Raw genomic sequence first — 144,179 nt, forward strand, 5'->3', positions numbered from 1 at the left:
ACATTTTGTTTACAGAAACATTGCAAAGATAATCAAGAGAGTTCTTACATAACCCTCGCCAATTTCTGCTGTTGTTAACATCTAACACTACCATGGTACTTTGGTTAAAACTAAGAAACCAGCATAGACACTTGTCTTAAACTTGTGATTTTATTTAGATTTCCCCAGTTTTCCCATTAATATCCTCTTTCTGTTCTGGAATCCAATCCAGGGGACCACATTGCATTTAGTTGTCACATTTTCTTAGTCTTTGCCAACCGGTGACACTTCCTTTTATCTTGTCTTTAGTGATCTTGACACTTCTGATAGAAACTGGTTAACTGTTCTGTAAAACACCCCTCAGTTTGGGTTTGTCTGAGGTTTCCTTATGATTACATTGAGGTTACACATTTTTTGGCAAGAATTCCACAGAAGTGATGCTGTGCCTTTCTGAGCGCATCCTATCAGGGATGTATGATATCCACATGATAGTTTGGTTAAGTAGTGACTGCCAGGTGTCTCCACTGTAAGTTTACTATCCCTCCCTTTCCATCTTCTATTCTTTGGAAGCAAGTCACTGTCTAGCCCACCTGCAAGAGGGACAAGAATAAGCTCCACCTCCTGGAGGGGGGCTTATCTCCATATATTATTTGGAATTCTTCTACAAGGAAGATTTGTCTACACAGGACTTCTAAAATCTAACATTACTAAATTATCCAATTGATGTTGAAATAACACTATTCATTTATTGCACACGTTTTGGGTAGATACCAATAAAGTACAAGGCATGCTAGGCCCCTAACCTAATATATCCTAGTAGGAGAGAGAGATTAAAAACAAGTAAACAGCAAATGAAAAAATTACACATCGGGATAAGTGTTACAAATGATACTCAGTATGTCGCGAGACAATGTGGTAATTCTGAGGTAGGTCCCCTGAGAGAGTGCGGTTTGGAAAAGTCAGAGGTGTTGACATTTGAATTGAGAACTGGAGAAAGAGAACAAGCCCATTCTACAAACCTTTCAAATGATAGAATGGTCTGGAGGCAGGAAATTGTCCTATGACGTTTCATTTCACGGGTCAACTTGACTGGGCCACAGGGTGCCTGGGTATTCTGAGTGTGCCTTTGAGGATGTGTCTGCATGAGATTTACGTTCCAATGGGTAGACTGAGCAAAGCAGATGTGGATGAGCCTTATCCAATCTGTTGAAGGCCTGAACAGAAGCAAAAGGCTGAATGAGGGAGAATTTGCTCTCTCTGCCTGACTGTGTTAGAGCTGGGATATCGGTCTTCTCTTGTTTTCAGAAGAGGACTTGAACTGGAATTTACACCATTGGCTCTCCCAGTTCTTGGGCCTTGGGGCTTAGACTGGAGCCATATCATCAGTTCTCCTGGGTCTCCAGCTTGCTGACTTCAGACTAACATATGTCCCCAGAACAGAAAAGGGGCTGGGGTGGCCCAAGTACAAGAGAAAAACATAAACTGCTATGAGAAGAAGCAGGGACAGGGAGGAAGAATGATAAACTTCTATGAAGCCTGCCCCAGTGCCGTCTTGAGGGCCATGTGAGAAAGGGGTTTGAATTTTGCTCTAAAGGTTGTGGGAAGCCTTTCAAAGATTCTCAGCAGGAAACTTAAATTATATATTACATTATTTAAAGATCATTCTAGGGCCCACAAATGGTAAAGGGCAGACGCTCTGAGGCCAGCGCTGTAGGCTGAGCTGGAGATGCCTGTGTGTGGCCTGCGCTGTGTCAGCCTGGATGCAGAGAATTGAAGGGGTTCCAGAGAATGTTTGGAGGCAGAAATGACAGGTCCCCTGTATCATGGTGCTCTCTCAAGCGGTTTATATTAATTTAAAAAAGATAAAGATAACATTCTTACAGAATTTTAGGAGGTTAGATTTGTCCTAGGGAAGGGTGGGATCAAATTCCTGAGGAAGAGCACAGAGATATACGTACAAGGATGTTCACTGCAGCAAAAAATCAGAAAGAAGTGTCCATGAATGTGGAATTGGTAAAACAGAACATCCGTTAAAAAAGAACACAGTAGATTTTTGTGCATGGAAAAGAAATGATGTTCGAGAGATACTAAGTGAAAAAGCATGGTAGAGAAGAGTCTGCATAATACGATCCCACTGATGCGAATTAGAAGTGATTATCACTATGTCTACTCTATATTAAATATTATAAGAAAAAGTCTGATGAAGTGTATCAATATATGTTAACAGCGGTTAACTCTGTTGACAGTGGTCATGTGGTGCAGTGGAGATTATGAGGGATTTTTACATTATACCTTTCTGTCTTACTAGAATATCTTAAAAAATGGATGAGAAAAAAAAATTTTTTTTATTTAGACGTGGAATTTTCCTTCCTTTCCATATCACTTATCTAATTAAAATATTCATCGTGGTAGTTACCACAAAAAAGTAACATAGAAAATTGTATTTACATTTTGGGACCAAAATACAAATGGAGAGCAAAGTAATACCTTGCTCCTTTCCCTCCCACTTCCCGGAAAGAAAGAAAAAGCCCCAAAGAAACTGCTCATTACACCAAGGATCACAAAGGGTTAATTTGTAATTTGGTGATTTGTATGTAGTGTAGCACGGAAAAAAAAAATTGCACAAGATTTCACAAATGAGACCGAAGGTTCAACATCATCCTGTGTCTGCTCTGCAGCCAATAACCCAGGAGAGGTGGTTGTTTAGAAACTCAGTTTTTCTTCTTCCCTCTTCTCACCAAGTCACATCCCTGATGCAGACACTCTTGGAGGGGAAAGGGGAAAATAATTTTTTTAAACCAGAGACACAAGCAGTACTTTTAGGATTAATAGGTACTTTAATGAAGTCTTTGAATCAGCTTTAAGAAATAAGTCCTATAAATATAATTTTCCTTTATAAAGATTATGGATTATACTCAAACCAGGAAAATGGAGAATATTATTAATTAAGTTGAAATTATTAATATTTCCAAAATGATGTTGAAAACATATTTATTCATTTCCTTCAAGTAACATCAAAAACAAATAAGTGTACAAAGATTTTCCTATGTCATTTATTTAGGCAATGGTTTTTGTGGTTTAGTAAAGAAAGAGAAACAGAAGTTTATTTGTGAAATAAAACTAAAGCTTTCTTTTTAAGTTGTGCTTTATGAAAAGACTATTAATGCTTGGTTATCTCTGAGCACCAGATTATGGATTATTATGGATGACTACCATTTTCTTTTTACCTCCTTTCTATATTTTCCAAATTCTCCATAATAATCACAAATCACTTTTGCAATTAAAAAAATGTTTCATTAAAGTTAGGTGTCTATAAATGTAACAGTGTATCTGATCAATGTCAATCTGCTTGCACTTTCTATATGGCATCAAGTAGTTCTCTTTTTCTCAAAGACGGAAGTTTGCAGACCTTATTTACAAACTGGGACCAAATGACTTTTATCGTGATCATGTTGGTCCCTACCTCTCTCTCTATCCAAAATGACAAGGCAATATCTATTGAGCACACCCTGACAAGCAACTTTTTAAAGGTCATTACTAAAATGACTATGCAGGCCTTTCATCGAATTCTACAGAACCACAAAGAAAGGTCAAAGCAAAGAGAAGCTGACTGTTAGAAAAACTCCAGCCTCTTACACCTTCTCTTAGCCACAGTCACATGGTATGCAGCAAATATTTTTAGGTTACACTGAGAAAGCTTGAAACTGCAGCTTTGGTGTGCAATGTGCAAAAAAAAAAAGAGAGAGAAAGAAGAGGGTTTTTTCATGACAATTGAAAATTTTATGCAAAGGGTGTGAGATCCTTGGATGAGCGTTATTTAGTAAATACTGCACGACATGCACATTGTACAACTGCGTAAAATAATTCTACTTTGCTTTCAACCACCTGAAGCCTTTCTGTGCTTTCTGGTTTCAGCTTCTAAGCTGTGTAAATTATTTCTGACTCATTAGCCTTTCACCCTGGGGGCAACTCACAAGCTTCATAAAAGTGTGAATATTTTTCTGAAATCTCTTTTCCAGCCAATGAATTCATTTGCATTTTAACCTCAGAATGTAAATCCCCATGGTGAAAAGCAACTAAATAATACTTGTCTCCCTCTCTTATATCTTCCCTTCTCTAAAACTGTCCTATGCATAATTAAAAGCACATAACCAAAGACCAATTCTACATTATTAGTTTATAGCTGGGGACCATAAGCTGAGGAGGGAGTTGGCAGCAGGATGATACAAACACTACTAGGCCAGAGTTCCCCAAGCTTGGCCCAACTGACACTTTAGACTGATAATTCTTTATTGTAAAGGGCTGTCCTGTGTATTGTAGCATGTTCAACAATATCCCTGGCCTCTACCCAATAGATGCCAGTAATCAGAGCTGCAACTCCCCAGATGTGAACACCAAGAGTGTCTCCAAAATATTGCCAAATACCTTCTAGGGGACAAAATCGTTGTCCGCAATTGAGAACCACTGTACTAGATCAAAGACTACAGAAAGACTACAACAGGCCCTCTGTTCTCACCAATACAAATTGTTCCTTTGACCCCCACGGCCAACCTCTATTTACCTAGCCACCACCAACATAAAATACAGATACTCATAAACGCCCTCACACTCTTCATCTCAAAGCCCTTGAAGAACACCATCTAGAGATCTCCTGCTGAATAATATGTGGCCAATTTGTCTAGGAGGAGATAAGCAGACGCTGGTAACTTTCCCAGCCTTCCCTGACATGACCGGTCATGCTTGTCACTTTTTTTTTTTTTTTTTGGCTGTGTTGGGTCTTCGTTGCTGAGGGCGGGCTTTCTCTAGTTGTGGTGAGCAGGGACTACTCTGAGTTGCGGTGCGCGGGCTTCTCATCACGGTGGCTTCTCTTGTTGGGGAGCACAGGCTCTAGGCACGCGGGCTTTGGTAGTTGTGGCACACAGCCTCAGTAGTTGTGGCTTGTGGGCTCTAGAAAGCAGGCTCAGTAGTTGTGGCACACGGGCTTAGTTGCTCCATGGCATGTGGGATCTTCCCAGACCAGGGCTCGAACCCATGTCCCCTGCATTGGCAGGTGGATTCTTAACCACTGCACCACCAGGGAAGTCCTGTTTGTCACTTTTCAGGTATGTAAGTTCATAATGTCTTGACTTCTGAAGCTCATGAATGCCCCCAGTTTCTTTATCCATTACCTACACTGCAAACCCATGCTCGCCCATGAATATTGTTTCAACCTAATTTCCTTTAATTAAATGTTTATTCTGCCTTGCAATTGTTCTTCTCATTTGGCACTTAAGTACACAGTTATGATCCAGGCTCAAAATATTTATTTCCTGAAATTATCCTAGATTTAGAGCCAATTAATTAAAACTGAGGGATGGGATTTACAGATTAAAAAAAAAAACACTTTCCCTAATTCATCCCACTACAAAGCAACACATATTAGCTCAAATAAATTTTATTTTTATGCCTCCGAATATATCCAAGTTGTCGTGATTTTTTTTTAATGAGGCAGATGATTCAAAATTCTTTTACTGATAATGAATTGATATGAAACTGAATTTGAATTTACTTAGTTGCAACTTCACTTCTCACTTTAAACAACTCTTTCTCAGTGATTGTCAGTACATAAAAAGCCCCTTTGCTTATAAACAACGCAGCTCTAATACATAACAGGGCCTTGCTTATTCTTACTTGATGCCACGCTTTTGCACATACATGAATAACACTAAAAATATATTTACGCACTTAGTGGAAACAGCCATACAAGAGTAACTGTAGGATTCCCTTTATATGAAATTCTAGAAAATGCAAACTACAACGTCTACCTGAAGATGGCAAGTTGGGTAGGGTTGGAAGAGAGAGAATACAAACGGGGCAAGGAAGCACCAAGGAAAATGGGCAGAGGGAGTGGTTTCCTCTGTGGAAGAACCATTCTTTTTTTTTTTTAAACATCTTTATTGGAGTATAATTGCTTTTAATTGCTGTATAACAAAGTGAATCAGCTATATGTGTACTTATATCCCCACATCCCCTCCCTCTTGCGTCTCCCTCCCGCCCTCCCTATCCCACCCCTCTAGGTGGTCACAAAGCACCAAGCTGATCTACCTGTGCTATGTGGCTGCTTCCTACTAGCTATCTATTTCACATTTGGTAGTGTATATATGTCAATGCCACTCTCTCACTTCCTCCCAGCTTACCCTTCCCCCTCCCCGTGTCCTTAAGTCCATTCTCTATGTCTCTGTCTTTATTCCTGTCTCGCCCCTAGGGTCTTCAGAACCTTTTTTTTTTTTTAGATTCCATATATATATGTGTTAGCATACGGTATTTGTTTTTCTTTCTGACTTACTTCACTCTGTATGATAGATTCTAGGTGCATCCACCTCACTACAAATAATTTAATTTTGTTTCTTTTTATGGCTGAGTAATATTCCATTATATATATGTGCCACATCTTCTTTATCCATTCATCTGTTGATGGACACTTAGGTTGTTTCCATGTCCTGGCTATTGTAAATAGTGCTGCAATGAACATTGTGGTGCATGACTCTTTTTGAGTTACGGTTTTCTCAGGGTATATGCCCAGTAGTTGGATTGCTGGGTCGTATGGTAGTTCTATTTTTAGTTTTTTAAGGAACCTCCATATTGTTCTCCATAGTGGCTGTATCAATTTACATTCCCACCAACAGTGTAGGAGGGTTCCCTTTTCTTGTGGAAGAAACATTCTTAATGAATTCTTCTCTATGGAAAACTCTGGAAAGTAGATTTACCATTACTAGATTCATAATCTTGAGTAAGCGTCTTAGTCTCTGCTGGCCTGTTTCATCTTTGGTAAAATAAGAATGATGATACCTACCCTCTAAGGCATATTGAATGACATAATCTGTTTTAAGCTCTTAGGGCTGTGCCTGACATACAGGTGTTTTGTAAGTGTTCTTTTCTATGCCACTTCCCTCCTCTGTTCCCAGCACTGGCTAATAATTTGTGAAGTCCAGTGCAACATGGAAATGAGGGCTCCCTTGTTCAAAAATTATTAAGAATTTCAAGACAGCAACAGGAGAACATTAAATCAAGTGAGGGGCCCTTCTAAGTGCAGAGCTACAAAGCCAGCCTGGCTCGCTCCCCTATGGTTGCAAGGTTCCATTTGTCTATTCTTCTACTAAATTTAAAGCCACTCTTCAGTTTGACAATTGACAGGGAAATAAATTCAATTAAAGAGGGCTTATGTGTGTTGTTTTTCAATGCTGGTTCACTTTTAGTCAAGCTGTTGAGTGTTAGTGACCCTAGGGCTCTTATAAAGGAACTGTTTTAATCTGCCATGGTATTTCCCTGGTTTGTATCATTCTCAACATGGAGGAATTGAAACAAAATACCTTAGTTGTCTACAAGTAATTGGACCCTTGATGATAGCCAAAGAGGCACTTAATTCAAAAGTACTTTATCTAGACTTAGCAAATAGCAATCGCAAAGAAAGCAGGATAGCTTTAAATTGGTGTCTTAGATCCCATACTGGAGAGTTTGAAGGAACTGGTCCAGATGTCTAAGAGTAAAATACCCAGAGAGGAAGACCTGGTCTCCAAACCACCAAGCCCCAGCTCTGCCTGTTATTCCTTCTTTATGGATGCATCAGCATGTCCTTTAATGGGTTTCTCAAAGTTTTCACAACCTATTTATGAAAGAATCCTGTAAAAAAAATCAAAATAATTGTGTGAATATATATATATATATTCATTCACACACACGCGCACAGAAATTTCCAATTTTTCTGTTGGAAGAAACACACACAGGCACAAAAGGCATCTTAACAGAAAGCAAAGAGAATGAACATTTATTGAGCACCTTCTAACCTTCCACGTCCCAGGTGTTTTATATTCATTGGAATATTAAAGCGTATGTTAGTTTTCATTCGTTCATTTAATCCCAATACACTCAAGACCTTTTTTTTTTTTTTTTTTTAAAAACAGTGGAGAAACAGGTTCAGAGCAGTTATTTAACCTGCCCAAAGTCACAGTTAGCAAGTTGGAGGGTCTGGATTGAGAATTTTACCCGACTCCAAAGCTCATGTATCAAAATCCTATTCAGTTTAAATGATTAAAAATTCAGAGGTCCAATCTGTCACAGTATCTTTGAATCAAACACCAAACAAACAAAATGCAAACTTTAACATACTTGCTAATCATATTAGTTTACATGGTCGCCTTGCTGTCACCATAATTTCCATCCTTTCCCCCAACTCCATCAGCATAAATCATTCAGCGTCTAAGGGTTAGCAATTCTGCTAACAGTTATCAGGAGAACAGGCTGGCTTCTAAGTAAAGATAAACAGTTAAAATCTGTGGTGTGGGACTCACTCCGAAGACCTTAAGAAAAAAATGAGCTGTTTGGTAAGGCAATCTCTCATTCACTGCTGGGCGGGAGGGAACCCCCGCACGCTGGTCTGGAGGATTCCCAGCCGGCGAGTCCTTCGGAGCAGCCCGCGGGTCGGCGCAGACCGCGCAGGCGCCAGCCCGGAGCGGCTTCCCTGGAGACCGGGCGGAAGCGGTCGGAAGCTGCCCTGCGGTTGGCCGCTGGGGCGGGACGCAGAAGCAGGGGGTGGAGCCTGAAGAAGAAGGCGACTACGACTAGGAAGAGGACGCGGCTCTGGGCATGGAGCGGGTCGAGGCGTGCACAGCCGGCAGCTCGCCGGGTGCGCTGGAGCCTGAGGAGCCCGGCGGCCTCCCTTGGTGTAAATGAGCAGCGCGGGGCGGGAGGACTCCCGGGGCAGTGGCGGCGGCTGTTGGGCTGCGACCGTCCCGCCCGGCTCGGGTCCTTTCGTCTTCCGGGCTCCGCTGAGAGAGCTGCCCTTCGCTGCCCGGTGTTTTGAGGCCAAGATCCCGAGAGGGATTTTTTTGACCAGTAGGAGTAGGGTGGGCGCGTCAGTTGGTTAATCGAGGTTGCATTTGTAAACAGCCCAGTGAAAGCGGAAGAGTCCCCGGCCGCCTAAAGGTTGCAGTAGCGGGGGAACTTGTCGACCGTTTGGCAAAGGTTGGGGCCCCGGCTCAGCGCAGACGGGAAGGGACGGCGCAGCTCGGAACCGGGGACGAGGCACGTCTGCAGTGGCCGCCTCTCCGGTGACCCATTTCCAGCCTCTGGACCCTACTTTGCAGCGCGCCAATCCCCGGGCCTGGGGCCAAGGCTCTCCTTCCCTGCTTCCTAGACCCCCGCCCCCTTTTTAAAAAGCTTAAATTTTGTAATAATTTTAGATTTACAGAGAGATGCACAGATAGCTTTTCCTAACTTTAATACCTTACATCACCGTGATACATTTGTCAAAACTAAGAAAGTAACATTGGCATACTATTAATGAAAGGACAAGCTTTATTCAGATTTTACCAGTTTTTTTCCACTTAATTTTTTTCTGTTCCGGGCTCCAAACCAGAAAACCACATTGCATTTAGCCTGCCTTGTTTTTAACTGGTGTTAAGAGCTGGAATCTCCTCTGTCTTATCCCTCTGCCCCTTCCCTCAAGACATGAACCACTTTTAAAATCCAGGAAATATTTACTCTGTCTTGCAATTTAGCAAGTATTCATTGGTAGTCTATTATATGCCAGGCTCTGTTTTAGGTATTGGGTATTCAGCATTGAACCAGCTAATCTTGATCTCATATGGGAGCTAGATGTAGTCCATCGGGACCCATAGGTTCTGTCTTGTGCTGCTTTGTATTTCAGATTATTTTTTTAATTTAAGGACATGCCACTTAGAATACTTTTTAAGTTGGTTGAAAGATCAGTGTTTAAACTCTTCTGCCCCTTGCAACTTTCTCTAAATTTTCCCATAAACTTCCAAGTCCTAGGATTACCTCTTGCAATCTTCCATTATTGATAAATTTTTTTCCTTAAATGTATTACTGTCCTGAGAAAAACATAGTATGCAAAGAAATAGTAAGTAAACAGGACTGAAGACTCTACTGTGGGTGGAGTTTCTCTCATGTCTTTGTAATTTTTAGATGCTTTGACACATGTGATAAATCCAGGAAAAAAACTTTAAAAATCACTCTGCATTCTTCTTTCTCAGTTGCCGTGTTTTAAGGGGCTGGCAGTTGCTCAGAGGCGATAAGCTGCCTGAACGTATTTTTATGTTTCTTTGCATATTGTGCCACAGTCCATGATCAAGTGGTGCCAGCAGGAAGTTCTTCATCTAGAGTCATAGTACACGTGGATCTGGATTGCTTTTACGCACAAGTAGAAATGATCTCACATCCAGAACTAAAGGGCAAACCTTTAGGTAATTCTGGAGTTTGATACTATTTTCTTTGTATAATAGGATTCGTTATTTATTATGTTTCTTATATTATGATTTATTAACCATATTAATAAATGTTGGAAGCAGTTCTGTGATGCTTTATAGACAGTAATCTTTGCTTCACTACAGGTGTAAACTTTATAATCGTTTAATAAATGGTGAATGTGATACAAGTAGTATAGTTAACCAAACGGATGAACAGAGAGACCATGATAAACTTTTAGTCTTTTTCTCAATGTTTGAAATTTTACAACCGTCTTATCTCAAGAACAATCTCTTTTATTAATTTTAATGGAAGTTGTCATCTATTCTCTCACTTTTGAAATTAACTCTTGAGTTGTGTAACATTCGACAAAATAGTTGGATTTTGAACAGAACCCAAAATGTTAAGGCATACAGTACAAATTTTCCATAAAATCATAAGTATCTTTAAAAGGCAAAGAGAAATTTTACATTGGGGATCTAATTACTATTACGTTGGCTTTTTAAAAAAAACTTTCTTTTTTTTATTATATCTTAAATTGGGAAAGTAATTTAAATTTCTAAAAATTTATTTTATGCATGTAGTAAGGATTTATCTTTTAGTAAAAGCATAAAGAGCAATTTTGGTTCACATGCCGCTTCCCTCTGGTGTCTATTTTGGTTTTGATAAGTCCCCAGTTCAACTCAGCCTAGTTGATTTACTAAGGAACAGAGGGATGACTGATGTCTAGTTTTTGGTATGCCAAGGTCAGTCTAGGATCTTTAAAATTAAGGGTGTCAAGGAGTTAGGATTAGGGGACCTCAATTTTCTTCTGAAGGCATTTCTAACTAGTAGCATGGTAACAAGATGTTCTGTAAGTAATGATTAGTAAAAAGGTATTGTGTAATTAAGATGCAGGAATGAATGATTACCAGGAAGTGAGGGATGTAATGCTGAAAGTTTCTAGGAGAAAGCAGCATAGTCTTCCATTTGTACTCAGCAAATATATGAGTACTTAACTTGGGCTGGTGACATAATGGTGAGTCCATTAATCCTGCATTAAAAGACTACTTTTTTAGTTAAGGAAGTTACTAATCTGATTTTTTACATAGATCACTGGTGAATCATAAATTATTACTTTTGACCCAGTGCTTCTATTTTTGGGCATAATCTGGTATATCAAAAATATACGAAATAATGTTTCTTTGCCTTGTTTATAGTATCAACACTTTAGAAACAAAATGTCTTACATTAGGGGAATGGACATAACCTTTTTTTCCCCATCTACATATTTGTGTTTTACATATTTTAGATGAACATTACTTTAATAGTGGTAAACAAGTAGTCAACTTGTGTAAAGAGAAAAGCAAATAATTTTAGCAATTTTAAGCTACCGGAAAACTAGAATTTTTAAACAGTCTGTAGATGATCATAACTTAATCATTTTGATAAGGAGGGGGCTCATAATGCCACCTCACTATAATCTTTTCTGAAGATTACTATGAAGAACAGTTCAATAATTAGAACACTGATTGGGGGAGATCCCTAGTAATTGCTGTAGATTGGCACTTGTAACAGAACATTGCTTTATATTCATTGGAAAGTTACTCAGAAGACAAGTTAGGTTTTCTAGCAGCAACATGTAGTTAATTGTACTCAGTTATTTTCATCTGCTTTATTTTTTGGTAAAGCATGGCCTGGAGTTATATATAAAGTTATATAGAGTTAATTCTTTGGTTTTGTATTGTTTGAAAAAAATCCTCAAAGGATTTTATTTGTATCTTTTTGCAGAATTCATAGAATTGCTCGTTCGTGCTAATTTTTGTTAAATTGTACTTCATAGAGCTTTGATGAATGGAGGCTGTATTTTTTAACTGAGAGCTTTTTATTCTTATCAAAACAGATGGTATTACAACTATAATATGGAATAAGTAAATTATATTTTAATTTTTAATCCTCATAAAATATTTATTTTTCTCATAAAATATTTATTTCTTATAGGGGTTCAGCAGAAATATTTGGTGGTTACCTGCAACTATGAAGCTAGGGAACTTGGAGTTAAGAAACTTATGAATGTCAGAGATGCAAAAGAAAAGTGTCCACAGCTAGTATTAGTTAATGGAGAAGATTTGACTCGTTACAGAGAGATATCATATAAGGTTACAGGTACGTTACAGGTACAGATTATGGGCAATATAATTTCAGTATTAATTTTTATATAGGATGCCTGTTAACTACATGAATCTTTTGATAAATGTAAAATGCATAAGTCAGTTTCCTTTTATTTTGGGACTTTCCCATTAAAAAAAATTTTATATGAGAATGACTTAATATATTATGAGTAATGGTGACAAAAATGTATAGTTGGAAGGAATTTGAACTCTGTCACGCTGATGTTTACATAAATATGAGAAAATGTAAAAAAATTTTTAAATGAGAAAATGGGAGAAGATAAACCAAAAAGAACCAGGTATTTTTAATTATAAGTTTAAATGCCAAGTTTAAATAAACTATGAAGAAATATGCTGTACTCTAATGCACTAATGGGAGTTGAGAGAGGCTTCTGTAATGTTTGATTAACATAATTAAAAACCAATTTGTTAGGAAGTATTAGTAAAGATAAGGAGTATAGTTTTTTCTTAGATTTTATGTATATATTAAATATTTCAGTGTAGATAAACTCCCCCTTACTAAGGTTTGGGTTTGAATCTTAGTGTTTTAGTAAATTACAGGAAAAATGAAACCATGTGTTGTACTGGCATATGGCAAATATATACAGTTTTAAAATGTATAAGGATCAGCTTTTTATTTATCTTGTTTGCTATTGTTTTAGTAAATTTTTTTTTTTTTTTTTTTTGTGGTACGCGGGCCTCTCACTGTTGTGGCCTCTCCCGTTGCGGAGCACAGGTTCCAGACGCGCAGGCTGAGCGGCCATGGCTCACGGGCCCAGCCGCTCTGCGGCATGTGGGATCTTCCCGGACCGGGGCACGAACCCGTGTCCCCTGCATCGGCAGGCGGACTCTCAAGCACTGTGCCACCAGGGAAGCCCTGCTATTGTTTTTGTTTACTTGTTCTTTGGTTATTTGTAGCAGTTTTCAGATGAAAGCATTAAATATAATATCCAAGGGCTCTTAGGAATTAACAAGAAAAAGAAACTTAAGAAAAATGGACAAAGGATATGAATAGGCAATTAACAAAAAGAGCAAATTCAACAATGTGGAAAAAGAATGCTCAAATTCATTCGTACTAAAAATAAGAATGTGAGAAAAAGTAGAAACAAAGTATTACAGCCTTTTCAAGAAAGCAATCTAGAAACATGTTTTGAAATTAAAGATACCTATTATGTTCTTTAACCCAATAATACCACTGCTGGGGATTTATCTAATTGAACTAAAATAATGTATATGTACAAAAACGTTTCTTGTAGCATGGTTCATAATTGCTAAAAATATGGAATGAAAACAATTGCTCACCAGGGTGAGAATGGCTAAATAAACTAAGACTTCTCTATGATAGAATATTATATGGCTATTAAAAAGAATGAATTGGTGCTGTACTGTTTGACTCATAGAGATATGCCTTGTTGAGTGAGTAGAAGGCAAGATGCAAAAACCAGTATCAGGTTTTTCCATATGTGTAAAACAATGACCCAAACCCCTTCCGCCACATATGTGTGTATGTCTGTGTGTGAATAGACAATGTGCACAATTATGTGTGTGTATCTGAATACTCAGAAGTTAATTTTTACTGTACATAGAAGAGGTGATATAATACAGACAGTGTGCATCTTGCCTTTGTTCTTGGTGATCTTTCATCTCATTCATATAGCTCTTCCTCATTCTTTTTAGTGCCTGCACAGTATCCTGTTGTATTTTGTCCCAAACTTATTTAACCATTCCTTTACTGATATGAAGACAGTATGTCCCACTTTATGCCCATTGTCCCTACGTAATTATTAATAGCACCTCCTTTTATTCAAAAGAAATCTTGTAAATTATGTGGCTTCCCTGATAGTGAGGGATTATTTCTGTTACCAACTTTTTGCTCTTACAAATATATGCTTCAGTAGACATTTTCATACAGAAATTTTCACATACTTTCATGAAGATATCCTTAAAGTAAGTTCCTAAAGTTTAATTGCTAGATCAAAGATAATTTGCATTAGAAATACTGCTATATGTTGCACTTGAGGTTGTCCCAACATATTGCTAGTATGTATGACAGTATTAGATATTCATAAAGATTTTGCCTATAGGCAGAAAAAATAGTAAATCATTGTTTTGATTTGCATTTCTCTATAAGTAAGTGTGAGCATTTTTTCATGTATTTTTGGTCATTTATATATGTTTTCTGTGAATGGCCTTTTCACTTGGGCCCGTTTTTATTTAGATTGCTCCTCTCTTTTCTGATTGGTTTGTGTCATTGTTTGGGGAAGTTAAGGAAATTAGCCCTTTGATGGCCATGTGTTATAAATATATTTCCAATTTGTGTTTCATCTTTTTTACTTTTCCAGTTTGTGTTTTGTCTGACATTATGTTGTCAGACTTATCAGACTTTCTCTTATGATTTCTGTGCCACTGCAACTCTTCACAGTGAAAACATCTACTGGAAATTCAATGAGTAAATCTCAGTTTTTATGCTGATTCTTAACTTATAAAGTAGTATCTTGAAAGAATTAAAAATGCACTAATATAATAACAATAAATATTCTGAGTATGATTTATGCATCGATAAAATGTTATTTTGTTAATTTTTTCCATGGTATTTTCTGAGTTGAAATAGGAACATAGCCTAACAGTCCTATACTGAATTTATTTCAGACCTATTTATAATGTATAACCTTATTGTTTATTTCATATTTTTATTCTACAGTATTACATTTTTGTCTGGACAGTTTTTTCTCTATTTATAACTCCTCTCTTTGGCCTTGTGTAATCATATGTTTAATAAATGCCTCTTGTTTATGGAGTTGACAAGTTGACAGCAAAGAAGAGGTTAACTTCAGGAATGGATAAGTGATTTATTCCTATGACCTAGTAATAGAACCAATATAATCAATCAATATTCAGCAATCCACCAGCTTTGTGCATGATTCGGTACTTAATTTGCTTTTCTCCTTAGCACTTCACTTGTTCTTTGTTTTTTATATAGTATTGTTTTGATAAACTTTTATTTTCTACCTGTTACTGCTGGACATCAGGTATATACTTTTGGGGAAGAAAAGCAGAAATTGATGAGGGAAATTCAAAAGAATCCTTTTATATGGTCAGACACATTGTCAGTTTTTCCTCAGAGTAGATATATGGTTTTCTCTAGGTAGGTTGAAAGTGATTTTTGGTGGTCACCAGATCACACTGTTGTCTTTATTAATTGTTTTCTCCTGCTGTTGTCAGTGTTGGCATCAATAAAACAGAGCTTTCATATTATAGGACTTTAAGAACCTATGCATTTTTATATAAGAGGCTAATAACTTGTTTTCTGCCATCCAGCTGGTATCATAGGTGATTCAGAGAGAAGTGAAAATTCTTCGTAATGATTTCAAATTATTAGTTTTAATCCTAAAAATGAGAATTGATAAGTCTTTTTGAACTTATTTCAAATCCTGGTTCAGCTCAATTTAGTAAACATTTGAGTTATGGACTAGGCATTCTGTTAGAGGCTGGGCATTCAAATACATGTAAGTCATGGTCCATCTCTGCCCTTAAGGAATGTGCTGGAGGGTGACTAATCAAAAAGTATTGCATTGTAGTATATTTTGAAAATTAAGTAACTTTTCTCTTTGGATTAGTATTAACTGGAAATTTTAAATTTTATTTTGTTTTGCCTTTTTAAAATTCTTACGAAAAACATAGCTAGAATATATTATTATTTGTTTTTACTTTTCTAAGCAGACTATAATTTATTCTTTGACCTACTGCTTCAAGATCATAATTAACTATAAGCATTGATGTTTAATGTACTACAGATAGAGAAATTATACGTATAGGAGATTGAGAAATTTATTGCTATGAGCATCTGCCCAGGAAATGTTATTTTTGGACTTATTTTGTTGGAAAATATTGCCTTTACTCAGAATGTGGTACAGAAAAAAAAATCCCAGTTAACTGAGGACTTTATTAAAGATATTATGGGACTGTGAATATATGTAAAACCTTTAACAACATATTTTGTTATTTTTTTAAGCATAAAAGAGTTAAATCTATTCTAGTTACAACTTCAGTTACATCTGTGCTCCAATGTTATTTTAATTTAGAGTTGTTGGAAGAATTTAGTCCAGTTGTTGAGAGACTCGGATTTGATGAAAATTTTGTGGATCTAACAGAAATGGTTGAGAAGAGACTAGAGCAGCTTCAAAGTGATGAACCCTCAGCACTGACTGTGTCGGGTCATGTATACGGTAATCAGCGTAAGTGGGTTCTTATTCATTCAATTTAGTAACTAAAAGTATCTACATTTCTTAATGTTCAGTCAGTTCAGAGAGTCGATTATGTCTTTCTGAAAGTATTCTGGCTTCTGTTGGATATATTAGCCATATTTCAGCAGTCTAAGATGATTAAAATCAGGTATTGCTATTCCATATTAAATAGGCAGAAAATCGTATTTTGATGACATGTAGCTCAGTGCTTTGTGCACTTTTCATTTCTCTGACACAGTCCTGTATTACGGTTTTTATTTTATTTTATTTTTTAATTTTTTGGCTGCATTGCATCTTCGTTGCTGTGCGCAGGCTTTCTCTATTTGTGGTGAGTGGGGCTACTCTTTGTTGTGGTGCGCAGGCTTCTCATTGCGGTGGCTTCTCTTGTTGCGGAGCACGGGCTCTAGGTGCCTAGGCTTCAGTAGTTGTGGCACGCGGGCTCAGTAGTTGTGGCTTGCGGGCTCTAGAGTGCAGGCTCAGTAGTTGTGGTGCACGGGCTTAGTTGCTCTGTGGTCTGTGGGATCTTCCTGGAGCGGGGATTGAACCCGTGTTCCCTGCATTGGCAGGCGGATTCTTAACCACTGCGCCACTGGGGAAGTCCCTGTGTTATCGTTTTTAAAGAGGATGACTCTTTAGGTCATCCTTAAGTTACAGGAGTTGGCTTTTTAGAGTAGTTTTTGATTTTCTTAAAACCATTTTTAAGCAAAATTTTAGGTAGACTAAATTTGCCTTTGCTGCCTCTTTGCTTGTTCACTTCTATTCTCCCAAGGCATCAAGACCCTCCCAAGTTAGCTGTTGTGGAAGCTTGTCCAGGCCTACCTGCCATATTTTGCAAGCTCATATTTAATCAGTTCAAATAATCTTTGCCAACTCTTAGCAAGAAAACAGAATGGTTCCTCTCCTTCGCGTATTAAAGTATGAATGACTGATGGTATTTCCAGGGGTATTTGCATTTGAAAATAAGCTGCAATCAACTCTGCTGAATATCTAATTAGGCTTTCAAACATCTTGTGACTGCTGGTGACTTCCAAATCATACCACGTAGAAGGCAAGCTGCTTTTCTCTAAGACCTGTCCTGACATACTTGCTCATAGGTCTCAGCCAGCACGTGCTTTCTCTTATTCCCCTTTTTTGAGTGCTGGTGGATCAATCTCCAGCCATTATCCACCTCCCTGATATTAAAGGAGGAAAGAAGTAGAGCTACCATTCGTTTTAGAAGAAGATATGAAGCTTTCATGTGTCTTTTGTACCTGTGCTCTTTTGTCACTTACGAGGTCTGGGTAGCAAGAAGGTTCCAAATGTGTTTCTGTATAATTTTTAAAGCAAACTTAGATTCTATTTGTTAGAACATATTACAGAGAGCTAGGTCTTATATCCTAAAATATCTAATTCTTCATGAATTCTTCTTTCTCCTCCACGTAAGATTGTGTTAAAAAATTTTTTAAACCTACAGAAAAGTTGACAGAATGGTACAGTGAGAACAGTCATTATGCCCTTCCTTGTAGATACTCCCATTGTTATCATTTTGCCACATTTGCTTTATCTTGCTGTTTATTGATTGGTTGATAGATTGTTGAGCCATTATTACAGACATCATAACACTTGAAATGTAAATACTCCTAAGGATAAGGACTGTCTCATATAACTCTAATGTCATTTTCACACCTAAGAAAATTTGTTTCTATATAATTTCCCTATACTTTTAATAAAAGTTCTCTTAAACTGTATACAGATCCAAAATTGTTTTTAATAGCACATACCACTAGTGTGTAAAGTTTAGATTCAGATCTTTAAAGCTGTAATGTTAGCTTTATCATTAATGTAACACTTTTACTTTTATGCTTACTTCCAGATAAACGTGAGTAAAAGTTCTAGTAATGTCTGTCGGAATTTTTTATGAGATCAATTTTCGTAATCTGTTAATCATTCAGCACTCCCATTATGCATTTGCTGTCACAGGCCTTGGAATTCACTTGTGATAGTTACTTTACAGAATTCCTGTGAAGGACAAGAGAGATTAGTTAAGTGTGTAGCAGTATGGTGGTGTAGCAGTATGGTGGCAGGGAAGGGGGGTTGGATATAGATTAAGCCCTTTATCTTTTTAAAACTCATTTGTTAAAAAGAAAATGAAAATTTGTGATGGTGACTTTTAACAACATTGGCTGTTTTTATAGCTATAAACCTGCATGACATCTTGCACATCAGACTACTTATTGGATCTCAGATTGCAGCTGAGATGAGGGAAGCCATGTATAATCAGTTGGGTCTCACAGGCTGTGCTGGAGTGGCTTCTAATAAATTATTGGCAAAATTAGTGTCTGGCATCTTTAAACCAAATCAGCAAACACTCTTACTACCTGAAAGTTCTCAAGATCTCATTCATAGTTTGAACCACATAAAGGAAATGCCTGGTAAGACAAATATATTTGAAAAATATATATTGGTTTTATTGTATTTCTTTAAGTTTAAAAATTACAGCTACGTGTAATTAATTCTTAAAGCCTGTGTACTTGGCTCTTGGTGAAAACCAAAAAACCTGACGTTTTCTGGAGGGAATCTATATTAGGAATCTATATATATGAAAGTATTTTCCTAGTTTTACCTACTTTTGTATAGTTTGAACATGATCATGAAAGTTATAACCTGGAAACGTATGGTCCTTTATCACAGCATTAAATTTTTTCCTGTGATAAAGTATGACTGAGTTTTAGTGCAAGAACTTTGTCATAGGAGTTTCGCTAATGAGAAGATTCGTTTGTTTGCTTTCTGGCTCGAAAGCAAAGTATTTGGGATGGTTCCTACCTCCAGATATAAATGTGTGGTATTGTGTATAGAAATCAGTCAAGTTAGCTAATAATTAGCAAATGGTAATGCATTTTAATTGCTCTAGTGACAGTCTTTCTTTACATGGATAATAACTATGATTCTTCAATACTTCCACATTGTTATGTAACAGGTGGTAAAAATTTCATTTTATCAATATCAAGACAGCATTTATTGGTTGTCTCCTTATTCATTATATTATACTATGGTTGTTAGGTTTTCAAGGTGGTTCATAACTCAGAGGTCTTGAGCAGAACAACAACCTAATTTTTAATAAAGTTTGATCTTAGCAAAATACCAATTATGGTATCAAAAGACATGGTTGATATCTTTATAATATTTTAATTAGCTAATTTTAAAGAGAAAAACTATTGGAACACCGTATGCATCTCTTTTTGCTTAGGTATTGGCTATAAAACTACCAAACGTCTGGAAGCACTGGGTATCAGTAGTGTGCGTGATCTTCAAACCTTTTCATCCAAAATATTAGAAAAGGAATTAGGAATTTCAGTTGCTCAGCGTATCCAGAAGCTCAGTTTTGGAGAGGATAACTCTCCTGTGACCCCCTCAGGACCTCCTCAGGTACGTGGCGATGATGTTCATTTTAACTGAATACTGGTTGTCACATTATTTGAGGTAAAGATTTCTAGTTTTACTACTGTGTTCTTACTATTCTAATTTGCTTTTTAGGTTAGTACATGATCCCTTTCCTATGAGAAGGCTATTTATTATAGTAGATTAATAAATAGCCTTAAATTGAATCTAAGAATTAGTATTTAAGTCTCAAGTTAGCCACTGTGATTGAATACTACTTAATTTTAATAGCCTATATTGTATACAGTAGGCAAAATATTTTAATTTTTAAAAATCTTGTTTTCAGAGTAGTCTAATGGTTTAGGAAATGGAGAAAGGTATAATCACCCAGATAACATTGATGAATTTTTTTCCTGACGGATAATAATATATACATTATCCCAGTTAATCTTCACAGTGAATCTTCCAGGTAGTTAGTACTATTGTTCATACCTTTTCCCCCTCCCTTACTCCCTCTTCCTCCCATTATTTTTTTAAGGTGAAGATACTGTACTTTAGAAAGGTTAAATAACTTGCCCAAGGTTAAACTCAGATTCAAGTCCTAGGAGATTAAGAGCCTCACTGTACTCATACAATAAAGCGTGGCATTGGTACTAGAGCTTTGTAATTTTCTTGACTTCCAGTACACTTTCTAGTGGAGTACAATAACTTGCAGATAAAAAGATTTAATATAAAAGTGAACTAAATGGCTCAAACTAAGTACATGAGGTAAGTTAGTAAAGAATGTGTTGAATACTTATTTAACATATACACTGATAATTGGATATGTTTATTTGGGTTTTTATTAATCCTTATTTGTGCTTCTTTGGTAGTCCTTTAGTGAGGAAGATTCATTTAAAAAATGTTCATCAGAAGTTGAAGCTAAAAATAAGATTGAAGAACTACTTGCTAGTCTTTTGAACAGGTGATTTTTCCATTTTGCCATATCATCTTATAGATTCTGTGTATAGTACATGGAAAGAACACTTGATGTTCTATCTTGGAACTTACCGATTAACTGGAGACTAAACATGCAAAGATAGATCATTGTAAAGTAACAGATGTTTTTAACTAAATTTAATTCATCTACTTGCATTGGTCTTAATTTTAGTAACATTGTGGTTTACTGTGGATCTTAAGCTGCTGATCATTAACCTAAGGGAGTTTTATAGGTATCTCTAGAATCACGGCACCTATAAACTTTGTGATGATTGAGGATAGGAAATTGATGGAGAAAGCAGAAGAACCCTTTTATCTCCTGTGCCTCGGACCATGTGAAAGAAAATGGAGTCAGATGAAGGAATAGCCTAATGGGATTATGTGTGAGCAGTGAGAGTGATTGTGGGTATGTGCAGGGTTACTGACCTATAAATACATGAAGAGTGTCAATTGGGGTTATGAGTATACAAATAGTATTGCATAAGCTGAACAAGACATTTAGTTTTCTGATGCTCCTTTGCCATCATATATCTATTTCTCAGTACTCCATTTCTTTTCCTCCCATTTCTTTGATTTCTGAAAGTGGGGTGTCAGGGATCTAACAGTTTTGGGTAGGTGTGCTTCTGTAATGATGCTAGGATGGCTAATGTGACGAGAGAAAATGGTTTTTGGATGACTGTAACTCTCAGAAAACTGATAAAGTGATATTTCCTTCAACTTTGCAGTCATGCAACATGCATTGCAATCCCATGTCTTGAGCAGGGCCGCGCAGCTCATCATTTGCTGCGTGCAACTGGCTGGCTATATGACCCAGCTTCAGTGATATGACTCAGGCTGAGCCTGTGACTCTGCTAGTGAAACTGGGTTATCTGCTTTGTTTCAGCTAAATATAAGACTACTGTGAAATGCCTGGTCACTGGAAAAAGTTGTGCACATAGAGAAACCACAAGAAGTATACATTTTATAGGTTCTCTTATTTGAAGCATCAACCCAGAAATGAGTCTAGGTGCTCTAAACCTGTGAAATAACTATTAACCATTTCTCCTTATTTCTGCTTGGCATTCCCTTTTCTACATAGTGGCCCCTTATATCAGTGACTGAGTTGTATAATGCCATCTAAGTAACTGGCAAAAAAAAGAGTTGTGCGTGTGTGTGAATGTTCTCAAGCATATGATGATTGATACTCTAGATATGCAAGAGGTATAAAATCATACACCTAGGCACTGGCCCATTACTCCATTCTCTGGGCATTGGTCTTAAGATTGCTTAGAGTGTAACCTTTTTCTAGTATGTCTTAATTAGTTATAGGAACCAAATTACACTCTTTGAGTTGCATATTAACTTAATAGAACTGGAAGATGTTTAAACTAGTAACATGTTTACAGGCACCATTTAAGATATTATCTTAATAAAGCAGCAGTCAAGAAGTTTTGTGATAAAGCAATAAGAAAAAAATTGTTTACTACAAAAATCCGAATTTTCTAATTCAAAATCAATTTGAGTATGTTTAATAATACTTGTATTTTATGTTTGCGACACATATAGAAAGGAAAATGTTATTCTTTGATGACATTTATTTTCTCTAGTAATTAGATTTTCTACTTTATAAGCAGATTTTCCATGTCATTAAAAGTTTTGTTTTCAACACTAAAACCAAGATTATTTGGATGGAACACTTTTTAAGATGCATGGACAAGTACTTACCTTCCTAAATATAGTATATAATTAACCTTTCAGATTATTTCTCTAAAGCCATATAATGGTGATATTACTGACTCCCTTGGATCTATTTGAGGAGTGCTTTTTAACAGAAATAATCTCATTAAAATGTTTTTTCTTTTTGTAATCTTATTTTTTTTACATGTGTAAAAAATTGTCATTTTTTATATATTTGCTTCTGTCAGTAAATGATTCTCTGTTTCTTAAATTTCCTGCTGATTTTAATATGTTGCTTTTAGTTATGTTTTGGATTTGGATTGTAAAATGGCTTGTTATTATTATATCTTATCTCTTTTCTTTTTCTGATAGCACTCAGTTCTGCATGAGGCCTGAGAGCCTTATTTAAGTTTCAGAGCTTTATTATGTAGACTTTGTGAAGTTTGCTTGGACTATTCAGGGACCTTTATTGCCTACTGCCTAATTATCAACTGTATTTATAATTGTTAACAGTTACTAAATCTGGCACCTTTAGGTAAATGAGGTATATTGGACCATTAAAAAAACTTTAGATAATACTTTTTCTAATTCCTTGTTTCCTCTTTCTCTTTATTTTTAGAGTCTGCCAAGATGGAAGGAAGCCACATACAATAAGATTAATAATCCGTCGGTATTCGTCTGAGAAGCACTATAGCCGTGAGAGTCGTCAGTGCGCAATTCCATCCCACATAATTCAGAAGTTAGGGATAGGTAACGGACTAATTTTCTGATAATTTAATTGGCAGGTCGAACTCTTAAAAAAACAAACTTTGAGTTAGAAATATGATCCAAAGATGGGTAGTCTTCACAGGGAGTTAGTGAACTATTCAATACTTTTATTCTATATGAAATTTTCACTAGAAAACTTTGTTGTTTTTTAATAGATATTAAAAGTAAAGACTCAGTTAGGAATGATTCCCAACTCCAGAGAAAACAAAACTCTGGTAATTAATTATATAGCACGAGATAACTTCTTTATGGGCATTTAGATTGTTTCCAGTTTTTGACCGTTACGAGAAATGGTGCTGTGAACATTTGTGTGCAAGTCATTGGGCAAGTATATGCTTTTTTTCATCTTGGGTAGATTACAAGGAGTGGAATTCCTGGGTTGTATGGTAAAGTTGAACTCTAAACTGACACATTTTTTTTCAAAGTGAGTATAACAATGTAGATTCTCACCAACAAAGTATAGAGGGTTCCAGTGTTTTCATATTCTCACTGACATTTAGTACTGTCATTTTCTTTTATTATACTCATTCTCATGACTGTGTAATGGTATTTCATTGTTTTGTTTTTTCTTCTTATATGGATAGTGCTTTTGATATCATCTAAAAATTCTTGGCCTAACCCAAAGGTCATAGATATTTCCTCTTATGTTTTCTTTCAGAAATTTTATAGTTTTAAGATTTCTACTTAGATCCACTTTGAATTAATTTTTATGTGTTGTGTAAAGTAAGAGCCTTAGTTCCTTCTTTTCCATGTGGGTATCCAGTTGTTCACAGAATTTGTTGAAAAGAATGTTCTTTCCTCTTTGAATTGCCATAGCACCATTGTCAAAAACTAATTGACCATAAATGTAAGGGTTTATTTTTGACCTCCTTATTCCATTGATCTATATGTTTATCCTTATACCAGTTCTACCCTGCCTTGATACTTTGTTGTAAGTTTTGAAATTAGGTAGTGTAAGTTCTCTAGCTTTGTTCTTTTATGAATAAGAATTTGATTTCTCTATTTGTTATAAGTTTATTCCGATTTTCTATTCATTTTGAGTCAGTTTTGGTCATTTGTATCTTCTAGGAATGTATGCATTTCATCCAAGCTGTCTAATTTGTTGTCATGAAGTTGTTAATATTCCCTTATAATCCTAATTTTTGTAGGGTCTATAGTGATGTCCTCTCTTTCATTCTTGATTTTGGTAATTTGTGTATTCTTTTTTTTTTTTTTTCCCTTGGTCATTCTAGCAAAGGTTTCTCAGTTTTGTTAATCTTTTCCAAGATTCAACTTTTGGTGTCATTGATTTCTCAGTTGTCTTTCTACTTTCTATTTCATTTATTTCTGCTCTGATCTTTGTTATTTCCTTCTTTCTGCTTGCTTTAGGTTTAATTTGCCTTTCCACTCCTGGTTTCTTAAGATGGAAGCTTACATTATTTATTTTATACTTACCTTCTTTTCTAATAATTCAAGTTTAAAGTTATACATTTCCTTCTAAGCAGTGCTTTAGCTGCATTCCATAAATTTTGTTGTGTTTCTTTTTCATTAACGCTAAAGTAGTTTCTAATACCCATTGTGATTTCCTCCTTGACCCTTAAACTTATTTAGAAATTTGCTGTTTAATTTCCAAATATTTGATTATCTTTCAAATTTCTTTTTGTTGATTTCCATTTTGATTTTAGTTGATCAGAGAACATGCTTAAAGTAACTTCAACCTTTTTACATATATTGTGCCTTATTTTGTTGCCTAGCACATGGTCTACCCTGGAGAATGTTCCATTTGCATTTGAAAAGAAGAGTTGAGCAACACTATCAAACCATTCTGCTTAACTAAAATTTATGGACTACTTCTCCAAAATAGCATTTTTGAATGACAGTTTGTCTGGATATATAATCCTTTACTGGTTTCTTTCTATACTTTGAATATAGTATTCCATTGCTTTCTGGTTTTCATTATTTTTGATGAGGAGGCAGCTGTTAATAGCTTAATCAGGAGAGATTCCTGTTAATAGTTCCAATCAAGAGAGAATAACCACACAGAAATTCGAACAGGGAAAGTTTCAAAGAATTACTAAATTATGATAGGGGAGTGACTATAAAGACATAAAGATACTCTAAGAGGTACCCGAGGGCTAAGGAAAAGTATCTAAGGAAGGGCAAACTTGGAAAAGAGAGTCCTCTTACCCCTCAAGGAGAAGGTGTGGTTGCAGAACACTGAATGGTAGAGAAATCCTTTGAGTTACCTGGCCCAGAGCTGTTCCATAGTTATTGGGCAAAGAGAATACCACGCTCTGATCTACAGATGAGCTGAGGCTGATTGGTGGGTGCACAGGAGGTGTTGGGATGTTGGGAGTTTGCTCACGGGCAGGGCAGCGCATGAGCTGGGGTATGCAGGTGTCCATGTTGAGAGGGCTTCTGTTAACAATCCTCCAGGATGTGGGCAAGCTGAGACTGGTAGGTGTTTATGCTGAAGGAATCTTCATTCTTCTGCTAGTGCAAAGGTGGAGGGTATGGTGCCTGCATAGGAAGAGCTGGAGGAAACAACCTTCTGTGGCATGTGCAAGTCAAGCCTATTAGGTGGGTATGCAGGAAGAGTCAGGGTGCTGTTTATGGCACAGGCCTGGTATGTGCAGTGTTTGAGTTGCTAGTGCCATGGTAACATGGTCACTAGGCTTAGACTGGGGCTGGAGGTTGCTGAGGGACTGAGCGTTCCACACACACGTGGTATGGCACAGCACTATTGGATAGTTCCACACATATGTACTGCACACAGACCATGTTACGGGAGCAAGAAAAGGTAAATGACAGTACATCGGAACCAGGAAGAGAAACAGCCTTTCTCCTTTAATGGTCCTCCAGTTCTCTCTACTGACAAAACTTAACAGTTGAGTTCAATGTAAAACAAATTTTAGAGTCCAACGCATTATCACACAGCAGTTACTGAAGGGTGATTTGTAGCTGAGAGGCAATAAATTGTTACCAGGCACAATTGTATTGTTGTTCTCCTTTATGTGATGAGTTAGTTACCTCTCTGTCTTTTTCAGCAGTTTGACCATGGTATATCTAAGTGGTTTTGTGTGTGTGTGTGTGTGTGTGTGTGTGTGTGTGTGTGTGTGTGTGTGTTTATCCTACTTGGGATTTATTGAGATTCTTAATTCTGTAGACTAAATTTTTAAATGAAATATGGGGAGTTTGGGGCTCTTATTTCTTCAAATATTCTCTCTTCTTTTTCTTTCCTTCTGGGACTCTCATTGCACATATGATGGTATGCTTGATAATAATGTCCTATAGGTGTGTGCAATTCTATTCATTTTTCTTCAGACTTTTTTTCTTCTTTATCAGATTAGATAATTTCTTTTGAGCTGTATTCAAGTTCTCTGATTCATCTGTCACCTCAAAACTGTTGTTACACATCTAGTGATTCTGTTGTTGTTTTGGTTACTATACTTTATAACTCTAGAATTTCCATTTGTTTTGTTTTGTTTCTATGTTGGATTCTGTTTCTTTATTGAGACTCCCTCTGTTTTGGTAGTGGTTATTATATCTTACTTTAATTCCTTAAAATGATCTTCTTTAATTCTTTGAAAATATCTATAATCGCAACTTTAAAGTCTTTGCTAAATTGAACTTAAAGTCAGTTTCTATTGACTGCTTTTTCTGCCTGAGTAAGAATCACATTCCTGGTTTTTTTTTTTTTTTGTATGTATTGTAATGTTTTGTTGAAAATTGGACTAGATAATGTATTCTAGAAACTCTGGATTTGGATTTTTTTTTCCCTGTAGGCTTTTTTCTCCTTTTCTTTCTTTGTAACCTGTCTGGACTTAAGCTGCAGGATCTACCTGCCCTGTGATGTGTTGCCCCTGATCTCTCTGCTTAACTTTTTTTCTTCTTTTTAATTTAAATTTAAATTTTTAATTTTGTCTTCTTAGGAGATTACCCTGTGTCTGCATAGTTTGGTGGTTAGACAATAATTGGTCAAAGGTTTGCTCAAATACTACAGCCTGGAAGGCTTTCATTTTCTGTCAGCAGACAAGTGCTTGGGTTGGAGAGCACTTTCAAAATTTAGGCCTTTTTCAAATCTGCCTTGGCCTTTATTTTCGGCTCGTCCCTCTTGCACCTTCCCTGGTATACTTGCTGCCATTCTGGTGAGAGACATATGGAAAGCTTGGCTCCTCTCTGTGTGTGCAGCTCTCAGTCAGTTGGGGTTGTGAGGAGAGCTTATCTAGTCCCTCTGTGGTTCTCTCATTTCCAGATCTCCTGGTTAAACTTATGGCTGGTCCACTGATCTTGCACTCATCCCAACCACAGTTGCCACCCCAGGCTCAAGAGCTATGTGATTTCCTTTGTTTCCTACCAAGTTTGTTCATTTTTCTGGCAACACTGCTGGGTGTGGGCTTTTGCCCTCTACCTCAAATCAGGTCAGTCCTTTCTGGCAGCAAAGTTCTGGCTTTCACAGCCAGCCTCATCCTGGTAAAGCTACTATACAAACTGCACTGTGTAAATGGGGATACAAGCAACTCCAACCAATAAGGCTGCTGTCCCCACTTCATTACCTAAGTTCCAGCAGCTTTTCATAAATCAGTGCTTCTCACTTTATTTGCCTTTGGTTCATTCCAGAATCTCAGAATGATTATTTTTGACCATTTTGTTCAGTTTTATTTTAACTTTATGGGGAGATTTTCTGACCTCATCATTCTCCCATAACTAAAAGTTCCATATTTCAAATCTTCTGAAAACTTTAACTCATTTGGCAGTTGGTGTTAGTGTTGAGATGTCCCAGTTCAGTAAATAATGTCAAGATGTCCCAATGATATCTATTTAGGATTTTAACTTCTTAATCTAAGCAATATAAATTAGATTAAGCTCTTAATATCAATTATGATATAATGTGTTTAGATATTGTCTTCTTAAAACGTTTTATTTAGGAAATTATGATGTGATGACCCCAATGGTTGATGTACTTATGAAACTTTTTCGAAATATGGTGAATGTGAAGATGCCATTTCATCTTACCCTTTTAAGTGTGTGCTTCTGCAACCTTAAAGCCCTAAATACTGCTAAGAAAGGGACTATTGATTATTATTTAACACCATCATTATCAACAACTTCACGCTCTGGCAAGCACAGTTTTGTAAGTACACTGTTACTGGATTTGTATGGTTAAATTTAGAGGTATAAATTTGTGTTTAACTGATATAATTTAGAGATTCTTTTGGGTGATACGATTTGAATGACTTACTTGTAATAGTACCTTTCATATTATGGTTTCTAGCCTTAAGTATACTGTACTGTGACCTAAGAATAAAACATAAACATCGCTGGATAAAAGAGAAAACCTTGATAGAGGTTCTCTGTTTTAGAACTGTTAAAACATTTTATAACAGTATATAGGAATATGATGATTAGCTCACATGAAAATATTTTCAAATACTGGAAATCTAATCTTGTTGTCAATTTATACATAAGCTACCAGCGACGCCCCCCCAAATGTCTTTGTTCAAATATTTAAATTTTCTTGGTTTTGAAATTACATAAAATTCTGGTAGCAATATTGATAGAATATGACTCCTCATTTTACAACTGTAGAAATTAAGAGTGTGGCAATAGAGAGGCAGAGGCTAGTCATATTTTCACATGACTAAAAGAAAATGCAAACTTTTGTTTACCAAAAGCTTTAAAAAATAATCATCTTTTACTAAATTGTTTATGCCTACAATTAACTCTTAATTTTATTTTATTTATTTATCTATAAATTTTATTTATTATTTATTTTTGGCTGCATTGGGTCTTCGTTGCTCCACATGGGCTTTCTCTAGTTGTAGCGAGCGGGGGTTGCTCTTTGTTGCGGTGCGTGGGCTTCTCATTGCAGTGGCTCCTCTTGTTGCAGAGCACGGGCTCTAGGTGCGTGGGCTTCAGTAGTTGTGGCACATGGGCTCAGTAGTTGTGGCTCACGGGCTCTAGAGTGCAGGCTCAGTAGTTGTGGCACACGGGCTTAGTTGCTGCGCTGCAGTGGGATCTTCCCGGACCAGGGCTCGAACCCGTGTCCCCCGCATTGGCAGGCAGATTCTTAACCACTGCGCCACCAGGGAAGTCCAACTCTTAATTTTAAATGTTTTTATTATTTTCTTTATTTTTATTGTTTAATCAGTCATTATAATTTTAGTAATATTTTCATTTACATTTAAGCTTATAATGAGAACAGAATAGTGTTATGGAAATACTGAATTAGTGCCCTCTTCTAATTACTTTTTTTCAGTGACCCTTTTTATTCTGTATATTAACTGACATTTAAAAAGATGTTTACTTTTTAATTAGTCTGTAGAATGAGAATTAAAGGTCTTTCATCCACAGTAGTATTAGAGAGTAAACATAAGTGAAAGTACCTTGTACATGTCTGGCACACAGTTCATGCTCAATAAAAACAGTGACCCAAATCTCTTCTCCTTTTACTTTTTGGAAGTTACTAATGTGTTGATGTTTCCTGAATTATATATGACTATCTGTACATTTTTATGGTGCTTGAAACTAGAGGGAAAATTAGGCAAATTAAAATGGAAGGTGTTTTAAAATTTTTATTTCATGTAAATATAGAATAGTGTGACATCTTAATAGTGATACTGGGTTTTTACCATAGAAGTATTTTTTTTTCTTTCTGTTAAATGTTACACTTCAAAATAGGGAATTTTAGAAAACCAGCCCTTGGTGCTATCTGTGCATATACATATATTTTAGATACCCTTGGTGAATCATTTTATTTTTATAGGCCACCAGTCTTTTTATTCACAGAATTGAAAGTTTGAATACATGATTGTTAAGGTCCTTTCCAGGTTTCCAGTACATACCTACCTTCTGGCTCAGTGCTTTCTAGGAAGGAAGCCGTCTTCCTGGAATAGTGAGTAAAGATCCACACAGTTGTGTGACCAATTGTGGTGGATTGATCATTTCTAGTTGTTTGGAACTGGCCAAAAGGATTGAAGTTATGGAGTAGGATAGAAACATGTTGGTCGGATAATAGCTACAATCACACTTCAGCAGCATGAATGTTTAAAAGATATCAGTTATCTAAATTTTTCTGTTACCCTTGTATTCTAGAAAATGAAAGACATTCATATGGAGGATTTTTCTAAAGACAAGGAAACAAATTGGGATTTTCTACCAACTGGAAGAATTGAAAGTACAAGAACTGGGGAGTCTCCACCAGATACTACAAGTTTTTCTAAAGAAAAAGACAGTAACGAATTTCCACTCTCCTCACTTCCTGCGGGTATTGACCAAGAGGTCTTTAAGCAGCTTCCAGTAGATATTCAAGAAGAAATCCTTTCTGGAAAATCTAGAGAAAAAGTTCAAGGGAAAGGAAGTTTGAGTTGTCCATTACATGCTTCTAGAGGAGTATTATCTTTCTTTTCTACAAAACAAATGCAAGATGGTTCCTTAAATCCTAGGGATCATTTATCCAATACCAAACAGATATCCTCTGTATCTCCCTGTGCACCAGGAACATCAGGTTTAAATAGCAGTAGTTCCTCTTATGTGTCTAGCCAAAAGGATTATTCACATTATATAGACAGTAACTTAAAAGATGAACTAATGAGTCAAGGACCTAAAGAGTCTCAAGGATTCCACTTTTCAAAAACAGACCGTGCTGTATCTGTTTTCCATTCATCTCCAAATGTGCAGAGTGAGCAACTTTTCTCCAAAAACTGCACTACAGACAGCCATAAACAACCGATGGCAACAGTCTTTATTCATGAAGGACTTACAGAAAATAGAGAGCAAGATTCTACCGAAGAGAAAATTACTTTTCCTTCTGACATTGATCCTGAAGTTTTCTATGAACTACCAGAAGAGGTACAAAAAGAACTGTTGGCTGATTGGAAGAGAACAGGATCAGATTTCCACACTGTACATAAATAACCATGCTCAGAAAAAAGGGAAAGACGTTCTCAGATTAACAGTTTATTAAGCTCTTCTAACTTAAACACTAATACTTTCAATAATGTAGAAACACAATATAAAATGTTCCAGATAAAGCAAACATAGTTATGGGAAGTAAATTCTGGCACAAAGCATAAAAACATTCGTAACAGAAATAATGTAAAATATTACCTTCCTCTTATTTCTAAAGCTATTTTATATTGCTTTTCAATAAAAAGAATATCATGGTCAGCATTAGTACATTTTCCATTCATTGTGGAAGCATTGGGAGGAAGATATATATGACTGTATATAAAAAATAGAGTGGCCAAATCATTGGTATGCTGTACCAAAGAGCAGGTTTTTTCTATGAACTATGGAGTTGCTCAAGAAATTCACCTCATTAGGAAATAGCTATAAGAAATTCTGTTGCCAGCTAACCTGCTAAAAATGTATGTCTTTGACTGAAGTACTATGTACCATTCGATAAGTTGATTTAAAAAAAATACCAAAGCAATGTATATTCAATTAATGATTCTTAGTATACCTAGAACCTACCACAATGCCTGGCACACAGAGGGTGCTCAGTAAGTATTGAACGAATGAGTTGTGTGGCAGAGGCCCAGCAGGGAATTGGTCTGGGGAGTGTATTTGTTGTAAAGAACTAGAAGGAACTCTCCATACAAGTTGATTAAGGGAAGGATGACACTAGAAAAATTCAAAGTGATAGGTCTTTAAGAATGTCAGATAATGGAAGAAGTCCATTTCCTCTGGCTAGTCTGTAGGGTCTAAAAACAATGGATTAGGTGTGTTTTAATCTCTACAATTTTGTAGATGAAGATTTGGAGATGAGATTAAGGATATCATACCCACAACAAATATACACAGTGACTAAATTGATGGGTATCCTATTTCTCCCATTGTTGTTGCGCTCCCCTTTTGCCTTCAAGATTAAGAATCAGATATAAGCTTGTGGACATTTTCTAATTTGCAGGACATAGAGGATGTTTCTAGAAGGCACCAAAGTGTGGGTCAGCATTGGATTGGAGTAGGTCTGTTCTCAAGTTTATATCCTTTCCAGATATAAGAAAGAAAGGATGATAAAAATAAAGTGTACAAACATGAATAAAAGTTGTTTAAAAATATTTTCTTCCTGGTGAGGACTTTTAATTAGTTTTAGATTTCTTGACATCTGAAAATCCCCTAACAAGGATTTTTAACAGGGAGTTGGGGTTATCAAAAACAATAACTTGGAGCAAGAATGTCAGAAATTATTTACCATGCAAATATTTAGTGCTTAGGATCAAAGGCTATAGAATTTTCTACATGCAGTATTCTGGTAAGGTAGTTAAAATTCATATGAAGGGATATATTACTTTTTTGGATAATACATTTTTACAAAGTTTCTAATAATCCTTGTAATTGTTTCAGCCAGAAATCATTGGACAACTGAAAAGTTAGAAAAAAAGAAAAGGTTAAGAAAAGTAAAGTAAACAGTTTGGGACAGTTTAAAAAGAGAAAATAAAGTAGTGAAAAGTACACTTTCTTAAGTGAGAATGCAAGGGGTATATCACCGCTCTGCTATTTATTTATTCTGTGGCCTTAAGTTGGTCTTTCAACATCTTTGTGCCTCAGCGTCTGACTTTTTAGATTATCTTTTTATCTCTATCTACTTTTAATAAAATAATCTCTTTTTTCTTTGGTGTTCTACAGGTTTACTGTAATGTTTGCAGATGTGAATTTCTTTTCTTGGTGTATGCTGGCTTTCTGTATCTTTCAATTCATTTTAGTTCTATTAAATTTTTAGCCACTCTTCAAATACTGCTGCTCTGTTCTTCTAGGACTCTGATTGCACAAATGATGGACTTCCTTACTCTATCATGTCCTTTAATCTTTCATATTTTTCATCATCTTGTTTGTGCTGCATTTTGGTTAATTTCATCAGCTCTGTGTCTTATTTAGTAATTCATTTTTCAGCAATGTCTGATCGATTTAAAAACACTAATGATGGTTTTAATGTCAGTAGTTATATTCTTCATTTTATTCTTTTTCTGATCTTCCTGTTTATTCATTATAGTCTCTTGTAAGTCCATTTCTAATTTTAAAATTTTCATAAATATTTCATATTCTATTTCTGATCATTTCAGTATTTTAAGTCTTATAAGTCTAAATTTTTGTGTGTACCATTGTGTACTAAATACTGTTGTGTACTATTTTGGCTTGTTTTCTTTAGTGTGTGGCTAAGCTAAATCTGTGGGAAAACAAAGGACCTAAATTGTGTATACTTTCCTTCAGATGTGATTTTGCATTTGCTTCCAGTGAGGCAGTACCAAACCCATTGGCACCACTGTAGCCCCGGCAAGGTTCCTGACTGAATGCAGTTTGTCTTTGTCTTATTTTCAGCACTCAGACAAGTTTGCTTCTTGCCTGATGCTTCCTGCTCCTTTCTTGCTTTTGTTTCAGCTCAATTTTTTTTTCCCCTGTGTGAGTGTAGAGGGATGGGACCTGGAAATTTCTCTTACATAGCACAACCCAGCAATGAATTAAATCGTTTTTTTTTCTTCAGAATCTAGTGTTTTGTATTGGGAGAACACTTAAGAGTATCTATCCCACTATAGTGCAGAAGTGCAAGTCTGTTTGGATTTACTTTTTCCATCTTATTTTGTGCTATTTTTTTCTTTTTCTATGCTATGCTTCTTTCCCATCCTTATCCCTTTCCTGTCTTCCTTTTGGCTTGGTTGAATTTTCTATTTTCCTTCTACTGATTTGAAATTTAAACATTCTAAGTTTTTGATTATCCTTAAAAATTTAACATACTTAACATCTAAAAATTGTATATATCTGTACCCTCTTTCCAAACAACACAAAGATGTTAAAATATATTAATTTTAATCATATTCCTCTAGTTCTTTATATAACCTCCAAATTGGATATTGTTAGTATTTTATGTAGTTAATGTTTGGGTTTGCTCACATGTTTATCTTGGTTGGTGGGGGGGAGGCTCACCTTTTTTTCTTGTATTGCAGATGTTTCTTCAAAATAGGATTATTTTTACTTTCTGAAATTATGTCTTCAGAACTGTGGATTTAGAATTGACTTCTCGGGTTGTTTTAAAATATATTTACTTTTATCTTTGGAGGTCTGCAGTTTTTACTATATGTCAAAATATATATTTATTTTTATCATGTTTGGGATTTGGGTGCTTTCTGAATCTGCAGATTTATGTCTTCCATTGAATCTGGATTAATATCAATATTTTAAAATTTCTATTGTCAAATATGTGTACAGAAAAGTACATAAATGAATGGACATGTTAATGGGTAATCATAAGCGAAAACTATGTAACATCCAGGTCAAGAAATAAAATATATCAAGGGATCAGGAAGTTTGGAGTTTTTTTTTAATTGAGATATAATTGATATATAACATGTTTCATGTGTAAAACATATTGATTCAGTATTTGTATATATTGCAAAATGACCACCATAATAAGTCTAGTTAACATCTGTAACCACACATAGTTAATTTTTTTTTTTCCTTGTGATGAGAACTTTTAAGATCTAAGGAAGTCAAGAGTTATTCTTGGAGTTTCATTACATAGGGAGGATTTAGTAAATTACTGGCCATGTGATTGAACTCCATCTCCAGCTTCCCTGTCCTACCCTCCCTGGATGTCAGGCTGGCTCAAAGCCTCAACATTCTAATCAAGTGGTTGGTCTTTCTGATGTGGGCTATCTCCATCCTAAGTCATCTTGTTGATATAAGCTATCTAGGGACCCACAACGAATCACCTCATTAGCATACATTGTCAGTGTCCATGATGAATAAAAAAGACACTCCCATTTGGGAAATTCTAAATGTTTTAGGAGCTCCATGCCAGGGACTCTGGACGAAGAGCAGAAAAATTCTTCATTCTACTGCAGAACATTTTGAAATAAGTTTTGAGATGTTTTATGGCCCCAAATGTGCTGTAACTAAGTAAATATTCTGTGTGTGCTTGAATATGTATTTTGCTGTTGGTGGAGTGTTGTTTAAATGCCAATTAACTTAGTGTTCAAATCTTTTTTTTTTACATTTTTAAAATTCATTCATTCATTTATTTATTTTAACATCTTTATTGGAGTATATTTGTTTTAAAATGGTGTGTTAGTTTCTGATTTATAACAAAGTGAATCAGCTAAACGTATATATATATATCCCCATATCCCCTCCCTCTTGCATCTCCCTCCCACCCTCCCTATCCTACCCATCTAGGTGGACACAAACAACCCAGCAGATCTCCCTGTGCTATGCGGCTGCTTCCCACTAGCGATCTTTTTTTTTTTTTTCCTTATTAGTTATCCATTTTATACACATCAGTGTATACATGCAAATCCCAATCGCCCAGTTCATCACACCCCCACCTCCACCCCCCGCCGCCTTCCATACGTTTGTTCTCTACATCTGTGTCTCTATTTCTGCCCTGCAAACCGGGTCATCTGTACCATTTTTCTAGGTTCCACATATATGCGTTAATATATGATATTTGTTTTTCTCTTTCTGACTTACTTCACTCTGTATGACAGTCTCTAGATGCATCCACGTCTCTACAAATGACCCAATTTCGTTCCTTTTTATGGCCGAGTCATATTCCATTGTATATATGTACCACATCTTCTGTATCCATTCATCTGTCAATGGGCATTTAGGTTTCTTCTGTGTCCTGGCTATTGTAAATAGTGCTGCAATGAACATTGGGGTGCATGTGTCTTTTTGAATTATGGTTTTCTCAGGGTATATGCCCAATAGTGGGATTGCTGGATCGTATGGGAATTCTATTTTGAGATCTTTAAGAAACCTCCGTACTGTTCTCCATAGTGGCTGTATCAATTTACATTCCCACCAAGAGTGCAAGAGGGTTCCCTTTTCTCCACACCCTTTCCAGCATTTGTTGTAGATTTTCTCATGATGCCCATTCTAATTGCTGTGAGGTGATACCTCATTGTAGTTTTGCTTTGCATTTCTCTAATAATTAGTGATGTTGAGCAGCTTTTCATGTGCTTCTTGGCCATCTGTAAGGCTTCTTTGGAGAAATGTCTATTTAGGTCTTCTGCCCATTTTAGGATTGGGTTGTTTGTTTTTTTACTATTGAGCTGCACGAGCTGTTTATATATTTTTGAGATTAATCCTTTGTCCGATGATTGATTTGCAAATATTTTCTCCCATTCTGAGGGTTGTCTTTTCGTCTTGTTTATGGTTTCCTTTGCCGTGCAAAAGCTTTGAAGTTTCATTAGGTCCCATTTGTTTATTTTTGTTTTAATTTCCATTACTCTAGGAGGTGGGTCAAAAAAGATCTTGCTGTGACTTATGTCAAAGAGTGTTCTTCCTATGTTTTCCTCTAAGAGTTTTATAATGTCAGGTCTTACATTTAGGTCTCTAATCCATTTTGAGTTTATTTTTGTGTATGGTGTTAGGGAGTGTTCTAATTTCATTCTTTTACATGTAGCTGTCCGGTTTTCCCAGCACCACTTATTGAAGAGGCTGTCTTTTCTCCATTGTATATCCTTTCCTCTTTTGTCATAGATTAGTTGACCATATGTGCATGGGTTTATCTCTCGGCTTTCTATCCTGTTGTATTGATCTATATTTCTGTTTTTGTGCCAGTACCATATTGTCTTGATTACTGTAGCTTTGTAGTATAGTCTGAAGTCAGGGGGTCTGATTCCTCCAGCTCCGTTTTTTTCCCTCAAGACTGCTTTGGCTATTTAGGGTCTTCTGTGTCTCCATACAAATTTTAAGACTTTTTGTTCTAGTTCTATAAAAAATGCCATTGGTAATTTGATAGGGATTGCATTGAATCTGTAGATTGCTTTGGGTACTATAGTCATTTTCACAATATTGATTCTTCCAATCCAAGAACGTGGTGTATCTCTCCATCTGTTTGTATCATCTTTAATTTCTTTCATCAGTGTCTTATAGTTTTCTGCATACAGGGCTTTTGTCTCCCGAGGTAGGTTTATTCCTAGGTATTTTATTCTTTTTGTTGCAGTGGTAAACGGAAGTGTTTCCTTAATTTCTCTTTCAGATTTTTCATCATTAGTGTATAGGAATGCAAGAGATTTCTGTGCATTAATTTTGTATCCTGCAACCTTAGCAAATTTTTCTGGTGGCATCTTTAGGATTCTCTATGTATAGTATCATGTCATCTGCAAACAGTGACAGTTTTACTTCTTCTTTTCCAATTTGTATTCCTTTTATTTCTTTTTCTTCTCTGATTGCTGTGGCTAGGACTTCCAAAACTATGTTGAATAATAGTGGTGAGAGTGGACATCCTTGTCTTGTTCCTGATCTTAGAGGAAATGCTTTCACTTTTTCACCATTGAGAATGATGTTTGCTGTTGGTTTGTCGTATATGGCCTTTACCATGTTGAGGTAGGTTCCCTCTATGCCGACTTTCTGGAGTGTTTTTATCATAAATGGGTGTTGAATTTTGTCAAAAGATTTTTCTGCATCATTGAGATGATCATATGGTTTTTCTTCTTCAATTTGTTAATATTGTGTATCACACTGATTGATTTGCGTATATTGAAGAATCCTTGCATCTCTGGGTTAAATCCCACTTGATCATGGTGTATGATCCTTTTAATGTGTTGTTGGATTCTGTTGGCTAGTATTTTGTTGAGGACTTTTGCATCTATGTTCATCAGTGATATTGTAATTTTCTTTTTTTATAGTATCTTTGGTTTTGGTATCAGCGTCATGGTGGCCTCATAGAATGAGTTTGGGAGTTTTCCTTCCTTGCGATTTTTTGGAAGAGTTTGAGAAGGATGGGTGTTAGCTCTTCTCTAAATATTTGATAGAATTTACCTGTGAAGCCATCTGTTCCTGGACTTTTGTTTGTTGGAAGATTTTTAATCACTGTTTCAATTTCATTACTTGTGATTGGTCTGTTCATATTTTCTATTTCTTCCTGGTTCAGTCTTGGAAGGTTATACCTTTTTAAGAATTTGTCCATTTCTTCCAGGTAGTCCATTTTATTGGCATAGAGTTGCTTGTAGTAGTGTCTTAGGATGCTTTGTATTTCTGTGGTGTCTGTTGTAACTTCTCCTTTTTCATTTCTAATTTTATTGATTTGAGTCCTCTCCCTCTTTTTCTTGATGAGTCTGGATAATGGATTATCAATTTTGTTTATCTTCTCAAAGAATCAGCTTTTAGTTTTATTGATCTTTGCTATTGTTTTCTTTGTTTCTATTTCATTTATTTCTGCTCTGATCTTTATGATTTCTTTCCTTCAGCTAACTTTGGGTTTTGTTTATTCCTCTTTCTCTAGTTCCTTTAGGTGTAAGGTTAGATTGTTTATTTGAGATTTTTCTTGTTTCTTGAGGTAGGCTTGTATAGCTATAAACTTCCCTCTTAGAACTGCTTTTGCTGCATCCCATAGGTTTTGGATCGTTGTGTTTTCATTGTCATTTGTCTCTAGGTATTTTTTGATTTCCTCTTTGATTTCTTCACTGATCTCTTGGTTATTTAGTAATGTATTGTTTAGCTTCCATGTGTTTGTGTTTTTTATGTTTTTTTCCCTGTAATTGATTTCTATTCTCATAGCGTTGTGGTCAGAAAAGATGCTTGATATGATTTCAATTTTCTTAAATTTACTGAGGCTTGATTTGTGACCCAAGATGTGATCTATCCTGGAGAATGTTCCATGTGCACTTGAGAAGAAAGTGTAATCTGCCTTTTTTGGATGGAATGTCCTATAAATATCAACTAAATTATCTGGTCTATTGTGTCTTTTAAAGCTTGCGTTTCCTTATTAATTTTCTGTTTGGATTATCTGTCCATTGGTGTAAGTGAGGTCTTAAAATCCCCCAGTATTAATGTGTTACTGTCACTTTCCTCTCTTAGAGCTGTTAGCAGTTGCCTTATGTATTGAGGTGCTCCTATGTTGGGTGCATATATGTTTATAATTGTTATATCTTTTTCTTGGATTTATCCCTTGATCATTATGTAGTGTCCTTCCTTGTCTCTTGTAACAATCTTTATTTTAAAGTCAATTTTATCTGATATGAGTATTGCTACTCCAGCTTTCTTTTGATTTCCATTTGCATGGAATATCTTTTTCCATCCCCTCACTTTCAGCCTGTATGTGTCTCTAGGTCTGAAGTGGGTCTCTTGTAGATGGCATATATATAGGTGTTGTTTTTGTATCCATTCAGCCAGCTTTTGTCTTTTGGTTGGAGCATTTAATCCATTCATGTTTAAGGTAATTATCGATATGTATGTTCCTGTGACGATTTTCTTAATTGTTTTGGGTTTGTTTATTGTAGGTCCTTTCCTTCTCTAGTGTTTCCCACTTAGAGAAGTTGCTTTAGCATTTGTCGTAGAGCTGGTTTGGTGGTGCTGAATTCTCTTAGCTTTTGCTTGTCTGTAAAGCTTTTGATTTCTCCATCGAATCTGAATGAGATCCTTGCTGGGTAGAGTACTCTTGGTTGTGGGTTCTTCCCTTTCATCACTTTAAATATGTCATGCCACTCCCTTCTGGCTTGTAGAGTCTGCTGAGAAATCAGCTGTTAACCTTATGGGAGTTCCCTCATATGTTATTTGTCATTTTTCTCTTGCTGCTTTCAGTAATTTTTCTTTGTCTTTAATTTTTGCCAATCTGATTACTATGTGTCTCGGCCTGTTTCTCCTTGGGTTTATCTTGTATGGGACTGTCCGCGCTTCCTGGACTTCGGTGGCTATTTCCTTTCCCATGTTAGGGAAGGTTTCGACTATAATCTCTTCAAATATTTTCTCGGGTCCTTTCTCTCTCTCTTCTCCTTCTGGGACCCCTATAATGTGAATGTTGTTGCATTTAATGTTGTCCCAGTGATCTCTTAGGCTGTCATTTCTTTTCATTCTTTTTAATGTATTCTGTTCTGCAGCAGTGAATTCCACCATTCTGTCTTCCAGGTCACTTTTCCATTCTTCTGCCTCAGTTATTCTGCTATTGATTCCTTCTAGTGTATTTTTCATCTCAGTTATTGTATTGTTTATCTCTGTTTGTTTGTTCTTTAATTCTTCTAGATCTTTGTTAAACATTTCTTACATCTTCTCGATCTTTGCCTCCATTTTTTTTCTGAGGTCCTGGATCATCTTCACTATCATTATTCTGAATTCTTTTTCTGGAACGTTGCCTCTCTCCATTTCATTAAGTTGCTTTTCTGGGGTTTTATCTTGTTCCTTCATCTGGTACATAGCCCTCCGCCTTTTCGTCTTGTCTATCTTTCTATGAATGTGGTTTTTGTTCCACAGGCTGCTGGATTGTAGTTCTTCTTGCTTCTGCTGTCTGCCCTCTGGTGGATGAGGCTATCTAAGAGGCTTGTGCAAGTTTCCTGATGGGAGGGACTGGGGGTGGGTAGAGCTGGCTGTTGCTCTGGTGGGCAGAGCTCAGTAAAACTTTAATCCACTTGTCTGCTGATGGGTGGGGCTGGGTTCCCTCCCTGTTGGTTGTTTGGCCTGAGTCAACCCAACACTGGATACTACCTGGGCTCTTTGTTGGGGCTAATGGTGGACTCTGGGAGGGCTCACGCCAAGGAGTGCTTATTATTGCAGTAATCAATAATTATGAAAGCTATTAATTTTATATTAAAAACAATGAACAATTTTCAGTTATTGAGTAGGGAAAGAGATTGACAGTTAATATGAATGTTGAAAGAGTACAAATACTTGATAACTTTATGATGAACACATATCCTTGAGTCAACAAAAAATGTGTGGTTGTTTTGTGGCATTATTTTGTTAATAGATTACTACAAAAGTTAATACATACAAGTGGGGAGCTGTTCAACAAAACCCTGAAAATATGGTATTGGCTTCAGTAGGGAGTTGAGAAAACTGTTAGCAGAGGTTGAAATAATGACAAGGAAACTGCTTTATTAAAAAGCTTTTATGAAACATTTGATAAACAGCTGCCTATGGTACCTTGGAAAACAGAAAATACACCTAATTAACTTTGGGGTTTGGGCAAGTTTATCTCCACGCAAAATGTAGAAACCGCCACCTGGTGGCTTTTAGCTACATGGAGTATACTACGTACAAGAACAAGTTGAACTTTAAAAAAAAAAAAAAGATGGTTAGGTTGCAAGCAGAAGTTAAAGGTAACATAGAGAGCCAGAACTGCTAAATTGGAAAACTTGTCACCTTATCTCCAGCCACCCCAGTTAGCAAAGTCTCAAAGTGAGATGTGAACATGTGTCAAACATCAAATGAACACTGTGACTATCAGATATTTTGATAAGACTTCTGAGAGAGTTAAGGTGGTGCTGAGATTTTCTGAAGTGGACAAAAGCCTAAGGGTGTGGTTGCACAGAAGTCAGATCCAAAATTAGCCATAGGAAAATCTAGAGAAGTATATGTTGATACCAGTTATGGGGGTGTGGCTTTTGAATATGTAATGGACCATAACCAGACAGTTACAGAAAGCTCAAAAGTTTTAAAGAGAGTACTACTAGCAAAAACACCAACTGCCTGGACGAAAAGAGGGGTCAAGCTATACAAAGGTCTCTGGGCTCTTGACTTTCTGGGTAGGAAGCATCCTGAGAAAGTTATTCAGCTGCTAACAAGGATCATTTCTTCACAAAGAATAAAGGAGGGTGATGAGAAAAGGAGGGCATCTCAGATAGTGTGACAAAAAGCTGGAGAACAATGAGTCAGGGAGCAGCTCCCAGAGAGCAGGGTTGGGTCTAATCAGGGAGCATTTCCCTGTCATCAGAATGGACGTCAGCCGGACATGCAGGCTCAGCGGCCATGGCTCACGGGCCCAGCCACTCCGCGGCATGTGGGATCTTCCCAGACCGGGGCACGAACCCGTGTCCCCTGCATCGGCAGGCGGACTCTCAAGCACTGCGCCACCAGAGAAGCCCCCAAAGTTCATTTTGAAACTCACAGAACTGAAGAAACTTTCCCCAGATTTTATGTCCAAAGGAGTTAGTAATATCATTATGTGTGCCACTTGAGCCTGTGTATTGAAGGGGTACAATATAGTGACTGTAGGCATAGTCTAGAAGCTGACAATACTGAGAAATCATTTTTCCCTGCACATTATTGTCAAACTTGAAAATGTAGACTTCTAAAAATTTTAAACAAAATTATAATACATATTTTTTGATAAAACTTCAGATTTATCCTTATGTCCCAGTTCATTCTATGATGGTGATAATAGGAGCTGGCCTTGATTTGGACAAATACTGATTTTAATACTCACCTACTGTTTGACCAAAATGTATATTTAATTCAATGTACTTCTATTTTTACATAGTTTAAAATTATAAATTTATTCTATTGTTGTTAGATATCTTAAGACATGAAAGACATTTAGGATGAAGCTCATTTTCGTTGACAGTGGATGCAATTTTATATTTCAAATAGTCTTGATAATTTTTCTAACTTCTTATGAGATCTAATTACATATATTGTTATTGTTTATAATGTTGCAAAGATCTCACATTAATGAAATGTCAGCTCTGCTATATTCTCGTTTTTGCTTTCATTATTTGCATTTTCAATCCTTAGTTTCTTTATAGAAATCTTTTAAATTCACTTCTCCATTTTCCAAGGGTTTTTTTTTCATTAAAACTATATCAATTTAACTGTAACCCTAGAAAACCCAATTTGTCAAAATATACTGAAAGCCAACAATCACTTTCAAAACTTCCACATTGTGGAACTTATTCTTACTCCTCAGAATGTCTTCTATAATATGTCTCAGGACCCTTTCATAACTGGTGAAGTGTGACACTGTAGGCAAGGCACACAGCATATATTAGTGATTTTTTGAAAAAAATGAACATAAGTAGAAGTTGTAATATTTTATTTCTGCACCCCAGTAGAACTTCCCTTTTTCTTTTTCTACTACAGATGCTAGAATACCTTCAGATGCCAGGCCTGGCCATGTGTTCCACTCTTGGCTAATGAGATGCGAACATCTTGGATTGAACGTGGAGGTTTCCAAAAAGGCTACATACCAGGATGAAATCAGCTAAAATGTCTTTTAGGTTTTACCCTTCTTTGTCCTGCTTGGAACGCTGGGACAGTGCCACTGGGACAGAAAGACAGAAGCTACAATCGAAGCAGAATCGAGTGACGTAAAGAGCCTCCCCGGTCCCAATTATTATTAGCTCTGTACTGCACACTCCCAGACTTCCTGTGTGAGAGCAATAAACCTCTCAACATTTATGTTCTCTGAAAGTCCTCTTTTTTTGCAGCCAAATATTTTCTTAACTGATATAATCATGTTGCACGGTTCTGGTTCATTAATGTTATATGTCCAACATCACAGTTAGATAATATCCAAGATTTGAAGGTGCATAGGGAATAAGCATTTCATTTGATTAAACATAAACATTTTGTTTTGGTAATTCCAGTAATGTCTGAATATCTGAAATTATTAGGAGAGCTGTATGATTAGAAAGATTATTTAAAATATTTAAAGAAAAATCTAAGTTTAGAATTAAATTATTTTTATTTTTCATATTACTTGGATGACAGTATTACCTTCAAACTTTTGCGTTATATAGGATTTTCGTTATTACAGATGACACCTTCCATAATACTTCTTCATAGGGTCTTTCCTAGAGCATACATTTTAAATTTTGATGAAGATTAATTTGCTATTTTTCCTTATATGGATCATACTTTTGGTATCCAGTGTAAGAATTCTGCCTAGCTGTAGGTTCTGAAGATTTTCTTCCTAGAAGTTTTGTAGTTTAATGTTTTACATTTAAGCCCATGTTCCATGTTGAGTTAGTTTTTGTACGAAGTGCAGGATTAGGCCTTTGGATGTCAGTTACTCCAACACCATTTGCTGAAAGGCTGTCCTTCCTCCAATGAATTGCTTTTGTACCGCTGTCGACCATCAAATGTGATTTAATATACTCCTGAGAATAGCATATGACATTTGACATTTTCACCTCTTTTTACCCATTCTGATGTTCTTCTTTCCTTTCCAAAGGACTCTGGATCCTATTGAACCTTCCATCTCAGCAGGCAGTCTGCTAGTTGAGGTGTAATGCGAGGACTGGTGGGTATGTACATTCAGCTCCCCACTAGGCCCTGCTCTCACCACCCTGGTGAAAGTAGAGCACTGACCGACCCTCATTGCAGATGTGAGGGGGCAGCTCAGCTCCCCTTGCTGGCAAAAATGGGCACTGATTTGCATAGATTTGTTGCCTCCAAGTGCAAAAATAAGCTCAGCTCCCCACTGGGTCCCGATGACACCAGGGAGGGGAAGGGGAAGTGGAGTGCTGACTGACCCCATGTCCCACACCTTGCTTCACCTTGTTGATGCAAGCTAGGAGCAGAGGCCCAGATTCCCACTGAGCCCTGCTGACACCAGTGAGGGTATATTAGTTTCCTATAGCTATCGTAACAAATTACCAAAATTTTGGTGGCTTAAAGGAACAGAACTTTATTCTCACAGTTCTGGAGGCCAGAAGTCCAAAATTAAAGTGTCAGCAGGGCCACACTGCCTCTGAAGGCTCTAGGGGAGAATCTTTCTTTGCCTCTTTCAGCTCCTGGCAGCTCTAGGTGTTGCTTGGCTTATGGCCGCACAACCCCAACCTCTGCCTCTGTCTTCACATGGCCTCCTCCTCTCCACATGTCTCTTCTTTGTGCATCTCTTATGAGGACACTTGTGACTGGACTTAGAGCCTGATAATCCAGGATGATCTCATTCTGAGGTCCTTAACTTAATTACATCTGCCGAGATCCTTTTTCCAAATAAGGTCACATTCAAGGTTCCAGGGATTTGACAAGGATGTACCTTTTGGGGGTCACCATTCAACACACTACAGAGGGCAAAACACTGATGCTGGGTGGGGATGGAGGCTCACATCGTGCTGGGCCTTGGTGGCACCAAGGATCAGGGAAGCTGACTGGCGACTAGCTCTTCCTTGACCTAGCTGGTTAAATCTTGCTGCTGCCAGGTGCGGGTGGAAGCTCACTCTGCCACTGAATCCCACTAACACTACCCCAGCAGGGATATCAAAGCACCATACCTGCCTCTGCCGGATGGAAGGTGGAAGATGAGCTCCCTGCTCAACCCTGCCGACACCACAGGCTGGGGGTGTCCAGGCACCACCGCCTGCTTCTGCGGCGCAGAGATGAGGTGGGGTGGAAGATTCGCTCTGCTTTGCCCACACGGTGGGGTAGGTGCAGCTTTTAGGTTGATGTTTGGCTGGTGTTCTGCAGGGCCACCCTTTTGTTTGCGGGCACTCCTATGGCGAGGAGGAGAAGGCTTTTTCCTAAAGCCTCCCCCCTCTCTTTTTTCTTCTTTCCTGTCAGCAGTTCCAGGTTGGAGGCTTCGGCAGCGCCCTGTCTGGAATATATGGATGGCAATAAGGAAACCCAGAGAACTCGCTGCTAAAACATTCCTCAAGTCTCCAGGTCCTTGGCCAGTTCGCCTTCTTCTTGCCACCTATGCTGGAGTCTTCCTATGCTTGTCTGTTGTGGTAAGTGCAGGTCTTCTAGTTTTATGAGGAAGGACTTGGGAGGAACGGGCTACTACATTCTGGCCAGACCAAAAATTGATTCATGATTCAGCTGCAGATTCCAGATATCAGTTGTCAAACATTCTAGTGGAATTCTTTTCAATTTTTATGTTCATGCTTCCTACAGTTATCAATTTAAGCAGTAAGTGAAAGAAAAACAATTTAAAATATATTTTAATCTTTAATTAATGCTGACCTCTGCCTGTATATGCTTTCTTATTGATGTTTTCTTGCAGGGCATTTTCCAGGGGAAAAAAGCAAAAGATAAAAGTGCATTAAGAACACTTGTTGTTTAACATTGTTCTTATATGAGATTAAAAACTATATTTAATGCTTCTCTTGTACAACTATGAGCTCTTATTTTCACAAAGTACCTTTAGTAGTTTGTTCAAGAATACAGTTTAGAATAGTGTAACAGTATTTATGCATATTGACTTAGAAGTAAAAGGCAGTTAACTGCCACGCATGATTTTAAATGGCCTCATTTCTTCTTTAGGAATGACGAATGCCCATTATGATGACATCCACGTCCTGATGGAATTTTGTGTCTTTACTCCATCCTTTACATTGAGGAGGAAGCTTACTAAATTGGAAGGCACGGTTGCTTCAATTATTGATGGGGCCAATTTTCCTCTCATTTCTGTCTGGACAAACATCACTAGTTTGGAATATGCTGGGTTCCTGTAAACAAAGGAAGAGTTAAAAAATATAAAGAATTTTTAAGTTTATCTATGGAGTGTACAAGTTGACAAGGAGCAGGAAGCTTGTCTTATTCGCCAGTGATTGCCCACATAGCGCTTGTGACAGTGTAAACAGCTACTGAAGGAAGGAAGGACAAAATGTAGAGTGATTTGCACACTCATAAATATTTTACATAAAAATATTAAGTAGTCAGACTATATCTTAAAGTCTTCAGTTTTAGTTATCATTTCCTTTTTGTCATTTTATTGACTTTTTAAAATTATAAAAGTAATATGCTTATGAAAATTTAAACTGTAGAGCATTTTCACAATTCCCCCTCTGTTCACCAGAGATAATCACTATTTATAACTTTGTATCTTTTCAGGTTATTGTCTATGGATATACAAAGATAGCATGTATGTACATATATGTATATGTACCCCACATATACGCACATGTACATTCTTGGTTTTACAAAAATGAGACATATTTATTTTTCTGGAACTAGTTTCATTTTCCTCTTAGTATGATATCATGCACCTCTTTCTGTGTCAATCTATATAGATCAGCTTAATTGTTTTTCATGATTGCACATGGTATTTCATATTCTATTAACCAGTCCTCTATTGACCGTCATGGGGTTGTTTCTCACTTTTTGCCACTGTAAATAAAGCTGCAATAGGGCTTCCCTGCCGATGCAGGGGACACGGGTTCGTGCCCCAGTCCGGGAGGATCCCGCATCCCGCGGAGCGGCTGGGCACATGAGCCATGGCCTCTGAGCCTGCGCGTCCGGTGCCTGTGCTCCGCAACGGGAGAGGCCGCAACAGTGAGAGGCCCGCGTACCGCAAAATAAATAATATAAATAAATAAATAAATAAATAAATAAAGCTGCAATAAAGCATCTTGTAATGTATCCATTTGCACTTCTATAAATACTTACATTCAGTTTCTAGGTCAAAGTTTTTGTGCATTTAACATTTTGAAATGTTATCTCCAAATTGCCTTCCAAGAAGACTGTAGTATTTTACATTTTAACCCAGTGATCTTCAAACTAGAGTATATGAAGACTTGCCAAGGGGTATGAGGGACTGAATAACATTTAAGGGAATAAATTTTCAAATCTCTAACTTCCATGTAACTTTTCCTTAAACTGATCTGAGAATACTTCTCTGATGGAGATGCTGGCTTTTCTCTTGCCACCAGCCTGTTCACACCACCCTTCTATTGCTTTACAGAACCAAGGGATGCCTGTCATTCCCCCCTGAATAATACTGAATGGTACCAAGGTGCTTTACTCTGGCATATAAAAGTCTTTGAGATGCTAAAGGGAAAATTCAATCTATTGGAAGTGAATTGAGAAAGTGAATGACAGATGGCTGGGTAATAAAACCTTACCAAGTCATGTCAATTCTTTGCTTTCAATAAAATGTAAGGATCTAATTGAGCTGTCACCTGATAGGACGTTAAAAACAATTTTTGATTATAGGTCACTATGTAATTCACAGCACATAACTCAGAAGAATTTCAAGGGATTGAATGACAGTGCTAGGGTTGCACTCTCTCCATTTTAATTCACTCATTTATGTGAACAAAGTTTCCTATGCTTATTTTATAAAAATGCAAAGTAGAAGTAGACTTGATAGTCTCATTCTATTAGATGGGACATCTAGATCAGCATTTTTGTCCCATGTTTTTTACAGTTAAATTAGTGTAATTGATAGAAGCATGGACTCTGAAGCCAGTCTGCATAGTTTGAAGCTGAGCTTTGCTATTACCTATGTGTAACCCTGAGAAAGTTACTTAATCTCTCTGGGCTTCCATTTTCTTTTCTGCAAAATGGGGACAGTAATACAACCAACTTCATGAGGTAATTGTGAGGATCAAATAATTGACTTACTTGGTATATGTAAATTGTTTGTAACAGTGTCTGGCACATAGTAAGTGCTAAGTTTTGCTAATAATATGTGTTTCCAATAACAATTTGCTTTTTTTTTTTTGCGGTACGTGGGCCTCTCACTGTTGTGGCCTCTCCCGTTGTGGAGCACAGGCTCCAGATGCACAGGCTCAGCGGCCATGGCTCACGGGCCCAGCCGCTCTGCGGCATGTGGGATCTTCCCGGACCAGGGCACGAACCCGTGTCCCCTGCATCGGCAGGCAGACTCTCAACCACTGCACCACCAGGGAAGCCCAACAATTTGCTTTTATATTGAACAATTATGTAATATATTTTTATTTTTATCAATGTGTAGTAATAACAATTTAAACCAGTACACATATATATATTTTAACATTTAGATACTGGGGTCATAGAAAATAAAACAAATTTTAAAAATTAGGTACTTATTTTTGCTGAGGTATGATTGAAAATAGATAGATAGTGATTAATAAAAGAACCCAAAGCATAAGATATATTCTATTAGGATAAAATTATGCAAGGGAAAAAGAGTAAAAATATGGGATCAAGGAGAAAAGAAAAGAAATGACACAAACTTTCTGACTGTTAAAGGTTATATGTATTTTGAAATTGATAATGTAATGGTGGGTTTCAAGTTGTTATGGTATTTAGATTCCACTGGATGCACTTAGAAGGGTGATATAACCATTTTTTTAAAATGTCAGGATTTAGAGTATGCTGGACATTGCACCCTCTTAATATAATGCTATGAAAAATTTTAATATCAACTTAAAAATGTGCAAGGCAGTATACAGTTTTACAAAATTCTCTTGGGGGGTGTCAAATGGCTGGACGCACTAGCAGTTTGTATAGTCTTAGATCTCTATTTGAGCTTACTAGGGCTTTACACACCTAACAAAGCCTTTCCAACATTTACTGTAGAGTACCTTTACTACAGATAATATGTTTTATAAGTTTACTATAGGACTTGGGCTGCATGGAAAGAGAAGGTACAAAATTACTTTTTTGTCAGTACCCTTCTCCAGCAGATGCTAGGCAGAGTTTCCGCCCTAGGTGGGATATCTTAATCAGAGCTTTTGTCCTATGCTTTTTGCAGTGGAAAGGGAACGGTGACAAGGTGCAAGAAGGGGACTTTGCCTGTGAAGCACACTTTAGGTTGTGTAGCTTCCCAACTAGAGTCCCCACCAGCAGCTGATGTACCTAGCTGATCTGGAGTAATAACCCTTCCCTGTTTTGTTCTCTCCTGCTGTGGAGAATAAAGTCCTGGCCATAGACACAAAACTGATGGATGGGCAGGAAGGCCATGTCGTCATCGACATTATCAGCTGCATCAATGATCCTGTCCATTAATGTAAGTATTTGTGAATATCTTTTAGTTCTCTAATTCAGTAGAGAAAATATTAAGGCGTACGGGTCTAAATGTCATTGTAGTTTGACTTCCTTCACAAAAATATTTTTCTCATATTGAGTTGTTTATATCTGACCACTATAAAGTTTTACACCTGGTTTTATGTGTCGATATCATTTAATATAAAATCATTTACCAAAAATTAAAATGTAACGAATTTGTAGAATGATATACATTGAATTAATATATAGGCATTTAAAGACTATGTGTATTGGATGTTACCATCTTATCCCTAGGCTGGCCACCTGTGGGCAGCGACTCATCTCTAACTTCTCCAGCTCTTCCTTTTCTGAATTTACCTACTGGATGGCTCATTCTGCAAGGTATCTGTTCTCAGTAGGTAGTCCATTGGAAAGAATTTATTCAAGGTAAAGCATTCATTGCTGATAAACGTAACTGCATTATAATTCTAGTGAATTTATTTTTAATTTGCAAAAATTCCCTAATAATTCACAGAAGTGACTCTAATGGAGAAACATAAAACATCAGGTTAAGGTTAATAGGAGGGGGTGAGGATGTTTGTATATATGTGACTAGTGCCAGAAACCTCAAATCATACTTTATAGGGAATTATCCATTCTGATTATACTTAAGACAAAAATACTTAAAAAATTATTTTAAAAATTGTATTTGGGGCAATTTTTTTCCCAACAGAATATACCAGAACATATTTCTGGTGAGTTAGTTAACAAATTACAAATTGAACTAAAAAACTGTAAAAAAATAAACATATGGAAATAACACGTACTCTTGCAGAGGTGAACACACAGAGCCACAAGCATGGTTACAACCACGGATATAATTTGAAGATGGAGGATATGCTGGAAAATCCACACTAGTAGCTAAGTGATTAAAAAAAAATTAAAATGAAACTTATTCCACAAAGATGAAAAATTCTGTCTCCAGTAGCATATTTTAAAAAATGTATGATATAGCACTTGATTTAACTTAGTTATTATCAGCAGTGACATTAGTTTTATACATATGTATGTATGTTTGCACATTTGAATGTGTACACAGGCCAAAAATGAAAGAATATCAGTATGATCACTATTGTCCTCTCACACTTTTTCATGTAGAACTTTGAAAGATGCTGTTATCTTTCACATACAGGAAAAACTGTTAAAAGTATTGTTCAATTACTTTCTGAGATTTGAAGCAGAAATCACAAAGAAAGAGACTATTCTATTAGGATAGTGGGTTTATAGATGTTTTGGTTTATAAATTTTTAAAATAAAATATTTGATGTAGTTATTTGGTCTGTCAATAGAAGTAGTTTAAATGCCCCTTTCTGCCAATTCCCTGTAGCGAACTTCAATATATAATTAAAAATCAGTAGATTTTGTTTTAGGAATTATGCAGCATAAGGGAGGTGATCTGATCATGTTTATGATAATTATATATACTCTTCCAAATATATTTGTTTACTCTGTGCAACTGTTTATTCTGTGCAACAGAATATATTTGTTTTTTCTGTGCAACTGAATCCTGCTTTTGTCAGAGAATTTTCCTATATGATTTTAACATAAGCAGTCACTTCTGTAGAAATATAATGTTAAGCACTAGCTTAGGACTAGCTTAGGAGACAAATGTGGTGGAATCAATTTCCCATTTTCATGACCTGTTTCATCATCTTAACAGAGCCAATTATGTTGGCAAAATGGTACTGCCAGAAGTGATATTAACATATTTTTTCACTGTTTAAAATATGGAGATTATATTTGTCTTTATTTTTAAAAATTTTGTTGTACTCCACAAACAAGTATGGGTCTTTTGTGAGGCACGTAGTATGGTAATTAGTACAGATTTTGGAAAATCAGAAAGACTTGAGCTGGTTATTAGCTATGTAACTTGATTTCTGTGAACTTCGGTTTCCTCATCGGTGAGAAAATGCATGCAAAATATTTAGCTCAAAGCAAGATACACAGTAAGCTAGACAACAACAGAAACATTAAGAAGAAAACTATCAGTAATCATCAAAAACTCATTCAAAGAAAATCACTTAAAGCAAATTCAGTAGTGATCACTGAATGACTGATTATAACTATTTATTGATTTTATCTTCCATACTTATTTTTTACCTTCCCTCTGACCACTAAAAATGAGATACAAATTGAATGCTTTCAAAATATAGATAATAACAGATCTATGATTCAAATGGACAGTATTTTGTGTTATAGGCAGTGAATAAATTTTTATGTGCCCTCATTTAAAAATGAGACGACTAAATGACAACTATATGAAACTATACGAGACGAATATGTGAAAGTGATGAACAGCAGTCCCCAGTGGTATGGGCAAGAGAGCTAACTGTGCACATGAGTGCTATCAGCAGAGCAATGACTCAGTCCTGGACTCAGAAACTTAAGAGTCCTACAGATATATCAAAGTAACTGCAACCTTGTTGGAAAATAATAATTAACAACACTTAACTGTCCCTCCCCAAGTAGTTTACAGTAGGGGAAACTATTCTCATAGGAATAGTGAGATTAAATTGAATTACAGGGAAAAAAAGGGCTCTAGGCCATTGTCCTACCAAAGTCCCTTCACCATGAATTATCTTGAGTTCTTGGAGTCCGAAGATCTTTGGGGTGTGAACTGGTATGTTTTAAGTGAATAATGCAAATTAGGAAGTGGTTATGTATTTGTATTTTACAGAGTGACACATTTTTTTTTGGCGGGGGGTGGATAAGGGTATATCAAAACCTCCAATTTTTAAAAGAAATATAAGCACATTTATGAAAACACCTATCTATTGAAATTTTCTTCATGAGTTTTTTCAGTTTCTAGATATACCCATTCTATGTAATTTAAATACAAAAGTATATATCCAAAGATCAATTTTGTTTCTTAGTAGTTTTATAATGTATGCTGTGACGTTTTAGCCTGCAAGTATCTATCTATACTGAGTGCTGCAGGGTATATGCTGCAAAAAGGCCAGGAGATGCCATAATCATTGACTGTGATATAAATGGCACCTCTAGAATTAGGTAAAACTTCAGGCTTATCTATATTAACATGCATTTATTGGCCTCACTAAGTAAATACAAAAATAATTAATTGAAAATATTCTTTCAAACTGTGAGTTAAAAGTAAAAAAATTTATTAATGACTCACAGTAATTCCAAAGTGTGGGCAAAATGTTTCAACTTACAACTGATAATATCCATATTCCCTTCGCAGTGCTTCAAATACACTAAGTCGATAAAGTCTCGGGGGGATATTGAGCCCATGGCAAAACTTTGTGTAATGGTATGACATATGAATGTGTCCTGAAACAAACTGCATAAGGTTGGACTGTATTTGGAAAAAGCAGGGCTTTGAGGTTTTAAGAATTTATCACCAAGTCAACTTGCATTTTCAGTGTTAAAGAAACATTAGATGTATAATTATAAGTGCAAGGCAACAAAAGCAAAAATAAACGAGTGGGACTACATCAGACTAAAATGCTTCTGCACAGAAAAGGAAACTATCAACAAAATGAAAAGATGACCTACAAAATGGGAGAAAATATTTGCAAATCATATATCTAACACGAGTTAATATAATCATAAGTGTGACAGAATCAGAAAGGAATCTTGATATTATCTAACCTTTGAATTTTTTGATGAAGAAATTGAAGCCTAACATTAAATTACATGTAGAACTAGAGATATGTATAGAACTAGAACCTGGATTTCCAGTACAATATTGTGTCTACTACCCCACACTGACTAGGTAATATATTCTGAAAAATATATTGACTTAGCAGCCTGTGGTGTAAGGCCTAAAATTAAAGGCCAATATATGCACTGCTTTGACATCTGGTAAAACTGGGAGGGTTGTGAATGGCCTAACTGCAAGTTCCTCTCCCCACTCTGTTCCCACAGATAAGAACCCTTAGTCCAACAACCCTCCTGATCAGCAGGATCAGACACAACGCCTACTTATACCTGAGTAGTGCGTCTCAGCTCCCTGCTACCCTGCAGAATTATTCCAACAACCAATCAGATCCTCCTGCAGGAATCAGGGGTCACCTCAACCTCTTGATACTACAAAGCCTGCCTTGCACGTCCCGTAGTTATTCACTCTGTTCCTGAGTGCAACTCCCATGTCACACTGCATGACATGGTGCATCCTTGAGAGTATAGCTAAGCTACTCCATGGTACTGCTGCCTCAGTATCCGTTTTGTTTGTCCGAGCAGCCTGCAGGGGCCTTAAACTAACACTAGTCCTCTCATGTAAGGACACCCCCAGATAACAGCCCTCAGAGTCACAAGCAAATGTAAGTTCCTGATATGACTTCCCCAACAGCGCTTCTGATCAACTGTCTCTCCCACTTCCCAGGGCCTTCCCCTTGTGAGCACCTTAGGTAAGATGCCCCCCTGTGGAGCTTACCAAAACCCTGCTCTTTTTGGTTCCAATTGATCAATCTGGCCTTAGCCCAGGAACCCCAAAGCACTCCACCCACAGACACTAATAAAGGCATGTGCCTCAGGTCCTGCCTCTGTCTGCAGCCTGCCTTGACCTCCCCACATGGGGCCCTTGAGGCGTGCTGTACACTTCCTCCTCGACCTGTGAGTAATAAACTTCTCTATTTCAATTTCTCTTGTGGTCATTTGTTGAACCTGGCTCACTATTGGCACCCCGTGCTCCACTAACAAATGTTAATTTAACAAAGTCTTAACAGTCCTTCCTGGGCTGTGATTAAGGATTAACAAAGTGCTGTGGATCTCATTTGTCTAGTGCTGGTGTCATGTGTTTAACCACCACCATAACCCTAGAGCAGGAATCCCTTCCTCACCAATGGGGTGAATGAGTCAATTAAAATGCACCCCTGGAAGTGAATGCTACAAACATTCACTGCAAGGCAGACTAATTCTTCTCACAGTATAATGTGATTCAGAGATACTGTGGTATACTGGAAAAGGCATCAAATTTGGAATGAGGAGATCAGGTATAAGTCCTGGTTATACCATACATTGGCTGTGGTGACCTTGGGCAAATCACAAAATTCCTCTATGTTTTCAAGTTTTTTGATGCCAAATCTAGTATACTTTCCATTATTACAGCTGACTTGCAGCAACAGCAGAAATATCTGAAATGCTACTGAAACTGTATAATTAGTATCACACAATCATGAATGAAACAGTCCAATGTTTGGATTTTCATTTGTGATGGGCCATGTTCAAATCCCAAGAAGGTCACGGACAGGCGTTCTTTGTGGATAAGAACTTCAAGGCCTCTCTACAAGATGAAAATGCTTTACCTTTCTGGGCTTTTCTACAATCTCACCCCCATCCCAGATTTCAAAATCAGTTTAATAAAAGGCAGTAAAGTTAACCTACAGAGTTCTAAATAAATGATAAGGTGATGGCAGATATATGGGCCATTTGTTTTGATGAGTAAAATGCAGCTTGGAGACCCTAAGAACCAAAGACTCAGTGATGTGGAATTTTACAAATGCAACTGTTTAAGTATGCATTACTCCAACATTCACATTTACCAGCTCCTTCTAATAAAGTTATTATTAGCCAAACAGTAGGACTCAATTTTTAAAAGCTGCTTATGAGGTATAATTTACATACTAGCAGTCTTAATAAGTGTCAGACCTATACTGTGCTGTACCAGAGTTCAGAATCCCTCACCCCACTCCTGTCTTCTTCCTGTTCCTCCTTCTTTCTACCAGCTAACAGTCTTTCTCATTTCATTCATGTTTTTCTCCTCCTGAGCTTTCACTCTACCCTCACCTCACCCTGATCTTCTCTCCCCTTTTAAGCCCTATTTGCCTCTTGCATTCTGTCTTTCTTTCTCTCACCTCTATGACTTTAGATTTCTAGTCCATTACCTATATTTTTCTTTTCTGTTTTTATTCTCCCTCTTCATTTCTGAGATAATGTATTTGAAAGTGTTTCTAAAACCACAATATAATGTTATTTCACATTTACTCTTTAAAAAAGTCACATGCTGTTTGTTCTTAAGTCCTTACAGTAAGTGTCTACGATGTTCCTGTTATCTAGTGTATTATGACTAAGATAAATCTACTGACTTCCCATCAACAAGGCATGCTTAATCTTTTTATTCCACCTAATGGAGGAGGTGAATCCATGAGTTCAGTCCCCTCAGTAACCGAAGGCACACATCTGCAGGAGAGCTGACCAAGTTCAGAATGTGGTATTCATTTAAAACAGAATAAAGGTAATTGGAATTGAACTCTTGACTAATAAAGAAGGAAGTTTTAAGCTTTTTATAAAAATTTCAACTTGATTTGAACCTATAAAATACAAAGTGTCCACATAATACAGATTTAATAAACTCAAATCGCTAAGATAGAAAACTAAAAGTGTACTCATACAGTGAAAGTCCAATATTAAACAGTAAATTACCCAATCAATTTTTTGTACCATGCTGTACATTTTCAATGATTTGTCCCATGTGACCCTGTTTTCAGGTTTGTAGAGGAAATCAGATAGTTTAGATGTTGATTCTGGAATTATTCCTTCAACACGATATCTATAGTTAACAAAATAAAGAAAATTCAAAATTTAATAAGCGTAGTCTAAGTTGAAAATATAATGCTATCACAGTATAAAGCACACTAATTTAGCAAATAATGTAAAGAAAACTTGAAGGTAATATCAGCAATTTAAAATACTAATATTTGGGCTTCCCTGGTGGCGCAGTGGTTGAGAGTCCGCCTGCCGATGCAGGGGACACGGGTTCGTGCCCCGGTCTGGGAAGATCCCACATGCCGTGGAGCGGCTGGGCCCGTGAGCCATGGCCGCTGAGCCTGCGCGTCCGGAGCCTGTGCTCTGCAACGGGAGAGGCCACAACAGTGAGAGGCCCGCGTACCACAAAAAAAAAAAAAAAAAATACTAATATTCAATTGGAAGTAGCCAGTTTATAAAAATATGCACTGTAATAATTAATATAAATTATTTAAAAATTCATTTTTCTACAAATTTTGTTTATAATGTTTCTATAGTTGTCTTTTTAAAGGGGCTACTTTCATTTAGAATTTTTCTAAACTCTTTCTCATAAACATTTACCTACTGTATTTATCATAAGCCAACAGTAACTGATGAGAAGTTTGTGTGGTTGTGCAATATCTTGTGGCCTTAATTCTTAATTGAAGGATGTAATATGGTCTAAAGCAGTAGTCAGCAAACTTTTCAGTAAAGGGCCAGATGGTAAATAATTTAGGCTTTGCAAGCTTCATGTTCTATGTTGCAACTATTCAACTTTGCTAGTGTATCAGTGAAGCAGCCACAGACAATATATAATGGGCACTCTTGTGTTACAATTAAACTCCATTTATAGACATTGACTTCTGAATTTCATTTATTTTTCACATGTCAAGATTTGGAGAAGTAACTAACCTTTATGTTAATCCATCAATAGAATTGGGTTGGGCTATCACAACCAATGAAGTTAGGACAATGTGAGAAAACAGGATTAAAACCCACTATTTAGCAGTAGGTTGTTAAATGAAAATGAAATCTGAATAATATTGGCCATACTTTCTCTCTCTGTTAATCATTCTTTCTAAACTAAGGAGATAGGTTTAGGTAAAATCAAAATTTTAAACCTCTAAAAAGTTAAAATTTTTGGAGGAAGTGAGGTAAAAACTAAATGCTATTATTACAGAAAATAGTTGTTATATTTATGAAGAGTTCTTCCTCTGAACCTTGTTTTTATGATTTGGTAAACAAGTAAGTCATTAGACTATTTTTTTGTATGTTAGTCTCTCTTTAAAAGCTCAACTGGTCCCTAGTTTTCTCTGTGAGATATCCTAAAATTTTCTTAGTATGTAAGGTTTCCTTCCTTCAGATCTACAAAGTTTTTAAGAGCTTATTATTAAACTCTATAGAAGACAGTGACAAAACAACCTGAATAATTATCAGGTCCTTTGAAAAAGAAGGCAGATATAAAACAGTTAAAATTTAAGCACAAGACTATTGTTAAGGGGTTTGTATATACCTCCCTAGATTGCTTTTTTTAATTAATCTGTTCTCTAATTATATTGTAAATTTTGAGGATAAAGAGCTTTTGACCTTTTTGTATTTCTAACTAACATCGAGTTAGGTATCTTTTATTAAGCACTTACTATATATTTACTGATAATGACTACCCTTAATCTTTTAATAGCATTCTTTTATTGACTGAGTGATCAAACATTTACTATTTATTATGTTGACGCTTGAACAACATGAAAGTTATCAGTACTGAGCCTCATGCAGTCAAAAATCCGTGTATAACTTTAGAGTCGGATCTATGTATCTGTGGTTCCTCCATATCCACAGTTCCACATCCAGAGATTCAATCAACTGCAGACCCTGCGGTACTGTAATATGTATTTATCAAGAAAAAATCCACGAAGTTAAAACCCGTGTTTTTTAAGGGTTAACTATATATATACTTCAGCCTAGCAGAGACTCAGACATATAATCAAAAAATTATTATATGGTTTGATAAGTGTTGAAGAGACAGAAAGCAAAAAAAAAAAAAAATCAAGGTAAGAAGGGGAATAATGTGCTGAAGCTCTTTTTGGAAGGTTTGCCCAAACCCTTTCATCGTTATTCATGATAAAATTAGGGATGGACAATATTGAAATGCAGGACATTTAGGCATCAGCTGCTTTGTTTCTTCTATTTTGGAGAGGAAGTTTCGATTTGTAACTTTAAGTAACAGTACACACATTACATATAATTTACAAAAGCATTTTGCTTTTTTCTTTCAAAACTTTGTTTTAAAATTTTATGCATATGGATAGCTATCCTTCTTGAATAATATTTTAAATGCTTAGTATAGAAGTTCTCTATATTTTTAATTAAAATCCTTTATTAATTATGTATATTGCAAATATTATATCTCTGGCTACAGCCTACCTTTTCACTTATTTCTTTTGGTACAGAAGTGTTTCACTTTACCATAGTCAAATTGACCAATATTTTCCATTATGGTTTGTGCTTTTTTATGTCTTCTACAAGATATCCTTCCCTACTTCAAGATCATTAAGCTACTTTCATACATTTTCTTCTACAATTTTATAGTTTGTATTCATATTTAGGACTTTAATCTACCTGGAATGGATATTTGTGTATAGTGTAAGGTCAGCATCTAATTTTACTTTTTACATATAAATAATCACTTATGTTAGCACAATTGATTATAAATAGTTCATCCTTTTCCATTTTTTTGTAATGCCTTATCTGTTACATATTAAGTTTCCACACATGTGTAGGGCCTGATCATACCCATATATTATTGCAGAGCCTCCCTGACATTTGAAAGAAGCTCCCTAAAAGAGACAGGAACTTATTAAAAACTCTCTTGATTGAGGTTGGCTTGTAATAATTCTAATAATACTTTACACCTGTATCTGCATAGTTCTTTACACTGAGATACTTAATATTTGATTTTGCTGATGTTTCATAGTTGCCAGTACACACAGGCAATAAAATTAAAATGTTAGGAGAGTAGCATATAGAGTCAGCCCACCTGTTTTCAAATTCTAGCTCTTACCAGTTATCTGACCTTAGGCAGGTTACTTATTCAAAGTCTTGGGTTTCTCATATGTAGAGAGAGTAATATTTACCTCATAGGGCTGTCATGAGGACTGAATAAATTAATATGTTTACAGGATAGTACATGGCATGTATTAACTGTTCAATACATGTTAGCCATTATTATTTCACATACATGGAGTCTTTTATGATAGTCATCCCACTCTGCCTTGTATTATAGGTATTTATGTACTTTTCTCTCTTACAAAGACTAAAAACTCCTTGAGGAGCAAATCTGCTGGATAAAATAATGAAAAATTAACTTTAAGAGGTTTTTTTCTTGAGAATGTCAAGATTATAAGCTTTACAAGTATATGCATTTTGTTTTGATCACCACTATACTACCAGCACCTAGAAAGTGATTAATGAATAACTGAATATAATGAATGAACAACATCATTTTAAATAAGTCTAGATACCTTGCTGAACCTTGCCAACTCCTGGTTTAGACTGTCTACTCAATGGCTAATTGTTCATTTTCCAGTCATTTGTAAAGGTGAGAAAAGTTTGAGTTATTGGTATTATATGACTGCAAGGCAGAAATTATTTATTTTGCTTCCTATAAGATTATGAAATATAATTAAAGTTGTGTCTCGGGTAGAGGGTAGGTTACTAGTTAAAAAGTACCTTACCTTGGCCTTCTCTGGTGGCACAGTGGTTAAGAATCCGCCTGCCAATGCAGGGGACACAGGTTCAAGCCCGGGTCCGGGAAGATCCCACATACCGTGGAGCAACTAAGCCCGTGCGCCACAACTACTGAGCCTGTGCTCTAGAGCCCGCGAGCCACAACTACTGAGCCTGCATGCCACAACTACTGAAGCCCGTGCGCCTAGAGCCCGTGCTCCACAACAAGAGAAGCCACTGCAATGAGAAGCCCACGCACCTCAACAAAGAGTAGCCCCCGCTCGCCGCAACTAGAGAAAGCCCGTGGGCAGCAACGAAGACCCAACGCAGCCAAAAATAAACCAAATTTTAAAAAATGAATAAAATCTATCTTTAAAAAAAAATACCTTATCTTAATTCACTAGTTAGAGGTGTATTGGAGTTACTGGCTTTTAAAAAATATGTAAATATCATGCCTCTTTGAAAACATAAAACATGTCTATGTCTTGAATAATTGAATCTATCACTGAATGAGCAATTCAGTATCTACTGTGTTCAAGACTCTTCAGAGATATCAATTTTGTCATATTTGAATCTAAGAACTATATTTTTATATCTATTGATCATTAAAATGATTGGTTCTTTGGATATTTTACTAAGATCTATAATAAAGCTTCATGCTCATTATGAATAAAGTGACCAAGTCAAATTAAAAATATTTTAATTATTCTCTCTTGTCTCTCACAGTTTCTGACAAGCTTTAGCTGGTATGTGGGATAATTGATACATGAAATTATGTTTCTTACAGATCATCATTTCATGAAGCAATGAACACCTTTTAGTAAATGTGCATTTGTTTCAACATGCTAATTTGAGCGTGCATCGCTAAATCATTTTATAGCCTTTTATGGCTTCTGTGAATGAGTACTGCTGAACAGTAAACTAGGAGGGTAAGGGAGGAGAAAAACAGTGGAAAGTGCCTGTTTTTACATACTAGAAATTATAAACCTGGGGAAGCACCTGTAAGATGATAGGCTTTTTAGTGACCTTATTTTTGGCATTTCCTATGTGATAATTAGAGTTGGGAGTGGGACTTCCAGAGTGGCTATGTGAGGAGCTAAGGAAACCCTCTTCTACAGTCATTGAACTGGTGAACATTACTTTTAAAAACTACTTAAATTCCCTAGAAATTGACCTAACAGCACACAGGAAATGAAGAAACATTTATTCAAGAAAATCTACTAAATCTAGGTAGGAAAAGTCAGAGTCTGTAGCATTTGAGCCACAACCTCCTTCCAGCCACCCCCCTCCCTCTACGGTAGCTCTGCTCCAGCTGGGTGCAGACTAGAAGACAGGGGCTCCCTCTCCCCACGAGATCCAGGCTAGGGCTATGGTTTCATCCTGGGATAAGCAGGACACTGACATCTCTCATCACCGAAACTCTCAGCTCATGTTGTAGAAGCTCTATTCCCCGCATGCACTGCTCAGAAGACTAGGGTTTCCTGACACCCTGATCTCACTGGTAGGGTGAGGGCTTTGCCTAAGGCACAGTAGGCTGTGAATCCTGGGGCCTAAATTGCCCCTCACCCCTAGAATAACAGGAGCAAACTGAGAAAGTCATGGTACCATCCTTTCCCTATGCTACCCACTTGCTCATGGAGTAGAAGTGTTACTTGGCTTCAGTGTATTAGTGCATAGGTCCCTACTCAGAGCAGTCAGAGTGAATGTTAGGCTGCCCTTAATCAGAGTAATGAGACTAGATATACGAGGTTGCCCACTCAGGAGAAATCAGAGTGATGTACCAGGCTGTCCCTAACCGAGAAGCAATGGGAGCTTTGTACTCGGCTGTCCTTACTCAGACAAATCACGCTGGATATGCTAGGCTGCCCCTACTTAGGAGCAATCAGTCCAATATGTGGCTTCACTGACTTGCAAGCATTCCCCAAGCCATACACAGATTAAGTAGCGAAGGGCTGAAGTCTTACTGGCTCAAGAGACTTAAGCATAATCTCTGAGTCATCACTGACTGAGCAATAAGCTATTCTGACCACTTTAAAATAAAATCATACTCATCGCTGGTGGTTTGGAAGAATGTGTGCACTCCAAGGCTATGTCCTCTGGGGAATGACTGGTGACACAACTTCCAAGCTACCGGCCCCCTGGCTACATGCAAGGCAAAACCATAAAACTCCCTGAACTGTGAAAACAGTTTCCAAGCCACACACAGAATTGACAGTAAAAATCTTACTGGCTTTGGGTGCTAAGCACAACTTGTGACCAGTAATGGCTTGTGTTAACCTAGGGATGACCTATAGGATGCCAGGCTGAAAGATAAAAACAAGGACAAAAATCAGGGCAGGTATATCTGAGGCTGCAGACTGGGGGGGGGTGGGGAACAGACTTCATGGAATTAGTCCAGACAAATCACTAAACAAATAAATGCCCAAGCAATAAGAAGCCCTGGGTGAGTGGGTGGGATCTGTATCCAGAGTTGCTATATTACCTAAAATGTTCAGTTTTCTTTTGTTTTAAGGATTAAAAAAAAAAATTGATTGATTGATTTTGGCCGAGCCATGCAGCATGCAGGATCTCAGTTCCCCGACCAGGGATCGAACCTGCGTCCTCGGCAGTGCAAGTGCAGAGTCCTAACCACTGGACCTCCAGGGAATTCCCTAAAATGTCCAGTTTTCAAGAAAACTGTGAGGCATGCATGCAGAGAAACATGGAAAGTGTGATCTATACACAGGAAAAACAACAGGCAATAGAAAGTATTTGTGGGATATATGGGTTAAATTTAAAAATAAAATTATTTAGCTTAGTGTGTGACATACAGTAGATTAATAGGAGAATTAATAGGGAACATAGGGGAATGTGTCAGCTGAACTGTGTGCTGGTAGGTCTGTATTTCATCTCTTGAGGGTAGAAAGGAAAAAAATTCCAACCAAAGAACTGGCCCCCTTCTCATGCATATAGGCAAGTGCTCAAAGCTAACCACAAAAGGAGCTTTTTGGGTGGGAAATTAATAAGAAAAGGTGAAAGTGCTGAGAAAATATCTTCAGGTTTTGTTGTTGTTGTTCTGTAGTTATAAGGGAAACAAATATGTTTAAATTCTTTCTATTTGGCAGCCAATATAACATAACTAAAGTCCATAAATTCATTCAGGAAATATTTATTAAGTGTTTATGTGACAGACACTGTTCTGGTGTTAGGGATACTACGATGAACAAGAGTTTATTTCTAGTCTGCTTCTTGTTCAAGTTCCTATTCTCAAGTTTATATTCTAATAAGAGAGACGTAATAAATAAGACAACAAATGAAGAAGATAAATTTCATCTAGTGATAGATGCTATGAAGAAGGTAACAGCAGAATAGGGTAGTAAACAGTGGTTTGGCGTATTTGAGAACTTTGACCAATTGGCCAGGAAGGTCACTCTGAAGAGAAGCAATGAAGCTGAGATCTTGAAAACAAAAATGACATCAGCCTTCATTTGGGTGAAGAGCACGCTAGGCAAGAAAAGAGCAACTACGAAGGCTCTGAGATGTGCATTCGTGCCAACAGTAGTCCTACGTGGCTGTAGCATAAGGAGAGCAAAGATGCAGTGGTAGGAGAGGTCAGAGAGGTAGGTGGGGGCCAGATAGTGCCTTGCAGAGCATAATAAAGCCTTTAGAAGAGTTTAGGCAGGGGAGCAACACTGAATTATATTTCAAAAATCTACTTTAACCATTGTGTGAAGAATAGGATGTAGTTGAGTAAAGGTATATATGAGGAATCCACTAGAAAGTTACTGAAATAATCCATGAGATGCGAGAGAATGATAGTAGGGAGATAATGAAAAATAAATCACTTCTCTCTGTACATACCTAGTCAATTAGAGCTTCTATTAGAATCCAAATCTGAGATGAGTGACCCATTATCTATCTAGGTCAATGTTTTGCAAGCATGTTCTTTGTTGAAAACATTTGGAAGAGTCTGAATTACAGTTTGACAGATGTCTTTACTTTAGGACTTCTCCGAACCTTAGAGAAGAGAAAATAGTCTAGAGTGTTTTGAAAAACTTGACAATGCAACCTATTTTTCCCACAGGGCATTTTGAAGGATAATTTCTCCCAGACACTAGCTTGGCAAACCATATTAGACCATGCTACATATCCCCAAAGTGTGCAATGTTTACACTTGGTTGTCCAGTCTAAATTAACATGCATATGTTTCTTGCTTTGATTATTTATAACCCTATAAATAAAACTGTGAAGCTTGAAGTACTGGAAAATTTTAAGCTTCCCTAGCTTTTTCCCTTGATTTATTTGACGGCAATCTCACCTTCTTCTCATCCCAAGCTGGGGGAGGTAAACGTTTCGACTGAGGCAGACCAACCTGATCAACATGTTCAGATTGATTTCCTTTGGAAGAACCTAAATAACTGCCCCAGCTGATTTAGAATAATATAGATATTTTGAAAAATATTAACTGCTCCAGTCACACTCTCCTTCTGTACATAAACATGCTAAACTTAGAAGGATCAGTGAGCTGTGCTTGACAAAAGAAGCATGCAAAATTGAGGTTTGTGTATCTTCTAGCAGTCTTAATTTTGAAGCTGTGCTTGATATTTATTGGATGATAGTTCAACTGTAAAAAAGAATTAAAAGAGAGTTTGCCAAAATCATCGTGTGATAGGCAGCCTCTAAAATGGCCCCCAGTGATCTCCACTTCTTGGTATTGACACACTTATGTAATCCCCTTCCCCTGAGTCAGGGTTGGATCTAGTGATTCACTTCTAATAAACTGAATACTGCCAAAATGATGGGGGGGTGGTCCCTTCCAAGATAAGGTTACAGAAAGACCCTGGCTTCTATCTTGTTTGCTTTTTCTTTGGCTCTCTCCTAAATCCCTCCCTCTGAGGGAGGCAAACTGGCATTTGTGAATAGCCCTATGGAGAGGCCCATACATCAAGAACTGAGGAAGGCTTCCAGCCTAGAGCTGGCAAGTAGCTGAGGTCCCCAGTCTAACAAGCCCACGAAGAACTGACTGCCGGTGACTGTGTAAGTGAGCTTGGAAGCAGAGCTGCCTTCAGATGCGACCTAAGCCCCAGACCACACCGTGACTGCAGCCTTGTGAGAATCCTTGAGGCACAGGCACCAAGCTAAGCTACACCTGGATTCCTGATGACATAAACCATGAGACAGTGTCTGTTAAATCACTAAGATTTGGGATATTACTGTGTATTAATAAATAAACTAGTATGCAGTGCATATAAATTTCTCTTAAAGCAAGTGCAAAAAGTTTCAATTTTTTTTGTCTGCATAGTATGGCATGTAAGAGTACAATATCGTTGATGAAAAATTTGAATAAAGCTTTAAAACAGCCTTATTGAGGCTATTTTTTGAATGGCTCTAGGCATTGTGTAGAGCACCTTGTATAAAAGTACCCAGCAAGTATTTGTAGAATAAATACCTTCCAAGGTTTCTTTGATGCATAGGTTGCTGTCCACACTGGTCTGACCTGGAAGGCACCAAAAAACTACTACATCCAAAAGTTTATTCCCATAGTGTGCCTGGGGTTGACGTTACCCACTCCCTGCTCAATCTATTTTTTCAAGTGCCACTATTAGAATCATTAATTATTTAGATAACAAAGGTAGGGATTACCTTCCTGGTAATTATAAAAATGAATAGGAGAAAGTATACCAGCTTTGTCCTACAGTAAAAAAATTGAAATGAAACACAAGATAGATAATTATAGTCAGATGAAAAAAAGAGCAATAAGCACAAAACAGGGTAGTGAAAAGGAGGAGTGGACCCCTACCCCTCAAAAATAAACTAAATAATATTTGGTTTTCTCAATAGCATATGATGATCTGATGGCATTAATGTGATATCACGAGCAACAAAGGAACAACTCTTAAAAAGAAGGTTAAAGATGTCAGCACAATTTCCCTTAGAGTACTTGTATCTGAAATAACAGGATCCTCAAAAATATCCTTAAAAGCAGCTTACAGAATAAATTATATATGTTAGCAAGAGGAATATATTGGGAAAATAAACTTTATTTTTAAGTGGTTCATTTAATGGAAAGGTGAAGTTTTCAAAGACCACGAAATACTGTTAGAAAGAAAATATCAATCTAATTTTATAGCAATTATTTCTTGAAGTGGAAATTTCCTTAGTGAATTATTCACTAGAAGTGATTTTCTTTTCTGATTGTCTTCCGATTTGGAAATTAGATGGTACATATTGCTCATTTTATTAATTTTACGTTTCAAACAAGTGACTTTATAATTAATTTCTACTTCCTGTTCACTATCAAATAACGTTTTATAGCTAATGAAGTAGCATTGAACTCTAGATACATCAATGTCATTGAATTCAGAACAATGATTGTAAATAGGAGATTGTACTTACAGATTTCCATGGAATTTCTTAGAAGCCTTGCTGGAAACAGTTGTCTTTTTCTCAAAGGGGAATAAAAATCCACAAATAAATTAACTGTCAGATACAGAAAAAATGAAAAACAAAAAATAAAGCAAACGTAAAAACTTTTTTTTGGTTTGTAGAAGAAAATATTTTTTAAAATGTCTTTGCAATGAATTGTTTCTCATTAAAAAACAAACTCTTGAAACATATTTAACTTCTCTTCTTACTGAAGTCTTAACCACTTTCCAGCCTGATATATCTTGATAGTAACCTAAAATTTCTTGAGCAGTTTGTTGGACAAGTGCCTTATAGTCCATCTACCTGCAAAGTTTTAAAAACAAATGACTGATGAGAATGTAATCATACAAAATTTTTTAAAATGCTGTGTTACATTTTAATACTATTTCTATGTCTGTCACATAGCAATGAACAATAACTACTTTTGGAATGCATGCATGCATGAATCTCTTCCTTTTTATTCATAGTCTTTCAAGTGAGAAAATGTGATATAGTAAAAAGAGCAGGCTTTGGCTTTGGAGTCAAAGAGACCTGGGTCAAATCCTGTCTCTGCCACAGACTAATTGTGAACCATGTTATTTCATATTTCTCTTTCCTCATTTTCTCAAGTTGTAAAGCTGGGACAATACCTAACCTGGTAGAACTGATATGAGGATTAAATGAAATAATGCACTTAAATGTCTTACCCCTTTGCCTGGCACATAATAGTTATTCAATAAATTGTTATTTCTAACAGCTAAATCATGCTTCCTTTCTCTTGTAAAGCAGCATAATCTGTTGATCATGTGTTACTGGGAATTCATCTTTTTAAAGTGAGTGGCAGTGGCAATAAATGATCTGACCCCTGCCTTCTTCTCCAAAGACAATTCCTACCTGTCTCCTTCTCTCCCACTTAGCTCCACTCATACTGACCTCCTGGCTGTTCCCCAAATACAACCAAGCAACTTCCTACCTCAGGGTCCTTGTACTTGCTGTTCTCTATGTTTTTAATGTTCTTCCCCAATATGTTCAGAGGACTGACTCCTCTTCATTGGTGTCTTTGCTTAAATGTTACCTCTTCAGAGAGGATCAAATTCACATCAATTCAACTCAAACACATTTACTGAATCCTTGCTAAGGGTTAGATATTGTGGTAGATGTGGCAAAAAAGGTTGAGTAAGATGCTGTTTCTGCTTTGAATGAGCTCAGGAAGGTGGAGTCTCATTGGTCCCTTGGCCCATCACCCAGTTTTCAATTAAGGGAAGCTGGCTGGTGTGGTGGAAAGAATATGACAACACAGAGCTGGATTCAAATCTTGGTTTTGCCACTCACCACCAGCTTTATCATTCTGAGTAAACTACTTAAACTTTGAACTTTAATTTTCACTTCTATAGATTGGGGATAGTAATACCTATCTCATGGGGTCATTGTAAGGATTAAGTGAGTTAATATATGTAGAAGTGATTGAAACAGTGTCAGGCCCCTTCTTGGTGATCAAAAAGTTAGTTTTTTTTCTTAAAATGGACACATTTACATCTACCTTAAAAAAAAAACTCTCCTAAGACCTGCCTGAATAAATCTTCTTAAAGTTTAATTATCAGCACACGTCTTCCTTAGTTCTCACCTAAAGGCCTTTAGGTGGGATCATAAATCTATTTTCTCGTGTTTAGTTCTCTGCCAAGGCACAGCACGTAGTTGACATGTATATTTGAAAAGCATTAGTAAACCATTATAATTTCTCCTTCCTAGTAGACTCATGGTTACTTCACCTTTCCTAGTAGATCTAGTCCAGAATTTTAATAATTATTAGGACTCTTCTCCAAATCCTTGTGGAGATCTCCATAGCTTTCAACCTGTGAAGGAATGAAGTGGAAGTAGAATTATTTTGATCCATGAATTAGGTAAATATATTTGATAATTTCCTTAATATTTTCTCAGTGTCCTTTATTTATACTTTATGTACTCATTTGGAAACATTTGATATATCTTTCCTCAATGAAGGAAAAACGTAGTAAGAGATACATTAAAGATAATGTTAATGAAAAAGAACCTTTAAGAAATTATCTTTTAAAAGAATAGGTTAAAAAGATACTTACGTGGAATGTGGATAAAAACGTCGAAGTTTTTAAGGTCACGCCATTAACAATCCTGGCTGGTCCCTGACCTGGGCTTGTCCCAGCATATATAACACGGTTCTTTATTTCCTACCAGCAACATACTTGATACTGAAGGCTCAAGAAATTGCAGATTTTTGGAACAAACCACTAGCATGTAAACCTCCTGCAGGGACTTTGTCTTACTCATTTTCAAATCACTAGCACTACTTACTGCCAAAATAAACATGTGTTTAATTGAACCACTCAACTAAATTTTGTAGCTTCTGGACTTTTTCATTTGCCAAGGAAAAAAGGGAAGGTTAAGCTTAGTGGGCTAGAGAGGGTGAAGAGAAGAAAAGAGCAAACAGCAAGACTACAGTTGTATCACCTGGTGATGTAACATCGGATGAGCTGGAACATATTCAGATGGAGTAATGGTCAAGGATATCTTCACCCATAGGGTCAGTGGAAAATAAACACAAACCAACACTGAGATGGCATCTTTTTCCGATACACCACTTGGTTGAAGCTGGATTCTTCGCAACTCATATCCCGTCCCAGCCTTGTAGACAGGTTCACACATGTTGTTAAGTGGGTCTTTACATCTGTTTGTATAATCTCCCTGTTTCTGGGCTGCCTGACTGGGTTCCCAATCCGTGCTGGGTCACTGCCATTGTTCCCTGGGAATCAAGGTCCCCAAGGAGTTTGTTAAGTCCCATCCCTGGCCAAACTCCCTCCTCCAATCCCGCGTCTGCTTTGAGGGTGAGGGGCCGGCTGGAAACCCAAGAAGGCCGGGCTCAGGGATGGGAAGGGGAAGGCCCTGAAGAGGAGGGAAAAAAGTGGTCGGGGGATCTGACCCCCCCGGCCGAGTCGGTGTCTCATCCGGGGAGGGGGTGCTCTGAAAGCGGAGAGGCCGAGCGTGTTGGAAGGACTGTGGCTGTAGGGCTGGCTCTCAGCGACCGAAACGGCAGCCGCCGGGGCCCCAGGTCCCCATCCCCGCCCCGTCCCGTCTCGAAGCCCCGGGAAACTGGCCGAAGGCAGCTCAGCCTGTCATATGCGCAGACCGGCCGCGCAGAACCGTGACCGAGGTGGGGAAGGCACGCGGGGTATCGACGCGGAGGTAGTTCAGAACCTCCCCGCCCAAGAAAGACCAGGAGGGAGAAACTACTCTTCCCAGCAGGGAGAGCGACCTAACGCCCCGCCCCGCCCCCTGACCCTCGCCCTGCTAGCCCCCGCCCCCGAGCGCCACGCATGCGCACCGCAAGCCAGCGCCATTTGGGTCAGTTTGAAAGGGAGCGCGGGCTCCGCGCTCGGCTGTGACGGCGGAGGAGCCTGCGAGCTAGCGGAACCTGAGGCCGGGCGGCGTCCGGGTCTGGGTGCTTTGTCACGTCTCCCGTCGGGTGGCAGGACAGGGCTTTGGGTGGAGAATTGAGGACGGGTGCGCTTTTCTCTCTTTCCAGGCCTTCGTCAGTGAGTTTGGCCGGAAAAGGGCGTGTGTTTTCGAAAGGCGTCCCATCCTTTGACAGCCCGAGGGGAGGGGTGGGCTGTCTCCCGAGGGAGGGGGCGGGATGAGAGTCCCGGTGGAAAGCGGGCAACTTTAGGGGGAGGGTCGCGGAACGGGAAGGAGAGGACCTGACCTGGACCTCGAGGCGCTGTCGGCGATTGAAGCGGGCGGGGAGGCAGGGTCTTGGGCTTTAGGGGCCGTCACCTCGGCAAAACTGGCTGCTCGCTCTTGTTGTCTGATGAATGGTTTGTGAGAAGCCTGTGTCTGGGACTGCGGTGGGGGGTGGGTGGGTGGGTGCTGGAATCCCCGAGGGGGGTGTTTCCTAGTTAAGGGCGGAAGCTTTGAAGCCGAAGATGCTCCGCTGCAGGGGCGCCAGCGATCTTCGCTTTCCAGGGTCATTAATTCTTGTCTTTTTGCTGCAGAACAAGCACATGTTCATTTTCATAACATAAAGCAGAGCTGTTATTTCTAAGAGTTGTTCTTCATTTCCTGTGAGCTATTCTCATTGGTAATTTAACGCTCTACGTTCTGTTTTTGAATGAAAGGTAGTAGAGATCTCTGGCCACTCGTGCTAACGTTCTGTTCGTCGGAATGATGGATTTCCTCTTGGAGATACACCCGGAAGTGTTAACGGAAGAAATGGTAAGATGCAGGGAATTTGCTTCCAGATAATTCTGTGGCAGAAGTGAGGAGAAGTGGGTGGATAGAGTTTCGTCGTGTTGGTAGTTGAAGCAGGATGATGGGTGCATAGGAGTTGATTAAACTTTTCTTTCTTCTTTGGTGTACTTTTGGAAACTTTGCACAATAAAAATTCAGTTGTGGATTTTCTTTTTGCCTTTTGTGAATTAAAATAAATGTTATTACCCACTTACTGAGAACTGTAATCCAACAGCTTTCCTTTTTAGGGTTTTGTTTTCGTTTTCAAGATTTTGTAAAATAAATTATAAAATCGGTAACCTGTTCTGTGTTGGGATAAGGGAGGAAACGTTTGGTCAAGTTTGTTATCCAAGCAATATTTACTTGAGAAAAGTTAAAATCATTAGTGAGAGGGGTGAAGAAAGGGCAGAGCTGACTTGGCCTAGCCATTCTTTAGAGGTATACCAATAGCATCACAGCATTCAGGGAAAGCAGAGGCTAAATAACCATTATCTTATATTCTGCTGCTGCCTTGCACTGACTAGTGTCAGCTCTGACCTTTTACTCTTTTCTTCGTAAACGGAAAACTTTCTCAGTATTTTAAAGTCAAATTTGACAGTTATTAACATTACATTAAAAGTTGTTAAAACTTTAACATTCCAAAAATTATAGCCAAAAATTAAACATTAATTTTATAACATCATAGCATGTGTTAAGTTCTAGACATTAAGCTTTCATTTTTACTTCAGAAAATCCATTGATTTAATTCTAAAAGAATGTCATATTATTTACTGAAGTAGTACCTGTTCACTCTGTTATTTCTTAGGTTTTCAAATGTAGATCCTATTGTTGCTATATTAAGGTAGACTGGAATTCTCTCAATTTTAATAATGGAAAAACAGATGAATACATTAAAGCAATTTCCAAACTATTGCCTCCTTTGAAAGAGAGGTGGGCTGAATCCATTTTACATAAGAATTGAAAATAATGAGGATAGTATCAAAAATGAATGTCAGAAAATGATTATTGACAGTGTTATTTTAGGAAAAGAACATTTTGCTAGCTCATTATATGGTAAGACTTGCAGTTTATTTCTTTATAAATGAATATTGTAAATTGTTTTGTTTTCTCAAGTCTTGGGGGAAGGGGTTGGCTAAAGTTACAAATTGGCATTTAAAATGTTGAAGGTGGGTATTCTCCATTGTTCCTTCTTGTTTCAGCTACGTCATTTGATGCCTTTTAAAAATTTATCAAGCACTTACTATGTGCAGTGCGTGGTGGTAGGCTTAAGAATTGAAAAATATTTTGTATAGGGGAATGTTAGGTATTGTGATGTCATAGCCTATATCAGCATAAGAAAAGACTGTACATCGTAGTTTTTAGGACTTTAAAAAAAAAGTGAGTATTCTTCCCTTGGTACTTTCTATACATAGTCTTAGATGATTTTTGTATCCATAATTCCAGGCACATAATAGGTGATCAATAAATGTTTTCTAAATTGATGATGAAGGAATACACAGTAATTAAAACAGATAATCTATAATGTGCATTACCTAAAAATAATTTATAGATAATGGATTTTATTTTTTAAAGAAAGTTATAAAACGTTTACAGATTTAGTAATTTCTCTGTGTATAGCTATTATTCCTTTTAATTGGAACTTTAACCTTTTGTTTTTGTATTACAGTTGTTTCTAAGAGAAATGAGTGGAAATAACCCATTTTGAGGAAGCCATGGCAAAATTAAATACAAAGCGCAGAGTTTGTTCTCGGGAATCTTCAGTATCTTCTCTGTTAGCAAGCTGCAACCTGAGTGGTAGTAATTCCTCTAACTCTGATGGCTCTTTTCAGTATAAGGATAGACTGTACAGTTCTGCATCTCAGGCTCTACAGGCCTATATTGATGATTTTGATCTAAGCCGTATGTATCTTGGTGCAAGCACTGGAAAGATTAACATCGATAAATGTTCTGCTAATATGCCAGAATTCTCCAACTATGTTTATAAACCAAAGAATGGTATGCTTTATTCTTTGTTTTCTTTTTGCCTACCGATTTAAAGCATTTTGAGAGATGTATTGTAGCCTTGGAAAACTAAATGCTTCTTTTGGGGTAAAAATGACTTGTAATATTGAGATCTGGTTATATTTCTTAAATGATTCTGTAATTTTCTGGTTCTCAGGGGTTTTCAGGTAAGATCCCCTTTTGACCTTAGAGGAGAAGCTCATGAAATGTAACTAATAATAGTAGATGGCTGATCCTAAACCCTTAAGCCGTTCTATTATAGCATAACAGAAATAGCATTGACTTGGTGGTTCTAGCTTCCATTAACTAGCTTAATGACTTTAAACAAATCTCAGCCTTTCAGAATTTATACTTGATCAGTTCCAATTGATGGGCTAGGGCTATGTTAGTCTTCCTGATCTGTATTCTGTAGGACAGTAATATTCACAAGATGTTAAGGGTTTTTCCTTGGTTTCCATGAATACAAGTTTGGAAAATGCATCTGTTGATAATCCAGTTAACACTTTACTGAGCACTTACAGAATGGCCCCTAGTGTGGAAAAAGGTTACATTCTGCTCTTAGAAGTGGAGAATATATTCCAGAAGGGAAAATGGCAAACATGATTCTTAATTCTTAATTTTCATTTACTGTTGAATATTATAAAGTATTTTTATATGTGATACAGGAAGGTAAACAGAACTATGCTTTGTTTTTCAGCTTTTGAAAATCTTGATGACAAAAAAGATTTGTCCTTATCCTGTAGAGGACAGACTATTAATGACATGGACTCCATTAGCCTAACAACTGATGATCTATTAAAACTTCCAGCAGATGGATCATTTTCTTTCACTTATGTTGGAGCAGGTCATGGAATTAGCAAGAAAAGCAAAAAACATACTGGAAGACTGAGTTCATCCAACAGTGAAAAGAATCAAAATTTTCAAGAACCAGCCACTCTCCTGGGCAAGGATAACTTAGTCACCCCGGTTGTATACACAAATGTAAAAGGAAAGCAGTGTGGTAGGCTGAAAAACCCAAAACTTGTGAATAAGGTTAATAAATGTGTTTCTGTACCATCTTTATCTTTTAACAAGAAATCATCTTTTAGGGACAGTCCAGAACACAAACTTGAAAAGAATTACCCAAGATGGCTCACTAGCCAGAAGTCTGACCTTAATGTTTCAGGGATAACGAGTATACCGGATTTCAAATACCCACTCTGGCTCTACAATCAAGACTTGCTGCCCGATACAAATAGTCAAAGGATTTATCAAATATTTAAAGAAGATCACTGTTCCCCTAGGCATAGTTACCAGGCACAAAGAACTTCTCAGCTAATGAATAAATTAGATTGTTTTGAATATTCTTTTGAACCGTCAAACAGTTCACATTCCTTGAGTGATGATAAAGGATTAGTTAATGAATATGAATGTGATTCTGAACATAGCCAATGTCAGTGTGACAATCCACTTCTCCCAGGATCCAAAAAGCCATTCAGTGGTAATTGTTTTGTTTTGTTGTTTTTAAGAACCAAAGAAAGTGCTGTAAATTTGACCTCACATCTAGGAGTTTTTATGTCATATTCTTGATGTAACCATCAAGTGATATATCTATTTTGAACTCTTATGGTCTTCATTTACGTAGCATTTTGTGACTGGAAGATGTCTTTTCTTTTTTTCTTTGTGTCACAACAGAGGTCACATTTTTTTTTTTTTTTTTGCGGTATGCGGGTCTCTCACTGTTGTGGCCTCTCCCGTTGCGGAGCACAGGCTCCGGACACGCAGGCTCAGCGGCCATGGCTCACGGGCCCAGCTGCTCCGCGGCATGTGGGATCTTCCCAGACCGGGGCACGAACCCATGTCCCCTGCATCGGCAGGCGGACTCTCAACCACTGCGCCACCAGGGAAGCCCCAGATGTCACATTTTAACATAGCTTGCTGTTACAGATATGTGTATATTCCAAATTATCTGAATTCTTGTTGCCTTTGTGAGGTTTTGCTGTGCTTTGCATTTATTTCTTTTCTTAAAGAATTAATGTGATCTTTTAAATTAGGTGACAGAATTGAATTGCTTATCCTGAAGGCCAAGAGAAATCTAGAGCATTGTACTGAAGAATTACCGAAGTCTATGAAGAAGGATGACAGTCCTTGTTCATTAGATAAACTTGAAGCAGAAAGATCATGGGAACATATTCCTGTTACTTTGTAAGTAAGTTACAATAGAAAAACTATTCAGTTTTCCAAATGAAGAATGTCATGTGAACATCTGATTTATCTTTTAAATTACAATGATAATTAACAGTGGTAATAACATGGTAATTCTGTAGAGCATAGCTTTCAGTGTTGCTTGCTTTAAATTGCATTTTTCATTTGTTACCACAAGATGGCGTAATATTTCATAATCTTAGGTACATTATATAATTTTTGTCTTTGTTACATGGTCCTTTTGTTGCACTGTAAAATATTAATATATATTAAATATGAGGAATTAGAACCAAAAGCAACTATTTTGCAAATGGAGAAGGCTTGAAATTCTTGTTACTTTTTTTACTTTAAGTGTTTTCTTCCTCTATATTCTCTCCATGTATTAGAGTTATTCATTTCTTTTCATTTACAGTTTACTTTCTTAGTCATTATTTTCTGTAAATAATGGTGCATTTTCTTGTATGGTAAATGTTTGCAGTTTCTAAGATTGTTTTCATTTGTGTACTTAACCTTTCTATGCCATAGTTTCTCAGAATAATTTAAAAAGTGTTTGCCTAGATACCCGTGAATGTGAGTATAGAGGAGGAATCGAGAGCTTAGGTAGGAAAGTTTCTTTTAGTGATATTATTACACGTATATTCATCAGAAATGCATTCTTGGTAATCCTGTGTCCTCCCTTAGGCTCTGATAATTTATTATCTTCAGTTGTCTAAGCCTTCATTCTGTTACGGACAGTCAGTTAATTCCTGAATCCTTTTTTTGATTCCTTCTCAGTTGAACATCTTATTCTTTTGTAAGTGGACACTGACTAATTCTAGTTTGGAATCTTGGCTCTGTCACTTCCTTGCTGAGACTCTGTACAAATCACTTCTACTTTGGGGTTGTGAGGATTCAGTTGATTAGAAAATAAATATATGGCACTATTTACAATAGCCAGGACATGGAAGCAACCTAAGTGTCCTTCAACAGATGAATGGATAAAGAAGATGTGGCACATACGAACAATGGAATATTACTCAGCCATAATAAAAAGTAAAATTGAGTTATTTGTAGTGAGGTGGATGGACCTAGAGTCTGTCATACAGAGTAAGTCAGAAAGAGAAAAACAAATACCGTATGCTAACACATATATATGGAATCTAGAAAAAAATATATGGTTCTGATGAACCTAGGGGCAGGACAGGAATGAAGATGTGGAGAATGGACTTGAGGATAAGGGGAGGGGGAAGGGTAAGCTGGGATGAAGTGAGAGAGTAGCATTGACATATATACACTACCAAATGTAAAATAGATAGCTAGTGGGAAGCAGCCGCATAGCACAGGGAGATCAGCTTGGTGCTTTGTGACCACCTAGATGGGTGGGATAGGGAGGGTGGAAGGGAGACGCAAGAGGGAGGGGATATGTGGATATATGTATACATATAGCTGACTCACTTTGTTATACAGCAAAAACTAACACACCACTGTAAAGCAATTATATTCCAATAAAGATGTTAAAAAAAATAAGTAAATATAAGGTACTTAGGACAGTTTCTGATTTATGATGCTCTCTTAAAAATTTTAATAGTGGCGATGATCATCCAGAGTATTTTTTGTTTGTTTAGCTTCATTTCGCACTTGTTGGTTCATTAATATCTTTAAAAAAAAAAAACTTGGGTTAATAATTAGCTCACTTAATTCTTAAACTTATCTTTCATCTTTACTAATTTCTTATCTTCTTATCAGTTGGTTGTATTTGTATCTGTATTTGTAAAGTCCTATAGCTGCAATACTTTGCTTTCAAATGGAACCAAAATGGGTGAGCAAATCATATCAGAGATGCTTAAATTAAGAGTAAAATTTTTGAATGCATCAAATGTATTTTGTAATTAGATACTATGACTTCTAACTTGTATAATTATTATTAATGGTTTGCCCTAGTACCTTATGGTACAGTAGTTGATTTTTGGAAGACTAAATTCATATTATGATGGATATGTTTTACATTAAATTAATGATGGTGTGAGAAGAAGGAATAGACCTTACTTCACTGTGATAATGACAAATTATTATCAATCTGTCATCAGAAACAAAATTGACTGGGAAATACTCCAAGTAGTGTACTGAGAGATAGAATAACTACAACCAGACAATTTTTTTTTTGGCTTAACTTTTTATAATGGAAAATTTCAAACAAATACAAAAGTATAAGAATAGTATAATGATTCCCTATGTATCCAGCACCCATCTTCTATAATGAGGTAAATGCTTTTTTGTTGATAGTTGGTGGATGTACAAACTCTTTGGTAAAGAATGGGAGAAAAGACTACTTGGAAGCGAGAAAAAGTTCCTAGTAAATTACAAATCAAATGAGTCAATAATGAAGTGCTGCTAATTATTGAGAAAAAAGCATTATTACATTTAAATGTTTTAAGAAGATTCTTAGATATCTGAGTACTTGAGTTAGAGATACATCTTATATTGATATATAAATGAAAAAGATAAAATGAGTTTCTTTATTCTCTGTAACTAATAGAATTTGGTTTGGGGAAAATTTTTACTCTTGCTGGGGATCCCCTTTCCTTCTGCTTGAACATCAAGATAGAAACTATTTATTGAGCTCTATTCAACGTACCAGGTATATAGAGTTAATTTATGCAATACTTCTGTGACATGAGTGGGACTACAAATGTAGAAACTGAAGTTAAGATAAAGTTTTGTGAAGTCATATAAGTGAGTGGGACTGGTATTTGAACTCAGGAATTTTAATTTCAAAATTGATCCTTCTCCCACTTTAATCTGTCCTCTATATTAATCTGTGCCAGTTCTGGGGGAGAAGTCTGTCCTATTGCTTTGACGTAGAAGAGCATGTAACTGCCATCCCAGTAGAAACTGTTAATAAATTTCTGGCAGTTTTGTGTATTAATATTGAGTAACTAACAGTGTTTAATTGGAAAAATGCACTGCTTATTTCAAGCAAATGAGCTTTTGGAGGATACTTATATTTGAAGGCTTATTTGTTTAGTTGAAGACTAATGTCTTCAGTTTCTATATAGTTTTTCCTTAAAGCTTTAAAGGAGAAGCAAGGAGATAGGGCGGGATGAAGGAAGAAGTTTAGGGAGAAGGTGAAGGAATCACTAAGCAGCATCAATATGAATCCTAATGCTTATTTAGTGGTGACCACTTTAAATGATAACCATCAGTTTTATACTGTCTAATTTTTGTAAATTGGGAACTTATTTGCTGTCTCGTATCCTTAAATCCTAGCAAATCTCCTGTTCCGGTTAACTCTGATGATAGTGTTCAACAAACTTCAAGGGCAAAGTATGCTGACGGGTTCCTTGAAGACTTTTTAAATAATGATAATCAGGTGGGTGATGTTAAATCTTTTTAACTTATTAAAAGAATATTTATGACTAATATATATGGATATTAATTTCTAAGTTATTTAGATAGTATAAAACAAAAAATGACTCAAATCCCTTCTTCCCCAACACACATCCATAAAACCATCACTCCTAGAATTATTGATAATTTTATTTTAGTATTCTAAAGTAGAGTGATCTGGGATTGAACTCTACAGGGAGCCTAAATTGTTATTACAATGTTTTTTTTTTTTTTCTTCTGGAAAACATACAAAACAGAATCTTATAGAGTAAATTATATTTTCCCATAGGGCGGTTGCTTATTGAGAGTTATGTTTCTAAGATGCAATTATACATCCCTATGATTTAAAATGGGAAATTTGGGCTTCCCTGGTGGCGCAGTGGTTGAGAGTCCGCCTGCCGATGCAGGGGACACGGGTTCGTGCCCCGGTCCGGGAGGATCCCACATGCTGCGGAGCAGCTGGGCCCGTCAGCCATGGCCGTTGAGCCTGTGCGTCCAGAGCCTGTGCTCCGCAATGGGAGAGGCCACAACAGTGAGAGGCCCACATATCGCAAAAAAAAAAAAAAAAGGGAAATTTATTATCCAGTTTTATAAAATCAGCATATGTGTATCTTGCAAGTAACCCTAAAATGAAGTGTAAATGTGTATATATACACATGGGGAATGATATATAATATGATTTAGAAGTATAAGCCATGGCTGTTAAATATTGAAATACACTTTTGATATTTTAACATCTGGAAGATTTGAGAGATTGAACACTCAAAACAAAAATTAGCTAAAAATTTTAATACAATATATATCTTTTCCTTCAGTGAAATTTACTAGAGAAAGTAGAGGCTGTCAGAATATGTCTGACCTTAGAGGTTTTTTTTTTAATATTTATTTTGTCCGTACCTGGTCTTAGTTGTGGGATGCAGGGTTGCAGACTTCTTAGTTGTGGCATGCATGTGGGATCTAGTTCCCCAACCAGGGATTGAACCCGGGCCCCCTGCATTGGGAGTGCAGAGTCTTACCCACTGGACCACCGGGGAAGTCCCTGACCTTAGAGCCCTGTATAAGATACTATAGCAGATGCTGATTAAGGGAAGCTTAATTATCAAATATTTATTTGCCAAATATTTGGGTACCAAGCACTTTTCTAGGAACTGTATTCCTAACAGTAAATAAGAGAGAAGAAACCTTGCATCTTGGATTTTTTATTCCAAATTGGAGAGATAAGCTATATCAAAATGTAATATATGAGGGAATACTACAAATGTTATGAAGAAAAATTACTGGGGATAGAGAAATTTTAACTAGAGTAGGTAGGAATCGCCTCTCTAGTGAGGTGATATTTGCACCAAAACCTAAAATGAGTGAATAAGCTGTGTGTGTACCCATAGGGAAGTAACTTTACATGTAGAGGGAATAGTAAGGGCAGAAACCCCAAGGCAGAAAAGTGTTTGGCATGTTCAAGGAATATCAGAGTCCAGTCAGTGTAGCTCAATCAGAAAGAACAAGGAAGAATGGTTAAGAGATAAGATGGAGAGGTAACCAGGAGTCAGATCATGTAGCTATGTAAGTAATGGAATGAAGATTTTATGTTTTATTTCAGTGAGATGAGAAGTCACTGGAGTACTTTGGAGGAATGAAATTATCAGATCTACATTTTAAAATATAAACAGGCAGCTGTATGGAACATAGACCTTGAAAGGAGCTAGAGAAGGACAGGGAACCCAGTTAGGAGGCTTTTGCAGTCTTCCAGGATAGGGATTGTAAAGGCTTGGGTTAGGCGGGTACATTGGAGATGGTCAGAAATAGTTAGACTTGGGATGTGTTTTGAAGGTGACCTTGTAGGATGGAGATAGAGAGCATTCAAAGGATAAGTCCAAGATGTTTGAGCCAAGCAACTAAAGGATTGGGTGGTGCAATTTACTTGGGTAAGGAGAGCTGGTAGAGGCACAAATTTGCATACGTTTTTCAAAGTTTGAGATGGATGACTGTTAAATACTAACCAACTAATCCCTTTTCTTATGCCTTTACACACACAGCCTCACTACCACGGTGTTTTTTTATTTTTAAATAATTTTAGATATACAGAAAGTTGCAAAAATAATACAGGTCGTTCCTGTCACCCTTTTCCCAGCTTCCCTAATGTTAACATCTTATATCATAATGATCACATAGGCCCAATACTGTTACCTGAACTACAGACCTTATTCTGATTTCACCAGTTTTTCTACCAATGTCTTGTTGCGGGATCCAGCATTGCATTTAGTTGTCATGTCTTCTTAATTTACTTCAGTCTGACAGTTCCTCAGTCTTTCCTTGTCTGTCATGACCTTGACACTTTTTCAGAGTTACTGGTCGTTGGTTTTTTTGTAGATAGTTCCTGAATTGGGTTTATCTGAAGTTTTCTCATGATTAGAATGAGGTTATGAATTTTTGGCAAGAATGCAACAGAAATCATGCTGTGCCCTTCTCAGTGCATCATATCAGAGGGTTCATGATATATTGATATCATTGGTAATATTGATATGTTCCTTAGTTCAGGCTGCTATAATAAATATGCCTTAGACCAGTTGGCTTAAACAACAAACATTTATTTTTCGCAGTTCTGGAGACTGAGAAGTCCAGATGAAGGTGTCTGGTGAGATCCTGCTTCCTAGTTTGCAGATGGTCATCTTCTCCTTGTATCTTCACATGGCCGAGAGCAGAGAGGGTGAAAGCTCTCTGTTTCTCTTCTTATAAGGGCACTAATCCCACTCATGAGAGTTCCACCTTTATGACCTAGTTACCTCACAGAAGCCCCTCCCCCAAATACTGTCACACTGAGATTAGGCTTCAACATTTGAGTTGTAGGGGGACACAAACATTCAGCCCAGAGCAATATGTTAATACAATAATATGTAATATATAAAATTATAATATATTAATACTTGTGATGTTAGTCTTGAACACGTGGTGCCTACTGGTTTTCTCTTTAGTAAAATCATGGTTTCCCCTTGTAATTAATAAATATCGTAGGGGAGATACTGTGAGACTATGCAAGTAGTCTCAAACTTTCATCTACTAATTTAGTATCCATTGGTGGATATTGACTTTTTGTCTGTATTATTAATTGGAATTCTTGTGTAATGAAGAGCTATTCCTTTTCCCCCATTTATTTATTAAACTATTTATATTAGGACTCATAGATATTTATTTTATTCTAGGTTTAATACAATACAATATTATTACTTATTTTGTTGCTTAAATTGTTTTAGTTTAGGCCATAAAGAGTTGCTTCAGGTTGGCTCCTGTGTCCTTTTGACATGTCCCTATGCTTTTCTGAGCACTTCTCTGAGGAGCCATGGTTCTTTTTATTGGAAAATGGTATTTAGAAACTAAGATCTAGGCACTAGGTGTGCTTATTGCTGCTGGGTTTTTATTTATTCTAGACTTTCTCAGCAGGCAGACTTAGGAAACATAAGTTTACTAAGCCATGCATACACACATACTTATTTGTATATCTGTTTACATATATATATTTTATATGTAGGTATAAAATCATGAGTTCGTACTGATACTACTTATTCCAGTCCAATACCACAGGGTTTGTTTTAGCCCCTCTGTTCCTTACTTGTAACTTCTTTCTCATCTGGTGAGAATCTTTACTCTTATTATCTATAATAGATTTACTTATTTTTTCAGTCTTAGCATATGCATAGTTTCAGAATTGCTAACCCATACTGCTGTAAGAAACACATTTACTAATTAGATTATATTATTTGTGTATGGTTCTTTTTGTCTTTTACCTTACAATATCCAGTCAAAATATTCTTTTCCAAGGTTACCGTGGTTAATTATTTTCTGCCCAACTCCTTTCAGTGTGGTCATGTTGTTCATTTGTAATGCTGTTAGGTGGCTCATTTTTTTATTGTGTAAATTGGGTTATTCCCACATTTTATGTGGTTTAAATAATTGTTTTTTGAATACATGAAACATTACTATAGTTCTGAGAGTCAGAGCTGTACTATACAGAAAGACGTACTTAGAGACATTCACTACAAGGATTTAATGAGAAGTCTCAGAACAAATTCTGTCAAACATGCCAACGTTTATTAAACATTCATTCGTGAGTGGCACAGAACAGTTCATATAATCTGTTTTGTAGTTTTCTTTTTTGGTACTCTGACCAGAATTTTGCCTGAAAAGTTCACTCAAGGCAGACATAGCAAATTGCAGAGGCAAGCTTTTGTAACTTTTGTGGTTGGCATTAGGCAACCTGAATTTCTTCTAAACCAGTGGCTGGATGCAGATCATTTAGAGATAATGCCTCAGGTGCTGTCTCCAAGGTTGTAGGAGTATAAGCGGAACTGGATCCTTATGCCCTGTTTCATTTTCTTTCTTTTTAAATTTTGGTAAAGTATATATAATATTTACTATTTTGACTTTTTCTTTTTTGTGGTACACGGGCCTCTCACTGTTGTGGCCTCTCCCGTTGCGGAGCACAGGCTCTGGACACGCAGGCTCAGTGGCCATGGCTTACGGGCCCAGCCGCTCCGCGGCATGTGGGATCTTCCCGGACCGGGGCACGAACCCGTGTCTCCTGCATCAGCAGGCGGACTCTCAACCACTGCGCCACCAGGGAAGCCCTGACCACTTTTAAGTGTATAGTTCTGTGCAATAAGTACCGTACCTTCACATTGCTGTGCAACCATCACCACTGTCTATCTCTAGAACTTTTTCAGCTTTACCAACTGAAACTCTACCCAATAAACACTAACTCCCCATCCTCCTTTACCCCCAGCCTCTGCTAGCACCATTCTACTTTCTGTCTCTATGAATTTGATTATTCTAGGAACCGTATATGTTTTAGTCTGCTGAGGCTGCCATAACAAAATACCATAGGCTGGGTGGCTTAAACAACAGATATTTGGTTCTCACAGTTTTGGAGGTGGGGGAATCTAAGATCAAGGTGCTGACTGATTCTGTTACTGGTGAAGGCTCTCTCTCTGGCTTGCATACAAGCCACCTTCCCACTTTGTCCTCACATGTCCTTTCCTTGAGCTCTTAAGTGTCTCTTTATGAGGATATTAATCCTATGGTTTCAGGGTCCCACCCTTATAACCTCACTTAACCTTGATTACCTCCTTATAACCTTATCTCTAAATACAGCCACATTCAAGGTTAGGGCTTCACCATGAATTCTGGGGTGGGGGACACAATTCAATCCATAACATCTTATAAGAAGACTCATACTATATCATTCCTTTTGTTACTGGCTTATTTCACTTAACGTCTTCAAGGTTCATCCATGTTGTATCATCTGTCAAAATTTCCTTCCTTTCTTAGATTGAATAATACACCATTGTGTGTATGTATCATGTTTTGTTGATCCATTTATCTGTTGGTGGACACTTACGTCGCTTCCGCCTTTTGACTATTGTGAATAATGCTGCTATGAACATAGGTGTACAAATATCTGCTTGGATCTGTGCTTTCGTTTCTTTGGGGTGTATACTCAGAAGGGGAGTAGCAGGGTCATTGTGGTAATTCTGTATTTAGTTTTTTGAGGAATTACCATACTGTTTTCTACAGGAGCTGCACCATTTTATTACGTTCCCACACCTTGTTTCTTATACCTTGTTCATATAACTGTGGAGAGTGCCTTTAAAATCTTTTTGGCCACTGTGCTTAACTTCGTATATATGTTATACTGTCCATGTTGAAATATTTTAAATTATAGACATCTTAAGAGGCCTATTTTCCACTTTGTGGATGATTATCAGGACACAGCAACTCATTTGAAAGATGTAAAAATAAAGGTAAGACTTTAAAAAAGAAGTTTAAAAATATCCTGTACAGGTTCTCTTAACTGACTACCTTATGTGGCTAAGTGCTGTTGCCTTCTTTGGATGCAGATAAGATCAGTGGTAATCGAGGTGTGAGTGTTTTTAAGGTAGCAAGGAATGTGTGGTCCATAAAGAGGTGAAAAACCAGCATTCCCTGTGTGAAAACGCATTTGGAAGTGTGCAGAGAATATGATATTTGAAATTCTAGTCCTTGTTCAGCTGATAACCAGCATCATTTACACACTTGAAAAGAGCATATTGACCTCCCTGCTCTCTGAGGACCTTTCAGTTCGAAAAATCTATAATTTTAAATGTACTAAGTGAATGCATTGCAAATGTAAACATGTACCATTCATTTTAAAAGAACAAGGACTGGGAAGGATGTGCCAAGCTGTTAATAGTGATTGTCTTTAAGTGACTGGGTAAGGGGAGGTTTATGAGTTACAGTTTTGATTTGTTGGAACACTTTATTGACATGTATTGTTTGGATTTTGCATTAATTTATATTGTGGGGAAATAATACAAAATAGAACTTTTCCCCTTCTGAATTTGGATGGTTCATGATTCATCTGTTTTAACTTCTAGAGCTGTACCCTTTCTGGAGGGAAACACCATGGTCCTGTTGAAGCCCTGAAACAAATGTTATTTAATCTTCAAGCAGTGCAAGAAAGTTTTAATCAGAATAAAACCACAGAGCCAAAAGGCGAAATTAAACAAGTAAGCACAAACTTAATTTATGAATTGAAATCTATGAATGTGAATTGAGATCTGTGAAGGATAAGATTTCCTCCTAGATCTTTCTTAGCCTCACCTCTAATTTTATGTTAATAAACATGGTATGTAACACATGTCGTAGAGTTGTACTGTTGTTATTCTTTTTTTTAGAAAGTAACTTACTCAAATTTAATACTGTAAGATTTTTGCAGTTGTGTACCCCTGAATGGATTGTTCTATTAAGTTCATGGTTATAAATACAACATTGTATTTAGATATGATGTTATTAAAACTGTAGATGAAAGAATTGTAAGAGTTGTTTTTTAATGCCCTACAAAATTATTCTGTGTAGTCCAACTTCCTGTGTTTATATTTGAGGTGGCCTAGAGAACCTTTCAACATTAGACTTCTCCCCATAACCTTTGTCATCTGAAGTTTAATTTTGTTACCATGTGTTTATTGACTCTTAATACGGTTATGTAAAGTTTTATTTTAAAGTAATTGTGTTTTTGTGTATTTCCTAGGAATTTGGAAATCTGTTTCTGCTTTGGGCTGATATTTCATAGGGGTCGAATTTTCCTCACAGTAGTATAGTGTTTACAAACCTAGCTTATGTTCTTCCAAGCCTGATTGTGAATTCTAATTCTGCCACTTACTAGCAAGTGCAGTATTTGTACAGATCACTTAACCTCCTTAATTCAGTTTCCTCTTCTGTAAAATGAGATTGTTGAGAAGACAAATTGAAACAAACTATAGAAAGTACTTATTATAGTCCTTGGCACCTGGTAAAAACTTAATACCTGGAAAATACTTAATACATTTTAATTGATATTGTTTATTTTGTTATTCAGTAGAGCTTTACAAAATTCAGTTTTCATTACAAGTGAGTGTACTAGATTTTAGGAACTATCACATGCTACTCACTTAAGTTGTATTTCTTAATTTTTCTCCTTACATTCTAACGATCATAACACTAACATACAGTGCAATCCATCCTTCTTTTCCTTCCCCTTTTAAACATTCTTGAGATAAAGCCTTGTTCAGTAAAGTCATAATTTCAAGCCAAGATTTGATATTTAATGAACAAACATTTTGAAGCATACTTCAGGACAGTTGCAAGATGAAAAAGTTGTAGTATTTTTAGAATAAAATATATATATATATATATTTAATGCTTTACTGAAAATTATTTGCTTAGAATTATTTCCTTGGGAATGCGGACAATATTTTTAATGTTCTTATTAATCACACATATTAAATAGCATATAAGTTTATAATTATATAATATTTTCAGTTTTATTATATTTGGTGTTTTTAATAATAGGTTTCAGAAGATGATTTCTCTAAATTACAGTTGAAGGAAAGTATGGCTCCTGTTAATAGGTCACTTCAAAAGTAAGTGTTCTCTGTTAATTTCTGAGTATGTTATGGATACAAACATCTCTGATTGAAATCAGAAGGTTACAGAATGGAATTAAAGTAGCTGGAAGAGGAGGTGTGCTAGGTATATTTAAGATTCTTGGAGCATAATTTTTAATCCTGAGATTTTCTCTTAAATTTGCGCTATTTTCTATTTAAAATGTTCTTAGGACCTAATGAGATAACTGTAGACACTAAAAATATAATAGATGTGAATGGCCTAGGGAAAATATCTTTTCATTTCTGAGTAATACCAACAATTTGAGATAGTATTGGTGTGGATATTCTGGAAGAACAACTTGCACGTGAAATGTGTTGTCATATATGCCCTCTAGAAGAGATAAATAATCCTAAGTAAGTATATCATTATTTGACATATCGCCACAGAAATTTAAGTGGATATAATGTCCTGGATATAAAGATAGGTCTAAATGCCCTAAGGTGTTAATCTACTTATTTTCTTAGTTACATATCTTAAAAAGTTGGGAAGAATTTCCTATAGTCATGATATTGGTAGAAGAGACGGGTATTTATTTTATAGATTTGATTGTGTGAATATGAAGCGCCCTTACGCATATGAATGTGTAAGATTTTGTAATTCTCAATACTAAAGGCCATGCTGTGAAAACCAAACTTAATGATAGCTGGAAAGTTGTCTCATTTCTCAGATCTCTTTTCTTGCTCAATTTTCTGGTCTTCGTTCTACACTAGGGATAGACAGAATTAGCTCTCAGACTTGCAAAACTTGACCCTAAAGCAAACATTTTTCTTTACTCTAATGTGCTCATATTTTACTTAGATCTAGGAAATAGTGGGCAGTTTGTTCTGAAAAGCCTTTCATTCAGTTCTTGCTGGATTCTAGGCTGAATAGAGGCCAGTAAACATAGTATTTAAGAGAATAGCCAGTATAGTAGTACTAGTAGAAAAACAAATGTAAGATGTCAATGGGTAAAGTATAGCTAAATTGCCATCGCATAATCAGTGTTACTGAGTTTCTGTGGGTTGATTGGTATTTACTTGAATGATCATCAATAGATACATTGTCACAATAAGAAATGAGTTTTTTAATTTCAGTTTTGAAGGTGAATGACTATTCAATGTTGTAATACAACCCTTAGGTTGATGTTTTCCCCATTAGCCTGCTTTTTCACTTTTTGAGAGAAGAAAATCAAGAATAATTTCCTTCTACAATTTTATCCTTCCCTTCTCCCTACACTTAACTTTGAAATACCAATCACTTTTGATAGACTCTTCTCTAAACAGATCGCTTTATTCTCAAAACGGGAGATAGAGGTTAGATGAAAGGAACTGCCAAATGATTGCGTAGCTGAGGTAGGGAGACTGAAGATTTCACACTTCTACTTAGCTTTTTTATTCCTTCCCATTATTACCCACTCCCCTTTCTACGTGACATTTTGTTTTAAAGACATAAAATATACTACATGGGATTAGAAAGGAAACCAGTTATAGTGAATTAACTATGAAAATATTAAAATACATTTCTAATTAGTAATATATGCTTCTCTTTATTGCATTTAAAATAAGACAATACATTTAAAATACAGGTAAGTTAAAATTCATTTTGTAAAAACATGTATTAGTGTGAAGGCCTTTTGCATAACTTGAATAAAAGCATTAAACCATGGTGTGCTCTTTTACTTACCTTTCACATATTGATCAGCAAACAATTAAAGAAAGGGAATATTGGAAGGCATTGATGTCTGGGTTACCAGTGAGACTTCACTATTTGGAGGATGAAAACTAGACTTAAAGTTGTCTAATAGTTGGCCAGTTATGTCATACGAACTTTTGGACTGTAGACAGAAAGACTTAGAGGACGTATGTTTTAGCAGTGGGTTTAATAACTGTTGTAATTTTGTAACTATTATATAACTATTGTAATTTTGAAGTAGTGATGAGTATAAAACATACTTGCAATGACTATAATGTGATATGAAAATACCTCTGATTTCTATGGCATATGAGGTCACAGATTTTGGCTGTTGCTTACATTCATAATGGAAGGAAATGCTAATTTAAAGATAGCATTTTGTGAAAATAAAGATGATTTTTTTCCCCATCCAATTTCATAGACCCTCTAAATCTAAACGATCTGTTGACCCTCCGATTTGTAAACAGTAACATCAGATTCTAGCCACTTGTCATCTTCCTTCTCTAGAGTCACAGCCTGAAAAGAAAAAAGGAAGATAAGCCCCAAGTATATTTACAGATTATTTTCTTCCTCGTAAATATGTCTGTAGGAAGAAAATAATTCTTTAAGTAGAGAGATGTTAGGATGTAGAAATAATAAAGTCTAATTTTACCTCTGATTGCTTAGTAACTCTGGGTGAGTTATTGTCATTTAGTTAATGAAGATGACAATCTCAGAAATTAACAGAAGCTGCCAAAAGGATGGCAGAATTCAGATTCTTAATACATTTGAGTAGAAGTGTGTAAGAAATAGAGTACAGGAAAATAGACGTAATGCAGTAATTAACACTACTAATTTCCTCCCTCTCCTTATCCTTGGTAAAGTGGAAGATGTATTTTATTTAATGTACATCAATTGAACCTGTGTTGGAGACTAGAATAAGGTGTTGTAGTCACCACCTTTCAGTAACTTCTCACTAATTTCTCACCTTAGAGATTCTGGTATATTATTTCTGTTTTTCTTGGTCTCTTATTTATCAGAGATCTGAAATATGGTTGATTAACTGATATTTTTGAGTGATCCTCAAGGATCTGAAGGGTAAGGGAGAAGGAAAGCTGGAAGAATACTTTTAGAGGAAGACTGGAAAGTTAAGGGCTCCTATCTTCTTGGTTTGTCTGAGGGATGATTGAGAAAAACCAGGTTGTTGATATAATACTGTATTATTCAATGTAATTGTCATTTGTTTTCCCCCATGCTCAATAAAAATGAGTTTTCCTCAATTGTAACTGATTCTTTAGTGCTATTTAAATTTAGCTGCCTTGATTGTACATGTTAAAAATGAATTATGTCCTTTATTTCTTAAATGATACACACAGTATATCAGAAGGTATCATTTCATTCTGCAAAGTACATGAAAAAGATGCTTTAAGTGCGACACAAGTGATACCTATTATTGTTTCTTATTAGGCTACTTGGCACACTTTCAAAAAAAAACCCTTAAATGTCAAACATATAATTTTTTTAAGTAAGTGTTTATAGAATTTTAGATGAATTATTTTAACCCTCAGTTATTCAGATTGCAAGGTTTTGTAAAGAAAAATTTTCAGTTTTGATACTAAAACTATTCCATAAACTTATCTCTCATACTAATTTTGAAGTTAAGAAACAATATAATCACCATTTCTTTTTGCATTACCTATTCAGTCCTTAATATTGGTTTATAATGTGTTTTATACTTTTTAATGAAGGGCTTTGCAACATTTATCTCGCCTGAGAGACCTGGTTGATGATTCCAGTGGGAAACAGTCACCGAAAATATGAAGAGGAAAATAAAAGTCTAACCAATAAATAGTCACCACAGAACAAAAATGTATTTTTTTTCCTATTGCTTAAACTGACAAAGTAATTAGAAGCCATATATTATTCTGTGATTGGTTCAAGTATTATATATTTTTTAAAAACCAGACTTGAAAATGTCCATAGATTTTTGTGGTCTATCCTCATTTTGTGCCAAAATACCAGGAGGTGAACTAGAAGGATCCACACTATATGGCCTAGTCTGACTTTGGTCTTCAGGCTGTCAAATGTCTAATATTCAAAGATGGATGATTTCCGTTCTTGAAGCTTACATGGACTTAACCTTCTTCAGCATCCTCATCATTTTATCATCTGATTCTGGATCATTAAGAAGCTTTTCCTGGTTTCTATCCAAAATCTCTTAAATAGACTCTTTTATAAAGTTAGTATCCACTTAAGGAGCTTGAGGAATGTCAAAATTGTTATGGTGTATCTTATCCATATGGAAGTATGTTACTTTCAAGTTTCATAAAGCAAACATTTAAGAATATGTTATATTTGCAAATAACATTAATTGGTGCAGTGCTAAAAGGATGTTTTATATTGTGAATTCCAGGAAAACCTCATTTAATTAATGCTTTGATTCTATATGTAAGATAATCTTGACAGTACTTGACAGTTTATAAAATATTTGGGGGGGGGTATTTGAGATGTTAATATTTTGATATTATTTCCCAGATTTAAGTTTTGAGGTTAGTTCAAACTAGTAAAAACTATATCAGTGGCCAGTTGCTTTATGAAATTTGATAACTAAACTTAAATGAATATGGAAAATTAGAAAGTAACTCTGTATTTTAAAGCTATTTTGTAAGTGCTGAACTTTCTTTAAGGTTTGTCACTAGCTAGGACTGAACAGAGCTCTATAATTTTGCAACTTCTACCAAGCGAGCGTCTAATAAGCAGGAAGCATCTTTACCAACAAAATGAAGAAATAATTCATAAGACATGGCAAAGCATATTAAAAAAGGCTGATGAAATTAAAGAATAGGTATGTATACAAATAGTACAAATTAACACTTCCCAAATTGGAGCGTTTTTGCTAATAAGTAGCTTCACTGTCAAATAGGAATTTCTAAGTACATTGGGTCAAAGAATTTTTCCCCCCAATTTAAAGCACTATCTAAGACCTTTGTTATAGAACTTACATGTCAGAGACTGTGGAGTGAATCCTGTCTTTTTTTTCCTTGCCTAGTGAGTCAGTCACTGTACTATTCTTTTTGCCCAGTTTGAGAGTCACTTGCTAATAAGTTTGTTGTGTTTACTCTGTGGAGGCGTTTTTGCCGCAGACATTCTATTTCTGCTTATGGTCTTCTGCTTCACAGCAGATAGTTTGCATACAGTCAAACAAGACGTTACTTTGATGATTGAAATGTGGTTGGCTGTTAAAAGTGCAGATAGATTTTAAGTGGATGAACATAGATCTGAGCGGAGCATGTTCCAGTGAAATCCAGTATCTAACGAATTCTAAAGGCAGAGCAGACAAAGATATCAGATAATTACATGTTATCTGTTGATCAGATATAATATGTTTAGTATACCTAGAAAGCATCTCCAAAGGGATTATTATGCTGTGTTGACTCTGAGTAGCACTGATTTGGTTAGTTCTCCCATTTGCAAGAACATATATCCAGTACTAAATAAGATAAGCCTGTTCTAAAATTTTGTTACAACTAGTACTTTAAGAAACTTGATTATACTTACCCCAGAGTATTTTTCCTTTTGTATTAAATATGGAAGTTTAAGTTTTTTAGCAAAAAAGAGAACTTTAAATGATTAATTCTAACCTTTCAAAAAATATATAGGAGATTCAAACAAGAAAAAAATGTAAATGATAAATGTTCAATAAATTCTTTAAGGAATTGATTTAATTAATTGTTAAATATTTCAGTATTTTTTATTTTGAGATTTCCAGAGGAATAAAAGGAGACAACAGTATTGAGACTGAGTTGGGAATTTAAAGCAGATGAGAACAATTAGTTTTAAAAATAGAATTGTGAATATAAAGTTTTATCAACCTTTTTCTCTCTTTTAGGTATATTGAAAAATATTAAATAGAAAAAGTGATAAAATTTGAATAAGACATTTCAGATTTTTAATTGAGCATGAAAAAATTTAACCTAATTCCAAAAATTATTTGAGATCAAGTGATAAAAGTGTGATGCATATGTGAAGACTTGAAACTCAACTGTATTTTCTTTGTTATCAGTAAGAACTCTCAGTTTTTTCTGGGACAATTCATTTCAGATTCATAGAGATTTCTGACCAAACTGAGGAACTTTGTCTTCTTGGGTTTGTTTGGGTTATATGTCTCTCTAGTTATGTTATTTCTTGTTGAAATTTATAAATGTGGATTTGGGGGGTTATTCTTTTGTATTTAATGTTTCGGATAATGTCTTGTTAAATCATATGCAGTTATACCAAAATGTTGTCTGAAGATAAATCATGACAAGATTTCTTTTTTTCCCCCTATGTTTTGAATATGTGGAATCACTCATTACTTTGAATTTGTTTCCTTTTTTCCTGTCCCACCTTTCACTGTGTCTCAAAACCTCTTTGTTAGAAGTACTCTCAAGAAGTAAACTTGACAATAGGCAAGTAGCATGAAAGGGAACAAAATTCATCTGTGGCTAAGATCATTTTCCTTTTTTGAACAAAAATATTAGTTTTTTTACCCTCCCAGTTTATTCTACATTGTCCTTACGGTAGACCAGACATGTCTGCGTAACAACTTTTTTTTTACAATGTAGCAACTTCGTTACATTAACGGAGACTAGTCCATTTGCCTCCTAATATTTGTTTCACCCATGACCATTCTTCCCCTCATTTTCAGTTCATACATCCAAAGACATCCTGACTAGTGTTTACAAGATACTGTTGTACACACCGCCACTGTCATCTTACTGATTTATTTCAGCAAGTTTGCTGCAGCTAAATTGCTTTACTCAGATTCTCCCAAGCTTTCTGTGTATGTTCTCACCTTTATGCATATTATTTCCCATACTTGAAATACTCAGTTTTCTTTCATTCTGGTTATTTAAAGCTTACTCTGCCATTTCTTTAAAGCTCTGACAGAGTTTATACTTACTTTTCCAAACATTCTCACCTTCCAAACTCTGGTAGGTTGGCTCTCCATTTTCCTTCCCCATCGCTCATTTAGCTGTTATATTTCTTGTTTATGTTTTTGATATTCCTCTCGTAGCAAATTTGTATCCCTAGGGGAGAAAATGTCTCAAAAAGTATTAGATGATTGATTTTGTTTTGTCTCCTTGATAGTGTCTCTTACATAATGATGTATAACCAGAAACATGTAAATTTAAAGTGTTAATTGATAATTCTAAGCCTGATTTCCTATATAAGGTTGTAAGCTCAAGATAGGAGAAACCACGTCTTTTATTTATGTGATGTCCTGCAAATCCTTTTTAAAATGAGGTAAATTAAACCTATTATGGAAGACATTTCTTTTTTGATATTACAGTTTATCAAATAAGATTAACAGTTTTGTATTTTGGATGACTTGGTTATAAGCTTTCTAACCTCTTGAGCCCTGAAAACTTTTAAGATTTTTAGTTTTTATATAGTCTGCATTTCATCAGGTACATGAACTATTTTACAGGTCTAGGACTAAGTCTAGGGAAACTTTCAGTGGCTGGTTTTCATTGTGTTGCTTCTTTGAGCCTGGCTTGTTGGGAAACTATCAGTCTGGGTCCAATCTAGAAACAGAAACCACACGGTGATTGTAAACAAGAGAAGCTTAATATAAAAAAACGTTTTAAATTGGTCAGACTCCCAGGAGTTCAGCATTTGCAGCAGCTGAAGAAGTGGTGTTTCCCTGGACCTGGCTGCCTCCCTCTCTCCCGGGTTCCACAGGGGGAAAAAAAGTTTTAAATTGTGACAGAAGATATAAGATATAAGAGAGCTCTATATGGTACCCCAGAGATAAGGGAGAGTACTCAAGGAAGGACAACCTTGTAAGAAGGAGCTAAGATTTGGGGTCAGAGCTTGTTGAAGGAGTAGCTGCAGTCCACTTGACGGCACAGTTTACTGGTTTGTCCGGACCAGAGTCGGTTTTCAGTTACTAGGCAAGCAGGAAGCCATTCTCCAAGGTTCAGGGAAGCTGCAGGTGGTGTCTGGGTGTGGGCCTGGAGAGGGAGTGAGGATTCTTTTTGCATGCTGGACAGTGCTGGCTGGACACCTGGAGCGTAAGGGGTTTGTATTGGGAAAGTTGAAGGAAGTTGATCACCAGCCTGGGCCAGGTCTGTGAGGTCGCCAAGGAGAACCATACATTCTGGGACTGTGACTGGGGCAGAGAACTACCTGGTGTCTTTATACCCACCTTGTTTACTGATGGTGGAGCTGCCAGAAAGCAGCAGGTGAGCCCCGTCAGGGTGAATTTGGAGCTGAGAGACTATAAATTGATGACTGGTATGGAAACTTGTCAGGTTCTAGAAAGGTTTTGGTGGGAGAAAACATCATAAGGGAAATTTAAAAAATGCTTCACCTGTCCAACTCTGACCTCCCTGTTTTGCAATATACTATGCAGCCTGTCCAAGCCAAGAACCTGGAATAAAGGTAAAATAGCAAAAATGTCAGGTCATTTGGAAAACAGGCCCAGTAAGAAACCTTGGGCCAGTATTTTCAAAATCTAATGAATTTGATAATTTTGTAAAAGAAAACGGATCTGAACTAGAAATCTGGGACTATTATAAATATTCTGGAATTATATGGAAGAAGATCAGAATATCAGGGGAGTGGATTGCGTTCCTTCAATTGTGTTTCATCAAGGTGCCACATAACTTTTGAGTGTTTTTGGAAATTGAGCGTTTCCTGCAATTGGAATGCTTTGTTTTGTAGTATATTGCTTCAATTAAGCCATGATTTTTTTCTGTGTCTTCCACATATTACTCTTAATTTTGCCTTTCAAGACAATCTCACATTTTGGTCTTCCTAATATTGGAACCAACAAAAATAATGCTACTTCCATCTTTCAGGCTGTTTCTAGTTTCTAAATTATTTTTTTGGACAAAGTTTTATGTTCATTATTGTCTCACTTTTTTTTGAATGCTGTCTGGCTTTCCCTGTGTTGTTTAAATGTCTATATTATACAAATGATCCAGAGCCCTACTTAACAGCAAAACTCTAGAGTATGCACTTTATTTTTCGTGGTGATATATGATTGACATATATTAGTTTCAGGTATACAACATAATGATTCGATATTTGTATATTTGTTATTTGTATATAAGTCTAGTTAACATCCATCAACTGTATTTTTTCTTATTGCCACCCATAGCTAATTTTTTCCCAGCTTTGTTGAGGTATAATTGACAAAATTGTAAGATGTTTAAAGTGTATGTCGTGATGATTTGATATACACATGTTGTGAAAAGATTCCTCCATCTTGTTAATACATTCATCACCTCATATTTATCTCTCTCTTTTTTGGTGCGTTGTTTTCAATTTTTAAGAAATGTGGCATCAGATGTCCAAGATGCATAGAATAGATCATAAAGGATCTACATATTGTTCTTTGATAATTTATTATTCCATTCAGCATTCATTTATTTGGCTCTGCATGGCGGTGGAAGGAGGAGAGAGGAGTGTAAGGGTGGGAGAGATGATGACAAAGTATGGCTATCGTGAGGAACTCGATGGAAATATGTAAGTGGATACAGTTACACTACCCCAGGTAAGTATTGTTTCAGAGAAATGAAGATGGAGCAACTGCTATTAAGGCACAGGCGGTGGAGCAGCTAAGTGGCCGGAAGAATCAGGAATGAGTTCGCTCAGGAGGGAATGCTTGAGCTGATCTCCAAAATGAACATATTTGCCATCAAAGAAATTGGATGGAAGGGTGTTTGCTCTAGGCAGAGAGTAAGACGTGCAAAGACTTGAGTCATTAAAAAGGTCTGATACAAAATTACTGACTTGGAAGGGTATGTTGTGTGTTGTTAGTGGAAGAAACCAGTGCTTTAATATCGGGCAGATTTGTTTTATGATTCCACCATTTATTAGCTCTTTGTTGTAAACAAGCTCCTTGATCTTGCCTGAGGCTTTATTTAAATTTTCCCTTCCATTTGTAGTAGGTAGTTGGCAGTTTTGTTTCAAGAATTAAATGGTAATGCCTCTCACGTGATTTCAGTAAACACTAGCAGCTAATAATGTTAATACACCTAGGTGGGGGGAGGCTTTGAGCTCAGCCCCTGGCATTCATTCACCAGTTACAACTCTTGAAAACTGTGCTGGAATATATTAAGAAATGCTCTTATCTCCCTCTCTTCCCACACCAAGGTATAACTCTTTTGAGGAGAAAGAAATATCTCTCTCCATTCTGTAGGCCACATACATTCTTTAGACTGTAAGCATTATGATTAGGATCCCAATTCTCTTCTTCCTCTTCAGGATGCTTCAGCCCAGGGTTCCTGTTGGACCACTGATGTCCTTTGTGCTCCGTCTCTCCTAGTTACCATCCCCACACTCACATAATGGAAGGGTGTTTGAGCCTAGGCAATGCTTTGCCATTGTAAAGTGGTGGCCCTTGAAAGGATACTTCGCTTTGGGTCTTCAGCAAGGTATAGGCTTGACATCATGAGTTGGGAGTGGAGGTTCAAGGGAAGTACACTTGTTACTTATCCTTTAGACCTCTTCACCGTACATATGATTAAAGCAAGTTTAGCTGGTAGACTAGGCCAGTTGCCATAGCCTCCCCAACACTCACTTCTAGTAGGAGAAAAGAGAAGGTGTGAGGTGGGGAACGAGTAAAAACAGAAAGGGACAACGAGGTGAAATACGAACTTTGATAGCATCACTATTTTGAACTAACAGACCCTGCTTTGGTTAGTTTTTTCATGGATTAGTAGAAGTTTCAGATTCCTAGCTGGTGACCATGCCTACAAAGTAACTTTACAAGGGGATGTTACAACATCTGTATCCTGGTTTGCATGTGACTTGTTTTCTGTATACAGTAGAATGTCAAATTTGAGGGGTTCAGTTTCAGTGTCAGGTCTCTACTTAGCCATGGTCACAAAGAGGAGCCCCCAAGTATGAAAGGATGAGTAAGGTATAGAGGTGAGGGGTGAGGAGTAGAGGGGACATCTGCCAGGATGATTGGAAGGGTAGGAATCGTCTGTTGTCTAGTAGGGATAGAAGGGGGACTCCCCTTTGAGTCATCTTTGTAGAGTTCTGAATTGTAAAAGTAGGAGCTGATGTCTCTGTATCCCAGTTCTAGGATCTAGAAATGTCTAGATTTTATAGCACAGAGTTTTTATAGCATTCTTTGCCCCATAGTCTCAGGTTCAGGTGGGAAAGTCCAAACTCTTAGCATTACCTGTGTAGCAGGAGCCTTTCTGACTGTTGGAAGGCCTCACTTGGCAAGAATGACACAAATGAGGGCTTTGGTTCAGTACTTTAAACAGTATCTTGTCCAAGAGTCACATATTCTGGGCTTCCCTGGTGGCACAGTGGTTAAGACTCCCCTACCAATGCAGGGCACACAGCTTCGAGCCCTGGTCTAGGAGGATCCCACATTGCCATGGAGCAACGAAGCCTGTGCGCCACAACTACTGAGCCTGAGCTCTAGAGCCTGCAAGCCACAGCTACTGAAGCCCATGTGCCTAGAGCCTGTGCTCCGCAACAAGAGAAGCCACAGCAATGAGAAGCCCGTGCACTGCAACAAAGAATAAGCCCCTCTCACCGCAACTAGAGAAAGCCTGCGTGCAGAAACGACCCAACGCGGCCAAAAATAAATAAAATTTAAAAAAGAAACAACCACATTTTCTGACCTCGAATAAAAAGAGGGCAAGTTAGGAATGCTTTTAATGGTGGCAGAGTTGAGATAAGGGGTGAAATTAGAGATGACTAATTTCACTACTGGCTTTAAAAGTGAGCAACCAGGGCAGGACAGGAATAAAGACGCAGACATAGGGAATGGACCTGAGGACATGGGGAGGGGGAAGGGTAAGCTAGGACGAAGTGAGAGAATGGCATTGACATATATATACTACCAAATGTAAAATAGCTAGCTAGTGGGGAAGCAGCTGCATAGCACAGGGAGATCAGCTTGGTTCTTTGTGACCACCAGAGGGGTGGGATAGGGAGGGTTGGGGAGAGATGCAAGAAGGAGGAGATATGGGGATATATGTATATGTATAGCTGATTCACTTTGTTATGCAGCAGAAACGAACACACCATTGGAAAACAATTATACTCCAATAAAGATGTTTAAAAAAAAAGTGAGCAACCACTGGTTGTACAGGGACTAGTTTATAAACAGTCTAGTAGAAGTAGTCATCCTTTTAATAAAGTCATACTTTTTTTAATAACATTTTTTAAAAATTTATTTATTTTTGGCTGCATTGGGTCTTTGTTGCTGGACGCGGGCTTTCTCTAGTTGCGGTGAGCGGGACTACTCTTCGTTGCGGTGCGCGGGCTCCTCATTGCGGTGGCTTCTGTTGTTGCAGAGCACGGGCTCTAGGCGCCCGGGCTTCAGGAATTGTGCCTCGCGGGCTCTAGAGCACAGGCTTAGCAATTGTGGCACACGGACTTAGCTGCTCCGCGGCATGTGGGATCTTCCCGGACCAGGGCTCAAACCCATGTCCCCTGCATTGGCAGGCGGATTCTTAACCACTGCGCCACCAGGGAAGCCGTGTTATACTTCTTCTGCTAGCTTGATTAATTGTTGAACCTTCTTCCAGTTATATGTGACTATGTCTCAGTCCTTCCTGATTTGGGTTCAGTATCTGCTTTCCCTGGATTACTCATCTTACTCATTGTTCACTCCCCTAGTTTACTGCAGTATCTATGTAGAAATAATATACCTGTAATTTATAAACAGATATATCATTTAAATTTTTTAAATTAATTCAGTTTTCTTTATTATAAGCTGCTATTGAAGTATGATGAAATTTTTTTAACATGAGTCTTGCATGAGAGAAATGTGGCAAAAATCTTTGAATATACATTTTATTTAAAAATCTTTTGGAGCCACAAGCAAGATTTAGGTGGAGCCATATGTAGTGTTGCTTATGAATACAGATATGAGTATGTATACTGTGGAATTCTCAGGGTGGGTATATCAGGATTAGCTGGGTGGTATTTCTTCCTCAACTCCATCACTGGGTTGTGATGAGGGATAATGTGTTGCAAGTGTCAGTGTCTGGAGACAAAAAGAAGTTGACAGCCTCTGTTACATTGTATGTTTTCATCCTTAAATGCTGACAAAGATATCTTCATAGTTACATATATTTCAGAAAACAAAGGTTGTGTGTGACAAGAAATGTTGGGTGTTTCTTTGTTTGTTTCCAAGGGCTAAGTGGGAACTCTGGAGTCAGACCTGTCTGTGTTCGAGGCTCTACCACATGCTAGCTATATGACCCTGGTTTAGTTAACTTCACCTTTCTCATTTGTAAAGTGGGGCTAGTGATAGTACCTACATCAGAGGATTGTCATGAGCATTTAATGGGACAGTAAAATAGATTATAAAGGAAGCCTTGGTAAATGTTAACTATTACATTATTACAATTGTTATTAGTCACTAGGTATAATGTTTCTAAGTTTCTTTTGCATTGGAGCAATAGAGTGTTGCTCATACTAACTAACTTAAGATCATTGTTATCTCTCGTGATTTATCTGTTGTCTTGCTTCTTGGAGAAGTTAACTATGCCCTTCTAAACAGATATATCACTGATATAAACCATTACAGTCAATATTTGTTGAATGAATGCACATGAGCTGTAACAGTTTTCTGGAGTTGGACTCAGCTGATTTTGTTGTTCATATCACCACTCAATAGCCTTCTGTTCTAAAATGCTGTTGGATTGGCACTAAAAATTACATATGAAGCAATTATATTGGGGAACAAACAAAAGCTGGAATGTTGAATATCTTGAATTATTATGTCAATGAAATCTTGAAAAAAGTGGGAGTGTTGGGAATCCAGCAGTGTTATTTCCCCAAATAATTATATCTCTAATTCAAGTGGGTAGAGCTAGACAGTCCTAAGGGTTATTTAATCTAGCCTTAATTTTATACACATGAGGAAAACTGACTTAGCAAGGTTAAGGAACTTGTCCAAGATCAGATTGTCATGCAGAGCTGCGTGAATAGAATATTTTCATTTTCTTCACAAGTTCAGAACTCCTTCCCAGCTCTTTCCCTTCTCTGACACTTATTTTAGGAGCCCATACCCACATAACACCTGTTAGTGTTAGAGTTCTTCCTGAGAACATTCTGCAGTGGGTAATGGTGGACTATGGCAGCAGTGGGAACATGTATTGAGTCTTTTCCCACAAATGTCTGAAAATTAAATGTATGGCATTGATTTTGAGGTGACAAAATATTTAAAATAAATTAAGTTTTATCTGTGGGGCCAGTAAGGGGATTTCCTCATCTTGTTACCAGGGTACTATAAAACATAGTTTTTTTCTTGTTTAATTTTCCTTGTGTATTTGTTACTGGTGCGAATCATTACATTATTGTCTTTGAGACAAGGGTCTATATCTTCTATGATACTGTAACAGTCTCCAGTGTCTGGTCATCTGAAAGTTGGCAATAGATAAGAAACATTTGCATAATAAGAGCACTGATCAATCTTGTTACTGGTAGACATTTCAAAGGAAGTAATCAAATAATTGCCAACTTTATCTTATTAGCTTTTTCCACCTGAATCATAGAAGGCAGATAACTTGGAGATGGGGGCCGCTGGGGAAATGTTCTTATTGAAACAAAGAAGCACTGCCTTTTCTTCTATGCCAGCATGGCATAAAGGAAGAATCCGGTTGGCTCAGGTTTTCTAACAGAAACAATATGCATATATTCTGTTTTCTGCTTAACCTTTCAACCAGTAATAAAATTACTAAAAAGTTAAAAGCATGCACCAAGGGATCTTGCTTGAAGCCATTATTATTATGATAATCTCATGGTGATTTTCTGTTTCTTTCATTAAAAAATATATTTTTGGTGGATATCTGATGAATATCTTACATAGATATTAAGGACTCCTGCCTTCCCACCAGCACTGCCCATTTTGGAGACTAAAGTGACCATGGTTTAAATGATGTTAAATGGTGAAAGGGTGGGTGAAGGGGTTAAAAGATAAGAAATATATTGCCAGTAGTACTTAGGTATGGTCTAGATAGGAAGTTCACTGTAATGGCAATAAGAAAACCTGGGTTTTAGTTACAATTCTGTTATCTTTATATAAGCAGGTCTTTTATTCCAATTTTCTAATTTGCAAAATAAGGACAATTCTATAAATGATTCAAGGTAATGGGTGAGGATGTAGCAATTTGACTTACTAGGAGGGATAATAGGTGGTTTATGAATTCAGATGTCCTTCTACCATATTAAGGTAAGGGTGTTATTAAAGTAGTGAGTCTACTTGTGCTTATTAAAAAGGAAAAGCCTGACATTCATTGGACATTTACTATGTATGGGCACCGTGCTAAGTGCTTTACTTATATTAACTAGTTTAGTCCTCTCGCACCTTTATGACGGCAACATTGTAAAGATAAAGAACTTGAGGCACAGGGAGGTTAAATACCTTGCCCCAGGTCACACAGCTAATAAGTGGCAGAATTAGGATTCAAACCTTGGTGGTCTGGCTCTAGAATTTTCACTCTTAATCACACAGGATAAACTTCTGCCCTGGTTATAGCCACTGGCAGGACTGATATTCATCTAGTATATACTGGTGTGACCACACCACCTCTATTTCCATTGAGTCTTAGAGACCACTCATTGTAAAGCACATCCCATTTTTGGAGATGTTAAAATGTAGACTTCATTCTAACAAGTGCACAAGGAAAATTTAATAGGAAAAATATGTTTTATGGTACTCTGATAGCATGATGAGAAAATCACCTTGCTGGCTCCACAGATAAATTATTTTGAATATTTTATTACCTCAAAAATCAATGCCGTACATTTAAATTCCAGGTCTTTGTGAGAAAAGGCTAAATTGATATGAGTCACTGATGCATTTTAGATTTGACGAGATATGGTAGGAAAGCCACAAAGTCACTCCCCATCACTTGAGCATAGATTAACCTTCAGCCTTGTCAGAGCTTGAGCTGCCTGACCCAGATAGAATCTATATTTTTTACCACATGGTCTGTTACTAAACTACTTACAGACAAGTCAGAAATATGAAATAGAATGTAACTGACTAAGTGTGTCTACCAAGTGAAACAGTGTTGGGACTCGAAGACTTAGCTCAAAATTATGGTTTCAGAGAGGCCTTGCCTTTTCTTCCTATCTCAAACACAATTATTCTTTCTGTGCTCACAAGATCTTGTACATACTTCTATCAGAACACAGCACATTTTGGGGGGAAATTATTTGCTTTCTTTTCCATTTCTCCTACTAGATTATAAGGTAATAAAAGGCTTCATAATGTGTAGAGTGGTATACAGCCTGGAATAGAGTAGGCATTCAACCATGTTTATGGAAGGAATAAAGGTAGGAAGATAGGAAAGGAGGATGGGTGACTGTTTTGTGGATTACAGTAGTAGTTTTTAGCTTACTCAGGCCACAGCTCATCACCAGGAAAGCTGATGCAAGATGGATTTTAAATGAATATTTAACTTTCAGGTAACAAAATTATCTAATAAGTAAACCACATAGAAAAATCAATCACATTATCTAGAGGCAGGACTGATTTGGGTGATAAAATGTTATGCTAGACTGAACACCCACCATCAAACTCTGCAGAGAACCAATGCCATGGAAGAATCTTTTGATAAAGGGTGATTTGCTTCTACACTAAAACTAGTTGTGTGATTTTGGGCAGGTATCGCACCTCTTCATGCCTCAGGTTCCTAATTTACAAAATGGGAATAATCATCATAGTACCTGACAGGATTGCTGTAAGAATTAAATCCCATGATGTATGGAAAGCACTTAGTACTGTGCCTGGTACTTTGTTGAAGGGAGGAAATAAATGTTAGTTAGCTATTGTTGTTATTATCTGTGTATGTGCTATCAGTGAGCAAAGAGTTGGGGACCAAAAGAAGTGTTTTGTTGGTCTCTAATTTGGCAATGCTTTCAACGGTTTTTTTTTTTTTCAACTGAGATTATTGTTTAAGAAACAACTTCCTTGTTTCATTTCCTTAACTTTCAACTCTATATAAGCACTTCCTGCCTTAAGAATTATCATTCTTCTCCTCTCAGGGATCTCTCCATTTGCTAAAGCTACATCCCTCCCCCGTTTTTCTTTTTCAGTGAATTGCTTGCCCATCTATGCCAATGGACAACTTAGCATTTGAAATGCATGAAGATGCAAAGCAGAATATTCTGTCTGGGGGGAAGATGAATACCATATCCAGAATGGTAAGAATGTAAATGGGGACTTAAGTCTTGAGATTAGTTCCCCCCATAACCTTTATGCAGAGCTCAGGAAACAGTCCCTCTTTAGACCAGCTCGCTTCAAGTGACCTTCTTCAGAAAGGTAGCATCTCCTGCTCTGAATATCTCCTGACTTGCCATCTCTCATAAACTCTTAACTCCTTTAGCTATTTAATGGCCCAGCTTTCTATGAATTGTTGTTCATGGCATTAATGAGTTGTTTATTGTTCAATATATTACCCTTATACAATGTTAAATTGAATATGTTGGTAAATGATTATGTTATACAAAATATACCATTTAAGAATTGATAATTTTTAAAATTTTTATACAGTTTTTAAAGATTACTCTCCATTTAGTTATTACAAAATATTGGCTATATTCCCTGTATTGTACAGTACATCCTTGTAGTCTATCTTACACCCAATAATTTGTACCTCCCACTGCCCCACCCTACCTTGCCCCTCCCCCCCCCACTGGTAACCACTAGTTTGTTCTCTATATCTGTGAGTCTGCTTCTTTTTTGTTATGTTGACTAGTTTATTGTATTTTTTAGATTCTACATATAAGTGATATCATACAGTATTTGTCTTTGTCAGACTTATTTCACTTAGCAATAATGCCCTCCACGTCCAACCATGTTGCTACAAATGGCAACATTTTATTCCTTTTTATGGTTGAGCAGTATTCCATTGTATATATACCACCTCTTCTTTATCCATTCATCTGTTGATGGACACTTCCATATCTTGGAAATTGTAAATAATGCTGCTGTGAACGCTGGGGTGCATGTACCTCTTTGATAAGTGTTTTTTTAAATTATTATTATGTACCTAGGAGTAGAATTGCCAGGTCATATGGTAGTTATATCTCTAGTTTTTTTGAGAAACCTCCATACTTCCACAGTGGCTGCACCAGTTTACATTCCCACCAACCTTCCCTTTTCTCCACATCCTCACCAACATTTGTTATTTGTGTTCTTTTGAATATTTAAGAATGTTAAAGTAAGAATGTCTGTTAGAATTATTAGTGATCAAATATTTGCTTGCTCAGGGAGAAAGACCAGTGGAAAAGGAGTCCTGGACATCATTGCTTATAAAGGTCATTTTACCGGTCAGAGGAGTGAGGGCAAATTGGTCCAAAGGTTAGGGTGTGTATTTTCTTGGCAGCTTTCAGTAGTGTGGATTGTAACTCAGAAATAATACTGCTGTTTATAGCATATATTTGTGATATGAAACCAGGAAATAGTAACATAGAAATACATGGAAATATTGTGACTTGGAGATGAGTGGTGACTTGGAAGCTCATTTAGGTAATACACAGGAGGAAGGGAATTTAATGAAGCTATTTAATGAAGGAGGGAGGGGGAGAGAGAGACAGAGACCTGTCAGGCCCATTGACTACTGATATGTTGCTTATTCCCATGCATGTAGCTGTACATGTAAATGCATTTGTACATTCTGGAACCAAAAAGTTCTTAGAAAATACCACTTATAACCTCTTTGATTTTCAGGTGAAGAAACTGGTAAATAGGGGCTAACTGACTGACTTGGAATGCATTTCATATACAAACTTAACTGGGTACTTAATTTTCTAGTATTATTCTGTGCCCCAGCTCCTTGTATTTTTATTTTTATGCTTGTTTATGTGGATGTCATCTGGGTATACGGGGTGTGTGTGAGTGTGGGGCTGTGCCCCGCAGCCTGCAGTCCTTGCACTTGCCCAGCTGCTAGACTGAAGAGAGAGCCTGAGTCAGCGGCAGAGACATCAGTGATTCACCGGACACAGAATCTTACAAGTCAGAGGCCGAGGTCCTGGAGTGACACCCACCGTGTACGGGCAGGCAGGCAGGACAAGACAGCAATCTTCCCTGCATAGGGGAGGAAGAGGCTATCAATTATAGGGGGCATGACATCAAAAGGGCTCCTTGGTTGCCATGGGGACTGTGGAACACATCTCCGCACAGCTCTCTGGGTTAGCATCCAACGCAAGTGCCGTGGTTTCCTGTTGATGACTGAACATACTGGAGCTGGTCTGGTCCCAGGGCTAGAACAATGGTTAGCGAAGGTGGCTGTGGGGGGCAGCGATCAGGCAGGTGTTTACTGATTAAACTTTCCACTTAGGAGGGAAGGCAATCATGTGCATAAGTAAGCATGAGGCAGGGCTGGGGAGGGGGGCAGGGGGTGTACAGGGAGCAAGAGAGCAGCTGTCTTATGGGGCCTGACCATACTGTGAGTGTACGTATGTGTGTATTTATTTACACATGTAGTATTTTTTTTAAAGCACATTCTCTGCATTCAAAGACCTTATTCTTTTTTTTTAATTAATTAATTTATTAATTTTTGCTGTGTTGGGTCTTCGTTTCTGTGCGAGGGCTTTCTCTAGTTGTGGCAAGTGGGGGCCACTCTTCATCGCGGTGCGCGGGCCTCTCACTATCGCGGCCTCTCTTGTTGGGGAGCACAGGCTCCAGACGTGTAGCCTCAGTACTTGTGGCTCATGGGCCTAGTCGCTCTGCGGCATGCGGGATCCTCCCAGACCAGGGCTCGAACCCGTGTCCCCTGCATTAGCAGGCAGACTCTCAACCACTGCGCCACCAGGGAAGCCCCACATGTAGTATTTTACTCAGTATGTTTATCCCACAAATGCATTTTTTTAAATAAAGAGAAAATAAACCAAATTGAGAAAGGAGGCAATATTTCTCATGCATCAAGAGTAGAGAATCATGGCTTCATAATTTCTCCTAGGAAAAGAAGAGGCAGTGGTCACTGATGAGCATTTTCCTGGTGTGTCTCTTGGCCTGCACCATTACCACTGCATCTGGAGTCCTGATTCTCTCCTTGGTTTATGTTAACAACTCTCAGCCCCATTCAGAACCTGGAGCCCAGCCTCTGCAAACAGCAATTCCCATGGTGCAAAAGGGTGTTGATCCAAAATTCAAGTTTCTTAATCATTTACCTAAATCCAACGTATGGATCACACATATTAGGAGAAAGAATCATCTATTATAAATGGTGATTCCAGAACAAAGTTTCCATTGCTTGTTTTCTAAGCTTTGTTCTCTCTTCATTGGAAGGAAGCAGCTGTGGGCTGTTTGGAGGAAAGGAAGTGAGGGATAGAGAAGGGGGAAAGTTGGGTGGATATTGGCTCCAGGCAGAATTTTTCTTTAGTAGATAGTTCTATGTTTGGCTGGAGGGGAGAAGTGCAGGACAGTCCTGTTCTCTTGCTGGACTGGGGAGAAGTGCAGTCCTGTTCTCTTGCTGGACTGGGGAGAAGTGCAGGACAGTCCTGTTCTCTTGCCAAGACAGGTGTTCTTTTTTATGTCAAACAGAGACTGATAGCACTGCATGTACCACGTTGTCTCCCGGAGTCTTGCAGACCTATTCTTTCTCTTCCTTTTGGGGGCTCCAGTACTCGCCACACCACCTTGCCTTTTCCCTTGTGCTTCCCGCTTACCCCATAGGCCATGGTGGCCTCATGTTCCTCAGGAGGTGGCCTCCATGCTGATGATTTGCTTATGGCTTTTCAGGTGTTTGAGTTCCCCGGTGGTGCAATCCAGTGGGCCTGGTACAGGAACAATGCCGAAGAGTATCTCAGCATTGAAGAAGACGCCTTTGGCAGCAGCTTGAACAGTCAGAGCTCACAGATGACTCTGGGGACCCTGAGAATAAAAAGCTATGGCCTCCGAACACGGCTATCTTGTACAGGTATCACCAGTTTGCCCACGTTCTGCCCTTAAGCATTTGTGCTGTGTGTCCTCAGGCTATTATTTAGGTTGTTGCAAAACCTACTTAAATAAGTGGTAGACCACATCCAGGCTTTGGCTGTGTACTCAATTAGATTAGTTATCAGTGCCTTGAAGCATTAACCTGTTTGTTTTAATTATTCTTGGCATCACTTTGAACTTCTTTCTTCAGTATGAAATCATTTTTCATACATTGTTAAGCTAAGATCGCTGTTCCATCTTTTTTTTATGTATAAATTTATTTATTTATTTATTTATTTATTTTTGGCTGTGTTGGATCTTCGTTGCTGTGCGCGGGCTTTCTCTAGTTGCGGCGAGGGGGTGTTACTCTTCGTTGTGGTGCACGGGCTTCTCATAATGGTGGCTTCTCTTGTTGCGGAACACGGGCTCTAGGCGCACGGGCTTCAGTAGTTGTGGCTCTTGGGCTCTAGAGCGCAGGCTCAGTAGTTGTGGTGCACGGGCTTAGTTGCTCTGTGGCCTGTGGGATCTTCCTGGACCGGGGATCGAACCTGTGTCGCCTGCATTGGCAGGCGGATTCTTAACCACTGTGCCACCAGGGAAATCCCCACTGTTCCATCCTTTGAGCCAAAGCTAAAACTGGTAGCTGTGATCTAATGATCAAAGAAACTACAGCTTCCCTCTAAGGAATAAAGCAGTGACTGTAATAACAAACTGGTTTGCTGATGTTCAGCCTGGAGTCTCTGAGATCAGCCAGTTGGATGCCCTTTTGTGGTTTAGACCTTTCAGAATTCTTTGGAAGTGAAATTAGTGTGCTTACTTGAATTTCAAATAAGTCATTAATTCTGAAATGTATTTATGGCTTCTGTATTCCAGACCCTGGGGAAGCTGTAGTGACTAAGCTCTCATAGAACTTTCAGAGTTCGGTCTTACCCTGATGATCTTATTAATAGATCAGCCAGTTTTTTGTGTGTGACATATTTCTGTTGTTGTTAATAAAACTCCTTTTTTATACTTGGACAATTCACTTGATTTTAGAATTTACAGCAAGAAGAGAGATTAGAGCTTTATCTATATGAGAGTAAATCCTTCTTAGAAGAATACCTGGACACACAGTAAAGCACTATGTTATTACTATTATTATTATCAAAATTATATGCAGACTTTTTCTTATCTGGAAAATACATACGCCTCTGTATGCATACACACACAAACACATGCAAGCACACACATGCATGTGCGTACACATGTGCCTGCAGTCTTTTCAGACTATCAAACTAGCATGAACTTAGAGCTCTAAATGCTCAGTGGGGGTGGTATTGCCCAAAAGGGGGCAAAAACTGGTTGTTAGCAGGGTAAAAATATTACTCTTTTTATGTATAAAGCATAGATGTACATGTAGTACATGAGCAGTATGTGTTTACAGTATACAGATCTATAGTACCTCTGTAGTGTTAACATTTCATAGCGTGGTGATTAGAAAAAAAAGTCACGGTACCTTAGAAGGGAGGTAATGAAAAAGGGTTGAGGAGCATTGCTCTAAAGTAGTGTTGGATGAGTTCTTCCGTTTATGTTTCAGGGGACAGCATGGATTGGGGCGGTTGATGGTGCTGTCGTTACCACGTACAGTGTTACAGCTGGCCAAGTGAACTTCTTCCCTAAAAACACAGTACACTGGATAGAGAATGTGGGGAGTGAAGACTGCTTTTCTTGCTCTTCTTTTCTACACATCATGAACTTCGAACCCTGGAAGCTGATGATATAATTTTTTTCTATACCTGAGGGCATTGCTTCCAGGTCACTTGAGGTCTGTACCACTGCTGAGAGCAAATCCCATGAGGGTACAAAGAGGGCATGAATATTCAGGTTTCTAAGGTAGCAGTCAACAAAGTGACATTGGGGTAATGGGCTCAAGAGCACTGAAGTTGAATTGCTCTTTATTTTCCCTTACGAAGGCCTGCTGGAAGCTACTGTATAGTGAATTGGTAGAAAGGTTACGATATAGTTAATAAAAATTACTATAATTTTCATCTCTGAAAAGCCATTTGCTCATCCAGGGATAACTTCGCTACAGATAATGTAATTGTGTTTTCTGAATCTAATGCAGAGGTTCCCACAGTTTTCCTGAGGAACGGCTGCTTTTCTTTTTCTGATCTCTTTCAGTAGTTATACTATCACTGGAGGGATTGCTGATAATGCTGGGTAGAGAGGGTCAGATGTGGGTGCTGACAGTGCAAATGGGTGATCAGAATTGGTGATGGCCCGTGAGTGGTACCTGGAAGGAGTTTTGTGGTAAATTTAGGAATCTAAATAGTAAGATTTTGAGATTTATCTTGCAGCAGATCCTGCTCTAATGTTATAGGGAGAAGTAGAAGAAATGAGTCATTAGTGAGAGTGTTGGTAAGCATGGGAACCAGTGTATATTTTTGCAGGTGTTTATATTGACCATAAAATACTAATGCCCATACATTGAATACTTGGAAGATTTTCATAAAGATCACAAGTCTTAGGCTAATCGAGGTCAACTCTTTTGACTGGGCCACTGAAAACCACACTGGTGCCAATGCTGCCCTATCCTCAGCTACCGCCCCTTCTATTGTTAAAATTTGTAGAATGTTTCACAAATACCTTATATGGTCTCTTATGTGTTTCAGCCTGAAGGTGGAATTAGTTTCATTAGAACATTCCATAAGCAAAAAGAGGATGAGGCGGTCAGTCTTCCTCCCAGCTTGGCAGAACTGGTTGTCAAAGCTGATTACTCACAGTCTCCAGATAGCCTTGTGTGGAGATAACTGTATGACCTGAAAGGTATAGTATGTTATTTTGTGAAGCCTTTTTAGTTAAGTACTTATATATATGATTATATAGGTGTATTGGATTGAGATGTAATGTGTTTTTTACAGTGGGTCACAGTCAAGAGAAGTTTGAAAAGACACATTTCTCAACAGAGTAGGAAATGTGAGAAAAGGCCTGGAAACAAAAGAGAATGTGGAAAAAAAATTCAGAGTGTGAGGAGGGTGTGCTGGGGCTGGGGGATGCTGTAGGAGAAGAGGCTTATGAGAGAGGAGAGGCCAATCATGTAGCAATTAAGGGGCTTTAAATAGGAGAGTGACACAATGAGGTTTTTAATTATTTTATTTTATTGAGGTATAATTGACATACAACACTATGTTAGTTTCAGGTATACAACACAATGATTCAATATTTGTATATTTTGTGAAATGATCACCACAATAAGTCTAGTTAACATCCGTCACTATACATAGTTACAGATTTTTTCCCTGTCACGGGAACTTACAAGATCTTAGCAACTTTAAAGTATGCAGTACAGTATTACTAACTATAGCCGCCTTGCTCCACATTACATGCCCATGATGTGTTTATTTTGTAACTGGAAGTTTGTGTCTCTTGACTTCCTTCAACCATTTCACCCACCCCCACCCCCACCACTGGCAGCTACCACTCTGTTCTCTGTATCTGTGAGCTTGGGCACTTAGGTTGTTTCCGTATCTTGGCTATTGTAAATAATGCTGCGATGAACATGGGGTGCATATATCTTTTTGAGTTGGTGTTAGTTTTGTTTTTTGAAGTGATGACCAATCCAGCTGGATTGTGGAGAATAATTGGAAGTGGCCAGGTGAGAGGCAGGGTGATGAGTCAGGGGGCTCCTGCAGTCCCTCCAGTAGGGATTGATGGCGGCCTGCACTATGTGAGAGGGAAAGAATTGTTGAGAAGCAGAGAATTTAGAGATGCAGGACTGACAGGGCTTCATTGACGGATTGAGGGGAGAGGTAGGGATTGGTATTTAGGATGACTCTCACGTTTTCCAGCCAGGTCCCCTGACTTGAATGTCTGTCTTAAAGAGGTCACTCTGTGTTAGAAATTTCAAGAGAGTTTGGGAAGTTAGGATAGTATCTGACAGTATCAGATCAATATCTTGGGGGAACATAGGATGTGGTATTGGCAATTCCTACCACATAAACTTTCTGTGACTATAGAAGGGCTATGTACCTTACTAGAACTGCATTTGACTCTCCTTTTGTAGTACCATTTTGAAGTAGTTTTATCTTATTTTGTTTTTTAAACTTCATCTGATTCAGGTTCAAAAGAATATCAATTTCCAGGAGGAATAATACAATTGGCACAATATTGGAAAAACAGAAGTGAACTAAACAACAATGAAAAAATTTTCAGTGAATTCCCGAATCGGGTAATTGAGAAAAATGTTTTGAAATTATTAAAACATTATTTATTTAATTATTATTATTTAATCATTATTAAAATGGATGAAATATGAGATTTAGATTGGATTCATCATTTTTCTAGACAAAGGAAAAGGAAAGAGCTAGTCAAACACTGGTTGATTTGATCAATGCAAACTATTGATTGAGGCCTCATTGTGAATTTGGGAGCTTAACTTCTTGGTGTGGGTGGTTACATTAACAGAGACTGGATGCTCGTGAGATTTCTCTTTTCATTTTCATTTGTTTTAAATGCTCAACTGGCTATATTGCTTAATGACTAAGAGCACAGCTGTGGCATCAAATTCCCTGATTCAAATCCCAGTTCTGCCACTGGGTGACCCTAGTATACTCAACCAACCTAGAATTTAATTTCATCTCATAAGGTTGGTGGCAACCTTATAAGATTATTATAAAGGACAAGTGACATAATAAATGTAAAGAACATAAAAAATTCATGTTCTCAGTGAGGGCTTCGTAAATATTAGTTATTATTATGATTATATGAATTGTTAAGTTGCTGAGTTGAATGTTGGCTAAATAACTGGATTTCATTTTTCTTTTTCTTTCTCAAGCACAAAAATGCCCTCACTTTGAGTACACTCAAGATTTATAACAATGGATTAAGACAGCCACATTTTCATTTTAATGCAAATGAAATGGGATATGTAATAAGTGGGTGTGCAAAGGTAATTCCTCTGTGAACAGGTTTTTTTTGAACTTTCCTTTTCAGTGCAGAAAGAAGCAAACAGGAGGTATTTCTTTGTTTTGGTTCAGTTGTTGGTAACATAATAGGAGTCTGTGCCAATGGCTTTCTGGGCCATTTCCACAGAGGATACCATGCAGGTCCTGCTAGGTAACTTCCAAGTTTGCTCTTAGCATGAGAAGGGGCTAAGAACATTTCAGAACTGATAAAGAGGTTTATCACTGATGGTGAGGGGCTGGAATACCTGCTTACATGTTCAGAGTTTTGCATTCTCAGGTAATGCAAGCATTTAATGTGCTCTACTTTGGGGACTGTGAAATTGGCTGTTTGCCTCTCAGTGTAAGATGAGTGGGAGGGGTGGGGAGATGTGGAGCGCCAGCAGGGTGGCCATATATCCCCATTTATCCAGGATCCTTCTGACGCATACTTGTCATCTTGGTGAAGTTATTAACATCACCCCCTTTGATTCTTCGGAAAAACCACACGAAGTAGCATGTTACTACAGGGCTCCTGGGGAGATCTACAGGTAAAATGGGCTTCTCTAGCTTGTACCTGAATCAGTCTTGACAGAAAGAATCAGAACAGACTGAAATTCACCTTTTATGTCACCCATAGCAAAAGTTTTATGTTTTTAGAAGTGAAAGCTCTAATAAATTGGAAAAGGGCATTGTAATCTTCCACAGATTTAATTTCAAGGATCAGATTTTATTTTTGGTGTGCTTTGTGCTCATCTGTGTGCGTTTGTGTGCACATTTAGTCTCGAACTCTTTTTTAAAAGACCATTAGGATGCTGCTCTCCCAGAAGGCTGAATTTTCCCAAGCAAGTAGAAAGGCGGTTGTAGAGGTGGTAAAACACTGCAATTTAAATCCTCTGCCTAATTAGGGAGTGTCATTGATAACCCTTAATTAGAACATGGTGATTAATGCTCTTTTTGCATGATGTTCTACACTATTGAATTCACTAATGCATTTTGAGGGACATTTACTTTAAATAGAGCATCTTTTAATTTTTGTGGGATTTTGTCTCAGAAACAGGAGAGTTAATGTGCAGGATTTCCTCTTTTCTGCTATTTACCCTCTCTGCGAAGTCCCTTTATAACCATATGCTTTTATCCATCTGTTCTTCACTATGAATACTTAGCCTTAATGAATATTTGATTTTATTTGCTTAACTTCAGCATAGTTTTTTTTTTGTTTTTTTTTGCGGTACGCGGGCCTCTCACTGTTGTGGCCTCTCCCATTGCGGAGCACAGGCTCCAGACACACAGACTCAACGGCCATGGCTCACGGGCCTAGCCTCTCCGCGGCATGTGGGATCTTCCCAGACTGGGGCACGAACCCGTGTCCCCTGCATCGGCAGGCGGACTCTCAACCACTGCGCCACCAGGAAAGCCCTCAGCATCGTTTTTTCCCCACCTTAGGTGGGCATTATCAATGCTTAGTGTACCATAGAGTTCAGCGTTCACATTGGAGATGTGATATTTTTCCCCACTGGAACCCAGCATTACGTTAAGAGTACATGCGATAAGGAATTGCTTCTCGTTCTTGCCTTCAGCACTGGAGACCAGGTGAGAATAAGCCAGTTCAAAAGAGATTGCTGAGTGCCAGTGATGTGCAGAATGCTCTGCTAAGCAATGTATCTGCATCATAGGCGGCCCTCAGTATATGTGTGTTGAATAAATGATTGAACTGGCTGAACGAATGTGTGAAGAGAAGAATCAAATAATCTTTTCATTCAGTTATAAAGAGATCCAATACATCACATTCCCTCTTAATTCCCCCAATTCTCAACCAGCTGAGAAAAAAGACCAAAGAGCAGTATATAGAGATCCAGGAAATCATTTCTATTACTAATCAAGCAGGTATTTAAGAGAATATGATTAATATCTGTGGGCAAGTGGGTTTCCTAATATCTATCTCCAGAATTGGGCTGGCCTTCCGACATTGAGGTGGGCCCTTGTACTACCTTACATCGTAGAGAAGCAGAGCATGATTTGTGAAGCTTTGCCAGTTCCCAGACAGAGAGGGAGAAGCTGAAGTGAGCATGGCTAGTTTATTCTTCTGGAATTTACTTGGCAGAGAGAGGAAAAGAAGAGTCTCTTGTATATGAAAAGAAACTTTAGGAGACGTGAAGTAACATTGAGTATGATTGAGCAGTGCTACCAAGAAGGAGTAGCATTCCTTCCCATCATTCTTTGTTTTAAGCAAATCTGATATATCATGATCTGCAGTATAAAACATACATTAAGAGGAATTGTTTATTGTACTACATAGTTGTTTGCTTTTAAAAATTCACCCCAGTGTTCCTTAATTAGATGAATAATGTGTTTGAAAAACAAGAATAAATAGTGGAATTTAGATTTTTGAACAGTCCTTAGGACTAGGTTCCCTGCTGAGACTGGGTGAGAATTATAAGAGTCTGGGTATTCCTGGGGCAAATCCAGGAACAGACAGACATTCCTCTTGGCCATGGTTCTTCCTACATGGAGACCCAACAAGATCTCCGGGGGAGAGCACAGCATGAATTCAGCAGTATCATCTACAGAACCTACGCCATCCTGCTCAGTGGTGCTTATTTCCCATGATGACACTTTCCTTCTTTGAGGGACGCTGGAAAATTCCAGCATCTGCTTCTCTGGGTCTCTGAACCTTCCTGGGGGTGCCTGGGATGAGGTTTGTGAAGAGCTCTGTGAGGAGGAGATGCAATGGAAAGCTAGCTGTAGACTCTCGGGGGGAAGAGGATTCCAGTGTGCCCTGCTTTCGGTGTGGGGCTCACCACTACTGCCACCCCCTTGGTCATCATTCTCTGCAGCTGTTATAGGAACAAATCACGAAGCAAAATGAAATCCAGTCAACTATAAATAGGAAAAGAAGGGAAAAACTCATTACAACAGCAAGTTAGAGTTAAAACAATTAAGATCAAGAAAAGGGAATTTTAAAAATTAATTAAAGACTAATGTGACGTGAAAGGCTAATACCAACAAATTAAAACTTAAAAGTATGAAGAAGGATAAAAATAACAATTGAAAATTATTAAATACAAGTCAAGAATTAAAGAATATAAATCTTTTGAAAAGAGAATAGAAGTAGAGGGTTTCTTTTTTTTTTTTTTTTTTTTTTTAATGAAAAGAAGCAATTTAAGGGAGTGATCCACAGCAGGGAAGGAAAAAATGAATCAGAATTTCGGGTAGAAGGAATTTTTTTTACATCTACCCCCACCACCAGGAATGTCTGATATGCATCTTGAGGGAGCATAACCCCAACTAACCCATTAGAAGGGGTATTAGGGGTGTTTCTAACGGGGATTTATTTTGCATAGGGGTATGAAGGGAAAGAGGAAGGAGGAAGAATAAGAGAGAGGCTGAGAGACAGAAACACATGCCTAGAAAGAAACACAGAATGAGACATAGGGACACAGAGAGAGACATACATGCCCAGAGACACACAGAGATAGAGACATACAGAGAGAGAGACAGACAGACAGACATCTACAAAGAGAATGACACAAACGCAGGGAAAAAGAGAGAAACAACACAGATACACAAATAGAAGGAGACATACAGACATAGACACAGAGAGGGACAGAGACCCATAAAGAGACAGAGACACAGAAGGAGAGACACACAGATACACACACACCCAGACACAGACAGACCTATACACAGAGGGGCAGGGAAAGGCAGACATACCTAGAGACACACACACAAAGAGTTAGGAGAGAGATTCAGAGACAGATAAGCTCAGAGACACACACAGACACAGAGAGAGACAGAAACACAGTGAGAGACACAGAGAGACCCACATACATGCAGAAATTGAGAGGCTGGCTGAGAAAGAGAGGTAGTGTCAAGGGGGAGGGGTGCAGAAAGGACAGTAAGATCGTGATAGAGAGAGGGCACAAGGACAGACAGAGTCAGAGCCAGCCAACTGGACAGCCAGGCCAGTTAGGCAGAGATGAACTACTGTCTCTGGCTGTGCAGGACGAGGACTACTTACCTGGCAGCCAGGTAGCCTCCATCAGGTGCCTGTGGGCATGGAGCTCTGAGAGGCCCTTTTGCCACTAGTCCCTGCTGACAAGTAGACAAAAGGTCCCGCTCCCTCTTTAAAGAGAACTACCTCCCAGTGGGATGGAGGTCCCTTCTAAAGAAAGCTTCAGGGCTTCCCTGGTGGCGCAGTGGTTGCGGGTCCGCCTGCTGATGCAGGGGACACGGGTTCGTGCCCCGGTCCGGGAAGATCCCACATGCCACGGAGCGCCATGGCCTGCGCGTCCGGAGCCTGTGCTCCGCAACGGGAGAGGCCACAACAGTGAGAGGCCCGCGTACCGCAAAAAAATAAAAAAAAAATAAAGCAAGCTTCAGATGCCTCAGCATCTCTAGCTATCAGTCAGACTTTCCTTATTCCCAGAGTCGAAATGGTGAGCTCCCCATGGCAAGAGAAGACAAGTGTACGAGGGGACTGTTCGCAGGATTTCATAGCTCCTAATGTTACACAGCTATACCTACAGTCTTGAAAATGCCTTGATGGCTGTAAGATCTTTGTAGGAACCTGAGTAATTTGGTGCTGATACATCTTCTTTTTGTTTCCACTGTCAGCTGCAAACCCTTGACATGGACGATTATCTCCAGGCCACAGCAGACCACATCCTGGCCCAGCTTTTCTTCAAGCAAAGTGAGTTTAAGAAGATCCCCAAATTCAAGGAGGACCAGGCAATCAACCTGCCTTAGATTTGCTGATGAGTTCATATCTATTCTTTGCTCTTCATATGTTATTCTTGCTGTTTTTAAAGAAGGTCCACTTGGCTAATGAGCTTGGAGCTCTTTACAGAGTGATATTGGGAAAGCAGGTGTGAAGCAGCCCTGTGGGCTCATTTAGCTGATAAGATCATAGTCAATTCATGCTAAGGGAACATTTCAGTGTACTCTGTGCCAATTATCTATGGAGGGGATCTGATAAATTAAATTAATATATTTTTGTATGGATTTTAGTCACGTGTATATATTTATTTTCCTTTTGTTACTTCAAATTTATTACTCCAGAGGAAAATCCATTTTTTTTGCACGTCACTGAAACTTAGTGCCCTGCTTGTATTTTGGTTATATTCATCACTGTGGAAGGAAGTAGGGAGATCAGCTTATGTATGTTGTACCTACGGAGGCACTGGAACCTGGGTACATCTAACTTTGTCTGGAGAGTTTAGTATAGAACCTTAGGTTAGCCATTCTCAACCCTTTTGTTGACATGAAGATACTTTTTATAAAGCCCAAAATTTCAAGGACTCACTCATACGAGTAGTTGAATATTTATTGTATATTAGCTGAGAAAATACTTAATGACAAGCTAATTATGAATTCAATACTTTCTTTGAATGTATTTGGATTTTATTAATCACATCATGAACTATTTACATTTGAGGAATAGTCATCCCTATGGTTGAGAAGCATGTGTTTTATTTAGTCTATTGGCTGGATGTGTATATGAATTTGAGGACTACTTGTCATCACTTGAAAACTGGTAGAGGCTAATGGTCTCTAAGTTGGGGGTCACTGTCTTAAGTAGAAAAGAATTTGTTCAGATCTAATCTGTGCTTGATTTTTGTTTACAATTTATTTTAATAGGTATTTGGTACCCCTGCATTTTGCTTGGGTATCACCATCAGTTCTGGGCTACCCTATATAAAACCCAGTCAGTACAGACACTTTTTAATGCCTTGAACCACCACCCTCTTTCAGTTATATTTCCCTGACACATAATGGAATTTTTCGATATCTTAGGATGTTTGCTTTTAACCTAAAAATAAATCTGTATGTATTTCTCTCTCTCTCTGTCTCTCTCTCTCTTCTAGATAACTAGCTCTATTGACTATATAGAAGACAATGAGAATTAGGAATGACTCACTTTTGGTGTGGGGAAGTAGCCATCTACATAACGTATATAATCAGGTCATAAAAGGCCTGTCATCCCTTGAAACCACCTTATTGTGTATTTACCTTATTGCCATTTTCCAGGAGAGCCAGCTGAGATCAGAGCTTGGTAGCAAAAGGAATTTTGTGGTGGTGGTATAGTTTTGAAGAGACCTTGTAGGGAATGCGTCCCCATCCAGGAGGAAGAACATGATGCAGGGAACGGCACAGGACAATAGGTATATGAAAGGTGGATGTCCAGATAGAGGGGAATTGGTCATAAAAGGAAATGGCAATGTGTGTCAACATATTTTGTTTGCAAATTTTGTTTTACTTTGGAAATTTTTTAATATACTATGAACTAGTTCATAATCCCTTTTCTTGTATCAGGAAGTGTTATATTAGATTACTATGTGGTCATTTAATAAAGATTTTGTGTATCTTTGCATATTATCTTCTCATTTAATTTTAAATGAAACCTGTTTTTATGGTTTTATGAATTTGAAGCATTATTGGATTCCCTCTATGCATCCTTGAAATATGATATATCATCATCTAAAGAAAATATGTTACGGTGTTGGAACTTTCTGGGTTTCCTGATAATAATATACTGGAAGCCTGACTTAGGTTTCCAGACTACTATGTATTTAAAAAAGAGAAAATGTTAAAAATAAATAATCTAATGAAGACACGTCAATTGGAATATTGTTGGTATGTTATTTTATGGGTTTTTTTTTTTCCGCTGCACCACTTGGCTTGTGAATCTTATTACTTCCCTGACCAGGGATTGAACCCAGGGTCACGGCAGTGAAAGCACCGAGTCCTAACCACTGGACCACCAGGGAATTCCCCAGGACGGGGAATAGATAGATATGTTCTTAATTTTCACTTGGTTGCTCTAATTTCAGTCTTTTTCCCTCCTTGGAAAGCTGATTTCTAGTTTTCATACCATTTTATTCTTTAGTGTAACTTCATCCATTAATACTCAAGTGCTTTTAGGCTGTTTGGTATTTCTACTTTATTTATTACCAAATCAATAGATTGAAGAGTGAATTGCTCAATCAGACATTATTTGTCATCATTCAGGCAAAACCCAGACATTTAACTGAAAACCTCCTTTAAAACTGAACCTACCTTAACCACTTTATATGCACATTTGATTCATTTGAAATGGTATGAATTGTACATAAAAAGTTCTTAAATGTCAAAAAAAATCTTTAGAACTTTTTAACAGCAGCTTTGAATAACTGAATGGAATGAATGAATTTGACTAGAGGAACTACAAGGTTAGGTAAACACCACTGAATGTTCCTTATTGCTTCTAAATAGTGCAAGGTAGTATAAAAAGTTTCTTTGCTCATATTCTCATCCTTTCCTATGAAGAGTAATCAGGCTGCTTTTTATTGTCCAACCAATTTAGGAAAAGGAAAATGGTCACTTTTACTATGTAACTCGATTCCTAATGACCGTAATTTATCAATGGTTGAAAGTGATTTTCAGCTGTATAGCATTATTACTTTATTTTTTTTAACATCTTTATTGGAGTATAATTGCTTTACAGTGCTATGTTAGTTTCTGCTGTATAACAAAGTGAATCAGCTATATGCATACGTATATCCCCATATCCCCTCCCTCTCGTGTCTCCCTCCCGCCCTCCCTATCCCACCCCTCTAGGTGGTCACAAAGCACCGAGCTGATCTCCCTGTGCCATGCAACTGCTTCCCACTGGCTATCTATTTTATATTTGGTAGTGTATATATGTCCATGTTACTCTCTCACTTCGTCCCAGCTTACCCTTCCTCCTCCCTGTGTCCTCAAGTGCATTCTCTACGTCTGTGTCTTTTTTCCTGTCCTGCCCTTAGGTTCATCAGAGCCTTTTTTTTTTCTTTTAGATTCCATATATATATGTGTTAGCATACAGTATTTGTTTTCCTCTTTCTGACTTACCTCACTCTGTATGACAGACTCTAGGTCCATCCACCTCACTACAAATAACTCAGTTTCGTTTCTTTTTATGGCTACCATTCCATTGTGTATATGTGCCACATCTTCTTTATCCATTCATCTGTTGATGGACACTTAGGTTGTTTCCATGTCCTGGCTATTGTAAATAGTGCTGCAGTGAACATCGTGGTACACGATGTTTTGAATTATGGTTTTCTCAGGATATATACCCAGTAGTGGGATTGCTGGGTCGTATGGTAGTTCTATTTTTAGTTTTTTAAGGAGCCTCCATACTGTTCTCCATAGCTCGATTCCTAATGACCATAATTTATCAATGGTTGAAAGTGATTTTCAACTGTATACTATTATTACTTTAAAAAAAAAAACGAAGAAAAGAAAGAAAGAAAGAAAAAGTCCACGGTGATTTTACGTTATAATTAGAAGTTACAAGTGGTGTTTCCTCATGCTCTGCACTCACCATAGCTTCATGAAACTCATATGTTCGCTTTGGAACACTGTTCCTTTGAACAGAATAGTAAGATGCTGGAGAGTCCAGAAAAGAATAGCAATGCTAAAGAGATGAAAAACTGTGTTTTATTCACTGAACTTAAATTGGAACTGTTTGGAAAAAAGAAAGGATGACGTAGAACGATGAGGTTGTACAGCTGGTAGAGGCCACGTATCATGTGGTCTCAATGCTTTAACTTGCAGAAATACAAAGTGAGACCTGAGAAGGGTAAGCAAGCTACCCAGATTGCAAGTGAGGTATTTGAGACCAAAGTCCAGATCTTCTGTGGTGCTTCCCACCTCCCGTGTAGAGTTATGTGATTACTGTCTTCACGTATATAAACGAGTCCTCCACCTGAAGCAGAACTCTACACAAGAAAATGTACCATCTTCAAATGGGAGAGGCGGCTTCTGTTCACCCACACATCAGCAGCCCCAGTGCCAGCACTGCTTCTCCTTTTCTGAGCCTCCCACGTGCCAGATGCCCAGCCCCTGCTGCTTCTGTAAAGAGGTGATCAGAGCCTCCTGACATCACAGGTCACTGTTCCTATCTAGCCAAGTATTCTCTGCTTACGTTTTCATTTTAAATTTTTATTAACAATTTTTTACACTGACAAGATGTACCTAACATGAAATTCACCACTTTAAGTGTACAATTCAGTGTATTAAGGATATTCACATTGTTATGCAGCCATCACCACTGTCCATTTCCAGAACTTTTTCGTCATTCCAAACAGAAACACAATACCTATTAAATAATAACTCCCCAGTCCCCTCTCCCCCCAGCTCTTGGTAACCTTTATTTTCTGTCTATGAGTTTGTCTCTTCTAGGTACCTCATATAAGTGGAATCATACACTATTACTCCATGCTTATTTTTATGAGTTTTTTCTCATTTTCAAAAACTATGCCTTTACTGTGTGCTCATTATTGTACTAGGATACAGAAGAGACATAAAAAAGATGTGACCTCAAAAAATTTATAATTTAAATATTTCTTATTCAGTTCTATATTTCTCTTCCCTCCCCACCCCTGTATGAACCCAGCCCTTATCATGAGTATTCAAAAGAATATTTATTCATTCAGACTATATTAAGGAGTACATAGTAGCAAGATGAAAAGAGCTAAAGAGGTGAGTATACATTGTGCATTCATATTTCCAGAGAAGGCAACACTCAGCCCCTTTGGTGGTTCCCATTCCACTGTCCTAACAGTTCTTGGTCCTCAGATTTTTCATAACTCTCATAAAATCGCTTTTCCCCTACTTTTATTGAGGGCAGGACCTCATTCTAGCCCCTGAAGTTTAAACATCCACGCAAGAGTGAGTTCTGGTTTTTTCTGTTTTTTTGTTTTTAAACATTAACAAGAAACCCCAGTGGCCTCAGCAGGTGTTGTTTACATCTTCTCTCTTGGTTCAGCAATGCCCAACTTCATTCTACTGGCAGTAAATCTATTGTTTCAGTATCTTAGCCTGTTGAATTCAGATTCTTCCTTGGTTCAGAGTGTGGAGTAGCTCTTACTGAAAGGGAGCAAGCTTTGATGTGCAGGCTAAATGGATATTGTACCAGGTGGGCCCATTGTAGTGCGTGGGGGCCTGGACTCATGGAATGTCAGCCGAGGCATTAGCACACATCCCAAAAGCCTACTTTGGATGTAGGGTCAATGAAGATATTTAAGAAATTTAAAATCATCACCTAGAAAACAATTTGCAAAGGAAAGAGTAGCACCTTTCTTTTTCTTTTTTTTTTTTTTTTTTGGTCTTTTCAGGAAGTTGCACAATTAAGAGGCAGAGTTTTTAATTTGTTTTTGTTTGGTGTTAAGCATGCAGTATGCTGTAGCTGTTAGTGAGTGTCAAGAATAAATTAAATAAAAAGTAGAACAATGACTAGTAAAGTTGGTCTCAAGTGATTCACGCAGAGCCTTTAAATGTCTCCTGTACCTTGATAACTTTTCCTCCAGAATCAGCACTGCTCAGATGACTATTGTCCTGGGAGACAACTTTGTCTCTCTTGGTAAGGAGTTATAGATAGTAGAACCAAGAAGAAGAAACTTCTGTCAACCAGGACGGATTGTCCTTCCAAATGTACTTTCTCTAATGTTGTAAAGTAAACCATTGGAGATGGGTTTACAAGTTTATAGTTCTATAAACTTATATAGTAGATATATAGTTCTATATCTACTATAGTTCATAGTATGGGAAGGCGTTCTTAAATACACAGCTACAGAACAGAGAGAAGCAGGAACACATACAAGATAAGGGAAACCTATGATTAATTGTTGTTTTAAAATGTCATGACTTAGGGCTGGAGTAGAACTCTTGAATTTCCTTCCATGAGATACCTTCAATTTTCTCTTAAAATATTTGCTTTGGGATGGGATTCTTTTCTAACCAGACACAATCTACTTCAGCCCATGTTTTTAGCTACCACCCCTTAGGTTTTTAACTTTTAGCTCCTCACTTAAATATAGCATACATGGAGAAAAGTGTCCAATCACAAGTGTACAGCTTGGTGATTTCTGCAGATAGAACATGCGCATGCAACCAGCACTTTGATCAAGAAACACTATATTGGGCTTCCCTGGTGGCGCAGTGGTTGAGAGTCCGCCTGCCGATGCAGGGGACACGGGTTCGTGCCCTGGTCCAGGAAGATCCCACATGCCGCGGGGCGGCTGGGCCCGTGAGCCATGGCCTCTGAACCTGCACGTCCGGAGCCTGTGCTCCGCAACGGGAGAGACTACGACAGTGAGAGGCCCTCATACCGCAAAACAAACAAACAAAAACAAAAACAATAAAAAGAAACACTACATTGCCTGCAAGTCCTCTTGTGGGTCCAGCTTCCATCACCACCGCCAATATGATAAACTTACTTGTGCCTGCTTTTGAACTTCATGTAAGTGGAATCATACTCTCTGTGTTTTTTGGTACCCGATTTATTTTCCCCAACATTATATTTTTGAAACCCACTCATGTTGCTGCTCCTTCTCTTAACTTTTATGCTTCTTAATCTTTTTTCTTTCTCTTCAGATAAACACTTGGCTTTTATGTGTCACCTCCTTGATTCAGTGTTGCCAGCCAAGACATGTGTATAAGTAGAGTGACTCCAAGTCAGGTCCTCCTGGTGGCCTTGATGGCTGGGGCTGTCCCTGCTCTTTCTCCTCTGCATGGTTATCTGGGAAGAACTGAGAGCTAAGAAGAGACAGGAGAAAATGACAAGCTCAGCACTCCCTGCATGAAGCTTCTTTTCCTTTAACACTCTTCCTCACTCCAACCCCTTCCACCCCAGTCCCTCAGGTGGGAGGAATGTCGATGCTGGCCACACCAGCCAGGTTCAATTCCATGGAGACACTTTCCCGAACAGGAGTCATTTTCCTCTCATTAGGGAAGGAGGAGTAGAGGAAAGTGATCTAGGAACATATTACCAGCGCTCATAAAGGGGTGATTTGTTTGGCTGGTAATTTGTTCATGATTTTTTTCCTTCCTCTCCTGGTGTGCTTGCCCATGAAAAATGAGCTAATACTTTACAAAATACAAAAATAAATTTAGCAACCTCTTTTTTAAGAGAGAGAGAGATTTAAACTTCACAAGCATATAGCATAGATGAAACAACCCATTCAAGTTTGAGCAATTGATTTTATAAAGATTTTTTCCCCAGATCTCTTTGCAGTATGAAATTTATAATAGCAGCTCTGTAATTTTGTAGGTCATCTTTTTACTAAGTACTTGTCAATTCATTCATTTTCGTGCACTGTGCAGAAGTAAAGCCAATAGCTGTCTGAATGTGTCAACTTCAAACACTAGTGCGTTATCAAGAAAATCAATACGATGTTTCAACACTCTTCCAACTTATTCTTCTGACCTCAAAGGCAGAGAATATTCACTGGAATGAAGTCAACTTAGATTCTTAGGTCACAGCCCAAGTGGTTATATTGATAAAACGAAGACAAGAGAATTGTGCATTTCTTTTCTGATGTTTCTTTACATATTTATGATCAGCGTTTGCAGCACTGGGAAAAATGTAGGAGGAAGTGGGAGGAAGCAGTGTAATGGTTGCTGTGGTTTTAGATGCTAAGGGAGTTACAGACCCTCCTGTAACTCTGCAGTGCCTGCAGGAAGCGGTGTCAGGGTGGTGGAATATGGTACAGGGGGTGGTGAATCCTTTTGGCAGGTCCCTTCTTATAGTCCTTGACACTGGCTGCCTATTTGGGAAAGTCAACTAGAGACAACAGCTCATTTGGAGAGGCCCCCTCCGTTACTCCTCTGTTTGGGGCATGAGAACCATTTCGATTTGCAAGATGAAATGTTGCGAATTCTGTATATGTAGGCACTTGAAATTCCCTAGACCCAAAAAATGTGAAGGTCAAATATAATAGGAGACTCACCTTTTGAAGCCTCAGTACAAAATATGCATGGAAAATTTGAATTTATTTTGTATTAAGTATTTTGGGACAGTTGCTGCTAAGGTCAGTGTGATCTGAATGATGAACCAGATGTAGGGCTGAGGCTCCAACCATCAGTCATGCATCCACAATAGGCATGTAAGAAATTAACACAAACTTGAATTAGTATTTGAAGCCTTTCCTCAAAGTACCTTTGTTTAAAGGAGAGAAGAACCCCGTCCATTAAGTGTCACAGCCCAGATTACTCTGTCACCTGCTATGGCATCTCCATAACTGTCTGGAATGCCACATAGCTTGTTACTTTGTTTTGGAGAATTCCTACCTGTGGTAACCATACTTCCTTTGTCAAAGGCCCACACGTCTCTGCCTTCCTGATACTCACCATTGCTTGACTTCACCCTACCGCCATATACACGAAGGCTGTAAAGAGAAAAAGAGACCTTCAGAGCTGGGAAGGGACCAGCTAGTCCAGTAATTCCAAGCTGTGCTCCTACAGTGCCCTAAGCAGCCTGCACAGAGTTGGGACTTAGAGCTGAGGAGAGCCAAACTAGGGGTGCTCAACGCTCCTACCAGCCTTCACCCTGCCCTGCTTCAAACAAAACAGAAAAAGATATGAAACTCAGTTACATAGTCCATTGGCTTTCCTTTCCAGGTAAGGAAATTGGAATCTGAAGAGCTGACTTCCTAGATACAAAGCACATCAGTGTGACAGTGACAAAACTGCTCTAGAAATGGAGGATTTCTGGGAATTGCAAGTCCAGCCCTCACATGTGAAGGAGGGAGTTAAAGGGCAACATAAACCTTCTGAGACTGAACCAGGAAGAAATAGAAAATATGAACAGACCAATCACAAGCACTGAAATTGAAACTGTGATTAAAAATCTTCCAACAAACAAAAGCCCAGGACCAGATGGCTTCACAGGTGAATTCTATCAAACATTTAGGGAAGAGCTAACACCCATCCTTCTCAAACTCTTCCAAAATATACCTGAGGGAGGAACACTACCAAACTCATTCTACAAGGCCACCATCACCCTGATACCAAAACCAGACAAAGATGTCACAAAGAAAGAAAACTACAGGCCAATATCACTGATGAACATAGATGCAAAAATCCGCAACAAAATACTAGCAAACAGAATCCAACAGCACATTTAACGGATCATACACCATGATCAAGTGGGGTTTATTCCGGGAATGCAAGGATTCTTCAATATATGCAAATCAATCAACGTGATACACCATATTAACAAACTGAAGGTGAAAAAACATATGATCATCTCAATAGATGCAGAGAAAGCTTTCGAAAAAATTCAACACCCATTTATGATAAAAACCCTCCAGAAAGTAGGCATAGAGGAAACTTAACTCAACAAAATAAAGGCCATATATGACAAACCCACAGCCAACATCGTTCTCAATGGTGAAAAACTGAAACCATTTCCACTAAGATCAGGAAGAAGACAAGGTTGCCCACTCTCACCACTATTATTCAACATAGTTTTGGAAGTTTTAGCCACAGCAATCAGAGAAGAAAAAGAAATAAAAGGAATCCAAATCGGAAAAGAAGAAGTAAAGCTGTCATTGTTTGCAGATAACATGACACTATACATAAAGAATCCTAAAGATGCTACCAGAAAACTGCTAGAACTAATCAATGAATTTGGAAAAGTTGCAGGATACAAAATTAATGCACAGAAACCTCTTGCATTCCTATACATTAATAATGAAAAATCTGAAAGTGAAATTAAGAAAACACTCCCATTTATCATTGCAACAAAAAGAATAAAATATCTAGGAATAAATCTACCTAAGGAGACAAAAGATCTGTATACAGAAAATTATAAGACACTGATGAAAGAAATTAAAGATGATACAAATAGATGGAGAGATATACCATGTTCTTGGATTGGAAGAATCAACATTGTGAAAATGACTCTACTACCCAAAGCAATCTACAGATTCAATGCAATCCGTGTCAAACTACCAATGGCATTTTTCACAGAACTAGAACAAAAAATTTCACAATTTGTATGGAAACAGAAAAGACCCCAAATAGCCAAAGCAATCTTGAGAAAGAAAAACAGAGCTGGAGGAATCAGGCTCCCTGACTTCCGACTCTACTACAAAGCTACAGTAATCAAGACAGTATGGTACTGGCACAAAAACAGAAATATAGATCAACGGAACAGGATAGAAAGCCCAGAGATAAACCCATGACATATGGTCACCTTTTCTTTGATAAAGAAGGCAAGAATATACAGTGGAGAAAAGACAGCCTCTTCAATAAGTGATGCTGGGAGAACTGGACAGCTACATGTAAAAGAATGAAATTAGAATACTCCCTAACACCATACACAAAAATAAACTCAAAATGGATTAAAGACCTGAATGTAAAGCCAGACACTATCAAACTCTTAGAGAAAAACATGGGCAGGACACTCTATGACATAAATCACAGCAAGATCCTTTTTGACCCACCTCCTAGAGAAATGGAAATAAAAACAAAAATAAACAAATGGGACCTAATGAAACTTAAAAGCTTTTGCGCAGCAAAGTAAACCATAAAGAAGACCAAAAGACAACCCTCAGAATGGGAGAAAATATTTGCAAATGAAGCAACTGACAAAGGATTAATCTCCAAAATTTACAAGCAGCTCATGCAGATCAATATTAAAAAAACAAACAACCCAATCCAAAAATGGGCAGAAGACCTAAATAGACATTTCTCCAAAGAAGATATACAGATTGCCAACAAGCACATGAAAGGATGCTCAACATCATTAATCATTAGAGAAATGCAAATCAAAACTACAATGAGATATCATCTCACACCAGTCAGAATGGCCATCATCAAAAAATCTAGAAACAATAAATGCTGGAGAGGGTGTGGAGAAAAGGGAACACTCTTGCAATGCTGGTGGGAATGTGAATTGGTTCAGCCACTATGGAGAACAGTATGGAGGTTCCTTAAAAAACTACAAATAAAATTACCATATGACCCAGCAATCCCACTACTGGGCATATACCCTGAGAAAACCAAAATTCAAGAAGAGTCATGTACCAAAATGTTCATTGCAGCTCTATTTACAATAGCCCGGAGATGGAAACAACCTAAGTGCCCATCATCGGATGAATGGATAAAGAAGATGTGGCACATATATACAATGGAATATTACTCAGCCTTAAAAAGAAACGAAATTGAGTTATTTGTAATGAGATGGATAGACGTAGAGTCTGTCATACAGAGTGAAGTAAGTCAGAAAGAAAAAGACAAATACCGTATGCTAACACATATATATGGAATTTAAGAAAAAAAAGGATGTCATGAAGAACCTAGGGGTAGGACGGGAATAGAGACGCAGACCTACTGGAGAACGGACTTGAGGATATGGGGAGGGGGAAGGGTGAGATTTGACAGGGCGAGACAGAGTCATGGACATACACACACTAACAAACGTAGTAAGGTAGATAGCTAGTGGAAGCAGCCGCATGGCACAGGGAGATCAGCTCGGTGCTTTGTGACCACCTAGAGGGGTGGGATAGGGAGGGTGGGAGGGAGGGAGACTCAAGAGCAAAGAGATATGGGAACATATGTATATGTATAACTGATTCACTTTGTTATAAAGCAGAAACTAACCCACCATTGTAAAGCAATTATACTCCAATAAACATGTTAAAAAAAAAAAAAGGTCAACCTAACTTTGTAAAGCTTTGGTTTCATTCAGAGATTTTAACTTTTCCAAGGATGTGCTTGCCACCTTCTTTAGATTCTTGGTTTCTGGTACACAGCTTTGGAGAATTGTCCGTGCTGTGTCAGGAAAAAAATTCAATAGCAACTTTCAGCTAGTGCTTCTCGTGCCAATGTGACGCTAAACACAGGGAACTATGGTGAAGACTGTGGCTTCTAAGGCTTATCTTAGTCCAAACCTCCCTTCCCACACTTTAGAGAAGGCCACGATGAAATGACAAACATGCCTAATCCATGTCCCACAGTTCCTGGGTGGCAGCTTGACTTGTGATGGTGCTTGAGACCCTTATTGTTATTGGTCCCCCGCCTAAATCCATCTCTCCTTTAGACCCTCCCTCTCCAACTCCAGACTATTATCAACTGTCTACTTGACATTTCCACTTGCTTGTTTAATAAACACCTCAGACTTAACATGACAAAAGGTGAATTTCTGGTCTTCTCCCCAAACCAGCTCCACCCAAGCATTTTTCACCCTGGATAATGGCAACTCTATCCTTCTGATTACTTAGACCAAGACCCTCAGGGTCATCCTTGCCTCCTCTCTGTCTCACACCCTCCATCCACTGGATCTGACCAGTTCTCACTCCCTCCACTGCTATCACCTCAGGCTGAGCCACTATCATCTCCTCTCCTGTTTTGCTTTAGGAGCTTCTTAACTTGGCTTTCTTTCTGCCTCTGAACCTCACTTTCAGTCTATTCTAACAAAGTGGTCAGAGAGGTCCTTTTTAAAAGTAAGTCAGATCATGTCATCCTTTCTTCAGAACACTCCAATGACTCCCCATTTCACTCAGAAATTAAAAGATCTGCCTTCTTTATTCCCCACCCTCTTCCATATCCCATTGATCCAAGCCACACCCTTCCAAGCTGCCCCCAAGTCCCTCCATGCCCTTCCTCTTCCACGGTCACCCCCTCCATGCCTCACCCCCATAACTTCTCTGGCCTCATCGCTACTACTACTCTTGACCCTCCCCATCACTCCACTCTGGCCACACCAGCCTCTGAGCTGAGCCTCAAACTCCCTTTGTGTGCTTCTGAATTAGGCAATTTGACCGGCGGTCCTCCTCTGCATGGATCACTCTAGCCAGATTTCTAACTCCCTTACAGCTTCAGGACTTTGTTCCAGTGTCCCTTTCTCAATAATCATCCTAGCTGAATCATCAGGGAAATATAAATAAAAACCACAATGAGATATCACCTCATACCTGTCAGAATGGCTATCATCAAAAAGAACACAAATAACAAATGTTGGTGAGGGTGTGGAGAAAAGGGAACCCTCTACACTGTTAGTGGGAATGTAAATTGGTGCAGCGACTGTGAAAAACACTATGGAGGTTTCTCAAAAAACTAAAAATAGAAGTACCATATGACCCTGCAATTCCACTCTTGGGGATACATCCAAGAAAAAGAAAAACACTAATTTAAAAAGATACATGCACCCCAATGTTCATAGCAGCATTATTTATAATTGCCAAAATATGGAAGCAACCTAGGAGTCCATCAACAGATGAGTGGATAAAGAAGATGTGGTGTATATATACAACAGAATACTACACAGCCATAAAAAAGAATGAAATTTTGCCATTTGCAGCAACATGGATGGACTTGGAAGGCCTTATGCTAAGTGAAATAGGTCAGACAGAGAAAGACAAATACTGTACAATATCACTTATATGTGGAATCTAAAAAATATGACTAATTAGTGAATATAACAAAAAAGAAGCAGACTCACAGATACAGAGAACTAGTGGTTACCAGTGGTGGGAGGGGAGGGGGAGGGGCCACATGGGGGCAAGGGAAAAAGAGGTACAAACTCTTAAGTATAAAATAAGCTACAAGGGCTTCCCTGCTGGCTCAGTAGTTGAGAGTCCACCTGCCTGAGGCAGGGGACATGAGTTTGTACCCCAGTCTGGGAAGATCCCACATGCCGTGCAGCGGCTGGGCCCGTGAGCTATGGCCCTTGAGCCTGCGCGTCCGGAGCCTGTGCTCTGTAATGGGAGAAACCACAGCAGTGAGAGGCCCGTGTACCGAAAAAAAAAAAAAGCTACAAGGATATATTGTACAACAGGAGAAATATAGCCAATAACTATAAATGGAGTATAACCTTTAAAAATTGTGGTTCACTATATTGTACCCCTGTAATATATAATATTGTACGGCAACTATACTTCAATTAAAAAATAATTTTAAAACATTTTTTAAGAAAAAAATCATCCTAGCTAAAACGGAAAAATACCTGCCACCTACACACGACTCGCCCTGCGCATTCTTGCCTGTGGCTATGCATAGCGAGCGGAATTTCCAGAGAGAGACCTGCGGGAGGAGCTCTTGGAACTCTCGCGAGAGCCGAACCCCAAACGGTGCGCCGTTAGTCCACGTTGCTTCCTGTTCCCTGGCCCGCGGTGCGAAAGCAGCACAGTGCTTAGTGACTCTGAGAGGCCCGCGGAAGTCCGTCAGAGCCCTAGCAGACTTCCTGAAGGTCCAGGAGGCCGAAAGTGCCTGAATGGGTGGGCGCTGTCAGCCGGGCAGGCCTAAAGCGCTTGCTCCCGACCATGAGAACTGGTTCTGCACACTGCGTGTCACCTGTCCCTCCGGGGCAGCGCTGGGGCGGCTCCGTGACCGAGTTGCAGGGGGGCGGCTGCAGGGAGGCGGCGTCCTGCCTCAGCCTAGGCTCCAAGAGCGTGGCCCGTGGTCCTCCCAGCTCCGGGGGCGCCGAAAATGGTGGAAAAGGCCCGAGGTGGGGTCCACAGACTGACACCGCAGGAACAGAGAGAGGTCTGGATGGGATCGCCGGGTAAGGTGATGGCTGACGACAAGGAGCATTCCAGTAAGTGATGCTGGGTTAGTAAATTGCCTCATTCGTTAAAAAAAAAAAGAGAAAAGAAAAAGAAGGAATAGCTGGGTTCAAGTATATGTCCTTAAATTTTTGCCAGCTATTGCCAAACTACCATCCAGAAAGATTCTTCTAGTTAACAGTTTCACCAACAGTGTGTTAATTTCTTTCTCCAAACCCTTGATAACACTGTCTTATTAAAAAAAAAATCTTTGCCACTCCTATAGGCCAACAATTATATGTTATTACCGTTTTAGCTTATGTATCTTTGGTTACTATTGAGGATGAACATCTTTATTGATAATTTGTGATTTTTACTTTTATGAATTGTTCTTTGTTTTTTTAAATTGGCAAATTATGAAAACTCTTTATGCATTAGCCATTTCCTAGCATTTCACGTTGCACCCGGTTTACTTTTTATCTTTTTTTATGGTGTTTTTCTGGTCATGTGAAAATTTTAAGTGTTTAGAGAGTTAATTCTATCCACCTTTTCTTTTATGGGATCTAGTTTTGTTTTGCTTAAAAAAGTATCTCTCCCTCCTCTTCATATGAATATTTATCCATATTTTCATCTAAGTTTTCTGTGGTTTTATCATTTCACAGAAATCATTATATATTCTGGAGTTTATTCAGGTTTAATAGGTGTGATAGGTCGCAAAAATAGCTACAGTTCTCCATGCTTCTCAGTACCACCCCTCTCTGCAATGTCAAGTTGAGCTCTGCCCGTGAGGAGGTGGAATCTGTTTCCCTACCTCTGAAGTCTGGCCTTGTGACTTGCTTTGACCAATAGAATGGAATGGGAGTGACAATGTGTAGATCCAAAGCTAGACCTTAAGAAACCCTTTGTGCTTCTGCTTGCTCTCTGGGAACCTTCCTGGGCCACACATGAACAAGCCTGCTGGGTGATGAGATGCACGGGGCCTTGTTGCTCTCTATTACTCCAGTTGACATCAAGTCAGCTTACAGAGATGTGAGTGAGGTCATCTTAGACCCGTTGGTCCCTAGCCAAGATATCAGCTGAGCAGTAGCTGAGGGCAGCAGAGCCAAGACCTGAAGAAGAGCTGCTCTGCAGAGTCCATCCCAAGTTGCTGACCCACAGAAAAATGAACTAAATAAATGGAGGTTGTTTTTAAGTCCCTAAGGTTTGGAGATTGCCTCGTTATATAGCAAAAGGTAACTGATGTATGAAGTAGGGAATCCTATTTTATTTATCAAGGGTTAGCATATGGTCTAATATCATCACTGAATAGTTCATCTTCTCCCCACTGATTTGAAATGTCACTTTTATTCCAAATACATTGTCTTGGTTCTGCCTCTGGGTTCTCCATTATGTTCTGTTGATTTGTTTCTCCTTTGTTTAATAGGCTTGCTCAATTATATGTTTCAGTATCTGGAAGGATAGGTCTCACTTCATTACTCTTTTCTCCTACAATTCTTAGCTATTCTTGTATTTTTATTCTTCCAGATGAGCTTGGTATTATTTTTTCATATCACAAAAATATATATGTTGGGCTTTTGTGTGGGTGTTATTAAACATAAAATTTGAAAAGTATTGACATTTTTAAAATATTGAGCTATCTAGAAATACAATATTTTGAATAATTTATTGTCATATTTTATATATTTCAGAAGAATTTTATAGTTTTCCTTATGTAGCTTTCTCATATTATTAAATTGATGCTTGGGTATTTTATATTAAAAGTAGGATTTTTTTTCCTTATATTTTATAGCTGATTACTTTAAATTTTTAGGAAAACTATCGACCTTGATATATTAATTTTGTAACTGACCCCCTTACCAAACTCTCTATTTCTAGAAAAATGTTTAAAATTGGGTTTTTTAGCTATGCAAATCATAGCATTGCAAATAATGATGACTTTTTCTCTTTTCCTATGTTTTTTCCCTTTATTTTGTCGTTGCATCTTATTGCTTTGGTTAGCACTTTCAGAATAATGTTAAAGAATAGTGGTGATGAGGTCATCCTTTTCTGAATCTTGCCTGTATTGTTTCCTTTAAACAAGATAATAACTCTTTGAGAGCAGGCTCCATGTCTTGTTCTTTTATTCTTTCTCTCTTGATTCATAGCACAGCGCCTTGCTTATATTTGGCAATAAGCAAATATTTAGTAATTTAAGGGGCAAACACTTATTGCAGATCTTCTTTGTGTTGGAAGTTGTAGAAGGAACTGGGTGTACAAAGGTTAAGATAAGGTTCCCCAGCTTCAGGGACTTTTAAGTCCATTCATATTGTACGGACTTTGTAGTTGGAGAGAACCAGGGGCAAACCTTGGCTTTATGTCCTACGTGTTGTGGGACTTTGAAAAATTTACGTCACCTTTCTAAATTTCAGTTTTATCCCCTTGAAAATCTGGAAATTGTAACCCTCTTACAAGTTTCTTGGGAAGATTGGACAATACATGTATAAGAGCATTTAGAAGAATTTCTGAGTAAATGAACAGAAACAGGAAATACAGGAAGAAGAGCTATGGTAGATGGGGGAGAACACAGGCTCAGATTTGGACATGCTGAGTTGAAAATGTCTGTGGAACTCTAAATGGAGTTGTATGTTGGGCAGTTGATTATACAGATCTGGAATTTGGAGAGATTTAGATTTATGAATATGTTACTTAGGTCCTTAATGTTTCAAGGCCCAGAAAAATCACTCTGGTCACTATAAAGAGGATTTTTTGTGGGGTGAGTGGGTGGCAGGAGAGGGGAAATACATATGAAGCTAAACTGAAAATGGAAAGCCACCAGAATGGAGACAGCTCAAGGATGAGAGTTATCAGGAGAGGCAAGTGCCACAGAGTGGTCCAGTGAGCTGGGGATGGAAAAGTGCACTGATGTTAGCTGTTAGAAGGTCTCTGGTGTCCTCTCAGGAGCAGCTCCACCACTGGAGGGTGGGAGAGGAGGGCTGACGGCAGTGCAGGTGGGAGGTGAGAAGGGAGAAAGCAGCTCTGCAGGGAGGATAGAGATGAGCGCTATGCTATCTGTTGGCTTGGTGGGTGGTTCGTAGCTCAAAGCCACGCAATATCCATGGCTGGGGTTCAGATATATCTCTGGGAAACTCTTCTGTGGATGACCACATCTGAGCCTATTTCTATTGAGGGCTGAGATACTCCCTTGGCAGGCAGTCAACAGAGTGTAACCCCAACGAGGATCTCCCCACTTGGAGATGGAATGCAAGGTGGCTTTGACACACTGAGGATTCCAGAGAATGCAGAGTACCTTTGGCTTCTCAGTGGTTCCAGAACATTAGCACAGTGGACAAGGTGTTTATCAGGCTGCAGTGCTTGGCAAATGGGACAGTACCTGGCAGAAGAAGCAGGTTCCAGGCATGGCCATGCTGTTCAGTGACAGCAGCAGTGGCTGGAGGATGCAGTGGTACCTGGAGGAGATGACATAGGTGCTTCCCAAAGCAGGCAGGTTCCAAAGGTGTGGTGGTATCTTATGTCATCAGAGGAGATGATGGGCTCCACCTGATACCTGACTAGGCTTTCCTGTGAGTACATATAAGAAAGGGCTTGGGGATTCTCAGAAATACACAAGGGGGCCTTGAGGGGTTTAGGGTATTGTGTGGTAGTTAAGTATAAGAGCCAGCAAAATGTGGGTGATGAGTAATTCCTATGATCCCTTGTGCCCCTATGAGCTAGGCTGTATGTGAGGCAACATGGTTACCAGATGAAGAAATTGTTCCTAAATAGGCCACAGGAGCCCTAGCAGGTCAACAATTTGCTACTGTCTCTGGGATTGTCTCTGCATGGAAAGTGTTTTAGCAGGACATGCACACACACGAGTTCTAGGGTGAAATAATCTGGGAAAGTGAGTTAAAGAACATTGAACAGGTTTTCGTATATAGATTCTTTTATTAAGGGTCTCTGGTGTCCTGATCCATTCAAGTTATATTTCTTGAGCACTACTAGGTATCAGGTGAACTAGGTACAGTGAACACCACAGGCATGGTCCTGGTGGTCTAGAAGGGCAGACAATGCTAATATAGACTGTGAATCTCTAGGAGGAAGGGTAGAGTATTCAGCATTCCCCAAATTTATGCCATGAATCCTTTCTGGAGGAATACCCTTTGTGTTTGGGATACTGCAATATCAAAGGAAAAGAAGTAGGAGGAAAGCTGGCAGGTGAGGTATGGGTATTTGGTCTCTGACTAAAGGACATAAAGCAAGTTGAAACAAAGACAAAGAAAGAAACAATGCACACCATAGAAGGTGTTTATAAATCAACAATAAAGACCAAATGGGGGTGAGGTGAGAGAGAGAGATTCTGAATTGCTCCCACCCTCCAGAGCCCTTCTCTCTCTCACTCTCTTTCTGCTTGAATTGCCTCCAAATCATTTGAAAACCTCTATCTCCCCTCTCACATATATACTTGATATTTAAACATTTTTAATCATAAGCTTAAATAGTTATAAATGTGCAGTTACCAGATTATTGCATGTGTGCTTCAAATATATTTTTGAAGCTGTAGATTTGAGTTATCTAGTCATAAAATATGCCCACCGTGTAATTAATCCACAAAACTATTCCTCATTTTCAACCCGAACAGCCAAATCTTTCTGAAAAAAAAAATGTTCTTCATGTTTTTCAGATACATTCCTTTGACAGCCATTCCTCTTCTGAATTCTTGTCCTAAAGTGGAGGGAGCAATATTGCACACAGCATTGCACACAGCAATAGAAGACAGAGGCTTAGAGACTGCCATCAGTGTGTCACTGAGATGAAATGAGCGTTAACCTCCTTCAGTATTTCCTACCTTACTTGCTCTGCTTTGCCCTCAAGGGAGATGCTTTCTCAAACTGTCCATGGGTTTAGTGACCTGGAGGTTTTCCCGACCTGGGGCACTGCTCCAAAGTCAGACTGGGTGAAGGCTGAGTCTTTCCTTTGTGAGGAGGGAGACTTCTTGTGAAAGGGGAGGTGGCAGGTGACCCTGCCCCCCATCAGAGCCTGTGTGGGACAGTCACTTTTAGGAAAAGACATGGAAACTGAGGATCTCGTGTCCATGCCCATGTGTCCCGCGAAAGCCTTTCTATGTCCTAACACACTTGTACCCAGTTAAAACACTACTGGTGAACTAGCCGGAGAGTAATGGAAAGAAGCCACTTCCGATTAAGCTCATGGTCAGTGCAGAGGCTTGGGGGCTTTATTCTTTCTCGGGAGGCACTCCGAAATTCAAAGCCCAGTTCAGCCCCCAGTTGGGGGGATGCATTTGCTGGGTGAGGAACCCAGAGCTGGAAGTCACAGACGTTTGGGTTGGGAGGGAGGGGGCCCATCATCAGCGCCTGGGGTTTTATCCTGTTAAAAAAGAAATTCTTATTGTGTCCGAGTTGCATTCTTCTGCTTTCCCCTCCTCTCTGTTACCAGGTGCCCCTACCTTCCCCAGCCCCCAGGTTTCGGCGTAGCAGGCTGATCTGTACCTGCACCGGTCTTCCCCTTGCTGAGCTCACCAGTCTCAGGGACAGGCATCCCGCCCACCCTGTCCCCCACCCCAGGGCAGCCGTTGCCCCAAGCGACCTGATATCCACAGTTCATAAAACCTCCCAGATCCTCTTAGCCTTTCAGCTGTAAGAGAGTGGATCATTATCTGAATATTCCCCCAGCTTCCTTCAATTCCCTCTTATAGTCAACTTGCTATGTTGACTTTTCCCCCCTAAGTTGTCAAGATGTTTTATCTCTACTGCAAGAGTGGAACTTCCTAGGGGCAAGACTTTTTTCTCCTTACTCATTTTTGTTTCCTCTGAAGTACCAAGAATGGGGTGTCACACACGGTCGGTGCTTAACAAATATTAGTTGAATCAGTGAAATTGGAGGTGACATAATATACATATAAGTATATGAGCTATGCCTTGATAAGACTCAGGTCACAAATATAGAATGAAATTCATATAAAGACAAATATGAAGACCAAATTTACAGCCGAGGTTTTTAGTGGTTATAATGGCTATTACTGGCTATGCATTATTGACAAGAAAATCCATGGAATCTGAGTGCGTGGCTCCTTATTTTGATAACCACATTTTGTGATTAGGATGTCAAGCCTGAAACTAGAGACTGAAGCCACCCCTGCCTCTGGGCGTCAGATGGCGCTCGCACACCATTAGAGAAGTTTTTGCAAACTGCCTCAGTCTGAAGTTTCTGTTTTACCAAAGGGGAGGGCTGTGGCTTTCGCAAAAAACTGCAGCAAATTGATTTCCTGCAGTCTTCTGGGCCAGAGGTCAGTTCTCCAAAGCGGGGGTTTAATACACACACAGGAAAACCTGATTGTAAAGCACCCAACTCAGGCTGTATTGAAGGCCAAATCCTGTTTCTGTCAATGCAGCGACACTGTCTCTTCTTGCTTGGTCTTTGTGCCTTTTAAACAGCTTTCTTACCGAACGAAAAGACCAGACGAAAAGCAGAGAAAGAGAGCTAGAGAGAGAGGGTATTGTCTGGACTCGGGAATCACTGCTGACCTATAGAGAAACCCAGAGTGCAAGTACTTTGGACAAATCACTTGCCCTGAGCAAGCCTGCGTTTCATCATATAGGTAACGATGAGGACGCTGCCTCAGTGCTTTCGGATCTTTGCGGAGGTGAATTTTTACTGTGTTTTGTCAGCTCTTATCTCCTTACTCTGCAAGAACAATGGTGCCTTGATCGCTCTCCTCCTGCTTTCTCTCCTCCACTATTCCTGGAATCTTCATGATCAGTCTACAGGGAGGAAGTGGTTAAGGCAAAACACAACACAACACAGTGCAACAGCCTGTGTCACTCACCATCTGAGCCAGTGTCTTCCCTGAGCCTCAGTTTACGTATCTGTAAAATGAGGATAATATGTACTTGGAACAGTTTTTATAAGAATTGAACAAAATAATGGATATATGGTGAAACATTTGCTTTCTTATACCTCTGAGTAAACAACAGATATAGACTAACACTAACCAAGAATTTGAGTCTAAAATCTTCACTAATTCATTTTTAGTCTCATTACTTCTAAGCCATCTCATTAGTTTCTCTTCACTTAGGCTGGTTCTTTATGACATGACTGGTTTTCCATTCATTCTTTTATGAAACAAATATTTATTGAGCACCTAATATGCTCCAGGCACTTTACTAGGTACTGCTGAGTATACCACAACAAGAACAAAATCCCTGACCTCATGGAATGCATGTTTAGTGGCAGAAATAAATAATAAACAAGTAAACAAATAATACGTAATTACATATATTTACTGTGAAGGAAAAAAAACCTAGTGTTTTGGTTTAAAAAACAAACCAAAACAATGGGGCTTCCCTGGTGGCGCAGTGGTTGAGTCCGCCTGCCAATGCGGGGACGCGGGTTCGTGCCCCGGTCCGGGAAGATCCCACATGCCGCGGAGCGGCTGGGCCCGTGAGCCATGGCTGCTGAGCCTGCGCGTCCGGAGCCTGTGCTCTGCAACGGGAGAGGCCACAGCAGTGAGAGGCCCGCATACCGCAAAAAAAAAAAAAAACAATGAGGGGAGGGATATCTTAGGATGGTCAGGGGAGGCCTTTTTGGGGAGGTGAACTTAAAATACAGAGGAAATAGAGATGAAAGTGAATACTTTCCTATGGAATAGGCTAGGAAAAAATCCATGGACACCTGAAAGATTTTATTGTCCTTAGATAATAAATACAGCTATGTTTATAATCATGTAATAAAACTATCCATTCTATAGCATTTTGCAGTTTATATAAACATATTTCTTTGGGAGATTTCATCAAGTGTATCTTTTACCCTACTGCTTTACTTTCAGCCTGGTCCATTGTAGGTACCCAATAAATGCTTGTTGAATGAATAAATGGTTATAAAAATCCCCCAGTGTAGGCAAGGCAGGGGTTGCTGCACCATTTCAGGGATGTTGAATGACTTGTCCTTGGCCTAATGGTTCAGAAGGGAATGGAACTAGAGCTAGAATCCTGACTTTTTTTTTGACCTTTGGCAATTTTTTCAGTATTTTAGTCTTTAAAATTAAAGTCTCATCTTACATTTATGGAAGTTCTCTTCAATATATTAGAGTGTTTAGGTGAGATACAGTCCATATGTCTGATGGAAAACCAGTGCAATCTTGTGGGGAATAAGTTGTTTTTAGATAACACTGATCTTAATCCAAGTGAAGTTGTCCACACCACCTATCCTCCACCCATAAAATCCTGGACAGGTTTAACCTGCCAATTGCTGATTCTTGAGTGTGTTTCACAAGCCCATGATTAGCTCCAAAATATGAATGTTTCTATGAATTGTTATGAAAGGATGATTCCAAAGCTTCAGGAAGGGTGTGGTGGCAGCATTGTGCATATTGTAGAAAGTCCGTATTTCAGGAATGCGAGTGGATCTCTTCACATTCCCATTTATATTCACCCCTCCTCTGTAGGAGGTGAAGTTCAGAGAGATCTTATGGGTATCTCATGTGTTGGTGGATTAGTAGAAAACTAAAGAAGTGCTTGAATAGGGACTTCCCTGGTGGCACAGTGGTTAATAATCTGCCTGCCAATGCAGGGGACACGGGTTCGAGCCCTGGCCCGGGAAGATCCCACATGCCACGGAGCAACTAAGCCCGTGCACCACAACTACTGAGCCTGCGCTCTAGAGCCCACGAGCCACAACTACTGAGCCCACGTGCCACAACTACTGAAGCCCGTGCACCTAGAGCCCATGCTCCTCAACAAGGGAAGCCACCGCAATGAGAAGCCCGTGCACTGCAATGAAGGGTAGCCCCTGCTCGCCACAACTAGAGAAAGCTCGCGTGCAGCAACAAAGCCAACGCAGCCAAAAAAAAAAAAAAAAAAAGCCTGAATAGAGCGTCTTGAAGGTAAGATCTCTGATCAAAAAAAAAAAAAAATCTCGTGGGGATCTGGAATGCCACCCAATGGCTTTGTTTCCTCATTTTAGGTAGAATCTTTGCCTGCAGTCTTCTTTGAATACAGATCTACGAATCACTGCTAGGCCCTGGGAGAGGTGCAAAGAAGAATACAAGTGTTTTTCCACCCAGTAAATAAATTTTTTTCTCCCTCCCTCCTTCCTTCCATGAGTATTTCCTGAGCACACACTATATGCCAGATACTGTGCTAGGCTCTGGATGAATCAAACAGCTAACGTTTTGAATGCTCACTGTGGACAGATACTGACTGTTTAAAGTGCTTTTTATGAGTTAACTCATAGACTCACAACCTCCCTTGATAAATCAGAAAGGGAGGTCCAGAGAGGTTAGGTGATTTAACCTGAAGTTACACTGCTAGAGAATAGCAGTGACAGGATTCAAACTTAGGTGTTCTGGCTCCAGAACCCGGGCCTTCACAGGGTCCCTGCCCTAAGCTCCTAGCCTAGTTGTGGGGACAGAAATGTAAAGAGATTTGTAACTAGAGTCCAGCAGGGCTGTGATGGAAGGGGAAACAGAGAGGACTCCTGGAGCTGGCTGCCTGGAGGAGCTGGGAGCCATCACCAGGCATGAGACAGTAACTCTGGAGCCGTAGCTTAGTCACAAACAATCAAAACACAAAAAAGCACCTCTTGTCTTCCTCAGTGACTCGCTTTGCTGTTAAGGTGTATCACTCCACTGAGGTTACTTCGGTAATGCAATTTTTAATTCTTTTAAAAGTAATATAAATCAAGTACTGATTGAAGCAATGAGCGCCATTTGGGTTTGTGAGACTTGGCAGGTATCCCATGTGTAAAGAGTCACTTTGTGCTCTTGCTTTTGTCTCTCAGCCTCTTTTGTTCTCTGGGTCGGTTGGGGGGTTGAGCCAGGGTGGAAATCTTGAGACACTGTTCTCTCTCCCAGGACTGCATGGACGTGACTAAAACCACCAGAAATGGAAAGGGAAATTGAAGGGAAAAGGGGATGGATAAATTCAGCCACGCCATTGTGAGACTTTAATCTGTTCATTCTCTGCGCGCTCGCTGTCCCTCAAAACCTTGCATCTTCCGTCTCCTTTCCCTGAAGTACAATGTCATCTCTTATTCCTGCCTGTCTGTGGTCCTGAAAGACCCGGCTCATAGCCTGCCTCTTCAAAAAGCCTCCCTAACCTCCAGCGCCATCTCCCTCACGCCACACTCCTGTGGTGCTTAAGGTACACACCACTCGTCTCACTAGTGAACAGACGTTGCTTTGGAATAGCTGGTATTTTCATATTATGACATCATATTTCATATCTCTTCAAATTCAACTCAGTACCCTTTTTCTTGAACAGAAGATTCTAGTTAACTATACATCTAGGGTAGGTCTTCCTTTTAAAGCCGAGGAAATCTTGATTGTGTACCTGTAAATTTCTCTCCTTTTAGGCTTGTCAGCAGGTCAGTTTTCCTAATCCTATTTTGCTCAAGAATCAGTTCCTCTTGTGGTGGACTCCTAACACTTTTGCATAAACTTTATTTATATAGAAGTTACAAAAATTTATAGGTATCAGCATGGTTGTTGCCTTTTTTTGAGAATATTGCATTGTTTTACGTACACTTAAAATTTTTTTCTCATAAAATACGCATAGCATACAATTTACCATCTTAACCATTTGTCTCTCCTTTTAAAATCTCCAAGGTTTTGAGCTAAATAATCTGAATACATTTATTTCTTTTTATGTTTCTGATATTTCATAAATGTATAGAGCTCCATGTATCAATCATTAAGTATATCCTACTGGAACATTCTTGTTTCCTTTTTGCTGTTTTGTGATAGAAATGAAAACACATATAAGGAATATATTTACATAATAAATTCATTACACTTTAATTTTTGTGTTCCTAATTAATTTTGGGTCCTGCAAGTTGAATTGATAAGTTCCCAGTTATGGACAACTGCATCAGGCCCATCACACTCTTGCTTTTTACCTCCACACTTTTCTAGGTTTCAGATATTGTCAATACTTATAGCTGCGATTGAATTATTTTTGATATTACATTGAATATTGTGATTTTAAATGTAAATAACACTAATAATATGAATACTACTACTAATAGTAACTAACACTTTGTCAAGTACTTACTATGTTGCCAGGGATTTTTTAAAGTGATTTACACAGATTGACTTAGGCACTCAAAACATTAATTCCAGTCAATTCATGTGCTGAGTAACACTTTATACCGTCTCATGAAGTTAGACCAACGATAGATGCAGGTGTCTCTTGTCCTCTCCTGGGTTTGCTCTTGGGATATAAGGCACAAATATTAAAGTTCACCAAGAAGGGAGTAGCAAACTGTACTAGATTGGAAATTCCTAGAATTATTTATTTTTGATATCCTAAGTTATTATTTGGCATACAGATGTTTGAGAAATAAATTAATGAATATTATTTCATTAGAGCCCAGTAAAGTATAGGATCATGATGGGCTTTGAAATGGCAGGGGAACAGCTGTGCGGGGAGCTGAGTTTTCAGCTAGAACTTACCTGCTGTTAGGGAGGTAAGTCAAGGAAAACATCTATTCCTGTCAAGGAGAAATTTAAAGTACATGGTATTGGCTTCATGGATGATTGCAAATGTCAAAATTCCATTAATTTGATTTTTAAAGTTTAAGGTATTCTGCCATTTGGTTACTCAGTATATGAATAGAATGACATTTATTCTACTTGGCTCTCTGTAAGCTGCACATGCACATTTGTTTGAAGGGTATAATTTATCCCTTTAATGAGTATTTTAGGAGCACACCACGTTGGGCTAAATAGGATGTGTGAACTGCAGGAAAGGGACTCTGATATTTAGACTCTAATGGAAGACAGACCTGCTGGACATGAAAGTCTTAAGTTATAATGAAAACCAGTGTGGGATTAAGTGGCAGTGAGTGATACAGACAAGATGATACATCTACGTATAGTTCAGAGAAGGGAGAGGATGGTCAGCTAAGGCCTGATGAGGAAGGTAGGATTCTGTTTGGACTTGAATTGCAGGGAAGGGAAGAAGAGCTTCCTTTAGAAGTGGAGGTGTGTTGTGACCCAAAGCAGGAATTCATAATGTCTGTTTCTGAGGTAATGTAATGATTTTTTCCTGGCTGGAGTTTTTCTTTTCTTTTTTTTTTTTTTTAAGGTTATTCATTGGGCACTTACTACATGCCAGGCATTGTGTCACGTATTAAGGTGCATCGTTTAACTTAATCCATCTTACCGCCCTATGAAATAGCTATTACTAAATCCAGAGAGGACACTCAGGTAAGGGAGGTCAAGTCACTTGCCCAAAGTCAGCAACAGATCTCAGGTCTCTCCCTCACAAAAGTTTGTGCACTAACCCATCTGCTCCCATCCTAATTTGTTCAAAACGAAATATAACCCAAGTGTCAGTCTCTCTCGAAGACTTCTCTTCCTTTAGTATATTTGGGGATAGGTGGTCTTATCTCATGTTTCCCCTGAGTTATTTCTCCGTAGCACACGTTCCCGCTCACTTCTTTCAGCTTGGCCCTGAGGTTCTGCTTACTTCACGGGTGCTCACTGTTTGGACACTACAGCCATTGTCCTCTTGATATGGCGCTGCTGCCATTGTGCTGGCTTCAGCTGAATGGTGGTGTGGAGAAGGACACAGTATCTTTTCCTGCTCTGTTGCTTAATTCTTCACTATATCACCAGCACGAAACATCACTGAAGGAATAAACTGGAGGTTATCTTAGTTTGGATGTAGGTTTAATCATAGAAACAGAGACCCACCATTAGTAATGGCTTGACTATGGTGGGAGTTTCTCTACCGTATGGAAGTCTGAGCTGTTAGGGTTGCTCTCCTTCATGACAGGGATAGGGGCCCAGACTTCCACCTTGTTGCTGTGCCATCGTAAGGCAGCTGCATGTAAGGTCCAGTGTGGTGCATCATCATGTCTATATCCTAATAGTCTTTTCAAGGAATGGCCTGGAAGTTGGACACATCACTTTCACAACCATCCTGTTGGCCAGAACTTAGTCACATGGTCCTGCCTAGCTGCAAGGGAGGCTGGGGAATGCTGTCTGTATTCTGGGTGGCCCAGTAGCCAGCTGAAACTCAAAGGTTCTATTACTATGAAAAGAGGAGAATGAATATTGAGGAATAGTTAGCAATCTCTGCCACAGAGGGAATGATTACAAAAGAAAACTGTGAAAAGACCAAACTATTAAAATCTTTGGATTTGGGAGGGATGCAGTCCTCTAATAGACATTGTCTAGGTACAATCTTTGCTCTCAGGTGTGACTTCTTTCAGAGAGAGAGAGAGAGAGAGAGGGAGGTCCTAAGTACATCTTCATTCTTTTAAAGGACTCTGGGTACTCCTTCTTCCACAGAAGTAGTTCTCACCCTTGGATCTCTCCTCCA

At 38.1% G+C, this 144,179-nt stretch overlaps 3 protein-coding genes, 1 non-coding gene and 1 pseudogene across 11 annotated transcripts; 3 read left to right on the forward strand and 2 right to left on the reverse strand.

Annotated features, from left to right (window-relative positions):
- The first annotated feature begins 8,552 nt into the window (after nucleotides 1–8,552).
- Nucleotides 8,553–35,621, forward strand: POLI (DNA polymerase iota). 4 transcript variants are annotated; one of them, XM_022584462.2, is made up of 10 exons: nucleotides 8,553–8,680; nucleotides 10,098–10,220; nucleotides 12,202–12,366; nucleotides 16,454–16,606; nucleotides 18,790–19,026; nucleotides 19,842–20,020; nucleotides 20,845–20,936; nucleotides 23,226–23,356; nucleotides 28,282–28,487; nucleotides 30,449–35,621. In XM_022584462.2, the coding sequence occupies exons 1-10, from the start codon at nucleotides 8,602–8,604 to the stop codon at nucleotides 31,268–31,270; spliced, it is 2,187 nt and encodes a 728-aa protein (XP_022440170.2). In that variant the 5' UTR covers nucleotides 8,553–8,601; the 3' UTR covers nucleotides 31,271–35,621. The 4 variants fall into 4 exon arrangements, with proteins under 4 accessions (XP_022440170.2, XP_089751330.1, XP_089751328.1 ...); XM_089895204.1 differs by lacking the exon at nucleotides 18,790–19,026; XM_089895202.1 differs by lacking the exon at nucleotides 10,098–10,220 and having other exon boundaries at nucleotides 8,572–8,680.
- Nucleotides 35,622–41,719: 6,098 nt separating this feature from the next.
- STARD6 (StAR related lipid transfer domain containing 6) lies at nucleotides 41,720–69,645 on the reverse strand. Its single transcript, XM_089895206.1, is given in 8 exon segments — nucleotides 41,720–46,325; nucleotides 46,327–46,458; nucleotides 50,530–50,623; nucleotides 52,936–53,053; nucleotides 56,147–56,273; nucleotides 66,326–66,404; nucleotides 66,561–68,187; nucleotides 68,819–69,645. Coding segments are annotated over 7 exon segments (711 nt in total). The 5' UTR covers nucleotides 66,655–68,187; nucleotides 68,819–69,645; the 3' UTR covers nucleotides 41,720–46,258.
- TRNAA-UGC (transfer RNA alanine (anticodon UGC)) lies at nucleotides 62,524–62,596 on the reverse strand. Its single transcript has one exon. It is a non-coding gene; the product is annotated as a tRNA-Ala (tRNA).
- Nucleotides 69,646–69,699: 54 nt separating the features above from the next.
- C14H18orf54 (chromosome 14 C18orf54 homolog) lies at nucleotides 69,700–96,308 on the forward strand. 4 transcript variants are annotated; one of them, XM_022584459.3, is made up of 9 exons: nucleotides 69,700–69,800; nucleotides 70,480–70,576; nucleotides 72,258–72,586; nucleotides 73,290–74,072; nucleotides 74,626–74,776; nucleotides 78,023–78,125; nucleotides 84,547–84,678; nucleotides 86,000–86,070; nucleotides 89,494–96,308. In XM_022584459.3, the coding sequence occupies exons 3-9, from the start codon at nucleotides 72,304–72,306 to the stop codon at nucleotides 89,564–89,566; spliced, it is 1,596 nt and encodes a 531-aa protein (XP_022440167.2). In that variant the 5' UTR covers nucleotides 69,700–69,800; nucleotides 70,480–70,576; nucleotides 72,258–72,303; the 3' UTR covers nucleotides 89,567–96,308. The 4 variants fall into 4 exon arrangements, 2 of the variants coding, with proteins under 2 accessions (XP_022440167.2, XP_022440166.2); XR_002646164.2 differs by lacking the exons at nucleotides 69,700–69,800; nucleotides 86,000–86,070; nucleotides 89,494–96,308 and adding exons at nucleotides 80,740–80,774; nucleotides 83,856–83,934 and having other exon boundaries at nucleotides 69,811–70,576; nucleotides 84,547–84,653; XM_022584458.3 differs by lacking the exon at nucleotides 69,700–69,800 and having other exon boundaries at nucleotides 69,811–70,576.
- Nucleotides 96,309–102,832: 6,524 nt separating this feature from the next.
- Nucleotides 102,833–118,858, forward strand: LOC111180246 (uncharacterized; annotated as a pseudogene). Its single transcript, XR_016387640.1, has 9 exons — nucleotides 102,833–102,925; nucleotides 105,685–105,906; nucleotides 106,467–106,644; nucleotides 108,220–108,447; nucleotides 109,295–109,448; nucleotides 110,741–110,850; nucleotides 111,457–111,570; nucleotides 113,009–113,155; nucleotides 116,180–118,858. The product of XR_016387640.1 is annotated as an uncharacterized LOC111180246 (transcript).
- Nucleotides 118,859–144,179: the final 25,321 nt, after the last annotated feature.

This window comes from Delphinapterus leucas, chromosome 14, assembly GCF_059928025.1.
Source record: "Delphinapterus leucas isolate spDelLeu-1000000601 "Yukka" chromosome 14, BTC_Dleu_Yukka2, whole genome shotgun sequence".
Classification (NCBI taxonomy): Eukaryota; Metazoa; Chordata; class Mammalia; order Artiodactyla; family Monodontidae; genus Delphinapterus; species Delphinapterus leucas.

What these genes read in the sequence shown, in the direction of transcription:
- POLI (XM_022584462.2), top strand. Translation starts at nt 8,602, where the DNA reads ATGGAGCGGGTCGAGGCGTGCACAGCCGGCAGCTCGCCGGGTGCGCTG. An exon ending in CCCCCTCAGGACCTCCTCAG is followed by an intron (nt 20,021 to 20,844) that starts GTACGTGGCGAT and finishes CTTCTTTGGTAG; the next exon opens with TCCTTTAGTGAGGAAGATTC. An exon ending in GCTCTGGCAAGCACAGTTTT is followed by an intron (nt 28,488 to 30,448) that starts GTAAGTACACTG and finishes CTTGTATTCTAG; the next exon opens with AAAATGAAAGACATTCATAT.
- C14H18orf54 (XM_022584459.3), top strand. Translation starts at nt 72,304, where the DNA reads ATGGCAAAATTAAATACAAAGCGCAGAGTTTGTTCTCGGGAATCTTCA. An exon ending in TGTTTATAAACCAAAGAATG is followed by an intron (nt 72,587 to 73,289) that starts GTATGCTTTATT and finishes TTTGTTTTTCAG; the next exon opens with CTTTTGAAAATCTTGATGAC. An exon ending in ATCCAAAAAGCCATTCAGTG is followed by an intron (nt 74,073 to 74,625) that starts GTAATTGTTTTG and finishes CTTTTAAATTAG; the next exon opens with GTGACAGAATTGAATTGCTT.